The 101272-nt window shown below is 39.7% G+C and overlaps 1 protein-coding gene across 3 annotated transcripts; it reads left to right on the forward strand.

Annotated features, from left to right (window-relative positions):
• Positions 1 to 38964: 38964 nt before the first annotated feature.
• On the forward strand, positions 38965 to 96180 carry runx1t1 (RUNX1 partner transcriptional co-repressor 1). 3 transcript variants are annotated; one of them, XM_058405152.1, is made up of 11 exons: positions 38965 to 39515; positions 70415 to 70552; positions 72183 to 72424; positions 74929 to 75018; positions 79345 to 79526; positions 81763 to 82013; positions 82757 to 82854; positions 83648 to 83861; positions 84087 to 84155; positions 86417 to 86604; positions 94111 to 96180. In XM_058405152.1, exons 1-11 carry the CDS (start codon positions 39488 to 39490, stop codon positions 94390 to 94392), a joined length of 1782 nt encoding a protein of 593 aa, XP_058261135.1. In that variant the 5' UTR covers positions 38965 to 39487; the 3' UTR covers positions 94393 to 96180. The 3 variants fall into 3 exon arrangements, with proteins under 3 accessions (XP_058261135.1, XP_058261134.1, XP_058261136.1); XM_058405151.1 differs by having other exon boundaries at positions 38966 to 39515; positions 86414 to 86604; XM_058405153.1 differs by having other exon boundaries at positions 38966 to 39515; positions 82757 to 82845; positions 86414 to 86604.
• The last annotated feature ends 5092 nt before the right edge of the window (positions 96181 to 101272 follow it).

Below are 101272 nucleotides of genomic sequence, written 5' to 3' on the forward strand. Positions count from 1 at the left end.
AACACAACAAATACAACAAATCAGAAAACACAACAAACCCAAAACACAACAAATCAGAAAACACAACAAACCCAAAACACAACAAATCAGAAAACACAACAAACACAACAATCAGAAAACACAACAAACACAACAAATCAGAAAACACAACACAACAAATCAGAAAACACAACAAATCAGAAAACACAACACAACAAATCAGAAAACACAACAATCAGAAAACACAACAAATCAGAAAACACAACAAACACAACAAATCAGAAAACACAACACAACAAATCAGAAAACACAACACAACAAATCAGAAAACACAACACAACAAATCGGAAAACACAATAAATCAGAAAACACAACAAATCAGAAAACACAACAAATCAGAAAACACAACACAACAAATCAGAAAACACAACAAATCAGAAAACACAACAAATCAGAAAACACAACAAATCAGAAAACACAATGAATCAGAAAACACAACAAGTCAGAAAAAAAAATGAATCAGAAAACACAACAAATCAGAAAACACAACAAATCAGAAAACACAATAAATCAGAAAACACAACAAATCAGAAAACACAATGAATCAGAAAACACAACAAATCAGAAAACACTACAAACACAATAAATCAGAAAACACAACAAATCAGAAAACACAACAAACCCAAAACACAACAAATCAGAAAACACAACAAACACAACAAATCAGAAAACACAACAAATCAGAAAACACAACAAATCAGAAAACACAACACAATAAATCAGAAAACACAACAAATCAGAAAACACAATGAATCAGAAAACACAACAAATCAGAAAACACAATGAATCAGAAAACACAACAAATCAGAAAACACAATGAATCAGAAAACACAACAAATCAGAAAACACAATGAATCAGAAAACACAACAAATCAGAAAACACTACAAACACAATAAATCAGAAAACACAACAAATCAGAAAACACAACAAACCCAAAACACAACAAATCAGAAAACACAACAAACACAACAATCAGAAAACACAACAAATCAGAAAACACAACAAACACAACAAATCAGAAAACACAACACAACAAATCAGAAAACACAACACAACAAATCAGAAAACACAACACAATAAATCAGAAAACACAACAAATCAGAAAACACAACACAACAAATCAGAAAACACAACAAATACAACAAATCAGAAAACACAACAAACCCAAAACACAACAAATCAGAAAACACAACAATCATAAAACACAACAAATCAGAAAACACAACAAACACAACAAATCAGAAAACACAACACAACAAATCAGAAAACACAACACAACAAATCAGAAAACACAACACAACAAATCAGAAAACACAACACAACAAATCAGAAAACACAACACAACAAATCGGAAAACACAACACAATAAATCAGAAAACACAATAAATCAGAAAACACAACAAATCAGAAAACACAACAAATCAGAAAACACAACAAATCAGAAAACACAACACAACAAATCAGAAAACACAATAAATCAGAAAACACAACAAATCAGAAAACACAACAAATCAGAAAACACAACAAATCAGAAAACACAATGAATCAGAAAACACAACAAGTCAGAAAAAAAAATGAATCAGAAAACACAACAAATCAGAAAACACAACAAATCAGAAAACACAACAAATCAGAAAACACAACAAATCAGAAAACACAATAAATCAGAAAACACAACAAATCAGAAAACACAATGAATCAGAAAACACAACAAATCAGAAAACACTACAAACACAATAAATCAGAAAACACAACAAACCCAAAACACAACAAATCAGAAAACACAACAAATCAGAAAACACAACAAATCAGAAAACACAACAAATCAGAAAACACAATGAATCAGAAAACACAACAAATCAGAAAACACTACAACCACAATAAATCAGAAAACACAACAAACCCAAAACACAACAAATCAGAAAACACAACAAACCCAAAACACAACAAATCAGAAAACACAACAAACACAACAAATCAGAAAACACAACAAATCAGAAAACACAACAAATCAGAAAACACAACAAATCAGAAAACACAATGAATCAGAAAACACAATAAATCAGAAAACACAACAAATCAGAAAACACAACAAATCAGAAAACACAATAAATCAGAAAACACAACAAATCAGAAAACACAACAAACCCAAAACACAACAAATCAGAAAACACAACAAACCCAAAACACAACAAATCAGAAAACACAACAAACACAACAAATCAGAAAACACAACAAATCAGAAAACACAACAAATCAGAAAACACAACAAATCAGAAAACACAACAAATCAGAAAACACAATGAATCAGAAAACACAATAAATCAGAAAACACAACAAATCAGAAAACACAATGAATCAGAAAACACAACAAATCAGAAAACACAATGAATCAGAAAACACAACAAATCAGAAAACACTACAAACACAATAAATCAGAAAACACAACAAATCAGAAAACACAATGAATCAGAAAACACAACAAATCAGAAAACACTACAAACACAATAAATCAGAAAACACAACAAATCAGAAAACACTACAAACACAATAAATCAGAAAACACAACAAACCCAAAACACAACAAATCAGAAAACACAACAAATCAGAAAACACAACAAATCAGAAAACACAACAAATCAGAAAACACAATGAATCAGAAAACACAACAAATCAGAAAACACTACAAACACAATAAATCAGAAAACACAACAAACCCAAAACACAACAAATCAGAAAACACAACAAACCCAAAACACAACAAATCAGAAAACACAACAAACACATCAAATCAGAAAACACAACAAATCAGAAAACACCAACAAATCAGAAAACACAACAAATCAGAAAACCACAATGAATCAGAAAACACAATAAATCAGAAAACACAACAAATCAGAAAACACAACAAATCAGAAAACACAATAAATCAGAAAACACAACAAATCAGAAAACACAACAAACCCAAAACACAACAAATCAGAAAACACAACAAACCCAAAACACAACAAATCAGAAAACACAACAAACACAACAAATCAGAAAACACAACAAATCAGAAAACACAACAAATCAGAAAACACAACAAATCAGAAAACACAACAAATCAGAAAACACAATGAATCAGAAAACACAACAAATCAGAAAACACAACAAATCAGAAAACACAACAAATCAGAAAACACAACAAATCAGAAAACACAATGAATCAGAAAACACAATAAATCAGAAAACACAACAAATCAGAAAACACAATGAATCAGAAAACACAACAAATCAGAAAACACAATGAATCAGAAAACACAACAAATCAGAAAACACTACAAACACAATAAATCAGAAAACACAACAAATCAGAAAACACAATGAATCAGAAAACACAACAAATCAGAAAACACTACAAACCCAAAACACAACAAATCAGAAAACACAACAAACCCAAAACACAACAAATCAGAAAACACAACAAACACAACAAATCAGAAAACACAACAAATCAGAAAACACAACAAATCAGAAAACACAACAAATCAGAAAACACAATGAATCAGAAAACACAATAAATCAGAAAACACAACAAATCAGAAAACACAATGAATCAGAAAACACAACAAATCAGAAAACACAATGAATCAGAAAACACAACAAATCAGAAAACACTACAAACACAATAAATCAGAAAACACAACAAATCAGAAAACACAATAAATCAGAAAACACAATAAATCAGAAAACACAACAAACCCAAAACACAACAAATCAGAAAACACAACAAACACAATAAATCAGAAAACACAACAAATCAGAAAACACAACAAATCAGAAAACACAATAAATCAGAAAACACAACAAATCAGAAAACACAATAAATCAGAAAACACAACAAATCAGAAAACACAACAAATCAGAAAACACAATAAATCAGAAAACACAACAAATCAGAAAACACAACAAACCCAAAACACAACAAATCAGAAAACACAACAAACCCAAAACACAATAAATCAGAAAACACAACAAATCAGAAAACACAATAAATCAGAAAACACAACAAATCAGAAAACACAATAAATCAGAAAACACAATAAATCAGAAAACACAACAAATCAGAAAACACAATAAATCAGAAAACACAACAAATCAGAAAACACTACAAACACAATAAATCAGAAAACACAACAAACCCAAAACACAACAAATCAGAAAACACAACAAACACAACAAATCAGAAAACACAACAAACCCAAAACACAACAAATCAGAAAACACAACAAACACAACAAATCAGAAAACACAACAAATCAGAAAACACAACAAATCAGAAAACACAACAAATCAGAAAACACAATGAATCAGAAAACACAACAAATCAGAAAACACTACAAACACAATAAATCAGAAAACACAACAAATCAGAAAACACAACAAATCAGAAAACACAACAAACACAATAAATCAGAAAACACAACAAATCAGAAAACACAACAAACACAATAAATCAGAAAACACAACAAATCAGAAAACACAACAAATCAGAAAACACAACAAACACAATAAATCAGAAAACACAACAAATCAGAAAACACAACAAACACAACAAATCAGAAAACACAACAAACACAACAAATCAGAAAACACAACAAACACAACAAATCAGAAAACACAACAAATCAGAAAACACAACAAACCCAAAACACAATAAATCAGAAAACACAATAAATCAGAAAGCACAACAAATCAGAAAACACAATAAATCAGAAAACACAACAAACACAATAAATCAGAAAACACAACAAATCAGAAAACACAATAAATCAGAAAACACAACAAACACAATAAATCAGAAAACACAACAAACACAATAAATCAGAAAACACAACAAACACAACAAATCAGAAAACACAACAAACACAATAAATCAGAAAACACAACAAACACAACAAATCAGAAAACACAACAAATCAGAAAACACAATAAATCAGAAAACACAATAAATCAGAAAACACAACAAACACAATAAATCAGAAAACACAACAAACACAATAAATCAGAAAACACAATAAATCAGAAAACACAACAAATCAGAAAACACAACAAACACAACAAATCAGAAAACACAACAAATCAGAAAACACAACAAACACAATAAATCAGAAAACACAACAAATCAGAAAACACAATAAATCAGAAAACACAACAAACACAATAAATCAGAAAACACAACAAATCAGAAAACACAATAAATCAGAAAACACAACAAACACAATAAATCAGAAAACACAACAAATCAGAAAACACAACAAATCAGAAAACACAACAAACACAATAAATCAGAAAACACAACAAACACAACAAATCAGAAAACACAATAAATCAGAAAACACAACAAACACAATAAATCAGAAAACACAACAAATCAGAAAACACAACAAACACAATAAATCAGAAAACACAATAAATCAGAAAACACAACAAATCAGAAAACACAACAAACACAACAAATCAGAAAACACAACAAATCAGAAAACACAACAAATCAGAAAACACAACAAACACAATAAATCAGAAAACACAATAAATCAGAAAACACAACAAACACAATAAATCAGAAAACACAACAAACACAACAAATCAGAAAACACAACAAACACAATAAATCAGAAAACACAACAAATCAGAAAACACAATAAATCAGAAAACACAACAAACACAATAAATCAGAAAACACAACAAATCAGAAAACACAATAAATCAGAAAACACAACAAACACAATAAATCAGAAAACACAACAAATCAGAAAACACAACAAATCAGAAAACACAACAAACACAATAAATCAGAAAACACAACAAACACAACAAATCAGAAAACACAATAAATCAGAAAACACAACAAACACAATAAATCAGAAAACACAATAAATCAGAAAACACAACAAACACAATAAATCAGAAAACACAATAAATCAGAAAACACAACAAATCAGAAAACACAACAAACACAACAAATCAGAAAACACAACAAATCAGAAAACACAACAAATCAGAAAACACAACAAACACAATAAATCAGAAAACACAATAAATCAGAAAACACAACAAACACAATAAATCAGAAAACACAATAAATCAGAAAACACAACAAATCAGAAAACACAACAAACACAACAAATCAGAAAACACAACAAACACAATAAATCAGAAAACACAACAAACACAACAAATCAGAAAACACAACAAATCAGAAAACACAACAAATCAGAAAACACAACAAACACAATAAATCAGAAAACACAATAAATCAGAAAACACAACAAACACAATAAATCAGAAAACACAACAAATCAGAAAACACAATAAATCAGAAAACACAATAAATCAGAAAACACAACAAACCCAAAACACAACAAATCAGAGAACACAACAAACACAATAAATCAGAAAACACAACAAATCAGAAAACACAATAAATCAGAAAACACAATAAATCAGAAAACACAACAAACACAATAAATCAGAAAACACAACAAACACAATAAATCAGAAAACACAATAAATCAGAAAACACAACAAATCAGAAAACACAACAAACACAACAAATCAGAAAACACAACAAATCAGAAAACACAACAAACACAATAAATCAGAAAACACAACAAATCAGAAAACACAATAAATCAGAAAACACAACAAACACAATAAATCAGAAAACACAACAAATCAGAAAACACACAAATCAGAAAACACAACAAACACAATAAATCAGAAAACACAACAAATCAGAAAACACAACAAATCAGAAAACACAACAAACACAATAAATCAGAAAACACAACAAACACAACAAATCAGAAAACACAATAAATCAGAAAACACAACAAACACAATAAATCAGAAAACACAATAAATCAGAAAACACAACAAACACAATAAATCAGAAAACACAATAAATCAGAAAACACAACAAATCAGAAAACACAACAAACACAACAAATCAGAAAACACAACAAATCAGAAAACACAACAAATCAGAAAACACAACAAACACAATAAATCAGAAAACACAATAAATCAGAAAACACAACAAACACAATAAATCAGAAAACACAATAAATCAGAAAACACAACAAATCAGAAAACACAACAAACACAACAAATCAGAAAACACAACAAACACAATAAATCAGAAAACACAACAAACACAACAAATCAGAAAACACAACAAATCAGAAAACACAACAAATCAGAAAACACAACAAACACAATAAATCAGAAAACACAATAAATCAGAAAACACAACAAACACAATAAATCAGAAAACACAATAAATCAGAAAACACAACAAATCAGAAAACACAACAAACACAACAAATCAGAAAACACAACAAACACAATAAATCAGAAAACACAATAAATCAGAAAACACAACAAAACATAAATCAGAAAACACAACAAATCAGAAAACACAACAAATCAGAAAACACAACAAATCAGAAAACACAACAAACACAATAAATCAGAAAACACAACAAACACAACAAATCAGAAAACACAACAAATCAGAAAACACAACAAACACAATAAATCAGAAAACACAACAAACACAATAAATCAGAAAACACAACAAATCAGAAAACACAACAAACACAACAAACACAACCAATCAGAAAACACAACAAACACAATAAATCAGAAAACACAACAAATCAGAAAACACAACAAACACAACAAACACAACCAATCAGAAAACACAACAAACACAATAAATCAGAAAACACAACAAAACAGAAAACACAACAAACCCAAAAAAACAAGTTAGTAAACACAACAGCAAATCAAAAGACTTAACTATGCTTCCTATCAGAGTTGACACTGATGTGATTTGCGTGTGTTGTTGTGCTGTTGTGTTGTTTGTTTGTTGTTGTGTTGTTTGTTTGCTGTTGCATTTTCTTTCTTTCTTTTTTGTTTGGTTTGTTAATCTCAGTACAAATCTGCATTTGTAATGAAGGTAATTCTCTCTGGCTGTCAGAAAACACATAGTTAATAAATAAGGCCCATCTTTAAGACCTTGATATTCGGCGTGTACGGAATGCCTGTAACTCAGTTTGGAGCTGCTCCATTATGTGCTCTTAATGCGATATGGCAGTAATGTTAAGTGATTGCCCATCCTTTTTTTTTTTTTTTTTACTTTTACAACTAAGCCACATCTCCCTCCTCTACTCACAATTATCCACTCAAACCTGAGTAACGTTGGAGAGCTTTTCTTCAAAATACAAGTAGCGTTGAAAAAATATATTTAAAAAAAAAAAAAAAAAAAAGACGTTCTATTGGAGTCTCTTTAGTAGGCTGCTTGGCACTAGGTATGATTTTAATAATAGAGAATAAATTACAGTGGTTCTTGTGTTGATGGACAAGTTAATGGTAAGAGTTAAAGTGAGGAATTAAAAAAGGGCGGAGCTCGGAGATGGAAGGTCAGCTGCCGTGTCGCATGTCTGATTATTTCTGTTTGTACTGTTTCACCTGTCCAGGGAAGATCAAATAATATGTTGAAATAACGTGCAGATCAAAATATATATATATAAAAAAAATTAGCATCAGCATACAAAGCATTTTTGCCGTACGAATGAAGCAAACTGGCGGCACGGTGGCTTAGTGGTTAGCACATTCGCCTCACACCTCCAGCGTCCTTTGAGTCTCGCTCCCGCTCACTGTAGGTGTGGAGTTTGCATGTTCTTGGTGGGTTTCCAGGTTTCCCACAGGCCAAAGACATGCTTCTAGGCTGATTGGAGTCTCTAAATTGCCTGCAGTGAATGAGTGTGTGTGTGTGTGACTTGTGATGGGTTGGCACTCTGTCCAGGGTGTATCCTGCTTTGATGCCCGATGATGCCTGAGATAGGCACAGGCTTCCCGTGACCTGAGGATAGATCAGATAAGCGGTACAGACAATGAAGTGCATGAACTGAACTGAATGCTGGCTTTCCAAGTTTCAGAAGAGTCAACCCACGATATCGATGTTGCTTTGTGAAAGTTTTGATTGATTTTAGATGCAAAAATACCATATGATTGTCTGGAACTGTTTCCATATGAATCATAAATTAAGATTAAGTGAGGTTTAATGTCTATTTATTTCATATTTTACTTCATTTACTTCATGTCTTTGTGTTTAGAAAAGGTTTTGATTGTTTTCGTATGCAAACGCTGGTTGTGAGGAAGGAATACACCTGGGATGGGATGCCAGTCCATCACCAAGGACACACACTCATTTACACCCAGGGGCAATTTAATAAAGAAGAGAATCCAGGATCTGACCAGGAAGTCTGGAGCTCCAGTATCAGATATTCCTCTGATTTCGATTCAGTTCCATTTGATTTGTATAGTGCTTTTAACAAAGGTCATTGTGGACAATTTACATTTTAAACTGAAATGTATCTGTTATAAGCAAGCCAGAGGCAACAGTGATGAGGAAAAGAAGATGATGAGATGATTTAAGGAAGAAACCTTGTGAGGAACCAGATTCTCATCTGGGTGACACCAGAGAGTGTGATTTCTAAACCATATGGTCAATAAGTGCAATTGTGTAACCAGGAGATTCATTCTAGTTATGACATAAGCCCTACTGTGTTAAAGTTATCAACTGTTAGAGACTTGAGTGTGAAACCGTTTGCAGTCCAAAGCCATTTTCATAAGCTCCACTATCCTCAGCAATCCCATCTATGTTCATACTGTCCATGTGGTCCATCCTCAGCAGCAGCGAGTGGCCTCCAAGTGATGACAGCTCCAACCAGAACTAGGGTATCGGGATGGATCAGGCAGGTCTGGACAGCAGAAGGGAATCAGGATCACTGCTATCTCGGGATTTTTTTTAAGTTACAGTGTGTCATGTTTTCATTTTGCACAAACGAGCAGTCGAAAAACAGCTCTCCAAACTCCAGAACCCCACTGTTTTTGTGCAGTCTTGAGGTAAACAAATATTCAAATTTGACCAAAGTCACTGATTGGTCATCTGGTTATCATTTGCTGTGTAATTCATGTCTCACTTTATGTTACTGAATTATGAAAGAGCAACTGCAATAAATCAGAATAAGTGAAATCAGATTGGCTGCAATTACGACTCCTTGTGTTTTGTAGATCTCTAAGCGCTCATCTGCGTATAATCGAACAGCTCTCTGCCATGCACATCTGGCAGAGTGAAAAGGAGGCCAAATGTTGGAAAGAGAAACATTTTATGGTGTTCCTTTAGCAATCCTAATAAAAACCACACGCTACTATGCACGCACTGGCCAAGAATGGGGGAACTCTTCACATTATTTATTTGTTTTCCAAGGGAAACCAGCACTCGCCGCTATTACGAATGAGTCAGGAGGTTTGTTTATTTGTAACGGGATCCGTGCTCGGCACTGTTTTACATATGGCCACAATTAAATCACACTTCCCTTGCAATGCCTCCCGGCTCAGCTGGGAGCTGTGTTTTTGGACAGTGTTGCGTTTGCATGTCTCTCAGACATCAACCCCTACAGATTTAGGATTGAATATTCGTGCACTAGTAATTTACCAATCCATCCCTGAGTGGGGAATAGGGGTTTTTTTTTTGCATCTTAATTTAATTTGCGGTGTGTTTTCCAGATTACAAAGGGCAAAAATGCCTCAGAGATGAGATTCAGATCTGGGCTGAATATGGCGATTTCTGCTTTTCAGCCACAGCTGCTTCCCCTCTGCTCTTGGACAGTGTTGGAAGGAAAACATCTTGATCCATTTTATCTTTCTGTTATTCATGGAACCCGTCTACCCCATTCCCTCCTCTCTCAGTCTCACTGGGGAGGAACACAAATAAGGCTTTTCTGGCCTGAGGCCTTGCAGCAAGGGCTCTGTGTTTAAAACACACATGTCATAGACCTCTCGGCGGTGCGCACGGTTCCTTTCGCGTAATTGCTGCCCTATTAGTTTCTGCCCGTTGCATCTGACAGATATGAATTGGATCGTGTCATGCAGCCTGCTGATTAATGGCGTCCAAAATGGAGCCTTAATTGTTGGGGATGAGCGCCGAGAGAAGGCTCCAAGTGATGTGCCCATCCACACACCTGTGATTAGGAAGCATTAGGTACTCTTGTCTCGAACCACCTCCCTTATATCGGCGTCTGTCTGGCCCGCCAGGGGTGGCACGGAGCAACTGTACCCAAGCCTGACTGGTTTGGCCAGTGCTTTGGCGACTCGATGAGCTAAGAGGATGAAGGAGTAGAATTAATACCATGCATGATTTCACTAACGCATCCGGCCATGTGCAGGAAGAAAAGGATTCTATTAGTGCACACTCTCATACACACACCCATAATTAACCTGGCGTTTGGCACAGCTGGCAGCCACAACTCCTCTGCCACGGTGTGTGTAGGTGGTGTGGCAGCAGCGCTAAATCAGTGCGAGCTAATTGCCATGGCTCTCTGCGTTCTGCCGTGGCATCATCCTCACACGTCAAGCTTAACAACAAAACCGGCAAATCGTGTAAGACGCCGGAGATAACTGACCCGAGTGACCCTCCAAAATGTTCTGTCATTTTTGGCTTTTATTAAAATTCATGTATAACCCAAGTACTACACAGGTGGAGTGTGGAGAGCAACACAGCCTCAATACAACCCCACTGTCGCCATGACTCCTCAGCTTCTTGGCATGTCTGCACCACTCTGTCACATATCCCAGTGATCAATTGTACTCCCTCAATCCACAGTGCACTTCGAGCCAGCGATGGTTTTGCCATCAATAACACAAAAGCCAGAAACCTGCCGTGAGCTCTGATTTCAGTCTGCAATTACACTTCAATGAAGAAATGATATCTACCAGCACCATAAAAGGAGAAAGAAGTGATTTGGAGTCATTTCTGCTAAATCATTGCCAATGATTTCTGTATTCTTGGCATCGATTTCTTTTGACTGAGTTTTTATGCAGTCGAAATTGCAGCAGTCCTACTGATCGAGATCGGGTGCATATGCTGCAATAAAAAAAAAGAAAGAAAGAAAGAAAGAAAGAAAGAAAGAAAGAAAGAAAGTAGTAAAAAGGTTTTTTTTTTTTTGGTTTTATTTTTTTGGACTGAATGAGGATTCTACAATTGCAGTCCAATTGATCCAACTATTATTGCATTTCCAGATAGATAGATAGATAGATAGATAGATAGATAGATAGATAGATAGATAGATAGATAGATAGATAGACAGACAGGAGACAGGCAGACAGATAGATAGATAGATAGATGCATCATCCAAATATCCTGAAGATCCGGAAGAAAAGTAGATTTTAGGATTTGTTTTCCTTGCCTGACTGCTCACCCCACTTTGAACACCAGACCATAGCAGCTATGAAACCCATAGCAAACATCCTCTTGTAGCTAGGCAACAGGAAGTGACCAATTCTGGACAGGACTTTTGGCTTATTGGGAAAATGTTTAGGTTTAGATGACACTTTCTTGACATCACATCTGTAACATTATAAACTAGTTACGCACATTTAAAAAAAAAAAAAAAAAATTAGAATAATTTTGAGTGCTTTTTTAAATTTGATAAAAAATTTTGATTACAATTTTTAAAAAGTCATGTATTTTTTGGTTGTGTGTTTATTCCATTTCAGTTCTTTTAGTCCTTTTATACATGTATAAATTCCTGTAGGAGAGTTTTTTTGGGAATTTCTTTTACCCAAAAATGCTTGATTTTGATGCATTTTTTTCCAAATTTGCTATGCAAATTGCAAAGTTTGCAAAAACTCCTACCAGTGAAGAGATGTGCAGTAAATAATCACTTTCTAAGACATGTTTGATGCATGTGAAGCAAAAACAAAAGGCTTTGGCTGAATGTGTGTTGCGTTTGCCAAAATCTGTGGAAAATTTGTAGCTAATTTTGAAGCTCCTCTAAATATCGCAGAGTTTGCTTGATTGTAAAATCTAACACCACATTCATGGACTCATTTTTACTCTTTCCGGTTCACCCGTCATGCACCGTTGCCGGTGTTAAGTACACTTATGTAGAACCTAATGAACTGTCAATTCAGTGTCCCAGAAATGGCATATGGTCTCAGGGTGCAATCCAATGACTCTCACCCCAGGTTGTAAATATTCATGCATGAATATGATGTTCTTCTGCTAGCGAGCAAAGCAATCACTCATCCCTGTTGATTTTCTTTCCTGTGAGAGTTCCCACGAACTCTTTGATACGAGCCCCTCGTTAACCATTAGTGCAGAATAGAGGAAATGGAGAGAGACAAAGACATTTGGAGGAGGCCAAACTTACTCAACAGAAGCAGCAGCCCAGCAGCTGGATTTAGTTCTCAGGAGGTTGTGAGGTAGACAGTATCGCTGTTTCACTCGTATTTCACCTGGCCTGGCAGCAATAATAGACACTGCTGGACTTTAATATTTGATGTATAGGCTGCTGGGGCTGTCTCGTAGCAAGAAGAAAAGTGGAATCAGGGAGCAAGGTGGAGCAACAGTGAAGGAGAAAGCAGTCTGTCCATCTATTTTTAATTGGGGCTCGGAGAAAGAGGTAAATAAGCCGTCCAGATGGCACATATGAAAAAAAAAAAGTAAAAATCTGCCCAGACAGACTATGCTAGGAAGAAATCTCAAGATCTAGGATTAGCTGAAAGTGATTCACTGAGGCAGCTCCGAAATTTGAAAATCATTATAAGATTTATTTTTCTTTTAAAGCTGTTTTTATTTTAAAGCTGCACTCTGAACAGATGACACGTCTGTCTTGAAGTTCAGTGGAGAGTAAACCTGTATTTTACTGTGCAATCATTTTATATATTCTGTTTTGTCAATAAAGCCATGCTAATAACTTGCTAATCTGACACAAAAGAATGAATAAAATGAAAAAATCAATCTGTCATTACTTCCTAATACCTTTAGCTAGGTAGCCTTCAACTCGGCTGAAAAGACACAATGGTTCGCTAGCTTTTATTTCATACGTTTTATTTTTGACCAAGAACTCCATTCGCTTGCTAAAACACTTGGATTCACCTCCAGACTGCATCCTTCCAGTTGATGACCCCTGCATTAGATACTTTTCTGTATTTTTTTAGACAGATAGTTGCCTGGATATTTTAGCGGCTATGTACGATTACAGTTCACCAAATTGCCTTGAACTGAATCAAATATGTTGGTATTTTCCATCCATTCATTTTTTTGTTACACTTATCCCACACAGGGTCACAGGGAACCTGGAGTTTATCCCAGGCGAACAAGGTGGGGGACATCCTGAACAGGGTGCCATCATATCACAGGGCATAATTCCAAATACAATCAAGCAATCACCCACAATGGACAATTTAGATGTTTTAGGACTGGGGAAGGAAACCCAGGAGTACTCAGGAAACCTCATAAAAACACCAGGAGAAACACACAGGATGGAAACAGAAACCAAACCTTGAACCCTGAAGGCAACAAAGACTCGGATGAAGAATTATCATAATATCAATATCTATAACTTTGGGTCTAATTTGAAGCATGTAAAAAAATTTTCTCAAATCTTCTTTTAGAGTTGATGTGCCACTGCAGGTTTTTTTTTTTTTCTTCTAAACTTTTCTGTCATCGTGGTTAGGTTGCTAGCTGAGAACATTTTCTGCATCTGACTGCCATAAGTGAAGTGAAGACAGAGAGGGGGACTGCAGGGAAAACTGCACCATCCTGTACTCCATATGGAACCCATTCTCAGCCCTGCTACGCCTGCACGCCTCAAAGCTGCTTGAGTCCATTTACAGAAATTTGTCGAAAGTAATACATGATCCGATCAATTCTGAGGCAATTCAACACACGTCCAAGAGGCCCGATCGGCAAGCAGCAGGTCGAGTCCGCAACCTCGTTCAAACATTTAGGCTGAAACAGGATGCGCTGATGCACATGTTGTTGTTTGACTATTACGACATCCAAGAACTCATGAGAACAAGATCTGTCTAAGACCTTTGTGTGTGATTTAATTTTACTACACAGTTCGAGTTTGACCCAGCTCTGAAAGATAAATTAATAGACCAATGGGCCAAGCTCCAGATGCGATTGAAATCAAATGCGCCATAACGTCCTCAGAAGTTTTTTTCCTGCGTCTGTAATGTAGCTAGCGGAACATTTCACCATACGTGCTGATGGATGCAGTTGTTATTGCATTACTTGGTGCAAGTTTCGAGGGTTAAGGTTTCATTTTCTGCTCCCGTGGTGTGTATCTGTGAAACGCCTGACCCTCCTGAAGCGCAACAGTGTATCCCTGCTGAATCGCTCTTTCAGGGAGTGTTTATGTAAACCGGGGCAAATCGTTCCACCAATTACCAAGTTCGGGGGGTCAGCGTGGCCTGGTCCGAGCTGAACAAGCTTCAAAACATCTGCTTGAGCGGGAAGGGGAGGACAAACGCAGCTGGAACTGTGCCTCGGCCAAACGTTCCGGCCCACACGAGGACGCTTGACTTCTTGACCGATAAAATGGAGCAGCTAACAACTGGACTAAAGGAGGAGAGACGCCATCATTGTTTTCTCCTATATTTCACATGGCTTGGCAGCCATAATAGACACTACTGCAATTTAACTTTTGATGAAATGGCTCGTGGGGCTGTCAAGCAACGAGTAGAAAAGGGGAATCAAGAAGAAAAATAAAAAGGCAGAGGAGAGAATGGAGTCTCGACATTCATTTTTAATTCTCCCAAGAGGCCAAAATACACATTCTTTTCATGTTGTTTTTTATTTTTATTCGAGTAGAAAGTAAAAGAAATAGGAAGCCTGGTTGAGAAATATCCTGAAAAAATCCTGAAATATCCTAAAATGTACACAAATACACAACAGAGGTGATGGAAGATACATTTGCACCAGATATTCTTTTTCTATTAAATAACCAAGTGGACTCAAAAACACAGCTGGATTTTTTTTTGTGTGTGTGTTTGTATATTGGTCCAGGTCTACATGAGGACACAGGAATGTTTTTCGATTGATAATGCAGAGTAGACTGACTGAGACATGGCCCGGGAATGAAGGACTGGTGCTGAGGAATGAATCGAGAGCTGTGCCTTTGCAATGGTCTGATTCAAAAGACTTCCCTTTCTCCCTCTTTCTTTCTCTCGCTATTTCTCCATCTTGTTCCCTACAAGCTCGAACTTGGGGAAAATGTGAGAAACAGATGTGGAGCCTTGACTGCAGATGTGCACATTTATAGGCCAAGAAAAGGCTAATCTCATGACACACACTCACACAGACACAGTTGACGCCTCGGGTGCAAGTCTTCATTTCAATAATAGATGTCGGAATTTCCAATAACAGCAAGCTGAAGCCTAATAAAGGAGCATCAGTAAACTATTAAAAAGATTTTTTTTTTTTTATCTATTTCCAGGAATCCCAAGAATGAGAGGCGGCACAGATGATAACCCCTTACCACTCAATAGAGTTAAAAACACACGCGAATCGACCACAAACAGTCTAATGGTTTGAAATGCACTCAAATATTAATGCATCTGCTCCAGAGATATGAGACGGTAATAATCAGAGGGTGCAGAGGATTCAGACCAAGTGAAATGGATGCAAATAGAGCGAGAATGCAGATCATAAGGGGAAAAAAAGGTACGCATTTGCACTTAGTGAACCGTGAACGTGAACGATCCTTTCATTCTAACGTGGCCAAAACACTGAATCGGCTTTACATGTCTCTGATAATTGTGAATAATCCTTCTTATCCTTTTTGCCATCTCATTCAGGGCGTATCGATTGGACTGCGTAAGTGATGCACTCTGTGATGACAAGCTGCAGTGTCACTGTGAGCTCTGTGTGTGTGTGTGTGTGAGAGAGAGAGAGAGAGAGAGAGAGAGAAACGTTTTCAGCCAGCTCTCTCGCTAGGATTATATCAGCCCAGTCCAACTCCTCTGACTCTCCAGGTCTCTTCGACTCTCCAAGGACCAATAATGTCCCTTGATTTAGTGTTCGGAGGTTACACAGAACTTATGTTTAATAAGCAGCACAGGGTCAGGCATCCCCTCCAGGACTTTGGGGATAATTAGCTCATTTCCATCGCAGGCTGATTGGGGAGGGGAATAGGGACCCTGCGAGAGGTGGCGAGCAGGACAAGCAAAGCCCTTTAGGTTATTGGATATTTTTATGGTTTCTGTTTAAAGGGCAAATTTATGATCAGTTATGTAAATGTGATTAATCAGATTTTGCTCTCCATTTGCGCTTGAGTGCCGACTCTGTAAGGGATTGTTAGTGAGAGCGTGTCGGTTTATAATGGAATAGCCTGATACATGACTGTTTGGCAAGCTACTCCATTGTTGATAGGAATCTTGGCATGCTGACTCTTCTCAATAATTCAGTGTGTGTGTGTGTGTGTGTGTGTGTGTATTTTCAGTGGGGGGTTGGCTGAACAAGTGTGCTGAGAACACACCTTGAGTTTTTCAGGAGCAATATTGACAACAACTTCAGTCTTCTCACAGCACAATATTGCAGACATTTCCAGAACCTTCCTCGGCCATAGAGATATTTGGAATTTAATTATGCCCTCTCTTCTTCTTTTTTTCATTTTCACCAGCATCAATAACTCCAGCAGAGATGCCAGGCCATTTATTACAAATCAAGGACTGAGACACACACACACACACACACATTTCTCAAAGGACACACACACACAATGATGTAATAAGAGAAATGAAGCTAACCGGCTCAGCACATCGGAAAGAAGTTAACAGGAATGATAAGTTTCAGCTTTAGAGCTTTAACTGAACTTGATGGCAGACAGACAGACAAGAAAGAAAGAAAGAAAGAAAGAAAGAAAGAAAGAAAGAAAGAAAGAAAGAAAGAAAGAAAGAAAGAAAGAGGTGCTGGAGTCTATAACAAGTCATATTTTTGTGCAGTATTCAATTTGCATGAAAACAGTTTACAATACACATCATGGATATTCCATAACATTTAATGTAACCATAAATGGATAAATAAAAAAATAAATAAAAGCTAGTAGAGAGAGAGAGAGAGAGAGAGAGAGAGAGAGAGAGAGAGACAGACAGACAGACAGACAGCAAAAAGATGCCCTTTGGCTGAGTTTGTGAACTTAGTTGGGTTCTAGTTTGATTGGATTGTGTAACTCAATGATCAGACTCATCTAAAGGGCCATTTCTGAACACCCACCTTCCTGCATATATATATATATATATATATATATATATATATATATATATATATATATATAATATAATACACTCTGCAATGTGTGTATTGAAAGGTAGAAGTGCTCTGGACAATATTGTACCAGTCACTTCTGCTCTGGAGTCATTGAACATTTCCTTTCTCCATGAGTGCCTGGATTTTGCTTTAAGGGTTTCTAATGATCCAGTGTCTCTTCAAGTTAGTCACGCTTTCTGCAGCTCATCTCCCTGTGCTTCAGAAACCAGAGCGCTCACTTGTCAACCTTTTCCAGCCTCCACACTCGGATTCAGCAGCGCTCTCATGCTTGGTGCTCTGAAGGAGCGAAATCAGAATAGAATCCTTATTCTAGCTGGATGGTCTATGTGTATGTTTGCACATCACCACGGTTATAAAGAGTGCTTACCGTAGCATTTCCTGTAAGCTTGAACGAGTCTAGATAATAGTCATTTTTCTGATGATAATCAGCAGTTCCTGAAATACTCAAACCAACCCAACAACTCCCTGTAGTCTACTGACAACCCTTATTTCTATATTATTGCACATACAGCTGCCACCTGATTGGCTGATTAGGTAATTGCATGAATAAGCAGGGATACAGGTGTTCCTATTAAACTGACTGGTGACTGTAAAATTGTGAGGTTTGTCCGGAGAATTGTAATGCAAGTCAGTTTAATGCTCCTGTTTGTGAACACAATACCATGAATGATGAGTTTACCCTTTACTGCATGGTGTTGCCATATGGCAACTATTAATTTATCTCCAATTTTTTTGATAGACAAAAATACAAAATGTATGCTAAAACAATTCAAAAACTACCCCTCCCCCTTAAAAAATGTTTTTAAATTTTTTTAAATATATTTCTTTATTTCTTGAACTAATTTAAGTAATAAAAGTCTTTCAAAAAAATATTTGACATAAATACAATAATTCATGCAGTAGAGGGTTAAGGAAGCTGAGGACTGTATTTTGAAATTGTGCAAAGAAAGCCAAGATCAGGAACAAGTTTTTCCTTTTTTTTTTCCCCCACTCATTTTTGTAAAAAATAAAAAATAAAAAAAAAAAGAAAAGATGAAAAGAGAAAGCTGAAAATGGTTCAAAGGTTCCTAGAATAGTAAGTAGATAAGTGCCTTGAATTGGCATAATTAGTTGAGTTTAAAATGCAGATTTAAATATGCTTATTAATTCCATTCTGCTCATTTCATATGACTGACTGCACTTAATTAAATCAGATTGATTAGACCTTTCCCAGACTTCCCCCCACAACCACATAATTATGACAAATCGAGCGCTCACTGCAAATGGAGGCCCCTGATGACTTCTCCTCGCGACACCTTTAAAAGTCCTGCCATGTTCACACACCTCAAGTCTCAGTAGGGGAGAAAGTGCCAGAAGAATTCTTTAACACTGAAAAAATAGTCTTTCTCTTTTGGCCACTTTCGGTGTGGCTTTAGCTCATTGGTGCTGTAAAAAACTCTTTTCAGTAAAACTACTAGCAGCATCCAGGCCCCCACAAAACAAGAAGGCGCTTCCTTTCCCACTGGAAGTGGCAACAGGATGATATTAAAATTTAATGACATTAATATTATTTTTGGTACAGCTTGGGGTAGCATATATGCATTTGCAGGAACACAGGGTTCAGGGGGAAATTTAAATTTAAAGCAATTTTCTGGGCAATCAGCCCAAGACAAAATTTAGCTTATTTGGTTTTGCTAATGCAGCGCTAGGCTAATGTAGTGTGTAACAATGTTACATGTAGCTGAATTATTTGTTCTTTTGTTTAATTTGTTTTTCACTGAATTTTTTTTTTTTACTTTTGGATAGCAGAAGTCTCAGATACCATAAGATACTATAGTTATGTTCCATTGATACTACAAGATATTATATTTGGACACCTGACCATCACATCTGTAAATGCTTTTTGAACATCACAGTCCAAACCTATGTGCCCATTTGCTCCTCTAAAAACCTCCACTAGATTTTGGAACATGGCTGTCTCTTTATTCCAATAAATGAGGCTGGGTATTGATGATGGATGAGAAGTTCTGGGGTGCAGTCAGTGATCCAGTTCCTCCTAAAGGTGTTCAGTGGGGTTCTCAGGGCTCTCGAGATCTTCCACTTCAACCTAAACACAACATGTCTACATGGAGTTTACTTTGTGCACAGGTGCATTGTCATGGTGAAACAGGATTGGGCCTCTTAGTTCCAGTGATTGGAAATTGTCAATGCTACAGCATACAAAGACATTGGTGTACGATATTTCTCGCAAAGGGCCTGTGTGGTCTGGGTGCAGGTTTTCATACCAATCAAGCAGGAGCCTGATTCCACTTATTTAATCAGTTGATCTTTCAATAGACTCAGGTGTGGCTTCTGCTTGGTTGGAATGAAAACTTGCACCTACATTGGTCCTTTCCGGATAAACTTGGACACCCCTGTTCTAGCCAATTGCATGCTTCTACAGACTGTGGCAATAATTTGGAAAGTACCACATGATGGTCAGGTGTTCACACTATATGCTATAGATACAGTAGAGGCATATAGAGTACTTGAAACTGTATTACTGCATTTATTCACTAAGGTTAGTTGCACATCTGGACCTCTGTTAGCACAGAATTTTATGTAAATATTTTAATTGAGTTCACTTGCTTTATAGGCATGTATATGTTATATGTCTGTGAATGTTGCTGGTGACTGATTTCAATACCGGTGTGCAAGTTCCTGAGCTAACGATGAAAGGTTACGACTTTAAGGTTGTAGCAGAACCACCAGACCCCTAACCACTCATCTGTGCACTTTAATGGCATTCTACTATATTTTAAGCTCTAGTGCAGCACCATTTGATATAAATACCCTTTTCTTGTGAAGTAGTTGAGACAGAAAATGGGTCTATGTTTGCTATACAGTTTAGTCTGTTCATGCTGTCGGATATCTGTTCTGTGAATCTCTGCTCATCCTTTTTTTAAAATGGAGGTATATATTTTAATATTTTGAGCAACAATTTAGAAAAAAGGGACAACGTGGCAGAAACAAAAGAATTAAAAACCATTCCCCAGGAGCCGATGAGTTAATGCTTGATGGGGTTATTGTTGCTGAAGTGTTTCCATAGCTGTGATTGGGATTTTAAGTGGAAATTATCTCACTGGGGGGGTTGGCATTGTCCAACTGTGAGTACTGTTCATTAACACAGTCTCTTTCTTTCTTTGTCTGTTTCTAATATGTCTGTAGATAACATCCTGCAGCAGCACAATGAGGTGACTTACTGCTGCATGCTTTCCACACCAGCTGAGTTCATAAACGCAATTCTTATCTCCTTTCTCCACTGCTTTTGCTGTATGACACAGTGTGATCGAACAGCTACGGGTGCAGAGGCTATCAGATAACAGGCAGAAAATCTGTTTCTGGAGTGAGGCCCAGCATCACGGGTGAAACTAAGGGGTGGCAGTTATCACCCCAGTGGCCACCCCAGAGCTGGATGATTGTTTAATATGAATTTTTAGAGAACGAGCACTGTTAAGTCATGACTATTTTTAACAAGCATGCGATTCCTGGAAACTTGTTCATAAATGAGCCTGGCCTTTCAATTTGATAAGTGGATAAGGAAAAAAGAAACAGGAATACACTTGAGGTGGGAGGCGAGCAGATTTACACACCATGTTGCCATGGATGTATCAGCATGTGTTGCCAAATCAGTTGGATATAAGCATACCCGTACTTGTAATACAGACGTGATCTGGCAAGCCTGCTGGCAATGATATCAAGTACAAGAAGATATGTGGAGCTTCTTTAAAAAAGACAAACAAGCAGATACGAGGCAGTGACATTTATCTGGAGTGAATCTAAATGTTTAAATTAGATGTGATGGTAAATGTTCCTGTACATTAATTAGGCTATTATAATACTTAACTAGCTGAATGGTTAATATGGCTTTTGGAAAGTCCTTCTAGAAAAGTCTGCCTACTCAATAGCCAAATGCATAGGTACTTCATTTCAGTCAGTTTTTCGTTGACTGAACCTTGGTAGATCCTTGTATTCTTATTATTTTTACACTATATCCACATTTTAGGGTAAAGGATACATATTAAAAGCACAAAAGATAATGATATTGTAATTTCTTAAATGTGTGCTGTAAAATCTGTTATACTGTATAGGAAAGAATGCAATCAGTCTACAAACAGTTGGTTCTAATCCAAATTTTGTACCTGGCCTCGAATAAATAATATAAAGGACTGTTAAAAGAAGGCTAAGAATATGGGTACTTGTATGAGCTGATAGTCAGACTGCCCATTAAAGATTCTTGTGTAGGGGAGGTTGAATAGTAGGTGGTGGGGGAGGTTGGAGGTGGGGGTCATTATTAATGGAGAAAGGCAGGAATTTAAGGTTAATGGATGGAAGGTTCAGTTATAAATATGCAATATCGATGTCAAAATCTAGCATTTTGGGGTGTGGTGGCTTAGCATGTATGCCTCACAGCTCTAGGATTGGGGTTTGATTCTCACCTCCACCCTGTGTGTGTACGCATTATTACTGTGCTTCAGGTGTTTCCTACAGGTATTTTAGTTTCCCTTTCCAGTTTAAAAGCATTCATTGTAAGCTGATTGGCTTCTCTAGTTGTCCATAGTATGTGAATGGGTGTGTGAGGGTGCCTTGCTATCATTTGGTGCTCTGAATCCCCTGAGGTATGCTCTAGGTTCCCCGCAACCCTGTGTGAGATAAGCATGAGTGAAAATGGATGGACGGACACTCTAGCTTGCTTTGCTATATCCATCCCATTTATAAGTCAAACATCCAGTATCAACTTGAACGAAGAAGATTTTGACAGGATGTGTGGGTTGTTTCTGAGAAACTTCCAGCAGGTTGCTACAAAACATTGACTTGAATCTAACGCATGAAGCTGTGTGATATGTGTTATGTTGATGGTCAGTCTCACTTTGCATGTCTCACTTTGGATGGTTGCAGCTGATGGGACTCGATGACATGATTGGTTCCTTTTTCACACTTTCTGCCTCACCCCCCTGTGTTAATTTGACAATAATTGTGCGACCTCTTCGGGCAAAAATGGCTGTTCTGAAAGTGGCATGGCCACTTGGCAGTCACACTCATTTAATCACTGAGTGCGTTATTACAGTCAAGCACTTTCCACCTCTCTCGTGTAATCACGTAATGGCTTCTCATGCGTCGCAATGACATTTCCTTTCATAGTCAGCCACACGTCTACAAATGCCAGAAACCCGTGTTTGATAGCACTAGTCATCCATCTTACGTCCTTGATCCTTCATTCCTTCAGTATACTACAATATCTTTCTGATAGTCACAACGTTATATATGCAGTCCATATTTGGATGTCTAAAGGTATATACAATTTTCCTCCTTTTTCAAAGACAATCAATTGGACAAGACTACTATTATAATATTTGCTGTGTCAAAATGATTTGCTTTAATTTTCCATTACGTAAGAAACAACTATGCTTATTTGCAGCCATAAATGTCAATTACTTAATATATATATATATATATATATATATATATATATATATATATATATATATATATATATATATATATATATATATATACACTATATTGCCAAAAGTATTCGCTCACCCATCCAAATAATCAGAATCAGGTGTTCCAATCACTTCCATGGCCACAGGTGTATAAAATCAAGCACCTAGGCATGCAGACTGTTTTTACAAACATTTGTGAAAGAATGGGTCGCTCTCAGGAGCTCAGTGAATTCCAGCGTGGAACTGTGATAGGATGCCACCTGTGCAACAAATCCAGTCGTGAAATTTCCTCGCTCCTAAATATTCCACAGTCAACTGTCAGCTGTATTATAAGAATGTGGAAGTGTTTGGGAACGACAGCAACTCAGCCACAAAGTGGTAGGCCACGTAAACTGACGGAGCGGGGTCAGCGGATGCTGAGGCGCATAGTGCGAAGAGGTCGCCAACTTTCTGCAGAGTCAATCGCTACAGACCTCCAAACTTCATGTGGCCTTCAGATTAGCTCAAGAACAGTGCGCAGAGAGCTTCATGGAATGGGTTTCCATGGCCGAGCAGCTGCATCCAAGCCATACATCACCAAGTGCAATGCAAAGCGTCGGATGCAGTGGTGTAAAGCACGCCGCCACTGGACTCTAGAGCAGTGGAGACGCGTTCTCTGGAGTGACGAATCGCGCTTCTCCATCTGGCAATCTGATGGACGAGTCTGGGTTTGGCGGTTGCCAGGAGAACGGTACTTGTCTGACTGCATTGTGCCAAGTGTAAAGTTTGGTGGAGGGGGGATTATGGTGTGGGGTTGTTTTTCAGGAGCTGGACTTGGCCCCTTAGTTCCAGTGAAAGGAACTCTGAATGCTTCAGCATACCAAGACATTTTGGACAATTCCATGCTCCCAACTTTGTGGGAACAGTTTGGAGCTGGCCCCTTCCTCTTCCAACATGACTGTGCACCAGTGACCAAAGCAAGGTCCATAAAGACATGGATGACAGAGTCTGGTGTGGAGGAACTTGACTGGCCTGCACAGAGTCCTGACCTCAACCCGATAGAACACCTTTGGGATGAATTAGAGCGGAGACTGAGAGCCAGGCCTTCTCGTCCAACATCAGTGTGTGACCTCACAAATGCGCTTCTGGAAGAATGGTCAAAAATTCCCATAAACACACTCCTAAACCTTGTGGACAGCCTTCCCAGAAGAGTTGAAGCTGTTATAGCTGCAAAGGGTGGACCAACGTCATATTGAACCCTATGGATTAGGAATGGGATGTCACTTAAGTTCATATGCGAGTCAAGGGAGGTGAGCGAATACTTTTGGCAATATAGCGTATATATATATATATATATATATATATATATATATATATATATATATATATATATATATATATATATATATATACTTAGTATTGATGTCATAAGCAGTTGTGTATCCAAAAAATACAAAAAAACAATTTTGAAATCTTTTGAGTTTAAAATGCCCAATTTCTATTATTTACTTTTAAATTCAATTATTTTTTAATTGCTTAAAAATAGGTCTACGTTATGTAGAACTAAATTTATACTTATTTTATTATAGTTAATATATATATATATATATATATATATATATATATATATATATATATATATATATATATAATTATTATTATTATTATTATTATTATTATTATTATTATTATTATTATTGACAGCATTACTTTACAAAGCTTCAGCAATAACAAAACCATCAGCTTCAGTAATGACAATCCGTAAGTTATGGCAACCAAGTAATAAATAATGAACTGAATAAATCACAATGTGTTAATACATTTTTTTTTTTCCTTTTATGTAAACATGTCCACATTAACTAATACGAACAAATGAAAGTATTATTGATTAATATAATTAATATTTTTGCATTGGTAAAATTCAGAAGTGAGGATGAATGGATATAAATACACCTTGAGTTAATGATCAAAATTATTTGTTAAAAATTGTGAGGATTTATTTTTATAACCATGAGGTGATGCATTTGTATTTACATCAACAATTAACACTTTATTAACATTGCTAAAGGTTTATTAATGCTGGAATTCATGGTCTGGGAATGATAACCTAAAAAAAATCTTTAAATAAATTAATTATATTAAATTATATTATTATTATTATTATTATTATTATTATTATTATTATTATTATTATTATTATTATTAATTATTCAATAATTTATAATAATTTATAAATTATTATTATTATTATTATTATTATTATTATTATTATTATTATTGAATTTTATTTTAATTATTTAACTCATAACATGGACATTTGATTAATATGTAATATTCACATTTATCTTTACATTTATAATTTATCTTCATATTTTATTTCGTCTAAATTTGCAAGGATTTTCAACTTTACAAGAATGCTGGTAAAATGCAAAGGCATTTTTTCATCAGAGGCTCTCTTCATCACTCCATCACCCTCTTCCTCACTGGTTTCTCCTTGCAAAATGACATGTTCTCCTAGTAGCAATCACAGGGCATTGTCTGTGTTAAGTCAGGCGTATCAACTCCCATGGCAACCGCAGACGATGCTTTATGGCTTCCACGGGCTTTTGTTTGTTGTTATTGATTATTCTGAATGCACTGATGGATGCGTGCTCATACGTATCGATTTAAGTTGTGGTTTTCACCAAAGTTATTTAATGCAAACGCCTTTTCCTACTGGAAAACCTTCTGTACGTAGTAGCGTATTGTCTCTTCAAAGAGATTAGCTTAATGAATAAAGGCTAAATTGCTATAATAGTGAAGAACAATTGAGTTGACTGGCTGGCTTTGGTAGGAGATTCTTTAATCCTGTGTCTGAATATGTGGATAGAGGCTTGTCAGAGATTACTATCATGTTATAAGTAGGGAAGAAAACACAACAGGATGTGCTGTTAAAGGAAAATAATCAATGATAGGGTGGTGTGATGCTGCCTGTGAACTACCCTTACCCCAAAGTTCATGTTTTAAACAGTGTTTTATTCCTCTTATACCACAGCAAATAATTACCAATAATTGCCAGTATTTACTTCATATATTTTCCTATTATGATTAATATTGTAAACATCCATAAAAGTGCATACATTTTGTGATTTCCTCTCTATGTTGCCTCAGACGCTTTCACATGGTGGAAAAAATGAAATGCACTGCTTTATCTCAAGCTACAAAGTGCTTCCTTCCAAACATGCTAAAATAAATGTCTCCTAAACAAAAAAAAAACATGTCAGTGATTTACAATTGGTAACAATGAGTGATTTAATATAATCCTTAAAGACAGGGCTACTGCTATAGAAAATGTATCCACAGCTGCTGACCAATCAGAATCGAGCATTGTGGTATAATACACAATAATGTGTTCAGAAATTCAGATAATATGGCATATATTTCACATAGCTCACTTGGAGGTTGTAATTTGCTTCACGCGAATACATAGATTTTACTTTCCCACTGGTTCTGTAAGGTTTCAGTGCACAGAACCTGAGCTTTTCATGACAGTGAAAGAAAAATAAGTGAAAGCGCAAGGCCATTTTTTCCCTTCCAGCAGCAGTCATGACAGAAGATGATGAAGGTCTTGCACTGACTGATTATAAGACTTGCCCTATAAAGCCTGCCTTCATAAAGGTTAGCTAGTGATCCGTGACATAAAGAGCACTTTTCCGTGTAGTTAAAGCCTGGCATCGGTTAATGGGAGACAGGGACAGGGAGAGACAAGCAACTGTGGGAGCTGTCCTCATCTCTGAAAGCAAGATTAGGTTTTAATGTTAGCAAGGGTGTCAAGAGAAAAGAGAGCTCAAACGCCTCTGCAATTAGCCAGAACCCGGCATTTTGGCAGGGAAAATCATGCCAAATTGATTGGCTGGAAATGAAACTTTGATGGCCTGCATGTATTTAAGGTCTTTTTTTTATTATTTGTGTTTGCTAAATCATGACTTGGGTCCTTTAAAGAAGCACAGAGAAATTGTTTATTCAGAGATATTTGATTATTTGTAATCCCTTAAGCAAGCGTTTTATAACATGTTCCTAAAAACCTATGAGACGTTACATCACGTGCAACCATCTCTATGTAAAATTTCTATCTTTTTTACCTTATATTGTCCTGTACTATGTTTCGTATTGGTGTGTAATCACCTTAATCGTACATGTACACTCATGTAAAGACTCATTTGTGCAGTTCAGCCAATCATAATGCAGCAGCTCAGTGCATAAACCCATGCAGATACAAGTCAAAAGCTTTAGTTAATCAAACATCAGAATAAGGAAACTTCGGATTTTCTGGAACAGTCTATAGTTTACAAAAAAATGGTGGAATGAATACACTGAGAAAAAACACCTTGCTGATGAGAGCGAGTTTGGAAGAGAATGACCAGACTGAAGATGGATAGGTCAACACAGCAGAAGACCACAACAGGTTCCACTCCAAGAACAAATATCTCAGACTACAGAGGGGTACTAGCTGACCCAAACTGGGCCAGTAAAGACTGGAAAAGCATCATTTGGCCTTTCAATTGACCTTCAATTTCAAGTTTGTTTTTCCCTAAGAAAGCAACATTAGATCTATGGTAGGGTTGAATTTTCTTTGAAATTGAAGAAATTGAAAGAGTCAAGAAGCTTTTATTGTCATTTCAACCATATATAGCTGACGCAGTACATAGTGAAATGAAGCAACATTCCTATAGGACCATGGTGCTACATAAAAACAACAAAGAGCTACATAAAACAACAGGAATGCATTATTTATAACAAAGATGACTTGGATGTTTAGCTGTAGGACACAAATATACAAATGCCTTGTTTGCATACATTTTTCACCATATATATATATATATATATATATAGAAATTGCGTCTGCACCTAAAACCCAGTGTTAAGTGTCATCACTTCACTAAAAGACTAACATGATGTCCACTCAGCTACTCTGATTGCCCCTTCATATGATTATATTCTCAGTTAATAACTTGTTGATTTACATTTTTTTGATGAATGATATAATGGTATTAGAAAATTTGGCCATTAGCTTTTGATGACCTGTCAGTAGGACCAGCAGGACCACTAAACCCTACCTGATAGCAGTTAGTGACATGCAATGAAGAGGCTTTCTTTGTGATACCTCGAAACAGAATATTGACTGAAAGTAAAATATCCCATTCAGTTCTAACAAAAGTCTAGCATTCAACGCAGTCAAGCCGTAGCCATGGTTACAATAGTTATGGCAACCACTGTCTCTATCATTCGTGCAATGAGGCCTTGCCAAGGTCACTGACTGATGAACCTCTTACAAACTTACTGACTAAGAACTGTGGCTCAATTTTTTTTTTTTACTTTTTTATTGTGCAATTCATGGCTGAAATTGTGTTTTTTATGAATCCTTTGACATCTGCACTGCAGTATTTCAATCATCTCATGAGCAATTATGGGGATTTTATGTGTAACTCCTTCATCACCCCCTGATGTGATGGAGGGAAGGGGGTGAGTGGGTGTAGGCGTCACAGTGACCTTTCTGTGTTGCCACTTTTAGTGGCGCGACCTGACTGAGCTCATTAAAAGCAATGTAACGGATCATTCCCCGCTAATTGTTTTCCTTGACAAATTAGGTCTCGGACTCAAAGCGTTCCACAGAGACTGAAGTTCGGTCTAATGACACTGTTTGCATTCTGATTTGTGTGTGTGTGTGTGTATATGTGTGTGGAACCCTATAGAAGGAATGTTATGGTTGGAATTACAGCTGCTTTCACCTTCTAGAGCTTCACAAACACTCGGCTTTCAGAGCTAATGAAAAACTTCCATTAACATTCTCTTGCTTGCTCGTAGTTCTATTTTAATTCCACATTAGTACAAGTACCTTTAACTAGGTGCTAGCAATAGTAGTTAAAGTATGTACATAGAATTCCCTCTAATAATAATAGATCGCTAATAATAATAATAATAGATTATCTAATAATAATAGATAGAATATAAAATAGAAATCGATTCATTTCCTGTAACAGCAGCACTGACAACCAATTAAAAATGTTACCATAAATAATAATCAACAAAATTGTTGACTGAAGTTTGCTTTACGGAGATTTATTTTATTTAAGATTTATGGAAGGAGGCTCCGGTGTCAGTGCTTTTTTTTTTTATTTATTTTTTTTTTTTTATTAAATTAAAATAAAATGTTAACACTATATTAAATTAGGATAAAAGGGAACAGGATGTATTTGGGAATATATTCGTGTGCCTTATGGTTTCCTTGTAGATTTTACAATTTATCTACAAGAACCCTAAAGAAGGAATGTGGGTGTGGCTTGCAATGAAGCAACAATTTTCTTTAAAGAATGATGAGAAACATATTTGCCATGACATATTTGCCATTATCTATGATCTATAGTCAAGTCAAGTCAAGTCAAGTCAAGAAGCTTTATTGTCATTTCAACCATATATAGCTGTTCATACATAGCTGAAATGAAGTAATGGGACCAGGACCCTGGTGCTACCTAGACAACATACAACATATAATTACAAAGAGAACAACACAGAGCTGGGACAGAAGTTTGTCCTAGCTATATAATAATAATAATAATAATAATAATAATAATAATAATAATAATAATAATAATAATAATAATAGACTATATGGTAGGACAATATCTTTCTTTCAATTGCACCTGACTCTTTATCCCATACTATATCATATTTCCTCATGTACAGCATACACTGTATATATTCTCCAGGCTGCTTGAGGAATTGCAGAGATGAGAGATGAGTATAAATGCAAGCAAAAAGCAGACAGACTTGAAGAGAGAGCCGCCGAACCCGAGAAAATCTCCTACAGAATACTGATGACATGCTTTACCATAGTGGAATTACAGTTTTCATTTGACTCCTCGTCTCCTAAGATGAGAGTCCTTATTTGAACTGTGGAGATTTTGCCGTGAGAAAAGAAGCCATATTTTGCTGCAGTGGCGCCGAGCTGTTGGGAATTCAGTGTCATTGGTATTCAGGAGAGTAAGCTATGTGTAGTTTCCTATCCCCTATTCTCCACTCACCTCAAACCTCAACCTCTCTATGCATTTATTCTCTCTCTCTCTCTCTCTCTCTCTCTCTCTCTGTCTTTTTCTCTCTCTCTCTTTTTCTTCCACCTGTTCCACGGTCCAGTGAAGGGCTGGAAATGCTATCAGGGGAGAATGCCAGTCCATCACTGGTGCGCTCAGGCATTGTGCCCAGCTGCCCCCCCTCCCCCCCGCCACCCCACCCCCAACTGCTGCATTACAGCATGACGGATGGCTTCATATCAGGTGTTTAAAGCGAGGGGCCACTCCATCTGCCCAAGGATTTGGGAAGTACGAAGCTCAGGCTCAATGAACGGTGAATCAGGATGACAACCAGGCCGTCTCTCTCTCTCTCTCTCTCTCTCTCTCCCTCTCTCACTCTGTCTCGCTTTCCTTCATCGCCTTTCTCTGCCCACTCTGCACGGGAAGTCAGGAGTGGGAGTAAGACACCAGCAGGCACTCGGAAAAATCAGATGTGTTCTGTACACGAGCTATCTGCTGGACTCATTTCTCACTGCTAGTGTGTACACCACCACCACAGGGTGCGAAGAAAGCCTGTTACCATCGCATATGTGCAGCAAATGTGGTGTTTCACTCAAATCACTAATGTCATTCAAGAAACGTTTCCAGCATCTTTACAACATAATCGCTAACTACAGCATTTGTAGCATGTTAACACTGGCAATCATTTCAAACTCATGTTTCCCATTCACTGAAAACTGAAGCCAGTTGTTGGGGCATCAGTAAACATAGTTTTTTTTTATAGCACGCTTTGGTGAATTATTATGTCAAAGTCTATGTGTTAGTTAAGATCTGTGTCCGTGACATCATTTCCGAGAAGCGTATCCTTTCCGGAAAGAAGAATTTGTGGTTAAATGGCTTGTCTTTACCCACTATTGCCCAAGATACGAGAAAGATGCCCATCTCTTTACTGTCAGCCAGGTGATGGAATAAATTTCCCCTTACATCTGATACATATTTTAATTGTTTAACTCATTTCTCTCTAACAGAAAAGCTTCATAGTATTCTTGAGTACTAATCAGACCACTCAGATATCCATAATCCATTCGCACAGGATAACTGATCTCTGTATATATCACAGACACCAGAATCTAAGCACTGAAGCCCACTGTAGCCTAAGGTTCTTGGCTGTCAGGAGCAGAACCTGATGAGATCTTTTGCTGTTGTATGTCATCCACCTCAAAGTTGTGCATTCTGAGATGCTTGTCTGTTATTTCTTGTCAGATTGCACCAGTTTGGCTGTTTTCCTGTCTGCGCTGTCATGCGACAAGGCATTTCCGTCCACACACATATGAGTCACTGGATGTTTTTTGTTTTTCGCACCATTATAAACTCTGGAGGGAGAGAGAGAGAGAGAGAGAGAGAATCTCAGGAGTATATGAAATCCATTCCATCTGGCACCAACATCCATGCCATGGTCAAAATGACTGAGATGACATGTTTCCCCAATTCTGATGATTGATGTGAACATTAACTGAAGCTCTTGACCTGGATCTGTATGATTTTATGTATTTATGATTGGTTGATTGAACCATTGCATGTACAAGCAGGAATACAGGTGTTCCTAATACTAGACTACCAACCATTTCTGTAAAGCACTACTTTTACATGTGGAGGTGAGTAATAAATAATAATAAACATTTATTCCTGGACTATCTCTGGGATTTTTAGTCCTGTACGAATCCATCATTTCACGTTTTTTTTTTTTTTACGGACTGCGCATATATACACACACATCTGGAAAGCTTATGCTGTATTTTACCATCTATAAAATGAGCAGTAAAAGAAAAACCCAGGTAATATATTGTGCATCCTGTCCGAATTGACATGCTCGGTCATATCCTGTGGTTTGGTGCTTTTTCTTCAGTATACAGACAGTCCAGGAATCGTTTTTTTATTGTTGTCCAGTGCTGAAAGCCAAAACGAAACAGAGAATTGGATTCGGAGTTTCGAATGGCAAATTAACAAACATTGACAACATTATTAGAGCATGAGTGAGGCTTCTGGTTGCTATAAATTATTTATATGATATACTCACTCTCTGCTAAAGCTTTACTGAATTTTTTTTAATCTTATAATGACAGAAGTTAAAGATATGTGTTCGTGTAGGATTACGATCTGACACAAAAAAAAAGTCACTAGTTATATAATAAGCCTGAGATAAAGAATGTTTTATATGTATTTCCTGCTATTTTGTTATGACAACCAGGCATGCAACATAATATGAAGACACGTCCATCTGTCATTTATATGGACATGCTTCTGCTTGTCCAATGTGAATTGTACGTAATCATCACAGACGTCTGGCAACGTTACTTGTCTGGGAATCTTAAAAGTAGTTAAGTCACTCAGGATCAAGATGTCTGCCAAATACTGTGTTTGTTCTATTGATCTAGTGCTGAAAAGATAAAACTTTTCTTCATGAGTGTAACAGCTGTCATTTCGAACAATTATACAGTTTGACACATTCGACGGAGTTCGGCAACTGCCCCCAGACACGCCGGATTCGACTGAATGAGCTTTTTCTTTTCCTTATACAGGGAGGCAGGGAGGCGTGTCGAAATATATGTTGCAGATGTGTAAAGGAATAGGAGTAAGAAAAGGAAGGGGTTTTTTTTGTAGCTGTTTCAGTCTGTTTGGGTCAAATCTGATTTCCAACATGAACTGTTTCTCTAAGAAACATTAGAAATTGTATTTCTATAATAGAAGCTGTGTTCAGGTTGTTTTGACCTGAGAATTAAAATACCTGCTGTTTTCAAAAAATAAATAAATAAATAAATAAATAAATAAATAAATAAATAAATAAATAAATAAATAAACAAAATAAAAATATGAGCAATCGTTACTGTGGGATGAATGTGCCGGAAAATAAGAGGCTTTATTTAGTATCTGAATGTTCTGTTCAGGTCATCTTGACTCTTATTATATTTGTTAGAAGCACAAAATGACCTGAATAGCAAATGAAAGGCGAACCTTTTTTAAATGAACACAATTATTTAGCAAGGTGAAACAAAATGCCATGGGTGCAGAATCAGTGCTACTGGGCAGCTGGGGACTGGAAATTTCCTGAGGACCAGGTCAATTCTTACTAATCATCAACTACATAGATTGCTTAAGATTCCTGTTCTTGGTAGACAAGCGTGTAAGCTGATGGGGTTTTCTGCTCATCCACCTCACGGTTGAATGTTTTGTGCATGCTGAGATGCTTTTCTGCTCACCACAGCTGTAAAGAGTGATTATTATAGTGGTTTTATTATATCCTTCCTGGCAGATCAATCTGGCCCTTTTCCTTTGATTTCTCTTATCAACAAGGCATTTCCAACCACTCTCACTCATGATATTTTGTTTTTTGCACCATTCTATAGACTCTAGAGACTGTTGTGTGTGTGTGTGTGAAAATCCCAGGAGAACAGATCTTTCTAAAATACTCAGACCAGCATGTCTGGTAACTAAATCCATGCCACTATCAAATATACAGAGATCACAAGTTTCGTTTATTCTGATATAAACATTCATTAAAGCTCTTGGCATGTAGACTGTGGTGGTAGCTTAAGCAGCTAAGGCTCTGAGTTGTTGATTAGAAGATCAGGGTTCATCTCCAAACTGCCATTGTTGGACCCTTGAGCAAGGCCATCAAACCCCAGATGCTCCAGGGGTGCTGCATCATGGCTGACCCTGCACATTGACCACCAATCCTCCACGGATGGGATATGCTAAGAGAGATGTATATGTGACAAATAAAGGCCACTTAACTTAATGCATCTGAATGATTTGATGAGATTTTGAGTTTGATTAGACTCTTCTTGTGGAGGAAAACCTAACGCTATATTCCTGGGAATGGGTTGTTACTATAGAAACAGCTTGTGGCTAATATGCTTAAGTAAATAGTACATCTATTGCTAAATGATGACTAGACATTCAGAGTTTTTTTTTTTTTAAAGCATCCTATATTCTGTGTTCCTCAGTGTCTGTCTACTATCTACTGTTTTCAAAAAAAGAGAAATCACATCTGCTTCTAAAATCAATTATTTTTGACTTAGTTGACGGAGATACTTCATATATTTTTCATACGACAAATACATCAAGGAGAAAAGCAAATATTTATTTCAGAGCAGTAAGCTCTCTGACCTTCTTACAGAATACTTGACTACTGTGTGTGTGTGTGTGTGTGTGTCTGTATGGCGTCTAATACTGTATCTGGCTTTTTAATTTGTCTGTGCTGCAGACAGCACTCTGGAAAAGTCATTCAACTGAGTGCACTTCCAGTTGCGGCAACGAGGCAATTTCATTCTGTCTCTCATCTACATGCTTAGATTTCAGTGAGCATGATTCACAAGGCAGCATGTGTGTGTGTGTGTGTGTAAGTGAGTGAGTGAGTGTGTATGACTGACAAGGAAAGCGACGTTACACTTCATGTGCCTTGTCTGTCAACTTTTAAGCATCAAGGGGAATGGAGGCGGTGAGATGGTTTTAACATGTGCACGCTTTAAGGCAAAAAAAAAACGGCCATAGAAAGCGTACAACATAGACTACACTATGAAAACACCGAGATCCCAAAACTGGAGCACTAGGAGACTTATAAATCTGCCATTTTAGACTGATCTGACTCACAACGCTTTCAGGCATGAAACAGTATTCCTTTTTTGTTTTTTGTGCTTGGTTTCTTTTTCACAAAAGGAGCTCTGTTGTGTGTGATGTCCATGGGATTGTCTTTTTATATTAGTTCTCTTGACAGAGAGTAGTGCCTTATGTTCAGGAAAAAAGACTGTACAACAATGTGGAACAAAGTGTGTGCAAGTATGATCGTGTAATGTGGATCCACATGGGTTTGTTCCAGGTTATCTGGTTTCCTCCCACCTTCTAAAACATGTCAGTTGTTCCCTGTGTGAGAATGTGTGTGACCTGTGATGGATGCCCCAGCATTCCCAGAATTCACAGGGATCCTGATGAGGATAAAGCCCTCAGTTAACATGAATGAATGAATGAATGAATGAATGAATGAATGAATGAATGCATGCATGACTTTAGAGCCTGTAGACAGGAGCGGGTATTAAATAATTAGCACCTTATCAATAGAATGTATTAATTGTCGTTCCTTTTTCTGGCTTTTCGTTTTTTTCAACTTTGGTGAACTATTGCAAAGTGTTGCTGAAATCTGGCGTCATGTCTGCATGAGATTTTAAAGACACTCCACAGTCATACAAGCTCATGAGAAAATAAGGTTTCTTCCTCTCCCGTTTTTTTTCCTCGCCAGAGTCGCCTCAGGCTTGCTCATTAGAGATAAATACAAAACAAATGTAGATATAAGCCTAGTATTAAGCTTGAACATTTTTGTCGAATATTAATCTGGAACTTTTTGTTCAATATTTCTTTAGTTCTGGACAGAATGTTGGCTTAGTGGTTGGCACTGTTGCCTCACAGCAAGAAGGTCCTGGGTTTGAATCCCAGTTTCAAACAGGTAGGGGCCTTTCTGTGTGGAGTTTGCATGTTCTCCCAGTGCATGTGTGGGTTTACTCCCACAGTCCAAAAACATGTACATTAGGTTGATTGGTGATTCTAAATTGCCCGTGTGTGTGTGGTTGTCAGTCTATATGTGGACTGGTGACCTGTCTAAGGTGTACCCCTGCCTTTCGCCCAATGTGTGCTGGGATAGCTCCAGCAGACCCCTGTGACCCTAATCAGGAATAAAGTGGATATAGACAATGGATGACTTTTTTTAGTTCTGTAAAGCTGCTTTGAGACAGTGTCCAATGTTAAAAGTTCTATACAAATAAAATTGAAATTATACAAAGATATGGAAAGGGTTAGTGATTAATGATTAAAGGAGGAATAAATGAGCTATAGTCTCTGACAGTGCGGTTTCATGGCAGTCGTGCCTAATAAAGTGTCCACAAAGAGTTAGCTCTCACTAATATGCCACTACCCGTCAGTGTTGGCTGCCATATTTTTAATGAATTTGTCTGGTTCTGCTTTAGAAATATAAACAATATGAACTAGTGGCCTAACCTAACCCATAGCAAGCTAATTACTAAGAACAAATGAACTGATGGTGAAAATTCAGGTTCATGAACATGATCTGTGTTTGTCCAGTGAGAAAGTAAACACCTCCCTTTCACACAGCTTTTTGTCGTTTCGTGCCAGGTCCCAGTCGTGATGCAGACGACTAGTCTGTGTGGTGTGCATCCTATTCTGTATCTCTATAATTGTATCTGTTTCAAAAATCTGTTCATTTAGAATAATGTGCTCATATTCAGCTTCATGCATAGTGTGTGTATATTATATTATGAATTGTGGAAAAGGGATCTGATTATGAGCGACTGATGTCATGGCAATGCCGTGCGACTGAAAGGGGCATTCATTTCAAACATTTCTTTTGTCAAAACATTGTTCATTTGTTCTTATTATTACACAAGTTCAACATACCAGGTCTCACTGATTGTGTGTGTGTGTGTGTGTGTGTGTGTTTGTGTCACAGGTGGCCCGGTGGTAGCTGGGGAAGTGCAGGAAGCCTGCGATGTTCTGTGTGTGTGTGTCTGTATGTGTGTGTGTGTGAGAGAGAGCTCGCAGGCGAGGTATCCTGTGTGTTCGTGGCCCATCACCCTGGGCGGCTTCCACTTCCAGGAACCGCAGCGGCAGAAAACAGTGCTGTGTGTTTCCTGGTGTGGGCTGCTGTTATCAGTGGCCACTCGAACCTGTGTCTTTTCCCTTGCAGGTTTCCTAAAGCGCCGTCCTTGCACCTCCGGTGTCAAGATGTTGCCGTCTGATTGTCGCGGCAAGCCTTTCTCGAACACACAAAAGAGAGCTGAGTGAGTCGTTGTGATAACGCAGAGCGGGGGGGGGTACTGATGTTCTGACCTCAGCTCTTTTCTTTCTGTCTTCTTCTATAAAGCACCAAGCTACAAGCAGATTAAGCTTCATGTTCAGTCCATAAATGAATATATCCTATTGACCCAGACTTTATCTTTTGGTTTTATCATAATGTACTTGCAAAATGAATTTAACAACAAATATTTCTTATCGCAACTGTTAGCGATGCAAACACTTCGTACAAATACATATACACACATCCTATGAGATCTTCCTGATTGCAGGTTTATGTGTACTCAGGTGTTAGGTGTGAGGTTGGGCGTGACACGACAGACTAAAACCACCTTGTTTATTCATATTTACAAAGACTGGCTCTTAAACAATGTGTTCTTCAATACTAGACAAACTATTTAAGCTTTGGTGTCCTATCATATCACTGGCTATGTGTAGTGTGTTAAGCTCTTGACAATACTGGAATAAAACAGACTAAACATGGTAGTCTTATTACAGATCGGAAACACAAAGCACCGTGGAAAAAAAGAATAAAAATGCTGTATCCTAAATTGGAGTATACAATTTATGGGCAGCATTGGGGTTAAGAGAGAGATTGCGAGTACAGCCTGCGATGCATTAACTTCAATAGCATCTGCGTGAAAGAGGCTGTTATCATCAGGCTGTAAACGAAGCTTCTGCTTTCTCTGGCTCGACAGGCCAAGATGAGATCCAGATGGCAGGGGGAAAAGTGTTTGCCTTGAGTTATTGCAGAGAGAGAGAGAGAAAGAGAGAGAGAGAGCGAGGGAGAGAGCAAGAGAGAGAGATCCTGATAGATAGACAGACAAATGAACATAAATAGATAGATAGATAGATAGATAGATAGATAGATAGATAGATAGATAGATAGATAGATAGATAGATAGATAGATAGATCAGTTTATACTATACCCTCCTATACACACACACACACACATATCCGTGTATACTAATGCTATAACACGCAAACACAAACGTTTGTCCTATTATCTGTATATATCTAAACCCCCTAACACACATATATTTGTTTTACTATACTTCTCTATTATACCCTCCCAACACACACACACACACACACACACACACACTGCAACCTGAGGTAGTGTATATATGTTTTGCTCATCATTACGATGCTTTGGCTACAATAGCTACAGTAAACGGCTATGCCTGTAAAGCTCGGTGAATTTAATAAATATCCATATAAATGAGTAAGAAAGAATTTAATTGTCCAAGTTAGTTAATGAGTGCGATGTCGCGCGCTGTTTAATATCTACCCTGAGCATACGCAACGCGCTCGATCTCCAGATGTCCGCTCCCTCAGTCTCCGCCCCTCCACCACACACAAACCCCGCCCACCGTGCACCTGGGTCTTCCCCGAGCTCGCCGACTAGAGGCAAAAGAGCAGAGCTCCACAGAGCGCGCGCGGCTACGCGGAGCGACAGCGCGAGAGCAAGACTTCAAAGCTACGACGTTTTTATTTTTTATATCGGATTCGCAGCCGTGTTTCTTCCTCGTCCCGTTCAGCGCACTTACGAGCCAGGACACGATCAGCCACCTCGCGAGGACAGCACGGGGTTTAAAGGCGGACGAGAGGCGCGCGAGCAAGCGCAGCATCCCTCTGTCTCTCTATCTATCTCTCTCTCTCTCTCTCTCTCTCTATCGCTCACTCTCTCTGTCCGCGCTCCAGGCACGCGAGCTCCCAGCCGCAGCGCTGCCCTCGCGCGCCTGACTTCTTCTGACGGACAGATAGCACTGAGTGCGAAAATAATTTGACGTTTTCAACCGGAAGCCAGAACTTCTAGGACGTACGCTGACCGGACTCAGAGAACCCGTTTTGTAGGCTAACGTTTTCGACCGGAGTCCAGAACCGGGGAATTAATTTTGCCCTGGTGAACAACCGTGACGCATGGTGGGAATTTCTGCCTCTTTTCAGTGTAAGTTGGTATTTAGTTTGACTCATTCTATTTATTTATCATGGTTTGCTCTAGCCTAATTTATGGGCTGTGTTTTTGTTGTTTTGATTGTGGTTTAATAACAAAAACATGTTCAGTGGATGTGCCAGGAGTCCGCGCGTGATGCGCCGCAAATTTTGCCTCATGATGTGCCTTACGCTATATATATATATAGAGAGAGAGAGAGGTGTATTTGTTTCATTAAATTAATGCTTGTGTTATTTTATACTTAAATACCATTATACCGTATAATCTACCAAAATGCTCAATAGAAAATTGAATGGCCTGTCGTCAAATTTAAATAAAATGCAAATTTATATACAAATGTAATACTTTTTATATATATATATATAAAAAATTAAAAAATAAATAAATCTCATCTGTAGGCACGTCTCGTCGTGTACAGGTGAAAAGATCTGCAGCAGGATCTACTGGATCAAATGAAATCATATTCTTTTGTGATTTGTTTTATATTTGCTAGGCTACTCATAATCGGCACGCGCAACTAATCAATAATTATTTAAAAAAAAAGGCTAAAATAAATAATGTTTTAAGAGAAATCCATCCCCAGCTATTGTTGCTCTTTGAAGAAGCCCTTTACAAAGTTAAACCAACTCCAAAAAAAAAAAAAAAACGTGAACGAGCTCTTTAAATAGCAGTCCATAATAACAGAAGCCGAGCCCCTTCGGACGCCAGGAGCATCAGCTCGTGCGCGCGCTCTAATCGGCCTCAAAGACGAGGCGAGTTATTGACAATACGCATGCGCAATTCTTCTCTCCGACGATCTGTCACGTCCGATTTTACGGCTACGTCCCCAAAACGTAGTTGCTGAAATAGTAGCCAACCTGCCAACAAGACTAAATAAGACCTGTCCTGGTAGGAGGGAGGTGATTTAAAGACAATATTATTTTATATTTGCCCTGGAGAACATGATGATTAACAACAGACATGTCATTTTAAGAAAACCAAACTCTTACATTCATGAACGAGAGGTGATCAGTATAATTATTTGCACGGTTTGTCTTATGGAAGAAGATGCCTGTGAAAAAGTGAACCTGAGTATTGCCTGGAAACACCGTGACCTTAGCGTAACCTGTCCTTACAAATGAATCCTAATTCTTTGCATGACAGAAAGTTAGATATAGGGCTATTAGAAATACATGGGGCAGTGCCACGGGTAGCACTGCCACCTTACAGCTCCAGGTTCCCAAGTTTGATCCTGAGCTCAGGTTACTGCCTTCATAGAGTTTCTCATGTTCTCCTTGTGTCCATGTGAGTTTCCTCCAGGTTCTCGGGTTTCCTCCTATTGTCCGAAAACATGTTATGGAATAGGCAATACTGCTGACACTGACACTGAGTTGAAATTGCATGCCTTGGGTAAAAAAAAAGTCTACAGTATGATGTACTATGCCGTATACGCATTTTCAGATCGGTCACCTCACCTCTCTCACTGTCCACTTTGCATTGCATTCTTCTCTTTTAACGCCAAGTGTATGGTGAGCTCCTTACAGTCCAACTGAAAGTAGATGAATGATCAGTGTTGAGAAATTGGGTTAAACAGAAGAGGACAGGTTTAGATTGGGACGGCAAACCAGCATCGTCCTCTCGCCGAAGCCACCTGCACAGCCACAGCATCACACCTGTTCTTGTTCTCGTACTCCCACTCAAACCCATGAAACCAGACACAGACACACGGCAGGATCACGCTGCCTGAGCGCCACTGCATTTAAAACCTATTAGGAAGCAGGCTCATTATTTTCTTATAAATTTTAAGGAAGCGGTGATAAAAGTGATGTGGCATGTACAGTGACTCGAAATCTAGTTTTGGAACACCTGCTAGGTGCACGAACAGCCGGCTGCTGAGTGATTACAGTGCGCTTTAGCAAAGTACGTGCAGACATTTTGGCCAAATGCCAAGTATCAGGATGTGACTTGTTTAATTAGCGATGCCACTCAAATGACATACTCTAGCTGTTTCTCTCATCCGAACCATGCACCAATCAGAGTGTCCGGGTTTGTTTGTTTTGTTTTGGTGTGACAGGGGAAGTGTGCATTATGAGTACAAAGTTTGCATTTACTCCAAATATGGAAATGTTTTGTTTTGTTATATATATATATATATATGAACTGCAGCAAAAAATGACCATGCATGTTTTTATTATTTCACTCATTTTTACAAGCTAGAAGCTATATCAGTTGAATGTACTGTATCATGAGTAAGCCTTATATATTCACTGGAGCACTACACTGGTTGCGAGTGGAAGCTCTCTTATTTCCGTGAGGGCTGTCAGTCTGCTTCGACATCAGTTACCGTGGAGGGCAAAAGATGAATTATTGATGGCCACGCCATCTCCAAGAACCCAAGTTCCAGATCGATAAGAAGCATTGATGTCTTACAAATTTATCAACAAGAGCAAGATCAAGTGAGACGAGTGAGTGAGGGCATGAATTCTAAGCGGTCTGATATAACTATAATCTATTGTACTGAGGTTAAGGGAAAGAATTTGTTTGCTAGATGATTTCTTTTTTGCATAGTGGTTGATGAAACGATGACATCTGTAGCACCGACCACAGTTGGTCAAACACTCCTGCTTTAGCTGACAGGTGTCTGGACTTCCTGCCTTCTCTCTCTCTCTCTCTCCCTCTCTCTCTCTCACACACACACACACACACACACACTCATCTTCCACTGTCTTTCGCTCCTGTTAATCCAGCGCTCACTTGCCAATTAACGACTCCTTCTCTTCGCCTTTGTTATCCCGACATGAGCTCACACACACACACACACACACCACACACTTTTTCACTTGCATTCACACACAATACACACAATCTCTCTCACCCAGTCACGCACATACAAAATCCACCTCCCTGTCTTCCTCTGCTCTCTCTCTCTCTCTCTCTCTCTCTCTCTCTCTCTATTTATTTTCCTGCCTCCATCTGGACCAGGCTGATATTGTAATCGCCCTAATGCACATTGCCTTCCCCTCACACTTGCACACAATGTGCCATCCTGACAACCCCCCCCACCCCAACCCCCCGCTTTTTTTATTTTTTTTATTTCCGATAAGCCAGGGACGTGCGTTTAATGAATACAAAAGCCCGCACGCACCACCAGCAGCTAATCTTATTGAATAGGTGCTTTTCAGCGATGCGGAACAGCGATGATGGTGCCAGAAGTGAAGATGTAACCCGTTATCTCGGCACCTCCTCCATTTTCCCGTCACCGAATTTACATTTAAAGATTAGCTGTGGAAAAAGTAGAAAAGGTTCGGGGTGGCGAAGGTGTTAGGAAGGGTGCGCTTGTTGGATGGAAGGAGATGGGATGGTGGAAGATGAGAAAGGGCAGACAAAATTGCTTGGTTTCAGTTCAAGCATTCCTTGCAGAGATAGATCTGTAGATTTAGGGCATCATTATATATTGATAAGTGATGGATGCATATTGACTCGCTTTAGGTGGTTGTTCAATGACAGATAGAAAGAAAAAATACAGCATTAAGCTGAGCAGTGGAGGCTCAAAGATCTTGTGCCAGGTTTGTGCTGTAACCATGATTTGCTTAGTATCTATTCATATAAAAGAATTTTCATTAATTTCTCTTTTTTTTTGTGTGTGTGTTTGACACTGCAATAGTCCACGCTTTACAGACTTCTCCCGCCTATTAAATTTGACGCATGGATTTCAATGCATGATTTATTTATTTCTTTATTTATTTTTATGAATAGGCCATCTTCTGTGGCCCAGTAAAGAGGAGTATAATTAAGATTTGTTTTGAGCCCCCGAGGCTTCAAGAGCTCTGGATCAATACACAAAGACAGTGGGCCCCTGTAGTTTCACTTCACGTATCGACATACTCAGTCGATCGCAGCTCACCCTGTAGAAAATTGAGAGGCAGAGAAGTAAAAATATGGATGGATAGAACTGACGCCGGGCCACAATCATTTTTTAAAGCAGTCGGTCGATCTGTATTTGAAGTAGTACAGTCGGTGTTTGAAATACCCCACTGAGAATTCACACACTGCTTAAGAATTAAACCTGATATTGAATTTCGAATGACACAGACTCTGTGATGGAATGAGAGAGAGAGAGAGAGAGAGAGAGAGGGAGGGACTGGGTGATGTTACTTTGACCAGCTCTACTCCTGCTCTCTCTCTCTCTCTCTCTCTCTCTCTGTCTGTTTTCCTCTTGTGTCTTCTCTCGTTCTCCTTCTCTGTTTCTCCTTTCGCCTGCGATGCTGTCTTTCACGCTCATTCATTTCGAAGCCTTCTGTATCAGCGCTACCAGGGAAATTGCCGTGATCGCTTGCTCACTCGCGCAGCATGCAGGAAAATTGTGTTGTTGCCAAACGATCAGCAGGTGCCTGCGAGAAGAATGCCCAGTGTCAATTATTTTTCAGCAGAGCCAATTCATAAAAGTGGTGGAGGCATAAAACAGCAGCAGTAAAGAGAAAATCCAAGAAAGAGGGGATGAACCTCTCCTTTTCAGCACGTTCATTTTGTTAAATGGCCGCCGTTGAATGGAGCAGGACCCCTGGCGGATCCGAAGTGTGCGAATTGAATGGGGAATTGTGGTGAATTACTTGGCATTATCTCCCCATGAAAGACTGAAGAGACTGTTTTAACACAACAGCATGTCAGACATCAAGAAGCTGCACCAATAGAGATGCACAGCCATGTTAGAAAGCAAATACCTTGTTGTGTTTTTCTCTTTATTTTTGGCTTTGTAGCGACACAGTACAAGACATGGTGGGGACGTATCCAGATCGGATAGGTGAGATTTCATTGGCGAATCAAGAACGGCGATAAAAATCTTAAGCACTTGCCCCTGATAGACGTTGTACCTAACCTTCATAGAAAGCGAGAAGCAGAGAACAAAGCAGGTCTCGGATCCTGTTTACGGTTGTGTACGTGGCTTTTTTTAAACTCCTGGGAAGGAATTGCCCCTTCCAGGAGCCATTCCCGAGTGGTCAAGGCTTCCGGTATGAGCAGGTTACTTCAGTTGCTACAGCTCACAGATTATAAAAATACCGTCACCTGAAAAACTTGGAGAGACTAGAGGAAGAGTACATGGAAGGCATGCTTAGTTCATCTTGTTTCATGAGTAATCGTGATAAAAATGGTCAGAACTTATTAAAAATATTACTCTTCAACCTCCTGTCACATGACCTCCACCTCTTATTTCCATTTCCACCTGAGCAAACACACCTGCATTTATGTGCATGTGAAATGGGTTTGTGTCTTTATTTTCCTAAGCATTACACACCGATGTCACTGTAGACAGAATTAAGGTGACCTGGTCAACGGAGCCACCGGTCGCTAATTAGTGAGGAGGATAAGGGTCTGGTTGGAGAGAGTAGAGGACTGTGATCCATGCCATATTGATCCGTGCTGACAATAAGCGTATCAATTAACCTTTATATGTGTGACAGCCATTAATGTCCCGAGCTTCTGGCTGCTGACCCACCACATCTCTCCTACTGCTAAGTGAGGTGGAAAAAAATCGCTTTATGCCTTGTACACCCAAGATCTGAATAGATTTTACAGTTCTATGTCACCATGACCCGTACTGGGCTACGGTTCCCTGTAACAAAATAAAAATGTTGATCACATTATAATTGCTTTTTAATCACTCAAAGGATGATTTGAATACATTTTTACTGGCTGATTGTTAAAGCCGTTTTTAACTCTACCGATTAAAAGGACATTTTTCTTGGTGTAATTTGTAAAGCAGTTAAAACTCCATCGGGAATTAGGACCATTAGGTATTAGCTAGTTTCAAGCAGCCGAAAGTTTCCAGATCGTGGTTTGCTTGTAAAAAAAGAAAAGTTGCTGACCAGTGCCTTAAAAAACCCAGAGACGGAGAAGGTATGGATGAACTCGGAATGCCTGTGGTATGGATTTGCGGTATGGAGTGTTATTTCATGCCCTTGCGATCCCTCTCTGATTTATTCCTTCCAAAATACACTTCAGCGCCAGCGCTTAAATAAGTGCAGATTGTGGCAGAGTGGAGATTAAGACCATACCCCGAACATAGAAAGGGGGTTCTCATGGAGCAATAAAATGGCCGAGCGTATAAATCTGTCTCGCCTTATAAGGTCAGAAATGTTTTAAGTTGTTGCAGGGTGTTTTTACACGCGCCAGTAATCGCATTTCCATTCGTCTTTATGTCTTTTTATCAACATCTGGTTTCGTGCACCATACTTCAGTAACAAGTATTCTTTTATAGGACAAGCATTCCCAGCTCTGCTTGCGCTATTAGCTTAGCCTTGACTACTGCTCTGAGTGCCGACCTCCACATATGTTTGCCATTTCTCCATACCATTTACAAACTGTAATAACTTTTCGGAGGAAAGCAAGAGTTTTTGCGTATCTGTGTGGGTGTTTCTTCTTCCTTCTCCCTTTTTCCATAAGCTGCGAGACCGCTTTTTTGGTTCGTTTTTCATTCCGAGTATTCTTTCAGCAACTGAACAAATGACCTACGGGCAGTAAGTTCTGTCAGGATTTTGCGAGTTTGGTGAGAATGGCTGATCCCCCTAAAGCACAGCTCTGTCTACACTTCTTCCCCTGCTTATGGCCACATAGAGAAAGAGAAGAAGAGCGAGTGGGGGGAAGAGAAGGCAACAACTCTTCGCTCGCAGCCGAGCCATTTGGCGCTTAAAAGGATGCGTCTGTTTTGAGCCGTTCCCCTCCTCTGAGGCCGATCAACAAGCACACACTTTGGCAGTGGTGGAAAGATATGATCTTAATCTGCTATTTCCTCTTTGGCAGCATTAAATTGTCCACATAATAATTCACAGCTGCACCAAGAGAGAAGGTAACGCTACAGCTGCACCGTTTGGAAATTTTCGTTTTTCTTTGTCTTTATTTTTATGATTCCCTTCCTTCCAGCTCCTTCTATCCACAGTGTACGTTGTTTGTGTCTGATTTTGTGTGACAGGTGCTAGCACTACCATTCTTTGCCTGTCTTATCATTTAAAATTGGTTGTATAGCAGTCGAAAACAAGGCAAACAAGTCCATATTCGGACTCGATCCCGCTTCCATAAAGCCACGTGGCAGTGTTCATCACGTCAGCCTGCTGAAAGGCAGTTTGCTGATCATGCGGAGCCTTGGGCTATCTCTTTTAATGACTGACACGAACGGAAACGTCGATCGCTGATTAGGGATCAAAGAGCCATACATGTATTAAGATCCCTTTAGTTCCCTTACAGCACATGACTATCTAAAAAGGTCCTTTGAGTCAGCTGAGAGCCGCAGGCACTCATGTTTGTGTGCATGTGTCTTTGTGTGTGTGTGTGTGATAAATTAGAGCTATAAATGTAGTTGGCTTTATCTACCCTTGGCACCATACTCCTCTCCCCCCCTTAGGATTTTGGGGGCTCGAACGAAGAGGTAGGTTGAAACAAGAACGGCTTCATTCAAAACAACTGTTTGTGTGTAATTACCATATGAAAGGTAGCTTAGAGTCAGGCAAATCCGCACACTTGTCTTCAATTATTTATCTGCGTTCGGTGCGGGGGGGGGGAGTGGAGCGGATGGAGCGGTGCCATGAAAAGGAAAAGAGGAGGGCCTCTGGGAACACACTATCACACATTATGAGATGGAAATAGAGTGAAGCCACCAGAGTGGATTAGGAGTACTATCAGTACTGAGAGCCAAGTACAGTTCCTGACACAGATACACAGTTCATTAGCGGCAGTATTTTCTTAGATGGTATCATAAGTGTAGACATGAGGGAGGAGAAATAACGCCCAATAAGAGATTCTCTGAATGAGAAGTTTGTTGATGTTCCAGAGAAGCCTAGATGGGTTTTCTTTCACAATATGGGAGCCACTTGGAAATTTCAGACTAAACATGAAAAAATTTCACTTGTTGAATGAAGGGCTGAGAAAAATGCATATTTACTTCTGGTAGATTCCAGTTTAATCTCAGTGAACTTCTGAGGTCTGTGGCAGGAGTAAGGTGTCTTTAGTTGGTAACAAAATGAAGGAGCTGCTTATTATTGTGTAGCAGTCACACCGTACCTCTTCCTAGCTGTTTACTTACCGCTGCTTGACGTACGTCTGGGGGGAAAATACGCCACGGTGTTTGTGGTAGAATTGAGTTTTTTCTTGACTTTTGGTTATTCCTCCCATCTCTATAAGACAATATAAGAGCTACATCAAAAAAACTCCATATATAATTATATAAGTGTAAAGTTTAAAATAAGAACCAGTAAAAGTGCAATGTAAAAGGAAAAAAGGGTAGAAACAGATGAAAAGGAAAAGATGGTGTAAGAAAGAATTTATCTGGGTGGGGTATCCCATTGTCTTCCACTGTCATTGAATATAGATATAAAAAAAATGATGCAGAGGATAATATCTGCAGGATCCAGAATCTAACCTGAACAGATCAGAGGAAACCAGGGGAGGAGAAAGGGAAGCAAGTAGAAGAGCAACTTTAGGGCTAGAGAGAGAGAGAGAGAGAGAGAGTTATCTAATATACATCCAGCATCAGTGCCAGAAACCACAGAAGTATAGGAGCAGAAGAGCAGCAACGGGAAAACCCAAGTCTACAGGATCACATGAAATCTCGTTTAGCGTGTGGGTTTGTTTCCTCATTTCACCAAGCCAATTGTGGTCGTATAGCCATATTCATCACCATAATGTATTTTTAAGATCTCTTTCCTGGAATAGCAGCAAATTGAACTTTTAAGGACGTTTGCAGCAGACCACCGCTGGGCTGCATTTACTAGACCGACGTCATCAGGTATACGAGGGTTTGGTATAACTGTGCGGCTGAAGGAAATAATTCATCTCACGTTACACCACGGTGCTGATGAATCGGGTTGAAGCTGCAACAGCAGGTCTGGCTGCAAAGGTGGTGTCTATCAATGTGTGCATCACAGTATATTAACAACTAGCTAACAAAAAAAAACAGCGTGTTATTAGCATTGTTATTAGCAATTACGTATTTATCATTCAGTCTCCCGTGTCAGTGCTCTATAACCATCAGTTCTCAGGATTTCTTTTTGTCTTATAAACTTCAGGAAAGGGCTGCTGAAGGAATATCTGTGTGCAGCTGCTATAGCATAAGTGATAAAAGGAAATATGTTGTTTCATGGCCATCCAAAAAACGTTTTCAATCTTTAATAATTGAAAAAATAAAAATACGAAACATATATTTTGGCTGGGATATAATAGGTAAAATACTTCCAGATGTGTTGTTTCCTGTTATATGTAACTGTTTATCCTTTATTTCTTATTTATTTATTTGACCAGTCACTAAAAAAAAAAAAAAAAAATCAGAAATCACTGACTGCTGTTGTTTTTTATTTTCTTTTGTACTTTTTTTATATTCACTGCGGAGTGAAATGAACGCCACAGTGCTCCAAACGCTGTATTGTTTCCCTACTGAGAATGAAGTCACAGTGGATGAGACATGCTAACTATGGAGCAATATGCTGCCTTGTATGTCAGAGAGAGAGAGAGATTTCGTATTCTCTTTTTTTTTCATGTCGTAATGACAAGCACTGTTACAGCTTCAGATTCCCATGGAGTGAAAGACATTGAAAATCTAACCTCATCATCTTGATGACTCACGCATCCGTTTCTTTCCTTTTCCTTTTCATCTGATTCTCTCGTTCCTCTCTTTCGCTCTATTTCGCTTCCCTACATCAGCCCCTGTGCTGTCTGCAAGTTTGATTCAGTGCCTCAGAGGGTTGCTTTAACAGCCGCTTATGGCAGACATATGCTGGAAAACATCGGCCCATTTTACGAGTCAGAGTCAGAGAGGTGCTCTGGATTTGGGACGAAGCTGAATCATCTCAGCTTTACTGCCAGGTTCGATCCACGCGTTCTTCAGCTCGTCTTCCGCGCATCTGTATTTCGCCAGGTTTTCCGGAAAATTGTAATTAAGGCGTTGCTGACACACAATAAGCCACTCAACTCATCCGCCGTATCGCAGACCTGTAGTGTCGAGTCGTCATGGCAACAGAGGCGGCTCACGGAGCCGGTCATCGAGGTCAGCGGACCTTCATTTCCACCGTTCTACTGTACCAGCGTAGATAATGACGTCACAAAACATTTGTTAATACACAATGGCTTATTAAATATCATCTAACCAAAATAAAACATCATCTTGGGTTCACAGTTCTGGGTGTAAAGGTTGAGTACATCCAGGCTTCTCGTTTAAACATTAGGAATCTGGTTAATTGACCATGAACTGGATCAAGCTGAAGTCACCTGGAATTAAATCCCAAATCGATTAAAGTGGAATAAAAGGTAATCAATAAAAGACCATTATTAGGGTATATGAAAAATGGCAGGTTTTGACTTTCTAGCCGGCAGAAAGCTTAACAAGATTACACTTAAAGGATACATCATTTACTTCATTAAAGTGAAATACGTTTTTGAATGTTATTCAATAAGTAATAAAAGGCAATAACCTTAGTGTAACAAACATATTCTGAGTCCATAAAGACCACATCAGTGTAATGTTTTTTTTGTCTGATGCTGTAAAACATATTTCATTTTATATTTTATTTTAAATTCTGACCTTGGAAAATCACTGAAACATATTTTTCAATATTAAACTCAATCAGCATGTCTGGGTGTAGAAATAAAATATTATAATATTTCAGTGATATAAGGAAAATATTATGCCAAAATTAAAAACTCATCTGGTCAAGATACACTAAACAAATTCAATTCAATTCAATTTATTTGTATAGCGCTTTTAACAAATGGGCATCGTCTCAAAGTGGCTTTACAGAGGTATAGAAAGAGAGAAGGGAAAAAAATTATGAAGTTTAAATGAAAGTTATTATTTTATCCCTAATGAGCAAGCCTGCTCAAATGAAGTTGTGTCTTATCTGAAGAGTAGCAGGTTGTGTGTAGTGGAAGTCTTAGAGTTGTGTTGTTTTTTAGTGCAGTGTGGCACTGCAGGCACTGTAGCTGGCGCACAGGCTTGTTGATGCCCTGGGCGGATCTTGCGGAAGGCAGATAGAGGAGACCCGGCCTGTTCAGGACAGCAGAGGTCAGGCCCTCGGGGGCTTCCGACTTTAATTACCTGAGGATGAAAACATCTCGGCCAGGCCAGGAGGAGAGAGTGTGTGAACGGAGGGGGATATCGGGGGGCAGAGACATCCTGCCCGCCCTGAGGTTCCTGACAGTGGCGCTATCTCTGCCTGGCCCGCGGTTCCTTCCATTCTCCAGGCCATTGTGTGCAGCAGGGCTGGGCCAGGAACGACTGGTTCCTGTTGGACTCACACTCTTTCTCTGTCCCTGGCCCTACTGACAGATTCCTCCTGTTTTGTTTTCACTCATGTATTTTTTTTTTTTTTTTTTTTTTTTATTAGCGCTGAGAACCTACCAGATTGATGAGACTTTGTGATGTTGTCTACACAGTGTTTCCTGATTGACTCGCCTGACCCTGCTCCAAAATTTGAAAACATTCTTCTGCTGTCCTCATTTAAGGGATTGTGTTATTTTTTATTTATTTTTATTTTTTTTTAATGATGTGGATTTCTCCATTGAGGTCTGCTTGTAAATGTGCTGAGCAGTGAATGTTTGCATGTGCTACAGCCTGTGAATTAAAAATAAAGGGTCTAGCGTAGTCTAGTGACAAAGTGACTGTGTGTGTGTGTGTGTGTGTGTGTGTGAGAGAGAGTGTGTGTGTGTGTGTGTTAATCCAGGGAAGTGTGTACTACTAGCGCCTCCTAGTGAACAGGCATAGCAGGATGAGTCATGTATCTCTCTCGTTCTCTTTCACTTTCCCTGTGAGATTAGGTAGAATGCTGAATTCTATCTATCATCGGCAAGCTTTGATGAATGAGCTGTGCGGTGCTTTAGAGAGAGAGAGAGAGGGAGAAGGAGAGAGAGAGAGAAGGAGAGAGAGAGAGAGAGAGAGAGAGAGAGAGAGAGAGTGTGTTTGGTGTGTGTTTGGCCGCGCAGCCCACCACGAGCACAACTTGGCTCCTGTTCAAACGAGTGGGCTGATTTGTGACTGATGAGATAATTGGCTTTCATGAATCAGCAGAAGAAGTGGGACACACTCTGTTTGGCTGTCAGCAGCCTCATGCTCAGTAACTGGAAAGTGTAAAAACAAATGCAAATAGTGTACAAGGTACTGTCCTGCAATATATATATATACATATATATTGTTTTAACATCATTCTCCTGAAAAGGACACCCCGTGTACACCACCTGTGTGGGTCACAGTGTTTCTATTCACGCACACGCAATAAACTGACTCAGCTTCCCGAGTTATGCACAGGACAAACGGAAAGGCAGAAGAGTAGAAGAGAGCGAGAGAAATGAGTAGCAGTTCTTATCTACAGCCTGCTCTGGGACTCAGGGTCACCAGATTGGACAGATGGCGGAGAAGCTGGAGTCACACACATGCTGTCCCTATTTTCCTTTCACTCATTCGCTCACACACATTAGAGTAAATAAGGTAGGGAGAGAAGCTTTTATTTCTCAGACACCCCGCGAGAAGGATCTGTACACACTAAGCGGGTGTGTTAGATTGGAAAATGAAATAAGTTTCAAGGTTAACGAAAAAAAAAAACGTATTACTTTGTTTTCTTATTTAGAGCAGTGTTTCACAAAGTGGGGAGTTGTGATTGAGTTTTGAGCTTGGTTAATAGAATTGAATTGGATTAATCCACCTACAGTGTTGCATACAATAGCGAGCAACCACAAGGGTGACGTACTTTATCTGAGAGGCAGCCAGGAAAACGATAAATCTAGCTAATGCTCTGTCATAGCAGTGCACATGCAGCACACTGCGCGGTGCAGTCCGCCCTCTTCCACATACACGAGTAAATATCTCTAGACGATTACGTGAACTGTCGCATTTTGTACTCGAACAGCTATGCCTATGGAGGCAGGCAAACCTTCAGAGCTGCATACTAAGATCTCATTTCCTGTCTTTATGATTTTACGAGCGTTGACTGTTACAGTGGCACGATCCCAACAACCGCTTTAAAGATTGATTCTCATGCTCTTTATCGAAAATCATGTTCCTCCTGTCTCTCTCTCTCTCTCTCTCTCTCTCTCTCTCTCTCTCACCCTGTCACTGTATTCCTTGGCCTCCCTGCTTGCAAGGATGCTCATAGTATAGCTTTAAAAGCTTCCAGCTGTGTGGAAAATCAAGCTCTTTGGAAAAGCAAAGACACCGAGCGGGGCAGAAAAAGAAAGTCCGGCTAATTCGTCCCCTTTGTCGTGCTTCGGCAGACCACAAAGGACGTCGTCTCCCTCCAGCAACAGGTCAAGCAGCGGCGGTATCATGGGAGCGACGGCCATTCATCGGGAGCTCATTGACTGTGTATTTCAAGCCATTCAGATCGTCGGGCTCTCAAGACAAAAGTCAGAGGCATTCAGGCTGGTAAAGGCAGCTAAAAGGGCCTGCGACGCTCCACCATTTCCCCCCTTGTCTTTTTTTATTACTCTTTCAACCTGTTAATGCAGTCCATACTTAAAGCAGACTGAAAGCACACTTCTCCACCCTTCGGCTTGAGGAAGACAGGAGTGAGATCAGGGGGCTCTCAGAATAGGCCTGGTTTTTTTTTCTTCTGTGCAATGAGCTGCCTGACTAAATAAAGCCAGGTCTTTAGAAATGCACTCATTTAGCAGTGAGGAGTGGAAGGAAGGCACAGAGGTGTGTGTGTGTGTGTGTGTGTGTGTGGGTTACACGTGAATGCAGAGGAGATTTTCTCACACACACAAACCCGCTCCTATAAGTGTTTTGTTTCTTTTTGTCATGGTAAGTGGACATTCTGCTGTTCTTTGCATGTGAGCAGAAGTTAGATAGATTTTGTTAAACTCGTTAAAGCCCCTCGGTATTTTAGTGTTGGATGACGTTCACATTCTTTCTCCTCATCGTTTTTTTTTCCCTTTTTTTTTTTCCTGTGTGTGTAGAAATAATTGAACTCAGCCAAATACAAGCAATGTTACTGTTTTCAATGATTTATCGCTTTATTCGCAGCTGATTTCAATTGTCCTCGTGTGTTTTGGTCCGATTTCAAGAGCGTTCGATGTCAACATTTGATCACTCATGAAATGCATAAATTATCCCAAGTACTGTCTTGGTGCTGTGTTTTAATGTGCGTCACGTCGATGAGACCGCGCTAATCACAGGTATTCTCTTACAGGATAAAAACACTGGTGCAGATTTTTTCATTAACAGAGTGACCCTAATGCTTGAAGGAGAGAAAGAAATAGGAAGGAGGTAGAAAGGATGCTGGGAAAGAGTGGAAAAGAGAGAGAGAGAGAGAACTATTTAATGGAGGAAAAGAAAAAAATCTTTACCCTCTCTCTCTCTCTCTCTCTCTCTCTTTCTCTCTCTCTCTCTCTCATTTCTCCACATGGAGCTCATCTGCTGTTTAAGGCGGCTGGGAGAAATGCCTTCAAGCTGACAGGGACTGAAAGCCCAGACATATGTTAATCACATGCGGCGATGGCAGTTTGGGAGGAGAGAGAGAGAGAGAGAGAGAGAGAGAGATTGGAAGGAGAGGAGAGACGCAGGAGGGGGGAGGGGTGCCACTCTAGAGACTTAAAACCCAGCAGCAGCAGCAGATGAATGCCTTTGTTAGGACTCTCCAAATTGATTTTTCTTTTTTTAATGAGGCTGCTGCTGCCGCAGCTGTATGTGCTCCTGACATGACGATGGAGGGAGGGGGTTGTGTTGTTCTAGAGGAAGGAGAGGAGGGAAGGAAGGATGCAGATCAGGTCCTACAGATGGGGAACGATGTATGCCTTCATTTTCACCAGCCTTGAAATATCGGGCTGCGCATCGATGGCTGTCAGGGTGAGCACATAAATCCGATACATGGGGTCGATACTGGGTGGTGGAGCTGGTGTAATACTCTGCCCATTGCACATTCTACACAAGCACACTTCTGGAGCAGATTTTCTTTCCATTTCTTGCCTCCCAAGTCATGCTTGATTTAAAGTCAGGTCATGTTTGATTTAGGATAATGATAAAATTGATATTGTGATCAATTCTCTTGCAGGTATAATTTTTAAATAACTCTTTATTAAAAACATATTATTGTACTAACAAGCAGCTGCTTTGATCATCATTTAGTATATGAATCTTTACTTACATCTTTAAAAAAACACAGCTTTTCAATATTTTCCCTCTCCTCTTTATTGCTGTTTTTCTCATTTTCTGTAATAAAAAACAAGTATAATGTAATTAATTTTCTAAAGGTTTGTTTTTAACCACTGCTGGTTTCATTAGCAGTTTAATATATCATGCAACACACTGTGTATCACAGAAAAGTCTTGAAATATTGTGAAATGTCTGGCATATCGCCCAGCTCTAGTCACTGAAGGTAGTTCCCATAGTTCCACTTTATTCTAACTTATAATGAGGTCTGATACTTGGTTCATTTCTAATACCTATCCCATACACTGATCATTTGATGCAAGACGGCTAATTTTTATCCCCCCCCCAATTGAAAAACAATCTCCTCCTCAATTTTTTTTTAAAACCCTCTGGTTTTCTGTCGGCTCACAAGATAAAGATAAAGAACCTGATCGTCTTTGTGTCCCTTCAGCGGCTCGGCTTTTCCGCCGTTCACGTTCACGTTTGCCTCAGAAAAGCGTAACTTTTATTCCATACGTCTTGCATATCACTGTAGCGAATTTGTAAATGCTCCACAAAGCCGTAGATGTTGACACATCTGTTTCAATACGAATTTAATACACAAGGTCGTGTTTTATTATTGAATTCATCACCCCTTTAACATCTAAACACGCTGTATAACTCCCCAGACTCAGATGTTGCTTTCGTTAGGTGCCGTTGTAAAGAAAAAAGAAAAAGAAAGAAGAGCTGAGTGCGCATAAGCAGGAGCAGATGTGTGGGAAATCACAGAAGTGGCCTGTGCTGTTTTCTCCACACACACCCCCCCTTTTTGAGAAGGAGAGCATCACTTTATTTCATCCTGCAGACAATCTATCTCTTTTTCTTGCATCACCATTTCTTTTTTTTAAATGCTCATCAGGCTTTCTTGCTTTAGTGCTCTCTCTCTCTCCCTCTCTCTCTCTCTCTCTCTCTCTCTCTATCTCCTCTTTCCCTCATGTGCTTGATAGTGTGTGGCTGCATCAAGCCAGCTGGGAGGAGGCAGTAAAAATGTGTGTGTGTGTGCCAGTAAGTGGGTATTGTGTGACTCAGTGTGAATGTTTGTGTTATGTGTATGTGTATGTGTATGTGTGTGTGTGTGTGTGTGTGTGTGTGCCACAAGTGCCCCTGTCAGTACTTCACATCCATCCGAGTTCAGTGATTCACTGTGTATTATCTGTGATCACTCTCAGATTCCAGATGAGGTCACACACACACACACACACACACACACACAACCTCACCTATTATCGGTGACGATAAAGTATGCGTTCTTAGAATTTTGCAGACTTTTGGACCTACGGAAGGAACAGAATTTCTAGAATGTTAAGGATGGATGCTGTGTTATCTTTTATATCTCTGAGGCTTTTCCACATTGTGACAAAGGTGTGCTTAAGATGGAGGACAGTGTATGGAAAAGAAATAGGATGAACAAGTAAAGTGGAACAGGCAGAAATGGAGAGAGAGAGAGAGAGAGAGAGAGGGAGAGAGAGAGAGAGAGAGAGAGAGTGCAGCTGGCAGCTTGTGTGTGTATGGGGGTTGAGTGCTGTGTGCTCTCTGGTCTTCACAGATGGTGTTGTGAGACAGTCTCTGCTGGCGTTGCCCGCCATGCTGCTCTCCTGTGTGCCATGGGCACTGCGGCACTGCCAACCTACCCACCCGCTACATACGCACTCCCTCTCGCAGACTTCTCATCTATTTGCTGTTTATTCAGTTTTGTTTTGATTCTACACTCAGCGCTTTAAGTCGTATAAATGCATATATTCAGTTGTTTGCATTCTGGCCTGATTTACATGTGAGCTCTCCAAAAGCTTTTACTTCTCCTAAATGCACGCCTTTGTTTTCAGCTGAAGAGTGTGTGTGTGTGTGTGTGTGTGCCTGCTGGAGGGGTCTGGAGGAAGCAGCTGCGCATGAGAGCGCGTGCCAGGTCAGGGACACTTGAGCAGAACTGACACCGGGCTATTTCGGACACCCATCTGCGCTGGAGCTACCGTTCCTCCAGGCCTCGCGCGACGGGCAATCTGTTCGCTCTGCTGGCGCCATGCCAATCTCAGTGCCATCCATCTGTGGCAGGGACTGGCGCTCTCTCTCTGCTCCGCCTGCGCTTTCTGCCTCCTGCATTAGCCAGAGCCACTGTAGATTTCGCTTATACGGTCGCAGGAACATGTTCCGATCAGCGGACAAAAGACGCTACTGAATCAATATAGGCTTGTTATTATATGGTGTTTTATTAACTTAATGGTCTACAATAGCTTTATTATGGTTATGGCTTTATTATTATCACCAATAGTCTGGGTGAGCAAAACAAGCGTAAGTGCATATGTATAGTATTGTTATAATGCTAATATGTCTCTCGCCGTCTCTCATCACGATATTACAGTATAAGATTAACCTCTAAAGTTTATTATTCTGCTATAGCAACACAGTGCTGTATTCCTCTCATACCACAGCAACTACAACTTTCAATGCATTAATAAATAACACGTCATACGTTATACATTTAATCATGTTGCTCATTCACCAGTTTTTTAAGTCAATAAGACAAAACAAGGCCGCTTGTCATGTTGCCAAGAAACGGTAAAGTCCTCTATAAAGTGCGAACTTTCCCATGAAGGAAAACTTACTGACTGTTATAAAGTGCTGCAACTGGAGACTGCATCCAGTTGCATACAAATGTCTCCTTACTTAATGCTTTATCATATCACTGAATTAATTTTTTTTTATTTTGTTTTCGATTACATGGCACATCCACCATTCAAGTCCCAGTGAATTAGAACCAATAAACCTGTTATTCGGATTAATAAAGAATTCAACAGGACCAGATGAAACAGCTCTACAGTAACTAACTGAAAGACTTACATTAGGATGAGAACACAGTCTTGCAGAATGCTGCCTCGGCATTGGCTACACAGTGAGACAGGGTAGGAAGGTCTTTGTTCTTTAACACACGCTACATGACCCCGTCTGTTGGTTTAGCCAAAGTTCACAGTCAAAACGTGTGCAGGTTTCAGAAAAACATCGCCACCTCACAGATTCCCCCGGTTTGATCCAGAGCTCGGGTTACCGCCTGTGCAGAGTTTCACATGTCCCCCCTGTGTCTGCATGGGTTTTCCTTGGGGGTTCTCTGGTTTCCTCCCACCTACTGTGCTGGCCCCACACACACACACGGAGATACAGGCATATACAGCAAATCTACAAATGCGGAAAATCTGTGTCACACTTTATTGCATCTCCTTCCTGTCACGCTAACCTGGCTTTAACCAAAAAAGCATTTTAAAAATATTTGTAGAAGTTTCAGTTCAGGTCTCTTTTGCCGCAGATGCCAAGTTTCATCAAAAACATACAGGTTAAAGCTTTACTACTGGATAGGGTGTCTAACTCTCTGAGTTAAGTTTAATAGCAGGGATGTTCCTCAAGTTCAGGCGTTACACACATCCTTTTAGTCGTTTAAGAGCTGCATGGACAAGTCAGTGCGTTTAGGATGCAGCTATACTGCCTGAAGCTAAGCCTCAGTCTCTTCCACTCAAAGCCATTAGCAAGGCCACTACACACACACACACACACACACAAAAGCACTCGCGGTGGAAGTGCTCTGATGTTCGGTCACATACTCCACCATCTCCTGTGTCTCCAGCCTTCCAGATGTGACTCAAATCGTTTTTAAGGCCCTCCTGACGCAGGAGGGAGGAGGGAGAGGAAGCGAGATAGTTTTTCTATGCACACATTGATGAAGGGCAGCATTAGTTATTTTCTGAATCTGGTTCTACTTAGTAAATCTCCATCCTGGGCTGCATTTTATAAATTGTCTACATATTTTTCCAAGCAGAGGACTTAACTCGCTTTAATTTTTAACACATGGTTCCTGTCATGTGATATCTTCAGAAACGCTTGCACACGGAGGTCCGAACTACACCGTCATCCTGCCGCCAGGTCTTGCTGTTGTTGTTTTGTTTTTTTTCCTCTTCCTACCACACCCCCTTCTACTCTATTTAGCTCTTGTTTTTATACCCGTTCTTTTATCGCATAGCTGTGTTTTCAGTTAGCAGGGCCATATATTACCAGCTCACGCAGTAAAATAGCACTTCCCCGATGTAAAACATGAGCCTCTTTATTATCTGTCAAAAATTGATTTGGCGTTTATAGCTGCAGCGTCGACTCGTCTTAAGATCAGAGGCCGCGCGAATGGCGCAGCCTCTGCCAGTCCAGATCCGAGACGTACAGTCACATAGGATTGTGGGTAATGAGAGAGGATAGGCCTGCAGTGCTATCACAAACTCAGTTATAAACCAGAATACCATCTGTTTACTGGGCCGATTCACACAGAGTTATGCCGAACACTCTGTATAGCTATCTCCTGTAATCCTGGACAATCACATTATCCTAAAGTGTTTGGGTGGAGGCCGGGTATATAATGAGGTAATATAGGTAATATAATAACTTTTTGGAAATGAAGTAATTGAAATTATTTTTATTTACTTTTAAATCTAAGGTGAAATTTCTCCAACAGCATGGCTGGTCATTTAAATCATAGGTTTATATTTATTCATGTGTTTAGACACTTTTCAGTAGAGCAACTCAATACCAAGGACTCATATTCACAGAATCTAAGCCTTTAAGCCTCACAGTAAGAGGAAACTGTTATTGTTTAACAGCAAAAAAAAAAAGAATATCAAGTTGCTGTGATGAAATTTTCCCGAAAGCAAAGTTTAATATTTATGAAAGAGCACTTTAGTCAGTGCTGATACTTTAAGGTGAAGCAGTTTCTTCAAGTTTTCTGGCAAAGGGAAAGTCCTCTGGATAGTCCTCTTTAGGCTTGAGTTAAAGAAAAGAAAGGCAGGTGAAGGGCAGTTTATAGGTTTTATAATGTAATAACATCATAACTTTAAGAGGAACATAAATGGATCTAGAGTTGGATAAATTGCTGCTTTGGGGTAGCAGCTCAGAACTCTGGGGTGGTAACAAGCATCACAATACCTTGTCGTGAGGTGCGTCCTCAAGCGCATACTATTAGAAGAAGAAGAACTGAGGGCATGAAGTCTTTTTTATCGCCACACATACATTACAGCACCGTGGAATACCTTTCTTCACATATCCCAGCTGAGGAAGTCGGGGTCAGTGTGCAGGGGCAGCTATGATGCAGCACCCCTGGAGCAGGGACGGTTAAGGGCCTTGCTTATTTGCCAAACAGTGGAGCTTGGTGGTGCCGGGGTTTGAACCCTGATGAACAACCCAGAGCCTTAACCACTTGAGCCATCACTGCCCCCAAGACTATACCATGCCAAGCTGGGGCTACTTGCAAGGCATGGGTATTTGATAAGGTGTGGCACATTCCCATTTTGTGAGAGACCACTTGGCACTACCTTGACCAAGATACTTATGCACTATTCTCAGATATTTAGTAGTAGGAATAGTGGGTCTTCTCAATAAAAATTCCAAGAAGAAGAAGGGCACTTCAGGTACACAGATGATGCATTAATTCAACCGGAAAAAAAACAAAATGTTGAATTTTAGACAGCTTTGCTTACACAGTGGAATAACAATTACATAAATCATAAATCCGACAGTGTGTGATTTATTTTTACAACGTTTTAAAAATACATCTTATTCTTATAAAGCAAGCAGCTTTGCTTTACACTAGGCACTAGAACACATAGTACATAGTGTCGTATTCCTTACTTGTTTACCTGAATTCGCTACCGTGACATAAACTTTATTAAAGTTTGGTCCGATGTGTGTGGATAATACCAACAAAAAAGTTGCTTTGCTTTATTAATGAATGTTTATGGAGTCAAAAAGATTTCAAGCCAAACAGCTACATTGGTGGTGACAGTACAAACAAAGCCAGTCTACGTATAGAACTATGGTCTCTCTCTCTGTCTCTCTCACTTTCCTTCTCTCTCCTCACCATCTTCAGTCAGCTGGCATCTGCCAGTGCCAGGAGGCTGAGTGAGTCATTGACTTGAGGGTTGGATGAGTTTCAGATTAGCGTCTGAAAGCACTAATCTCAGTATAAAAGCCCTTTTATTGACAAATGCTCTAATTCTGCCTCTTCAGATAAGAAGTTAGTAAATAAGTATTTGCAGTTTATTCAAAACATGTTGAAAATTGCAGCATTGCAGCACAGCTTGTGGCGCAATTACGAAATTTTCTTGAATCCGTTAGAGAGGTCGAAGATTACAGCACAAGACGCCTATATTTTCCTCTATGCGAGTTTCTGCACAAGGTCTTATACATACAAATCTGACAAAAGATTCTCTCTCTTTTTTTTTTTTTTTTTTTGCTTTTTGCCTAGCAACAGGCTTCAGCACAAATCTCTGCAATTTTAACAGAAGCATAACATTGCCTATGAATCAATTTTACTGTTCCTCAACACTAGTTTTCCTTTTCTATACTAGAAGCCAGTAAGGTCTTATTTCAACAGATGTTTAAAACAGACGTTGCTGTAAATCCATTTTGAAGAAGAAGAGGAAGGAGAAACGAGAGACTTCCGTTCTTATGTATCTGCATCTGTTTTGTTGGTCAGCTTCTTTTATTTTCAGACTGGGGGATTATTTAGCGTACCAGCTGATGCTCCTTTGTGGTCAGTGTTGACATCAGAGTCAGTATAGAGCTGTTATGATGTCCAGTGGGTTGTCTTTATTATCAGTGACATGGGGTTTTGAGAGAAATTATTTTGTGCTAAACACACACACACACAAATTGCCAGAAAGGTTTATATCTTTTTTTATAGGAGCTAGAATAATATGAAAAATACCAGTATTGCCAGTTATGGTGCTGGTTTTCGATGTGAACGCCCAAAGCAGCATTCAGGATATGATGTGTAACACATCTGTATCTGTTTAGTGCTCACAATATTCTTTCTGTTCTGAATTAATATGAACCCCACCACTATAACCCCCAGAAACACTAGAAAACACTAAGGACAAATAAATAAATAAACTATCATGAGAATGAACATGCTCTCTTGCACCCACCAGCAAAATTGCAAGTAGAGACGTACATCAAAACTGGGATCTTACAGGTCGCTCAAGCTGGAAGTTTTGCAAACAAGCAGTTTAGATATGAAGCTTGTGGAATAAATGTTAAGCACTAAACAGATGCTGATCCCGATATTGGCAATGCGTTACACCCCCTCGCCTGAGCGCTGCTGTAGGCGTTAACCCCAGTGGCAAGCAGCAGCATAAATGGCAACACCGTTGCTATTTTTCAAGCTCCTATTAGCAAGATTTATGAGCGTTATGATGAGCACCTCAGTAGAAATACGGCGAGGGAATTAAAGCAGGAGGGCTCTTTAAATATTAAAGCGGCCAGGTTGGGTTGGTAACTCTTGAGTGAGCACAGGCTTGTGAAGGTCCCCTCAGCGCTCACGTCATTTGATGGGATGGAATGAAACGACGGCATACCACCTGGCGCCGGCCAAGCGAAGCTCGGAAAACAAGAGCGCCTGGAAAAGCAAGGGGTTCAGGGAGAGAGAGAGAGAGAGAGAGAGGATTGGGGGGGGTGGGGGGGGTTGTAGAGTAGGGGGGAAGTAAAGTTAGATAGAGCTTTGAGGGGATGTGGGTTTGCTGTAGGGAGAATGAGAGCAATAAGCATGGGGATTGAGCTCCAGGACGGCGGAGGACGTTCATACATCTTCCCTGACAAGCAGAAGGGGTTTGATAGGCTGGTCTTCCATCTGGCAGAGATGATTGCACGGTGCACAGACATGCACAGGTTCATAATGTATTTAGGAGAGCGCAGAGCTACGCTTGCATACCAATGCAAGCCTGGCAGGTTTACCGTGAGCCTCTAGTACTCAAAACAGCCTCTGAATTCCAATGAAGCTCGACGTTTCTCACACATTCCTGAGCATCTCTAGATGTTCCGAATTAGCCTTCTTGTAAATCAACCTTATTGTTTGATCATAACATTTGATCGTAGTTGTGTAAATAATCCCCCCCCCCTTCCTCTTTTACCACCCGACTTTCCTTTGCTTCCTGCTAGGAGCTGAACTACTGTGATCTTGTCACTGTTAACATGCAGTCAGCTGGCTTCCTGGCTTTCTGTGACTGTTGTCTGTTGTGGGGTTGTTGTTTTTTTTTTGCACCAGAAGGATGCATACTTTATTAGGGCTGTGTTTTTCTGAAGAACACAAACCTTTTTCAAGTTCTGGAGAACTTACTCTGGAGAAACTCTCACTGACCTGTGCAGGGTTCTGGCTTCTGTGAAGGCACGGGTTCAATCTCAGATCTGTGTAAGATTCTGTTAATAGAAGTCACTATTTTTTCCCCGGCAGATTAGATTTGATGAAGATTTGGGAAAGTGAGTGCCAGAGCTGCATTGAAGGAGGATAAATCTACTTTCATTGTAACTCCAAAAAAAACCCCGAAATGTTATTACGAGGAACTGGCTGCGCTGCTATATTAAACCCCTTTCCGTACGATCACTTGACATATTATTTTACAGACGTTTTCATAGGCATTGAGCGAAATGATGGGTTGTATTTTATATTTTATTCATGAACTTGTTTTCATTCTGTACTCCTTGCACACAAACACAGTGCCGTCACGGCAGCGAGTGATGTAACAGATATGCAACTGGCAAAGCATTGGATATCAGACCACGGAAAAGCAGAACTCGGCTGGGCTTTGGATGTTCATGCTGGAGGAAGAAAAAAAAAACAAGCGGTTACATAAAAGGGACCAGATCAGCCTGGTTGGCGGAGGATGATGAAACTGAAGGCACGAGTTTCAGGCAGTGGGATTTGCCGCATGTGTTTATATCCAGAGCTGGTAAAACTAGCCAAATTCTTTGCTTAAGTAAAAGTGAACTGCTCATCTAAATCGGATCAAATTTGAAGCTTAACATTCCTCACTCGAGTCAAAGTGGAAATTTATAAACTCTTACATCGACTTCAGTTACGAAAGTATGAAATGATTCACTAAAAAAAGGCATCTGCCTCAAAATCACACGCATTTTAGTTACTGATAGTAACCCTTAATTCACCAAAAAACTAATAATATCTTTACTGCTAATCTCCAAAATGTTATCTATCATGCGAGATAACCAGTATTTCAAAAAAAAAGGAACGACTAACCACAGTTTTATCCCTAATCTCTAATGTTAGCTAGCATGATAATACATTTGAAGTTATTTACAATCAAGTGCTAATTGCTAACAGTCATTATACTGTCTTCAAGTATTGAAATATGAAGTATTTACAGATCTCTTAAGATTAGATTTAGTTAGATTTATTAGAATTTGAGATCTCCTGAAATTGTTTCATGCTAAAAAAAAAAACTATGTAGTGAGCAGAAAACATTAAGTAGAAATATCTTACATACAGTAAGAAAGCCATTTTAGTTTTTAGTATTTCTTCTTTCCTTTCTAATGCCACCTCCCTCATGTGATATTCAAACAGACATAGTCAGTTATTTGGTTCTTCCACATTCGTGGCGTATCCAAAGCCATATCCAATCCAGCAGCTCAAATCCTGTTATGATAATCATTCAGTAGCATACACACAGCTGCTCTCTGATTCCCGTCCACACACACAACTGCGAGAGACTGATAGCAAACACAGCAGATGTTCTGGAACATTCTTTCACATCTTACTGCCGCGCGAGATGAGGAAACGCGAGCACCCGGGCTACGGCACAGCCAAACGTATAGCAGAATTCACTGAGCTTATACAGGTCTCTCGATATCTTTCATTTTACAGAATAAACTTTTATACATTGTTCTTTTATTCCAGATGGTTTTATTTACCTCCTACTGCTACAAAGCTCCGACATCTGAGACTCATTACAAAAATGCTAAATTGTACATCTCCGCTCGCAAAACTTCACCCTAACAACATGGACATCCGTCATACGAGTCGTTACTATGGAAACGATAACGTATTAGACTGGGCGCGTTAATATACACCTATATTCAGAGCTGCTGATATAGAACTTTAATCTACCCCCTTTTTGACCAATCAGAATTGAGCATTTAAACACAGCGTGTTATAAATTTTTTTAACGATTTACGCTGCCACCCGTTTTAGAAAACGTGTAACCGTAAACAGACACAGTGCTAAACTTTATCCTCCATACTGTTTCACTACACAGAATAATAGAAAATGTCTCAGTGGGGGGGCTTCACAAGATCAGATATACACTCTTCGGGATAGGTTCCTTTCTCTCTCGGCTGTTAGGGATGCCAGCGCACAAGAAATTCTCACTTTTTGAAAACCAATAGCTCTTAAACGCACTATTTACCGGCACTCACTGCTCATGACAAATGACAGGGCATGGAGCGAAGATGCGGCTGTTTGCGATTTCTGTGGCTCTGCTCACAGTGGTGGTTAATGGCGATCTGTATTACTCCAGCTCTGTTTTGAGAAGCAATAAAAGACCTCGGCAAGAGGAAAATGGAAAGCACTCAAACGGCCTTGCTGGAAGTCGCATTAAATTTCCTCACTGCATCTACGGTCTTCGCAGACCACCTAATATTCATTTGTGTGCCGTACGCCACGGTTTCCTATTCCGCAACAGGAAAGCTGATTACTTCTATACAGTGTAGACCTTAAGTTTGATTTTGAGACTGTTTACTTCTCTTTTTTTGATATTTTAAGAAAGAACCTTTAGCAGCAATTTAGAAATCTTTTGATATTATTATTGATACCATACCTGCTTCAATGCACATGTGCTCGTCTTATTGGTCAAGCATTAATCCAGGAGTTTCTAGTAAGGGAAGAATCATTAGATGTTACATATTGGTCAAACATTTTTGCCCTTATTTACAAAAAAATAAACAAGGTTTCATTTTAAGAAGGGATGCCAGGTTCTTAAAAATGCATAGAAACACATAAATCTAGCTAAAAAAAAATTCACTGGAAAAGGAAGCCTTGTGAATCAAGGTCACTGTGGTGTGCATGCATTTCTGATTTTCAGTATCAGTAGTATCAGTTTTTATCTGCCCTGTACAGATATTCTTGAATCCATAATCCCTTTTTGCCCACTTCCACTTAATATTTTCTTCCATATTTAGTCCATTAACCGGCTTTATCAGAAGAAACACCTTCGGACATGATCGGACACACTCTTACACCATAGTATTATGTGTTGATGAGGTTTAACTCTGATTATTTGTGTTAAAATAATACGACCCTATTTTTCACAGACAGCAGACTTGCTGTTCCAACCCACAACCTCCTTCTAAAACTAGCCCAATTAAACAGAAAAACTGTGACCCTGGCAACCCTTGTGTGGGTTAAATATATGTCATCTGAAGAATATATATATATACATATATATTGTTGACCCAAGTGTTAGGTAAAGGTATTTGATAGTATAAATTTCAACTGCCTTTCAATGCTTGTGTATATGTGTGTTGAATGTTGTGTGTGTAGATTAAAGCTTAACCCATTACTTTATCATCCATCTCTGTCAGTCAGAGATGAGTCTCAGATGCTTCAGGCTTGCATTTCTGTCCTGTGCTCTGCAGCTCAGCCATAACATTGACCCATAACGTTAATCTCCATTTAGTTTCATGGATGCAAAGACAGATTCAATTTCTGAGAACATTTACATTTAGATTTGTGGCATTTTGTCAGACGCCCTGATCCGAAGCGCACTTACAGGAGTGTTTTGAATCTCTATCAATAAATACATGCTGATGCTGGTTCACTAGGACACAGACTAAGAATACCATCTCAGGCTAAGAACTCTGTCGGGAGGGAAGTTTTTCAGTGCTGGCTTAAGTACTTTGGATCATTTAAATAGTGCCAAAGTTCATTTCACCTAAGTGACAGAACAGAGAAGAGTCTTCCACTGAGAGGGAAGAAAAGAGTACAGTCTCTGGAAATCATCTTTTTCCTTTATCTCTTTCAATGAGACATTATTCACCCAGGCTGTCGCGTGCTTCCGACGTGTTTCTTTTATTAATCCGATACTTACAGCAGCACCTCTAGAGAGCATTAGTCATGTTCTTAATATCTACAACATGAATATTTGGCTATATGTGTGATTTGACTGTTACATTCAAATCCAGGAATGCATCATGTCTTTCGCTTCCTCGATCAGGATCGTTTGCCAAAATTTGGAAGATTTGAGTTTTCTAGATCGTTGAGGATAAGGCTAATTCTTTCGGAAAACAAAGTGCAAGAGCACCACCAATGGTCATAAAAAAAAAAATTCATAGTGGTATTAATAAGTGAGGCTGTGGCTGATTTCGGTTTAGCTCAGACTGTAGAATCAGGCAGTGTATTGTCTAAACAAAGTACAAAAGGATGACAGAACTGTGAGTTTAGAGGGGTTTTTATTTTCTAAATTAAAGATACAGCTTTTTTTTGTTTAGCCAGTTTGCTCTTCAAATGAAACTCACCATGAGCCCAATAGAGCATTTAGAAGATGAAAAACTCCAGGCTACTGTCACAGCCAGTCGTCATTGTTCTTTACATATTGCAGCAAAATCGGGTTAAACGTTTTCCACCACTCGCTGTTTTCAATAATATTTACCCAACTGGAAAGCAGTCTCCATTTCATCAGTGTCCAGATGTCTGTTTTCTGTGAACAGAGTGCAAATGAGTGAAAGAAAGATAGTCAAGAAGATTTGCAGTACTGTTTTTACTGCTGAAACCACATAGAAAGAACTGGACGTTTTATGAAAAAAAAATAAATAAATAAAATAAAGAGGAGGTATGGGTCAGATTAAATGTACAAACACACACATGTGTCTAGGAAATGGTAGCCATGTGGAGTGGAAATTCCCACCTTCTTTATCTCTTCTGCATTGGCAAGAGTCCTAAAAGAATGGCTTGTCTTTGTAAAAGAGAGCGCTAATCACCCCCAGGGCCTTCGGCTTAGACTTAACACATGCGAAAAAATAAGCTCTGCTTTTCATTAGCTTTATGGGTCTTCATAAGAGCTTGAAGACACTATTAATTTTCTTTGTATGACTTGTTCCTTCACTTAGAAGCCATAGAGGGCAAGGTTTGTAACCAAAAAAATATATAAATAAATAAATAAATAAATAAATTTATAATGTACAACTGGAATTTATTATCTAGGCCAATTCTTTGCTGGAATTTATGATGTCATGTGCAATTTGGACTCGTCTGGAAAGTCTTCAGTCCAGATGTGCGTGCTCCTAAGTTGCCTGATTAGGATTTCTGTTCTGGCATCGAGGCCTAAGTTTGATCAGACAGCGAAGTTGTCTAAGGCTACAGCTAATCAGTCTGTCAACTGGTTCTTACATGGCTGAAAAAAATGTAGTTTGCTGGTATAACAACATGCTTTAGGCTATGAGCAAACGAACAGGTCATGACTAGCACAGGCACCATCGCAGTTAATAAAATATGGATTAAAATCTTCATTTGTGATCAGGTCACATTTGGCAAAATGAAATACTGTAAATTAAGACTAAATTATTTTAACGTGTCCAACTGGATGTGGATGTGATTACGCTTTTGAAGGAGTATTCACTTTTATACCATAAAATAAAAAAGGTCTCATTCTAAAATGTTGTGCACCCTACTTAGTGCACTTCATGTAGTCCAGATCACGGTAGATTTTGCCATAGGATAAGTATGTCAGAAGAAAGCTGCCAGAAAAGTACATTTCTGTCCAAAACTATTTTAGAGATACTTGTTTTATAAGTTACATATTTAAATGTATAATTAAAACACTAATAACTCAAAGAAAATGCTATTCAAAATTTAATAGCTAATAATGTATAATAGGTAAAGCAGCCTTTTTTAGTATTTGAATAAAGAGATTGTTTTTTAAGTACACAATATGAGAGTTTGTATGTGTTTAATCAGCCCTATTATTATTATTATTATTAATTATTATTATTATTATTATTATTATTATTATTATTATTATTATTATTATTATTATTATTATTCCCTCCTATTAATCTGTTTATCAAATTCCTCCATCATCAATTTGCTCTCATTGTGATAAATAATAAAAATATGATTAATCAAGCAGAACTAATTGCCTTCTTTCACTAATTAAAGCATGACCCTTACAGTAGTCTAAGACTTATTGGGTTGTCACCTTGCCTGTGTGTCTTGCAGCCATTGATCCTGCTTTGTGTACCTAGTATGGACCAAATGGCCAAAAAATATTTTGAGCTCATAATTAAAATAAAATAAATATAAGACATGACCACACATATCTTTGTAGAGTCCTCATTCACATCTCTGTATATTCAGTTGAAGTAATAATTATGTCACTGAACTATGCCTCTGCTGGACAGATGTAATCCGAAATCGCTATCTAGATGTTGCACAGTCACTGGGCACCGTGCTCTCTGGCCCAATTAGCTAATTATTATTGCACCTAGTGGTCATAAATAGGAACTGCAACACTAATTGGGGTCCATACAGATGATCTGAACCTGAACCATCTTGACTGTTTAATGTTTTAATGAGTTGCCAGCACTCCACTGTGAGACCATGGTGGATCATTTACACACATTTTAATGTTCTCTCTCTCTCTCTCTCTCTCTCTCTCTCTCTTTCATACACACACACACACACACACACACTGTTCTGACTGTGGGAAGAGCATGCATCTGGAACATGTAGTGACCACCCTGATTCCAGCTGTCACATGTGTGTCCCCTCCTTCAGATAGTAGCAAAGAGGCCTCCCTTCACATTCTACTCCCTCTTCTGTTTGCTGTCACGCCTCTCACTTCCTTCTTACACAACGTTCGATATGGCTGTTTTGATAAGACTGTTTGCTTTTACGGTAACAAGCTGCCTGTAGAGCCTTAAACTGCAGGCCTTGCTCACCATATGCGGCACAGGAAGAAGGCTTGGTCTCTTTAAAAATACGAACATTTTTGGCATTAAAGGTTTTAAGCATTGTCTTTGTTTTCAGTACCAACGCTTAACAACAAATAAAACAATAAATGGCTGGTGCTGATTTCTTTCTAGCCCAGGTTATGGATTTAGGTTTATATATATTTCTGTGACTTGAGAGCAATTATTATTATTTAACCAGACCTATAGTCTTTGCACTTAAGTGTTCTGAAATTCATGAATATCCATCTGAGATCTTTCTCCTGGAGTAAAAGGATGCTTTGAGACGAGACCTGTGTGCTTTCAATGAGACCTTAGAGAGTCTTCGATAGCTACAGAAGCACCTCCGAACAAGCGCTTTGAGATACCTACATGTGGGAATGTTTACTAGTAATTACGTAACTATTAGCGATAACAGAGTGGATATCCTGTGACTTTGCTAGCTGTTTGTTTGTCAGAAGTAAAATCTTAATTCGAAGCAGTTACGAATAGTTGAATGTACATTTAGTCATTGTTTTATTGTTTCTCCTTCAGACTTCATGCACCGCTGAGATTATGAGATGCACTGGACATCTTACTTTTCACTGAGAATCCCAGATGTTTTTACTTCTGGCCCACTTGACACGAAATCTGTATTTATGTTTCAGATTTTTTTTTAATATACTCTCCATGCCTACTTGACCACAAGTACACTAAAGGAAGAAGAAGAGAATAGTGAAGAAGACGGAGCAGCTGGTCTTTGAGCTCTCAGCAGGCATATGTGTGTGTGTGTGTGTGCGCGTGTGTGTGTGTGTTATAGTTACAAGAGCTCAGGTGTACAGGAGATAATCGAGGTCTCACCAGAACTGCTCCACTTTCATTTTCTTAAGACTTTTTTCGCTTCTTGCTTATCCATCATTTTCCTCATCTCTCCTCACGGGTGGTTCATCGGTCATGTCTGACTATCGACGACGTGCGTAAGACATGTGTAAGACATGCGCTTGTTTGTGTCTCCCTGCAGATCGTACTGAGAAGCCCTCCACCATGCCCGACTCGCCCGCCGATGTGAAAGCACAGCCCAGGTTAACTCCGCCCACCATGCCTCCACCACCCGGCACACAGGGAGCCCCCAGGACCAGCTCGTTTACTCCCACAACACGTGAGTAACACATACACACGTGCTCATTATCTGGTACGTACCGTACCAGTCAAGCACACACTACACACTAAGAGCACATAACAGCTGTTGAGACAGAGACGGAGTAATCTGTGCTCCGCTGTACTGTCAGCGCCTCGAACACACTCCTCACTTCCTCTTCACTGCCAGATCCCTAAAACACACATCACTCGAACTCTGCAATTAGCGCTTATACAAAAAAAAAAGAAAAATACACGTGCAAGCTTGCACCAAACGAACGAGGAACCTTTTAAAAGCAGATTCTAATTACACATGCTGAAGGTTTAACAAAGCGAGTGCTTTGAATCCCCCCCCCCACACACACACACCCTCCACACACCCTCCCGTCGTAATTGTTAGCAGATGCAGCTGAAGTATCTCATTTCTCTGCTGCTGGACAGAGGCCACAGCCTAATCTCATTAGCGAGACGTTGACGCCGCGGCCCGTATGGTTCGCATCATCATTCGACCACATGTATTCGCCGCTGCTACATTTCATATGGCTGATGTGCGCTACAAGAGAGCATGGTTATGCGCTTAAGGCCACCGGCGCTGATTGGAAGCAAACGCAGCACATTCTGGGTTGCAGGAGCTCGCAGGAATGTGAAAGCCAGACATTATCTGAGTTCCAACCATTCATCAAGTGCCACTTAACAGGGAGGCTTCAGCTTTAGGGATTTTCACTCACATGTTCAGTTGATATACGTCCTCCCAAGAATCTGGGTCACGTCTTTTGATTTGCTTGTGAATGATTGTAATCAGTAATGTTAATATATTTAATACTAATTTAAATAATCTAAAAGAAATTGGTTAGATTTATTCAGAACATAAGCGTTAATATAGCTGTGGAAATACTTGAGGAACTGTACTATTTAGTTACCATTTTGTAGTTTACGCAAGTATTAGTGAAACTGAGGACTTGTACATTTTAATTTTAAAATTTAATTTTTATTTTTATTTTATAAAGTACTATTAGAAATCTCAGTCTTTACAAATCGTTTTATTTCCTTAGTAAAATATGAAATATCTGCCCTTAAAATTCACCATTAAATTTATTTAAAGATGTAAAGAAGAATAGTTTGGTCAAATAGCTAGGTTTGTATTTTAGCTAGGTAAATTAGCTAGTTAGTTATGTTTTGTAAATCAGATATGTAGTGAGCTAGCTAGGTTTGTTTTTGTTTTGCTTCAACGTTCATTCTAAAGGAGCTATTACACTTTAAGTAACCGGTAAGGTAAATTCTAGCGATGTTTGAGTTCGAATAGTTTCCTTATCTTCTGCTAGCTTAGTGAAATAGCTGGTCATGCAGAGTCAAGCACGATGAACCCAACTCTTTTCATTAACTAAAAGTATATCTCATCTTTATTCTTTGGAAATTTAAATGTAGGAAGTGTTTTAGTGTAGATTTTGTCTCCATTCTTCTAGAGTAAGAATTGTTCACTGTACAGTGATGTATGACAATAAGCTTGCATCTTTGACTCAAGAGTAAGATTTTGGCACAGAACCCTTACTGTAGATCAGGGATAAATTTAGTATCTGCTTATAATTCTTCATAAGTGGCTAATGATGTATTGTAAACTATATAGAAAGTATATATTTATTTTTGTCTTGCAGTAACAAACGGCACCAGTCACTCTCCCACCGCACTGAATGGTGCTCCGTCGTCCCCTAACGGCTTCAGCAACGGCCCTTCGTCCTCTTCCTCCTCTTCGCTGGCCAATCAGCAGCTCCCTCCGGCATGCGGCGCACGGCAGCTCAGCAAGCTGAAGCGCTTCCTTACAACTCTGCAGCAGTTCGGCAATGACATCTCACCTGAAATCGGCGACCGTGTCCGCACACTCGTACTGGGCCTTGTGGTGAGTCGGTACACACACACACACACACACAGTTGTATATTTGGATCATTTATTGCGATTCCAGATGTATTTTTAGCTACACATGCTCTAGATTTTTCTGTGCACATGTTTGATTTATAAACAATAACATACATTTAGACATGGAAAATGTGTAATAAACATTCAACATAGATATCTCTGGAAATTATGTCAAGAGAGGAATAAAGATGGAGAAAGAACATGCTATCAGCTGAGGAAATGGCGCCCATAAGGGTTGTTTAAGGTCAGAGTTCACAGTTTAGCTCGGTCAGTCTCCAGCCTTGAGAAACTGCAATCCTCTATGTTTCACTGATGCAAATAAATGAATTTCAGTGTACTTATTACAACAAATCTTTACCAGAACTGATCAAAACAGCTGAAAATCAAAAAAGTTTTCAATCAGAATAAACGATCATCATTTTATTGTCACAAGTCTGATATAAAATGAGTCAGGACTCGGTTGGCTTTCAGTGTGAGACTTGTGTTGTTATCTCTGTTGGGATAATCATACACAGAATTTTTGTGGTCGCCTTCAAATATTAGAGATCTTGGGGCATCACAGAGAGCAGAAATGGATTTGATATCATCATTTACTTTAAAGCTAGGAACATCAACGTTTCTTTGAATATATTGCCACTAGTAGGCTAGGTACAAACAGAAATACTAGAGAAAAACTACAAATTCTTAAAGCTATGAGTGTCTACATTGATATGAGTCATTAGCCATCACTGTGTAGCGAGACATGAAAAAGAAATTCAGTGCTAAACATAGACACAACAAAACAGCTGGTAAAAAAATAGAGTAAATAGGAAAAACTCCACAGTAATACATTTTATAATTATCGTGTGATTTTCAGTAACATCCAAGAGTTATGTTCAAATCAAATTCGAGTTGATTTCTCTTCATTCCTGTATTCGGCGAGCGATGCGGCAGCGCTTTAGTCCTTTAGTCTGTGGTCCGGCTCTCAGTTCACTCAAACACATCAGTGTGCAAAGCTTTAAGTTTGCTGCACAAAAGCTCTCCATCAACTCTGTCGCAAATCACTAACTAGCATCATGTCCAATGTTCGCAGTCTCCAATACTTTTTCACTGAACATCGCTAGAAATTTGTTTTTATTGACTCCTAAAATAAAACACCAGCCGACAAATCAGCCCCAGAACCACTTAACATTTACAACTATTTTAATAGAAACATGTTGTATTTATTCGTTTAAGACATTAAATCTAGACAGTATTTCTAAGTAAGTTTCCATACAACAACAAATGTCAAATATTCCTATAAACTGCATGAGTAGGTGATTAGTGACTAGTATCTCTCATTCATCTTCATTAATGTGTTTGATTAAAGTCGTGTATTGGATCTAGAATCCTGCAGCTGTGTCTAGCACAGTATTGTAGCTGTTCTGTAATAGAACTGAAAATTGCAGAAATTAGGGACCACACAGCTACATCTGAGAAAGCCATTTCCGTGAATAACATCAAGCACTGAAAGAAACAGTGTTAAAATAACCATCGCCTGTACCAGAGGAGGGCTGCTTTAATTAGCCACTCGGAAAGAAGGCTCCTTTTTTTTTTTTCTGGCACGTGTTTGTTTATTTTTCACAGTGTCTACACGCAGAGGGATTCTTGTGTCCCCTTGGCTTGCATCGCTCGCTTTAATACACTCCCCTCTCTGCCTTATTGAAAAGAGTGACACACTTAATTAGCGCCGGCAATGCCGGAGAAAAGCTCAGGAGGCTCTCTGGCTGTCAAAACAGGCCGCTGCAATCTGGGCGAACAGATGTAAGCCTAATGTAACAAAATTCAGGTCTGGGAAATGAGGTAGAAAGCAGCGTTTTTTTTTTTCTTTTTCTCCCTCTCCTCCGACGAAGTCCCTCTGTCTGTCTCTCTTTCCCTGATTTTTTATTTTTTTCCTCGCTTCTACTTGGAAGCAACATCTTGAAAATTGAAAATAGTGTCACCGTCCTGTCAGTCTGTTAAAATGAGATAGAGCGGCGAGAATGGGAGTGAAATTAGTCGCTTCTCTCTCTCTCTTTTTATTTATTTATTTATTTATTTTTGAGATAGGAGCTGCACTGAGCAGCTGGAAGGGGCGATATGCGCAAAGTCGGCAGAGATCAGAGAACGTAGCGAACCAAAATCTTAATTAAACAGATCAAACTGCAGCTTTTCTACCTCTAATTAAAGCAGCCAGTGTCCTGCTACATGCCTGTTATGATACACGTTATCTTACACGCAGGCGCCAAGCAGCAGCTTCGTGTTGAGTTTTAACACAGATATTTTGCAAATACGCTACAATCCGTGTATCCTCGCGCTTATAGGCAATATTTATCATTCATTATGCTACACACAGCTTTCCTTCTGCCTCCCTTCAAAGCCGGCTGCAGCACTCTGTTGTTCTGCCTCCAATAAGCAATATTATCACATAATGTTTTCCACATGCACTCTCTCTCTCTCTCTCTCTCTCTCTCTCTATTTTTTCACAGAATTCCACATTAACCATCGAAGAATTCCACTCCAAGCTGCAAGAAGCGACCAACTTCCCCCTCCGACCTTTTGTCATCCCGTTTTTAAAGGTACAGCACAAGCCAGCAATCTGGAAAGCATTTACAGAGCCCAGATACAGATGTGCATATTTCTTTTAGAGCTTCTTTCTTTCTTTCTTTCTTTCTTTCTTTCTTTCTTTCTTTCTTTCTCTCTCTCTCTCTCTCTCTCTCTCTTGCTATGAGTTCAGAAAAGCACAAATGGAACCCTGGTTTCCCCTTTAGCTTGAATTTCCTACTGATAGAGAACAAATTTTGCTTCTCATCTCTCTAGGGAGGATTCAGTACATGTTTTTAGATACCACTGATATAAAAAATGACTAACCTACTGAGTATCAATCAACCAGGGCTTTCACAGAAACATCATATTTAGCTCTTGGTTATGTTGCCCTGGTCAAGATGTTGAATGCACTGTTCATGCACTTAGGCTGCTACTGTAGGCTCAGTATTTATCAAGTTACCTACCTGATTCTAAATAAAGCATTAGCTAGATATCTTTAATGGTACTTCGTTGGGCTGAAAGCAACATACAGAGCTGTTAAGAGTTCTTATTTTTTACCCAACTATTGTATTGCTCATGCTGAGTTTTAGTTCTAAGATCAGTTTTAGGCTACTTGGATTGTAGGATGATGCTGAAGTTTCATCTCCAGAGCACAGTTTGTATTCTGCTTTGCTTTGATTGCCCGCATTACATCGTCTGTTCCTTAGCAAGGCAACATACACTAAGTGACATATTTAGATGCTTAGATCTGTGTAGACAGCCTGTGACCAGGAGACAGTTGTGGACAGAGCCACTTGGAGACTATCACACCGTCACAGAACTGCTGCTACATCTGTCAGCTAGCAACAGCAAGGAATTAGAAACTACACTGGCCTCATAGTTCCTTATGAGCCTTTGGTTACTGTTGTAGAAAGGACATTATTTACATTTACATCATTTACTGTCTGGTGTCACCCAAATGAGGATGGGCTCCCTTCTGAGCCTGGTTCCTCTCAAGGTTTCTTCCTCATGTCATCACATGGAGTGTTTCCTCAACACCATTGCCTCAGGATAAAATAGGGATAAAATGGTTACTTTAAAGTTTATCATTTTTTTTTTCTTTCTCTTCTCTTTTCTGTTTCTGTGAAGCTGCTTTGAGACAATGTCCTTTGTTAAAAGCGCTATACAAATGAATTGAATTGAATTGAAATTGAATTGGATTTTTTACAGCTGTGAGTAAACGTATACGTTATCCGCACATACCAATACCAGGCATTAATTTTTTTCTGTTATCGAAATGATGGCTTCGAACAGAGTAAAGTTTTAGCAGTTAAGCCGTTTCAGCTCCTGACACAACGTGTCCTTTTTTGTTTCACGCCGCCTGATGGACTCCCGTGTTTAGTGATCGATTTTTTCTCACACAGTTGATGTCAGAAGGCCGTACACGTTGGAAACCATTAGCAGGGCAACATGAGCCACCATTGTTCTCTGGAGGAGCAGCAGCCTGCACGCTGCTCTTACTCCATTTGTCACTTATTTCATTACAGCTCACAGTGTCTGTTTACGCCGAGCCACTTTAAGTGAAATGCATCAGAAACAAATGGATCGTGTGTTTCATTCAGAATCCCGCTAAGGCATGACTATGAGTAGGACAAAATTTACGCATGAATGAAGATACACTGGTCAGGTTTGCTTTTAAAGGAGGAATCCACCGTGCATACTGATCTTTATTTTCACACGATTTTCAATAACACCCAAGATTTATTTGGTAATGAAAAAATGACTCGACTTTTTGTTTTTGACATTTTCACATCAATTATATGGACTTGCTGTCCATCTAACTGCTGATAATAAGTTGATTTAATGCTTTGCTTCTCGACTTTAAGAGGGTGATGCAGCAGTGCTTTAGTCCTTTAGTCCGTCCAGGTCTCATCGCCTCAAGCAGATCAGGTTGCAGAGCTATTACACTCATCCTCTCATAGTTTGCTACCAGGCTGAGTCGAGTCTCTGCTATAACTCATGTCTCAGCACATCTGCATCATGTACAACTCCTACAGTGGATTACTCATTAATGAGACATTGTACAAAAATGAGGAATGAGAAACAAAGAGCCCTTACTCTTTGGTTTTTAGATGCTAACAGCAAATTCTGACTGTTATCACCAACATATTCGATCCTTCCTAGCTTTTTCTTGTTAAACTGCGCCGGCAGTGTCACCCTGTGACATCAGTGCGGCACTCAATTACTGACCTCTCACAGGAATAACGAAAATACCGCACCAGGCTACATGTTACCACAGGAATGACCAAACACATTATACAAATTTTAGTATAAACCTATTTGACGTGGTTCAGGGTGGAGTTTTCCTTTAAACTGGACTCATTCATCCTTATTTGCTTAGAAATGACAGCTGTTATGCAGCATGCCTGAACTCCTCCCTTTTTATGTAACCTTCATCCCCTCCCCATCACATCCCTCTTTCTAGTGCACACACACACACACTCGCAGTCAGCCTGTTTCACTCTCTCGCCTTTAACAACGAGATAAGCCATTAAAATAGATTGAGTCTGTGTAGTTTACTACAGTGAGCATGAGGGAATGGGGTCTCTCGATTCACTGAGTGCAGAATGTGCCTGCTTTCATAGGGAGCAGGATTCTATCTCATACACTGGAAGCCCCGGGCGGCTTTGCACTGCAGAAATTGGTCCCATTAGGGGTCGCTGATGGATGCAGAGGAACATACAGGGCCACTTCCCCCTCTCCAGCTCTTCCTCTCTCTCTCTGCTCCGTCTCTCCACGCTGCGCCATATGGTTACTGTATCATCCAGGCGGGAGGGGTGCTATCAAAGATGCAACTTGTGTTCTCACTGTTTCTTACTCCTTCTCTCCTGTCTCTCTCTATCTCTCCCTCTCTCTCTCTCTCCCTCTCATCTAATTTTAGTGCTTTTCCTCAAAGGAGCCTTTAATGACAAATACCATATGGCTGTGGGAACAGGGGCTTTTATAAGTGCACAGAAGCTCAGCTGCAACATTGTGCATTAGAGGCATTTTTTATTTTTTTCTGGTTTTGTATTTTTTTTTCTCTCTCTCTTTCTTTCATTAGGCTAATGTCATCTAATGACCCCACCTCCAGCGTTTGGTTTGAGGAGAAGTGCTTACTGGAAGGGCAACATGCACCACGTTAATGATGTAATCAGGAGTCTGCTCCAGCTGACTGCCTTTGTGTTTATATTGTTTATGTTAAAGATGTGGTCTGATGACAATAATAAGATTACGATAATACGTACTGTCTGGCTTCATGGCTAGCGGTATGACTAGCGGTACATACCACAGAACAGAGAACTTTTAGATGGAAATATTCATTGTAACTTCATAAAGTAAATGAGTCAGGCATGGACCAGTCAGTAGTGCAGGTGCCTGGGACAAGAAGATATACTGCATGTAGAAGATTAGGTGAACAAGTAGGCTTAGGTGACCAATGACCACCCATTTTTGTATTCTTGTTTAACCACAAAAAACTATTCGCTATAGATTTTCACAAATATGTAAATGAATGTTGATGATTATGATGATTATGGCCAAGTTTATATACCTGATTAAGTCTGTAGTAACCCACTGAACTAGCCATACTTTTTTTATATGTTACCTACCATGTTTTAGCTTATTCAGTTCAGGCAACCAAATCTGGAAGCACTTGCCTGGTAGGCTTATGTACATCAGCTTTATTTAGTGAACTATCTATACATTATCACAGTTCAAAATTATTTTAACACTAGACAGAGTCAGTACATCAAAATTTGTAATAGCGTTAAGAACACGTAGCATCAGTTTTCTGTGGTCGTTCCGAAATTTCTGCACAAAATCTCTGACTATTATTATTGATGGAAGGAAAGAAGATAGCACATGTAGAAGTAATGGCCTTACAATAGCCTGTGTTGTTTCCAGATGAAACATTTCTATCCTAAAAATGCTCTTCAGCATCACTTTGAAATGGTAAAACCCTCCAAAAAGGGTCTTTTGGACAAAGCCAGATAACCTCTTAGCAATCAGTGCCGAAAGAGACAGGAAGGAAATGAGAGATGATGTTGCTTTGAAGAAGACACTTTCCACGTTGACGGTGATTTCACATGCCCTTGTGCCAGGCAGTGGGCAGACTGAAAGCACTAATGCATGGTTTGGGTCACAAAGTACCAAAGCAGCTTTCTTTTTTTTTTTTTACCTCCAAAGAGCTTCCCCACAATCACTGTAATGGGTAAACAATGCTTGTAAAAACCCTGGAATATGGCCAAGTGCATTGTGATGTTTGGTCTTTGTCTAACTAATGCAGCATTTGTCCAAACAGCCAACACTAACCGACTAACCGCTATCTCCCCCTGCAGGCCAACCTGCCCTTACTGCAGCGGGAGCTTTTGCACTGCGCACGCCTGGCCAAGCAGAACCCAGCACAGTACCTGGCCCAACACGAGCAGCTGTTACTCGACACCAGCATTACATCTCCGGTCGAATCGTCTGAGCTGCTGATGGACGTCAACGAGAACGGCAAGAGGAGGACGCCGGACAGGTGAGGCAGAAGAAGACAGGATTACACTCCGCTATCCAGAATTCTAATGAATTAAACAATGAGGTTTCCCAACTTAACTGATTCAACTCCTTAGCTGAAGACTGCAAGTATTTGACTCAAAATCACTCAATTTGATTCAAAATGATTCAGCTTGAAAACTTAGAAGTGAAGGGTAACAAGCTGAGTGTTACAGTCCCTTCATTCCCTGATTCATGCATCAGGATAAAAAAACACAACTAGTATTTGTATTGCTAGAAATTAAAGAGACATCCATTACAGAGATCCAAATAATATAGCCCTTCCCCATCTGTTCTGTTACCCAGAGTTTAAATACTACAGATTTGTGCACCATTGGGTTTCTTTATTGCTCTTTTCAATGAGGCAGAACTTAGCTTTCCAAGGGAGAAGAGTCTAGGATAGAACCAACTGGAGAATATGGAAACTTTACGTATATATGTGTATATGGAGGTGTCTGTATCTGCTTAGCATAATGGAGATTCAGTGAGTCGTGCAAGCCAGTAAGCTAGCACTACAGCACCCACATCTGCTCAATATTAAATTTTACTGTATACTACACATATATCTGCTGTAATATATGTGATGACTACACACATATAACTGGTCAAGAGCATGATGTTTAATTAATTACATTTTGTAATTGTTGACACATCACTGAGGAATAAAATACTTAACGGTCTGCTGCCGTGTCAACCGCCGGGTACATCAGGTAGCATCACATCACCCCAGTGTTTATTATTTTCCTGTAATAGAATCCCCCATTGTGTTTATTCCTTACTTCAGTGCAGCTGATTTGATGGAACTTGGGTTACACACTGAGTCAGAATCCAGACTAAACCCAGAATTTAACAGCTGCTTGTTAAGGCCTTGGATCTTGGATCAAGAGCCCTTATCATTTCAAACAACAATGGTTTTAAGTTAACCTTAATAACTGAAATAACTAAATCATTGAATGAATGAGCAAACGAAAATCTGCTCATACTTTTATGGAGTACATATATACATATACACTGTTTTGTTTTTGTTCTTATCACCTCATGTCCCAGAGGCTCCTTTGCTGTTTTATCCTGTAATACCTCCATGTTTGTGAGAGATCTAACGCCCAGTGATCGGAGCCTAAGGGAGAGGCTGATAACACATACAGATGAGGCCGAGCTCCCATCCCGCTGGCTAAGCGCTTCTGTTTCTGCTTAGCTCGGCACGCACCGCCTCGCCTCGACTCGGGGAGAGCAGGAAGAGAGCGTAATGGTGTAATTTGAATGGGATCCAAAACGTTCTTAATCACACGCTACAAAGCAGGGTCAACTTTCTCTGATTAATATCAAAGAGATCAGAGAGATCACAGAGAAGAGAATGCTGGCCCGTGCAAGTTTCTCTTTATTTGGATGTGTGAAACTCGTATTTGTACGAAGCACATGCAACTTCGGTCGGTGTGAAAATGAACTTGTATTTAAATGAGTTTGGCTGAGCGTGTCCGGATTTTTTCTAATGCAATGGCAATTATGTAGAGAAACAAAGACAAAACTCAGTTTGGTGTTAGAATATTTTTTACAATTTTGCTTTTTCTTGGTTTTGGAGTGGAACCATTAAGCTTACCCTTTTTTTGTAGCATCGTTATTTTACTTTTTTTGTTCAACTGTATTTTAGTTGAAAACAGTAATATGCTGGGCATTTATGATTTATTTCAAGTACATAATTGGACCAGAAAGGCTTTATTTCAAAAGTAAATTGAATGGAGCCCCCATGGATCCCAAAAGATAAATGCTAAAGGTGCAAAGCCTGAAACCTTGATGAGTCAGAGCCCCAGCAGCAAGGAACAATGCTGAATGATCTCAAAAGCACCAAGGCTTATAATACTCCAAAAAACAAAGCAGAGGTCTTGAAATACAAACTGAAAATATACAAGAGCAGTAGCAGAAGAGAAGCAGGAGTATTTCTCAGGTGTGAAACGGACAGGGGGTAGAGGGTTCCTCCAAGCAGATGGACTGTGACGGATGAGCATTAGGTGGCCATAAAAGTGGCTCATTAGGACACTGGGACTGTGCCGAGGGAGGGCATACACACAAACACACACTTTTCTTGGAGTGACAGGCATTGTAATGTCCTACCTTGCAGGGTTCTAGTTCTTGTAGAGAAAACACCAGCTATTTATTTTCATGTCAGCTTACTGTCTCTTCTCCAAACAATAATCAGACCTCCCGTCCTTTCCACCTTCCAGAACCAAAGAGAACGGATTCGAGAGGGAGCCTCCACATCCGGAGCATCCAAGCAAGCGGCCATGCACCATCAGCCCTGGTCAGCGTTTTAGCCCCTCCAATGGACTTTCATACCAGCCCAATGGACTTCCTCACACTGCTCCACCACCCCCAGGCCACTACCGGCTTGATGAGATGGCTATCGGCCACCATTACAGAGACTCGTATCGCCACACCAACCACCGCGAGATCCGTGAGCGCCCGCGGCCCATTGGTACGTGAAAGAGGAAAAGGTTAAAGGGGTCATATGGGATATTTCCTCATTCTCTGTCTTGGGAACGTAGTTGTGAGATGACTATCATAGCTAAATATGTCAGACAAATGGCATTAAAATCTGTGTAATTACTCTTGGGAATATTCAGAAAGATTTATTTTGTACTGCTAGTGCTTTACTGGATGCCATTATAAATTGATTGGTCATTTATCCTGTAAACACCTCATCATGCGTGTTTAATATTTTCAGTATTTGGAGCAGTATTTGGATTTCCAGAGTGCCTGTTTTACAACAAATTGTTTTCCCCAGGATGCAGGATTGCAAGGTTTTCAACAAAATGTTATTGGAGACAGGATCCAAAACAGGGTTAAAGATGTGCTAAAAATACATGAGCATACTCCTCTGTGATGTATGAATGAGATCTATCTGAGCCTGGCAGGCCTAATTCCACCCAGAGAGAGCCTGTGCCCACAGGCAGTGCTGTAGAGGGTGGTGAGGAATGAAAGTGCGTGGCAGGAGGGAAGCGTGTAAGTGATGAAGAACATGTGTGTGAGGATGTGAGAGATGGTGTATGTCATGGAGCGGCTGAGCGATAGCTCCAGAGCAGACTAGAGCTCTGCTGTAAGGGAGCACAAAGAATAACGAGTGCAGACGGCCCTTTCTCGCTCTCATCTCTCTCTCTCTCTCTCTCTCTCTCTCTCTTTCTCTCTCTCTCTCTCTGTCTCTGTTGTTTTCTCTCACAGGGATGCACGGTGGCACACGTCAGGAAGAAGTCATCGATCACAGACTCACAGACAGAGAATGGGCCGAGGAGTGGAAGCACCTTGACCATGTAAGAAAAGTAATAACACTTTCTATTACTACTCCAAAGTTTTTGTGTATTTGTTAGTCTGTATATGTGTGTGTGCTGAAGTCAAAGTCAAATCAAAGAGATATAAAAGTTAGATATATGCTTTGGGTTTTTTTTTTTAATGCTGAAAGGTGAAATCTAGCTTATTAGCAGAAGGTTTTGCATTAATATGGACTGGTTTTTGTAGTACATGATTCCATCCACCTTGATAAAAGCAGCCCTAAAGCATGACGCAGATTTTTTTAATTTTTTCACAGAGGATACCATTTGGAATTTTCATACCTTTTGGAAATTTGTGTACACACATATTCAACCCGGTTATTACTGATTTAAATTTTTATTTTTCTATTGTCCCTAACAAGTTTTCGATTGTGTTTCTATTTATTTTTTTCATACATTGTGATTTCACAGTGAGGATGGAAAAAGTTTTGAGTATAATTTATCTTGGTTTTATTTTTTAACATCACAAAAACCTGCCATTTTTAAAAAGGGGTGTATAATCCATTGTAGATAATTCTGCTTTCTTATTTAAATGATTTTTAAAAAATAAAATAAAATATTAAAAACAAAATATTCTGGCAAAAGAAGCTAAAAAAAATTAATAATATCTCAATATTAAATTGATATTTATCTCAATAAACATCAATTTATTGTGGTCCAATTAAATCCTAAAAAATGAATAACTTTTTATTTATTTTTAAATAAGTGTTATTGGGCATTTTTATTGTTAATCGCATGCCTTCATTGCCTTGATTGGAGCTGTTTGTGTGTGTGTGTTCTACAGCTGCTTAACTGCATCATGGACATGGTGGAGAAGACGCGGCGCTCACTCACCGTGCTCAGGCGATGTCAAGAGGCTGACCGCGAAGAGCTCAACTACTGGATCCGGCGCTACAGCGATGCTGAGGACCTGAAGAAGAGCTCCAGTAGCAGCAGCAGCAGCAGCAGTAGCCAGTCAAGGCAGCAGAGCCCTGCAGGCCAGGACAGCAACCCTACAGGTAGCAGCTAAATATATCTACAGTACTATCTACAAGCATATAATATCTAATAAGCAAAAAATTGATGTATGATCTCTATATGATAAGTCTTTTGCTAGCTTGTGTTGCTGTAATGCTTCAAGTGACCCTAAACATATTTTGGGTGTATCTTTAAATATCTAATTTTCCAATATTTTTGAAATGTAAATTGTAATCGAAGAGCATGTTCTACTTTCTGTGTTTCAGAGATCCACCGGGAAGTTCTCCACAGGCCTGTATCTGGCTATGTTCCTGAGGAGATCTGGAAGAAAGCAGGTGAATACAGTAATTAAACACCTACACCTGAATTTTTGTCGTATCTGCTAGATCTCTAGAACATTCTTCAGAGGATTTGTGCTGTTGTGTGATGGATTCTGAATCATTGGGCTTTACTTACATCCTCTACACATTCCAGTCATGATGTCGGATCATAAAGCAAACGATCAGACAGTGTTAGTGCTGCGGAGCTTAAGAGCACTTAACTACTTACGCTATTAGGAGTAAAGGAGATGGCGCTAGCTCTACCTCTCTCAGAGGTACCGTTTTATCAGACCATCAGTTAAAAAAAAATAGACAAGTGTGATTAAAAGCTTTGCTGAAGGTGTAGGTGATCTGGGTGATCGAAGACAGATGATGGATACTGTAATGGAAAACTGGCCGCTGCTTATTTAAAGGCATCTGTTAAAGCAGCTGGCATCACTGATCTATTTCAGTAAAATAAAAGCAGTTATTACACTGCACTGTGGAATACTAATTGGTCAGAAAGTATTGATTATTTTATTTTTTTGAGCTCTGACAGTAGATCTGGACGGTGGGTTTATATTAATGCGCTGTTGTTTCCATAGTAACAACTGAATCATAGGGGACACTATATAAATATAATGGCTAACCATTAGCAGATAATGAGATTTTTTAGGTTTATGAAAGGTGTCTCAGCACTCTTGAGGTTTTCCACCGTGAGTCTTCAGTTGCTTGTACAGGAACATCATTTAACCGAATATAACCGAAATAGATTAAACGGTCAAAAATGACATTGATAAAGTGTGATGCAATATGATCAAGTTTAGGGTTAGTAGCAGTAACCGTTTGTGTTTTATTCTATACTTCTGCCCTTCAGTTTAGTTGAGGCATTGCATTCTCGACACTGTCCAAATAACTAGGGTTTAAAATTCCATCTGAGTCATACCAATGGAATATTATCAGACGTGTGTCCGGGAACAAAGTCCATTTTTCCACAACCTCAGCCCATAAAATGGAAGCTCGGGGCATCTGTTATTGTTTAAAAAAAAATCATTCCAATTCAGGTAAAAAGAAATCCTCATTTTGATTGAGACGTTGAAGAAGTGTGTCTGACTGCAGAATATATTTCTGCAATATAAAAGACACACAGCACTCTAATTTCTAAGAGTTTATTTCGTAAATGATACCAAAAGTGCCCCAGAGCACACATGGACACAATGTTTGTGTCCATTTGCCTCAACACAGCATTGAGCTATAGAGCTGAAAGCATCCAGTAATACATGGAAATGCAAATTCTGCACATTCATATTCATAGATATCAAACACGTATCTTATGGATATTATTTAATTACCTGTTCTTGTGTAGGAGGTGACAAGATGTAGATTGATCCTTTTTGTTTTGTTTTTTGTTTTTGATCAGCTCTGTACAGTAGGCAGTGAATATTCATATCTATTCCATGCACCATCCTGCCAGTTTTTCATATCCTGTACAGCACGGGCCGTTGGGAGCACAACTGAAATGCATAATTTAAATATAAATTGCCTGATTTGCATACACAATTAGACAAGCTGCGGCTTTGAATGCTGTAAACATAAAAGGAAAAAAAACCTAGTCCCGTCGCTCAGATGGCACTCCGTGTCAAAAGTAATAATGCGACAATATTACAAAACACAGATAAAGCGTCAGTCTATCGAGGAATGGCCCTCTGCTTCACAGGTGGAAAAATCAGTCGATAACAGTTTGTTTTCCATGCTACTGTTCTTGTGTGTTTTTCTGAGCAAAATTAAAACAGCTGTCCTATTTTTCTCCCGATTGCTTGTCATACTCAAACATAGAAACGCTCGTTTTCGGGTCTCTAATTAATCCCAGAATGCCTTTTGTCTGTTTTCTTGTGGATCAAACTAATATATCAAATAAATATCCTGCAATTAGTTTTCAAAAAAGGGCTTTAATTGGTTTTTAGAGCGTAAAAGTAAATGATGGTGTTTTTTGATCGACATATTCTTCTTCTGTTACTCTGTAAACACACATCAGCAAATATTTATGTACAGTATTGTACAGTAATTATTTCTGTCTATTTGTTTTTTAACTAATTTCTATTTTTTTAATGGGTATATGTTAAAGTGATAAATAAAACAATAAAAAAAATAGGTTGGGACTGATATGGTTGTCTCATTTAAAAATGAATTACTTAAAACAGATGTGTTTGTTAGTCTTATTTCTTCACATACTGATAGTATAGCAATATTAAATCCATTTGTCCTCCATTTATGTATTTTCAAATCTGTTTCAGAAGAGGCGGTGAACGAAGTGAAGAGGCAGGCCATGTCTGAGCTGCAGAAGGCCGTGGCTGAAGCCGAACGCAAGGCTCATGATATGATCAGCACCGAACGAGCCAAGATGGAGCGCACTGTGGCTGAGGCCAAGAGGCAAGCTGCAGAGGACGCGCTGTCTATTATCAACCAGCAAGAGGACTCGAGTGAGGTAAATGTCCTTACAAACACACTGTTCACTCCTTGGGTTGCACCTGTACTGCACAGCACTGGGAATACATTCAGTGTTGGACCACTGAACATCTCTTACTGCTAAACATATGTAATTTGTTCTGCTTTGTTTAAAGCTATTTTAAAACCTATTGTTCTTATCGGTCTTAATTATCCTCATGTGGGTTTAAACCGTGGACCAAAGTACAGCCCTGTTAATGACTATGCTCCCAGTTCTATTTTAATCTGTTTTGTTATAAAGGAATCCCTTTACAAAATGTGTTAAACATGTGGAATGAATTGGTGTAGAGGTGTGTGGGACTAATCCCCAAGAATTCTGACCGAACTGACCTGCGTCTGACCAGTACCACACACTTCTGACAAATCCTACACTCTTATGAACAATCCCACACACTTCTGACCAATCCCACACACTTTTGACCAATCCCAAACACTTCTGACCAATCCAGCACACTACTGAACAATCCCACACACTTCTGACCAATCCCACACACTTCTGACCAATCGAGCACACTACTGAACAATCCCACACTCTTCTGAGCAATCCCACACACTTCTGACCAGTCCCACACTCTTCTGACCAATCCCACACACTTCTGACCAATCCCACACACTTCTGACCAGTCCCACACTCTTCTGACCAATCCCACACACTACTGAACAATCCCACACTCTTCTGACCAATCCCACACACTTCTGACCAATCCAGCACACTAGTGAACAATCCCACACTCTTCTGACCAATCCCACACACTTCTGACCAATCGAGCACACTACTGAACAATCCCACACTCTTCTGAGCAATCCCACACACTTCTGACCAGTCCCACACTCTTCTGACCAATCCCACACACTTCTGACCAATCCCACACACTTCTGACCAGTCCCACACTCTTCTGACCAATCCCACACACTACTGAACAATCCCACACTCTTCTGAGCAATCCCACACACTTCTGACCAATCCAGCACACTACTTAACAATCCCACACACTTCTGACCAATCCCAAACACTTCTGACCAATCCCACACACTTCTGACCAATCCCAGACACTTCTGACCAATCCCACACACTTCTGACCAGTCCCACACACTTCTGACCAATCCCACACACTTCTGACCAGTCCCACACTCTTCTGACCAATCCCACACACTTCTGACCAATCCCACACACTTCTGACCAGTCCCACACTCTTCTGACCAATCCCACATTCTTCTGACCAGTCCCACACACTTCTGACCAGTCCCACACACTTCTGAGCAATCCCACACACTCAGTCCCACACTCTTCTGACCAATCCCACACACTTCTGACCAGTCCCACACTCTTCTGACCAATCCCACACACTTCTGACTAATCCCACACACTCAGTCCCACACTCTTCTGAGCAATCCCACACACTTCTGACCAGTCCCACACTCTTCTGACCAATCCCACACACTTCTGACAAGTCCCACACTCTTCTGAGCAATCCCACACTCTTCTGAGCAATCCCACACACTTCTGACCAATCCCACACACTTCTGACCAGTCCCACACTCTTCTGACCAATCCCACACACTTCTGACCAGTCCCACACTCTTCTGAGCAATCCCACACACTTCTGACCAATCCCACACACTTCTGACCAATCCCACACACTCAGTCCCACACACTTCTGACCAATCCCACACACTTCTGACCAGTCCCACACTCTTCTGACCACTCCCACACACTTCTGACCAGTCCCACACTCTTCTGACCAATCCCACACACTTCTGACCAATCCCACACACTCAGTCCCACACACTTCTGACCAATCCCACACACTTCTGACCAATCCCACATACTTCTGAGCAAACTTACACTCTTCTGACCAATCCCACACACTTCTAAAACAATCCCACACACTTATGACCAATCCCACACACTACTGAGCAATCCCACACTCTTCTGAACAATCCCACACAATTCTAACCAATCCTACACACTTTTAAAACAATTCCACAAACTAATGACCAATTCCACAAACTAATGACCAATTCCACAAACTACTGAGCAACCTCACATTCTTCTGACCAATCCAGCACACTACTTAACAATCCCACACATTTCTGACCAATCCCACACTCTTCTGACCAATCCCACACACTTCCAAACAATACAGCATGCTACTAAGCAATCCCAGACTCTTCTGACAAGTCACACCCTCTTCTCACTAGTCCCACACATTTCTGACCAATCCCACACACTTCTGACCAATCCCACACACTTCTGACCAATCCCAGACACTTCTGAACAACCCCACACACTTCTGACCAATCCAGCACACTTCTGACCAATCCCACACACTTCTGACTAATTCAAGACACTTCTGAACAACCCCACACACTTCTGAACAACCCCACACACTTCTGACCAATCCCACACACTTCTGACCAATCCCACACACTTCTGAACAACACCACACACTTCTGACCAATCCCACACACTTCTGACCAATCCCACACACTTCTGACCAATCCCAGACACTTCTGAACAACCCCACACACTTCTGAACAACTTCACACTCTTCTGAACAATCCCACACAATTCTGACCAATCCTACACACTTCTAAAACAATTCCACAAACTAATGACCAATTCCACAAACTACTGAGCAATCCCACACTCTTCTGACCAATCCAGCACACTACTTAACAACCCCACACACTTCTGAACAACTCCACACACTTCTGACCAAGCCCACATACTTCTGAGCAAACTTACACTCTTCTGACCAATCCCACACACTTCTAAAACAATCCCACACATTTATGACCAATCCCACACACTACTGAGCAATCCCACACTCTTCTGAACAATCCCACACAATTCTGACCAATCCTACACACTTCTAAAACAATTCCACAAACTAATGACCAATTCCACAAACTAATGACCAATTCCACAAACTAATGACCAATTCCACAAACTACTGAGCAACCTCACACTCTTCTGACCAATCCAGCACACTACTTAACAATCCCACACATTTCTGACCAATCCCACACTCTTCTGACCAATCCCACACACTTCTAAACAATACAGCATGCTACTAAGCAATCCCACACACTTCTGACCAATCCCACACACTTCTGACCAATTCCAGACACTTCTGACCAATCCCACACACTTCTGACCAATCCCAGACACTTCTGAACAACCCCACACACTTCTGACCAATCCCACACACTTCTGACCAATCCCACACACTTCTGACCAATTCCAGACACTTCTGAACAACCCCACACACTTCTGACCAATCCCACACACTTCTGACCAATCCCACACACTTCTGAACAACACCACACACTTCTGACCAATCCCACACACTTCTGACCAATCCCACACACTTCTGACCAATCCCACACACTTCTGAACAATCCCACACACTTCTGAACAATCCCACACACTTCTGAACAACACCACACACTTCTGACCAACCCCACACACTTCTGACCAATCCCACACACTTCTGAACAATCCCAGACACTTCTGAACAACCCCACACACTTCTGAACAACTCCACACACTTCTGACCAATCCCACACACTTCTGACCAATCCCACATACTTCTGAGCAAACTTACACTCTTCTGACCAATCCCACACACTTCTAAAACAATCCCACACACTTATGACCAATCCCACACACTACTGAGCAATCCCACACTCTTCTGAACAATCCCACACAATTCTGACCAATCCTACACAATTCTGACCAATCCTACACACTTCTAAAACAATTCCACAAACTAATGACCAATTCCACAAACTACTAAGCAACCTCACACTCTTCTGACCAATCCAGCACACTACTTAACAATCCCACACACTTCTGACCAATCCCAAACACTTCTGACCAATCCCACACACTTCTGACCAATTCCAGACACTTCTGAACAACCCCACACACTTCTGAACAACCCCACACACTTCTGACCAATCCCACACACTTCTGACCAGTCCCAGACACTTCTGACCAATCCCACACACTTCTGACCAATCCCACACACTTCTGACCAATCCCAGACACTTCTGAACAACCCCACACACTTCTGAACAACTCCACACACTTCTGACCAATCCCACACACTTCTGACCAATCCCACACACTTCTGACCAATCCCACACACTTCTGAACAACCCCACACACTTCTGAACAACCCCACACACTTCTGACCAATCCCACACACTTCTGACCAATCCTACATACTTCTGAGCAATCCCACACACTTCTGACCAATCCCAGACACTTCTGAACAACCCCACACACTTCTGAACAACCCCACACACTTCTGACCAATCCCACACACTTCTGACCAATCCTACACAATTCTGACCAATCCTACACAATTCTGACCAATCCTACACACTTTTAAAACAATTCCACAAACTAATGACCAATTCCACAAACTAATGACCAATTCCACAAACTACTGAGCAACCTCGCACTCTTCTGACCAATCCAGCACACTACTTAACAATCCCACACATTTCTGACCAATCCCACACTCTTCTGACCAATCCCACACACTTCTAAACAATACAGCATGCTACTAAGCAATCCCAGTCTCTTCTGACTAGTCACACCCTCTTCTCACTAGTCCCACACATTTCTGACCAATCCCACACACTTCTGACCAATCCCAGACACTTCTGAACAACCCCACACACTTCTGACCAATCCCACACACTTCTGACCAATCCCACACACTTCTGACCAATCCCACACACTTCTGAACAACACCACACACTTCTGACCAATCCCACACACTTCTGACCAATCCCACACACTTCTGAACAATCCCAGACACTTCTGAACAACCCCACACACTTCTGAACAACTCCACACACTTCTGACCGATCCCACACACTTCTGAACAATCCCACAAACTTCTGAGCAAACTTACACTCTTCTGACCAATCCCACACACTTCTAAAACAATCCCACACACTTATGACCAATCCCACACACTACTGAGCAATCCCACACTCTTCTGAACAATCCCACACAATTCTGACCAATCCTACACACTTCTGACCAATCCTACACACTTCTAAGACAATTCCACAAACTAATGACCAATTCCACAAACTACTAAGCAACCTCACACTCTTCTGATCAATCCAGCACACTACTTAACAATCCCACACATTTCTGACCAATCCCACACTCTTCTGACCAATCCCACACACTTCTAAACAATACAGCATGCTACTAAGCAATCCCAGACTCCTCTGACTAGTCCCACCTTCTTCTCACTAGTCCCACACACTTCTGACCAATCCCACACACTTCTGACCAATCCCAGACACTTCTGACCAATCCCAGACACTTCTGAACAACCCCACACACTTCTCAACAACTCCACACACTTCTGACCAATCCCACACACTTCTGACCAATCCCACACACTTCTGACCAATCCCAGACACTTCTGACCAATCCCACACACTTCTGACCAATCCCAGACACTTCTGAACAACCCCACACACTTCTGAACAACCCCACACACTTCTGACCAATCCCACACACTTCTGACCAATCCCACACACTTCTGAACAACCCCACACACTTCTGACCAATCCCACACACTACTGAGCAATCTCACACCTTTATCATCAATCCCACCGGCTCCTGCAGGGAGTTTGAGCAATCCTGCCCACTCCTGCATATATGTTCTCTTTTTAGAGCACAAGCTTCATTATCTGACCACCAACACACAATTGATCACAACTGTCTTGTCTCTAAATGTTTTATTCTTAAGCCTCCATTCTAATTTTCTTGTTTTGGAAACCAAGCTCTGTATTTTTCAATAACTTTATTTTAGAACTGCTTTCCAAAGCTAGCACTTATTTAGCTCTTACACATCTACTGTAGCACTGGAGGTGTTTCTGCATAATAGTGATCATCGTCATCATCATCACAATCCATCTGATTATATCTGAAATTCATGAGGCATTTTAGTATCAGGTATCATTCCAGATTATTCCATGTTTTATGGTGAAGGTCAGTTTATGTTTTGTTTATGATAAAACTGGTTATAAAAACTGTTAGAAAAATAAACTGTTAGATAGACTGAAAGGAAGCCAGAGATACCCAGGTGTTGTGTACGGAAAGACAACATTTGTGTTATTTGTCATCTCAGGCATGGCCTGCCCCCCATCACTCTAAATAAGACGTTTGGATGTTTAAGGTGGTCCTGATTTGATGTGGGGGGGGGTGTTACAAAAAAAAAAAGAGAGTAAGGCACAGTGGGGGTTCAGCTCATTTAATCAGTTAGTGGGGGAAAACGGCGCACACATCTGACTTTAATTGCCAGAGCCCTGTTTATGCACACGTCTCCCCGGAGAATTGCGTCGGTAGCTGTTTATAACTCCAGCTTCCCGTTTCTGCTTCACATTTAGAACTTTGTCCTAATTGCTCTTATTTGGCCCGAAGACAAAGACAGAGAGGCCCTGGCTGTAACCTGAGACGTGCTGGGATCTGTAAGCGTTTTCAGCTTAACCTGTAGCAAATGTGTCTTTACATCCCGTCGTGTGGAACAAGCTCAAACCTTCAAAGAGGTCATCAACAGAAATGATGGTGTAAATTTTTTCAAGAACTTTGCACGTCCTGATAGCGCAGTTATGTAGATGCTCTCAGCACAATCAAACTGCTTTAGCCAATCAGGGAACTCCTCTGAAAGTAGGCGGTGCTCCAGGTGTCACTTTAATAGGCTAGAAATGAACAGGAGTTATAAAATGGATCAGTATAGTCTTACACTATATAACCTCCATCTTGTTTTGCTTCTTGTTAAGGCAGAATTAAATTGCTGCTAGTGTAACGTAATCATCTGGTGTAATAACATCCTCCCAACATGTAACTATGACAGAGTTCATTTAGCTGAACGTGTGTGTCGTTTACTTGATTGTAGTTTATTTGGATTTAAGCGTATAACTATTTGTGTGGAAGAAAAAATCCACACGCACTTGGGATGCTTGGGAAGATTTCGTTTGTTCCTCTCCGGATTCTTTTGGAGGTGGTGGAAGTTATTAAGGTGGCCACGAGGATAGTGTTGACTGCATTGTGGATATGCTTAAGGGTTCTCAATCTGTTTTTCTGCAAACAACCTCAGATGGACCCCTATTCTTTGTATTTGTGTGTTCGTTTCTGCATAATAGACGATTTCATAGAGTTAGATGAACAGGATTTTTTATTTTTAATGTCCTACACTAACGGTAACATTACACGATATTAGCACAAGGAGAATCCCTATGAATAAAGAAAAAAATTGTTATATAAATAAATTTGTAAATCAGTGAAATAAACAAGGAGTTTCATCACAACCCCATCAAGTGCCCCCACGTGAGGTTTGGGGAGAAATTTTGTATATCATTATTTTTAGCATTATTTTTCCACTATTCTCCTGTTCTAAAATCCAAATGTCTAACTTTCCCTCCCCTCCATCCCTCCCTCTAGAGCTGCTGGAACTGTGGACGCAAGGCAAGCGAGACGTGCAGCGGGTGCAACACGGCGCGCTACTGCGGCTCCTTCTGCCAGCACAAGGACTGGGAGAAGCACCACCATGTGTGCGGGCAGACGCTGCAGGCGCAGCAGCAGGGCGAGACGCCGAGCACCGCCAGCTCCTCGGGCACTCCCAGTAGCAGTGCTGGCAGCCCCGCCGACACCCCCTCCGCCGCTGCCACGCCACGCTCGGACACGCCTGGCACGCCGGCAGCATTAGAGCCTGCGCCACGCTAGAGCCAAACCCATCACACCCCTGCCAGAACTGTCTCGCCTCGCCTCGCTTACTCAAACATGCTAAATCTAACATGCTAACCGAGAAAGAGGACTAGTTCCACAGAGCGATCGCCCAACCGGAGGTCCGTATCGGGTCATATTGACTTGCTATGACAGAGAACACAAAGATATTCTTTGTTTAAAATTCTCACCATCCTTTAATGCGCCCAATTGCTACTATAGATTATTTTTTGTTTGTGTTAAATGTTTCCTTGTTAATGAGCAGAAAAAAGAAAAAGACCTCTGGATCAGCACATTATTAAAACCTCCCGTTCGATTCGTTTGTTTTTTGCTGTTTGTTTGTTTTCAGCGCTTCTTCTCCTCTCCACTAGCTGGGATATCAAACTAGTTGACCTCAACAAAAAGACACTTTACCAAACAACAAACCAAGGGATTTACTTCATAGCTGTTGTAAACAAAGACGCAAAAACAAAATGTGATTATATGAAAGACAGCATTCCGTGAAAGGAAGACAAAAACAAAAATTAACGGGGGGAAAAAATAAACCATCAGGGCAGGACATTGTGGAGTGGAAGATGAATAGCGTTGTTACTGAACTCGGCAGACCCTCGGCACCGCATGCAGATGTGCGGCAGATTGAACACAGGAACGCAGATGTTCCCTCCTCTTTTTCCTTACACGTCTGCAAGACATTTGATGGTATCCAGGTCAGTGGTCTGAAAAATAAGAGTCTGTTTCTCTCGCAGAGGAATGTAAAGGCACGGAGGACCGAGCACAGCTCCCGATGATGAGCGCGCTTGCATCAGCTCCGAAACAGGAAGTGAAGTCATCAGCCCGCCCCTCGCTACGACAGCTGTTTGGGGTGAAAAAAAAAGGCGCGATCCTCCACTTCTGCCCCAGCTTTTAAGCCCCACCCTCAATCCTACTTTTAGTTCTTTTTGTTGTTTCCTCTTCGCTTTCATTGTGTTGAACATATGTGTCCCATACTGTCTCTTCTCTCTGATGCTTATTTATTGTACATGTGTTGGACAAAAAAGTCGTGATCATGCATAATTACCTAAAAGAAAAAAAAAAAAAAGAAACAAACAATCAAAAAAAAAAAAATACAAAAAACATTTAGGCCCATCCTTCTAGCTGGTGCAAAATAACATATTAAGCATATCGCGAGCTGCTTTCCTGTTTGTGGGTGTTTGTGGTAGTTCCTTAGTAGTTGTTTAAGAAGAAGAAGAAGAAAAAAAATCCCGTTGTCCTCAAAAAGGAGACAAAAGCTATCTCTCAGAGCTGCTGCTTCAGTCTAACACCGACCTTTTCTGAGAACTAGCATGTTACACGGAATGCTAACATTAATGTTTTTGTACATGAGACGTACATAATCGTATTTGCACTGTCACAACGTTCCCTTCAGCATGCTTCTCCCACCCCCCACCCCCAAAGTTTCTCGGTAGAGAGAGCCTCACGTCACTGACTCCGCAGTGCTTCTTTTACGTATCTGTGATCTTTTTTGATTTTCTTTAAAGGGGGGAATTTAAAAGGGGGGGGGGATGGTTAGGAATCTTTTCTTTGTCCTAAACGCGATAGCAAAAAAAAAAAACAAAAAAAAAACGTCATACCTTTGCTTTTGAATAGTTACAAACAGTGCATGCACATTACTGAATGTTGAAGTATATGTTCGTTATTTTATTTTTTCGTTCGTTTTGTACAAAAAGGAGAAAAATCGTTGAAAAAAAAGAAAACAAAACAAAAAAAAAAATGCTAAGAATCTAACTTTCCAAATGCAGAGGTGTAAAACAGACAGCTTTAACACTGCAAAGCACCAGGTTAACACAGTATTACAAAAAGAATTAACATGGAAGACAGCCAAAGACACGACACGAAGGACCAAAACCTGATTTTATCCTATATTTAAATGTAAAAAAAAAAAAACAAAAAAAAAAAAAAACAAAACAAAAAAAAAAAAACATCAAGCGCACCATCGATCCTTTTTGTTTTTGTTTCCGGAGAATTCATCAGGGAAACCATTTTGGGTTTCCGTTTTGAAACCCTTTAACATTTTCCTGTCGAAAGCCAAGACCAGCCCTGCTCAGCCTGAACGGAGGAAAAAGTCACACTTGTTTGGCGGACCAGATCGTGGATGTGACCTAACGAGCAATAACAGAGCATGAATCCGTTACCTTCTAGCTAGTGAGGTTTTCCTTCAGCATCCCCCCCCCACCCCGTAGTTAAAGTATCACCCAGACTAATTCAGCTAAAGCAGCACTTATCCATACGTTCATTTCTATCAGCCGAGATGAAACACTTATAAAGCCATGCAACCCATGATGATCAATTTTAAGAGTGGGAGAAGCTCTCTCTCTCCCCGAACCCATGGTGCTAAACATCCCTTCCTCTCCTTCTCCAATTTCTGAGCTGAAACGATCCAAAAAAAATACACAACCCTAATTTTCTGTTCACAACCAAGTTTTTCTTTTTCTTTTTCCAGTATGTTCGGAGTAATCAGGGCAAAACCTGATCAAAAAGTACTGTGGAAGTCTTAACGAACACCTAGGAAGCTCCTTTTCTCCTCCTTCTTCTCAAAGATCTGTCTTGCTCTGTTTTTTTTTTGTTTGTTTTTTTCCCTCCGTGGCAGAAAAAGAAAAAAGGAGAAAAAAAAAGAAAAGAAAACCCTCACTCTACCTCTGACAGCATGTTACAAGCACCAGTCGCTGAGCAGACAACTGGTCGAGTCAAACCAAATGGGCACGTGAGAACAGGACTAAAAATAAATAATAATAATAATAATCCAAAGTTAAAAGCTCATACAGCTGCGAAACCATATCACTACTTGGTAACAATGCAGACCTCATAAAGAGAGAACTTAATGAATAGAGGAAATATGCTGAAGAAGAAGAAGAAAAAAAAAATAGAAGAAGACCTTTCTACGTTTCATTTTTTGCTTGTCTCACACACAGATCGCTTCTCTGGTGAAGAATAGAAATAACAAATTGGAAAATTTTTACGAATCCATTTGACATTCAGGAAGTGGTCGAGTGAGAAAAAAAAAATAAAACGCACCACCCCCCCCTTACACCCTTCCTTCCTCCCTTTTCCTATTTTGCTGTAAGAAGCTCTAGGCCACTTGTCAGTGTCGTCTAGGTTCATGTTCTAAACACGAGGTGTGCTTGAATTAAAGAAGGCTGGTCGTTTTTATTTTTATTTTTATTTTTTATTTTTATTTTTTGCGCATGCCTGTTTTTTTTTTTTGTTGTTGTTTGTTTTGGCGGTATATATAAAGGGAGATGTTCATGCGTTGCATTTTTCAGTTTGTAAATGAATAAACGTAGAGCCCATGAGTCGGGTGGGGAAAGGGAAAGGGGTGGGTTCCGGGCACAAAGAAATGAAAACTTTTTATTGTGAAGAAAAGCTCAAATAAACGAAGGTTATTGTGCAATACTTAATTGAAACATGAACCACAGGTTAATGGTAGACTGACACTGGGGGTGTGCTCTTTCATCACACTGTTTCAGTATGTTGTTGAGCTTTGGAGTCTACTCTGTCAGAACTGTGGGTTCTTGTTTTGTTTTTTTGTTTTTATTTCTTTTCTCTGTTTCTTTTGTTTTTCTTTTTATTAATATTATTATTATTATTATTATTATTTTTGGGGGCTATAATCAATGGTCTGTCAGTCTGTGAATCTTTGCAGTATGATTCTGGTATTGTCGTACTCTTTACTGTGTAATAAATATGTTAATACCTGAACTCCAGGCTGCGTTTGTTTCATTAACTCGGGACAGCTGGGTGAAACGTGGTGCTAAAAATCAAAGTTAGGTTCTTGTTTATGTAGTAAAGATTTTTATTTCAGTTTTTGGGGAGTTTTAGTCTCCAGTTTTTCTGCAAAAAAAAACAAACAAACATGGATTGTTTCATATAAAACGATCAAATTTTAAATTGTCATATTTTTTTTATTTATCATGATCCATTCTTGATGTATTAGATTTTTATTGGTTTTATAACAACAGGAAAGAAAAGAAAATATGCCAAAAAAACAAAAACAAGACATGAAAAAAAGGAGGGAAGGCCTAGGGATGATTCTAGGATTTTTATTTAAGGCTCAGCCCCCAATGAGGGTATAATGGTAAAAATAAATGTTGGACTATCAGGGTAGGATGGTAAACTTATTGCAGCATTCCACTGTATTGCGTAGATGTGTATGTGACGCCCATGGGGAGGCCAGGAGACATAAATGACATTAAATGCCTAAAGAAAGTACAAAAGAAAAAGACAAATCAGAAAAATTAAAAATTAGAAATCAGCATATAAATCCTAAATATCACAAATTTGTCAAACTCCTGAAATTCCACTGTCACATAAATGTTTGAGGACGGGACCCATGATCCATTTCTAATAGTAAAATGTAAAAAAATAAGGCATATTTTTATACTCTTTAATCCCAGCACACACAAGGAGGACGTCATCTCAGCCGACTTTATTTACAATATTACAGAAATAGTACACTTTTATTAACATTACATTACAGTATAAAGCTTTTTGTTACACACCTGATTAATTGACCCGCTCATTTTTTTTCTAAGGCCGCTCATCCTTTTCTCTACTTCTTCTAAACATACACATAAAATTCAGTATGTATGTTAAACATAAAAGTCATAACACATTCAAAAACAAATTAGATTTATTTTAGCCATGGTAATAAATAGTTTGTCATAAAATGTCATTTTTTCCCCCATTTCAGAGCAGTTATGGACTAATTATATGATACATAGATCCTACCAGCTTGTTTCTCTGGTTCAAATATTTACTCGGTACAGCATCGTGCAACAAAAAGTGCACTGTTGAAAGATTTGCGAGATTTAATCTGATGCCATCGGTTGCTGAGTGCAAACTTGGCTGAGTTCTTATGGTGGAAGTGATGCCACTGTCACCTGTCAATCACAGAGACAAGAGCCAAGGGCCATTAGTTAAATCCTGGACTCCAGTGTGTGTTAGTCTACCCTCTGACACAGCATCAGAATGGTGCAGTCGGTTGGTTTCGTGTGTCTTAGAGGATGAATATGTTTGCCTTTACACTGCTCTTGCTCAGTAGCTGATGTATGATAAGGGAGGGCTGACCCCAACTCTAGGTTACAACATTAGGGAGAAAAAATGAATAAATCTGTCCAAATATTCTTCCTCACATAGTGAGTGTTCAAGTTCCATGGAATATATATATATATATATATATATATATATATATATATATATATATATATATATATATATACTATATACACGCCTAATCGGTTTAGTTTGTGATCAGATATTGGCTAATCTGTGAAGTCTTTTCCCTTTTATTTAACTTTCGGGGGTTATTAGATGCTATAAGGTGCTATAACTTTTATAGTTAAGACCAGAGAAACCCGGAGTTTTCAGATCATGAAAATACGAGTGCAGTTAGTATTAAATTTAGCCACTTTCATATGAACGACGCAGAGAATCCACATCAAGAGACAGAATCGTAATCAAAAAACTACCAAAGATCAAGTGATGTACGAACGACAGTCAGACGGCAAAGACGATGATCAGAAAACTGGGACTAGCAAAGAGATAGCATGAGGTGTATGCTGAGAGTTGGAGTTCATTATGGTGGTGGATGTGACATCAGAACTGCATTTTATTGAATAAATGATTGCACCACACACAAACACACACATTCAGGTGCTCTCACGTTCACGGAGACAATAATCCTTAAAGTACACACACACACGTATTGTTAATTCACTTTGGCATCTACACAAATTGTGCCGATTGTTCATTAAAAGACAACAGCTGTGGCGTTAAATCGCCTTCTCATTTGTGGCTCATTCTTTAAATGTATTGTATTTAGCCTTCAACCTCATGATTTTGTCTGCCTCCCATAATAGCCTCGGGTAATTAAGTGGCACTGCCCTCACTAAGATGAGGCTATTAAGGTGGAAGGTCTGAGTTTCGAAAGCGTCACTTCATTCCACTTTCTCGGCTTCGTATTTTACCTAATGTGAGAGACGCTAATACGTCCTGCCGAAGCCTGTCGCACTGACAAGCCGTTTAACATCGCAATTAGAGCGAGCCTGACTGAGGGCTTTGTAAACGGCGCATTTAGCCCCCGCCTGGACACCATCACAATTAACACCCGTATTTTATAATCACTCAACCTTGCAATGCTTCAGGGTCTATCCAGGAGAAAGAAATTGCTTTATTATGAACCACATCCACTTTTTTATCTTCCCATTTAGCATGTAATAAAACTTGGGATGAGTTAGAACGATGAGATATTGCCGCCATTCACTCAAGGCCTCCTTTTTTCTTTTTTAGCTTTTCCTTTTTTTATTTTTATCAAACTGCCAGAATAGACAAGGCCTGAAATAAGCACCAGTCTGGAGGACTGTTCTCAGCTGATAACAATACGAATGGATTTTCTTGAATGGAGAAAAACAGCTGTCTCCATTATTCAAATGCTTCACCTTTTTCTCTGCTCCATTAATTGGGTCTTTGATCACAGACGGAGGTGCAGAGTGCCTGATAAGAAACAAGTTCCTAGTGAAGCAGCCCCGAGGACTGAGCTACGGCTGAGCTAGATGAGATAAAGCTCTAATGCCTGCGTGCGAGAGAGCGATAGAATGCTGGCGGACGGAGAAGAGCGATGCTCGTGACGTGACGAGAGCTAATGCGGGATATAAATTCAGTTCCAAGGGATAGAACACCGGATTAAACGTCATAAAGGGTTCACCTAGCACCGGTTTACATTTCGGTCCCTTTTAAATCAAACTACATGGCGCAATGTAACTACAAACCGGATATGTGCTAGAACATTACTGTAGACCTTGATGGGGGGAGAGGGAGGAGGAAAAGCATTTTCCCATTTGGAGTT

Source organism: Hemibagrus wyckioides, linkage group LG12, assembly GCF_019097595.1.
Source record: "Hemibagrus wyckioides isolate EC202008001 linkage group LG12, SWU_Hwy_1.0, whole genome shotgun sequence".
In the NCBI taxonomy this organism is placed as follows: Eukaryota; Metazoa; Chordata; class Actinopteri; order Siluriformes; family Bagridae; genus Hemibagrus; species Hemibagrus wyckioides.

Bases quoted from the DNA above. Each gene is read 5' to 3' on its own strand.
- runx1t1 (XM_058405151.1), top strand. From the start codon at position 39,488: ATGGTGGGAATTTCTGCCTCTTTTCAGT. The intron at 72,425-74,928 runs GTGAGTCGGTAC...ATTTTTTCACAG, and splicing joins CACTCGTACTGGGCCTTGTG to AATTCCACATTAACCATCGA. The intron at 79,527-81,762 runs GTGAGGCAGAAG...TCCACCTTCCAG, and splicing joins AAGAGGAGGACGCCGGACAG to AACCAAAGAGAACGGATTCG.